The sequence below is a fragment of the Podarcis muralis genome, chromosome W, assembly GCF_964188315.1.
Source record: "Podarcis muralis chromosome W, rPodMur119.hap1.1, whole genome shotgun sequence".
NCBI classification, from domain to species: domain Eukaryota; kingdom Metazoa; phylum Chordata; class Lepidosauria; order Squamata; family Lacertidae; genus Podarcis; species Podarcis muralis.
In genome coordinates, this window is record NC_135674.1 from 19,251,623 (window position 1) to 19,395,801 (window position 144,179).

Sequence of the window (144,179 nt, forward strand, 5' to 3'; positions counted from 1 at the left end):
CCAGAAGGGGTTTGTTGTCTTGGTCTTGCTTTGGCTTACTGATATCTGTCTTCTCCCTATAGGTGCTCATTCCAAAATGGATAATTGTAATGTTTGACTATATTGATCAGAAGGAAAATATTAATGCTCTCTATGGTTTCTTCTTCCACTTCTTACAATATGAGAAATTGGTAAGATAAAAAGGAATGTGTTATTTTGAAGGAACTCGCTTTTATTCTGACATTAACCCAAATCAAACAATAAAGAGTACTTTCCGACCACGCAACAGGACACCATGTGAAAAGTGGGGCCTTAAAAAAACCTTTCCCATTTCCTTCCTTTTCCTGTCTTGTTCCTTCCCAATGGGCGCCGGTCGCAGCGCCCCCCGGGTGCATGGTATGTTCAGGCACGCAGGCAGGCAGGCAGGCAGGCAGGCAGCTATCCGATGGAGGGAGGGGGGGAAATCCTGTTCTGCATAGCTATCAGTTCGGGTGTGATAGTCTTATGTTTGCATACTTATGGGAAAATAAAACAAATTTATTTTAGAGCTTGTATTTGTGTGTATTCATGGTATCATTTGTAGACCCAGTAGATGGCAGTGTGGTGTGGAGAGTGTTTTTGGCAGCTCGTGAAAGGATAGAGGGTGGAACGTTGACCGTTCAAAGGCACTATAAGCAATATATATATATCTCCACATTTTCCTAGCTACGTTTTCCCATAAAAGTATACACTCGAATACATTTGTATCAAATACATTTGGAACAAGTGATTGTTACATTTAAGGAACATTCTCTAGGCGATGAGATTGGGGGGAAATACAAAAACCCATTCGGATACATTTGGATACATTTAGAAAAGTACAGCATTTTGAGGAAAAATACATTTGAGTCGAAAAATACATTCAGATCCATTCTTAAAGTCAATGAGAAAGATACAGCAAAAAGGATACAATTCGATACAGCGAAAAACGATCCATTCCCCAAGGCACAGTTGACCTTCTTGTAGGGTTTTAAGGCAGAATACGATCTATTTGATATTGGTAGGGTCCTTCTCCTTCATTCCCCTCTCTGACCCTGACTCTCTTATGACACAGGGACCATCCCAGAGTGTGGGCACAACTTCTGCCGGTCTGGCCTGATCCAGTGCAGCGGAGCAAAAAGGAGGCTGGTTTCCTGTCCTCAAGGCCGAGTTGGAGTCCAGAGAAGCAGTCTCGTCCGCAATCGGCAATTGGCTACCTTTGTCGAAGTAGCCAAGGCTCTCAGTCTTCAAGAGGGAAAGGAGGAGTCTGTGAGAAGCACCAGGAGCCCCTGAAACTCTTTTGCAAGGAGGATGAAGCCCCCATCTGTGTGGTTTGGGGCAGATCCAAGATGCATAAACAGCACGAGGTGATTCCTCTGGAAGAGGCTGTTGAGGAATACAAGGTACCTTGAGGGGGAGAAATAGCTGTGTATTCTTCTTGGCAGGTTATCTTCTTAATTCTCAGATCCAAAGTAGGCATGGTATTAATTGGTGGTTGTTTATTACGTTAGAAGCAGCTAAGGGGAAGCCTGAGGGCTGCTGGGATGGCTGGGAGGAGGGAGTCAAAGTCTTTCTCTCTGCCAGGGGGGCCAAGGGACCTTCCCTTGAAATACAGCAGCTTCAAAGACTTGGGTTCGGACCATGGCAGGGATAGAAAGGGTTGACATGGACTTCCTATCTCCGAGATTGGCCCAATCAGCGTCCACCCACAACGTCAGCTTGACGTCGCCCCTAGCTGACAGCTTAAGGCAGAAGTCCTTCGTATCTTGCAGGTAATGCAGCACCCATTTGATACCATTCCAGGCATGCACACTTGGACTTGAAGCTTCCTGGCTAAGCAGATTGATAGCAAACGCTATGTCAGGTCTGCTCCACTGGGAAAGATACAACAGACTACCCAGAGCTGACTGAAAGAGCTCAGTGTTTTTGAACACAGCGCGTTCTACTTGCTGACTGTCTTTCACGTAGCTCGTCTCCATGGGTGTCCTAACTCCTGCACACTCAGTCATTCTGAACGTCTGAAGCAGTTGCTCAATCTTACCCTTCTGGCTGAGCAAAAAGCTTCCATCTTCTGTTCGAGCTACCTCTACGCCTAGGTAAGAGTGAACAGCTCCCAGGTGTTTGAGCTTGAACTGCTTACCAAGCTCCTTAGCAAACTTCTCCACATGTTTACCTGTCTGGGCCATATAAAGAATGTCATCAACAAAGACCAGGACCGCTTCCTGTGTCTCTCCTGACCCTTTAAGGTACAGACAGCTATCAGCAACACTTTTCCTGAAACCTAACTGCTCTAAGACTTCATTCAGACACATGTTCCAGTTTCTGGCAGATTGACGTAAACCATAAATAGAGTTATGCAATCTCCACACAATGCCTTGCCCCTTGGCCTCAAACCCTGGAGGAGGAAGCATGTACAACTCCTCCTGGAGGTCTGAGTTCAAGTAGGCAACATCCACATCAAAGTGGTTTACCTTCCAACCTCTTTGTGCAGCAACAGCTAAGAGCATGCTCTGAGTTCCACTTCTGGAAGTCGGTGCATACACTTCTGTGAAATGGACTCCCTCCCGCTGCATGAACCCTGTGGCAACTAACCTAGCCTTGTACTGTGGTTCTCCAGCTTCTGTGGGTTTAAGACGATAAACCCATCTGCTACTCACAGCTTGTTTGCCAGCCGGCAACGTTGTGAGGGAGAACACACCTAGAGACTCCATTGAGCTCATCTCCTTCTGCATCGCCTCATGCCATTTGCTGGCTTCTTCCTGAGGCAGCTTCTGAACATCCTCAAAGGTTTCAGGTTCACACCTAGCCACACCAACCCACACACTTGTGGCTTCAAACCTGTCAGGTGGCTTCCCCTTAGTAGTCCTCGCTGATCTCCTCAGCGTAAGCTCTGGTACCCCCTCTGCCCCCCAAGGGCCAGCCAGACCATCCCCAGTGTCAGAGAACTCCCCCTCTGACCTGCTGCGTATTTTGAACTTTACAGCTGGACCTGCGGGTGAGGATGGCTCACTCTTTGGCTCAGACTTGACAGTGGCCTGTGGAGGGGTTCTGAGCCGCTCCTGTCCTGGACTCTGTTGCTCTGGACTCTGTTCCTCAGCAACAGGTTCAGTTCCCTCATCTTCCTCATCTGAGTCAAGAAACTGCTCTGAAAGAACATCCGGGTTACCATGTATGCGTGTCCACCCACTTTGCTCACAGAACTCAGCACTGTTGCTTATAAACAGCCGAGACTGGTTGCCATCGGGATATGTGAACCGCCAAGCTTTGGAACCAGGTTCCTATCCCACAAAGATCATCTTCCTGGATCTTGGTTCACCCTTTCTGCGTTTGGCCTTTGGAATGAGGACCCAAGCCTCACAGCCAAAAACACGTAAGAAATGCACTTTGGGCTTCTTACCGTGCAGCAGAAAATAGAGCGTGTCCCCTACACTTGAATTAAACATGCGATTTTGGACAAAAACCACACACCGCCAAGCTTCGGCCCAAAAGCATTGCGGGAGACCTGCGTCAAACAACATGGCACCCACAGCCTCTTGCAGTGTTCTGTTCTTATGTTCAGCAACACCATTCTGTTGAGGACTGTGTGGTGTTGTCAGCCTATGACTGATTCCCTTCTGGCGGAAGAAATTATGCAGTGCAGACCCAGTAAACTCCACCCCTCTATCACTTTGAAAGCAACTCAACTGCTGTAATCCAATCTTTAATCAATGCAGCAGCTTCACTCTTGTGTTTAATCGTAAAAAATCAAGAGGTCTTCGAAAAATCACCCAAAAGCAACAAAACATGTTTGGACCCGCCCAGTGATGCCACCGGCATGGGCCCACACAAATCTGCATGGACTAGCTCAAAAGGCCTGTTAGTCTTTCTGTCCGACCTGGGATATGAGCATGTTGTTACCTTGGATTGCTTACAGGCTCTGCAATCTAAGAACTTGTCACATCCCTTAAACTTGCACCCCTCTGTACACTCTGGGGCCTTCTTGATATAGGACCAACCTGTGTGCGCAAATCTCCTGTGCCAGAGATGAAAACAGTCATCATGCGGTGGTACGTTTGCGCACTGCACCTGTGTTACCTCAGGGGGGTCATCACCAGCAATAGGCATCTCAACCACGAATAGCCTATTCTTGCACTCAACAGTGAACAGCTGCTTCCCATCCCTGGAAAAAGAACACATGTTATTTGCAAACTTTACACAGAAACCATCAGCGACAAGAGCAGACAGGCTTAAAAGACAGTTGGCAATTTCTGGAACCACAAAAGCCTGGATCTCATGATCTAGGAAAGAACAATAGAAAATGTCTCCAGGCAGTAACAGAGCAGCAGCGGTTGCCTCCGTGTGAGAAGAAGGAAAGGAAAGTCCACACACTGTTCTTCTCTCTTTAACAGTGTTTATTTACAAGCAATAAATCCATCGGAACTTGAACACATGCTGTGCCGTACACTCGCTCCCTCTCACTCATGGCAAAAAGTGAAACTAACTTTCACACAGACAAAGAAACAACGCAGCTTCTGCTTCCTGGGAAGCTCCTCCCCAGATACAGGACACTCAGAAGGTTAACCCTTAACCACCCCACACCTTCCTCTGCTTGTCAATATTAAGAGGATGCCAGCAAGGCTGCACCTTTCTGTAAAAATGATTTTATTATTCCAAAAAGAAAACTTTCTGTTGCTTGTCCATATTAAGAGGGTGCCAGCAAGGCTGAGTCTTTCTGTAGAAAATGATTTAAATCAAAACTAGGGATTTAAATTGGGATTTAAATCAATTTGATTTAAAACAAATCCACCTTGCCCCCTAGCCATCCTCACCAGTGGTCAGGGATGATAGGAATTGGAGTCCCAGAACGTTTGGAGGGCCACAAATCCCCCATCTCCACCCTAGAGGCAAACCGAGTTTGGGAGCAAGACTTTTTTTTTTGTTCCATTTGACCATATGTCTGTTTTGGCAGCGATGCTTTCCATTTGGTCAGGCGGCAAATTTAAGCCGTCCTTCTTCCGCTTGTCAATATTAAGAGGATGCCAGCAAGGCTGAACCTTTCTCTAATACAGTACTGTATTGGCCTGAATATAAGCCACACTTTAGCTTTCCATGGTTGGGATTTGGGGGGAAAGTGAGGCTTATATTCAGGCCGATACAGTACTCCTTTTCTAGAGATCTGAAGTCCGGAGGACCCAGGAGTCGCCAAGTGAGGTTCCCATCTGTGGCTGAAATGCCCGAACATTTGGCAGCTCCTTTGTTCTGTATACTCTGAGCAACGGTGACTCCTCCATTTCTGCTGCCACTTTGGCATCAACACAAAAGTAATAATAATAATACTTTATTTACACCCCACCCATCTTGCTGGGTTTCCCCAGCCACTCTGGGCAGCTTCCAGCAAAATATTAAAATACAATAATTCATCAAATATTAAAAGCTTCCCTAAAAGATGGTTGGTCTCTCAGTCAGGAAAAGATTTAAAAGCCAGGGTGGGGGTGGGTTGGGGGAGATAAACCGACAAACCAATTTGTCCCATTGCTAATGGGATTTTATTATTATAACTGACAGGTTTCCTTGTATTAAAGCAGAGTGGATTTGATATAAACCAAATCACAATACAGTGGTGCCTCGCAAGACGAAATTAATTCGTTCCGCGAGTTTTTTCGTCTTGCGATTTTTTCGTCTTGCGAAGCACGGTTTCGGAAAAGTTTTGGAAAAGCTTCAAAAATCACCAAAGTCTTCAAAAACCTCAAAAAAGGCTACCACACCGCGTGCTATCAGTTGCTCCTCGAAGTCAAGTCGCAACTGTATTAACGGTTTTAAGAAAAAGGAAACAAACTTGCAAGACGTTTCCGTCTTGCGAAGCAAGCCCATAGGGAAAATCGTCTTGCGAAGCAACTCAAAAAACCAAAAACCCTTTCGTCTTGTGAGTTTTCCGTCTTGCGAGGCATTCGTCTTGCGAGGTACCACTGTATTTAAATCACGTGGGGGGAATTGGCCTTCTTTGTGCCACTTGCTCACTGCCCCACTAGAGGCGCCATTTACTCCCCACTTTCCATGTTGAAACATTTAGAAGCCGTGAGTGGATGGAATGAGGGTGGAAATACAGTCTCATTTATCCTAATTCTTCTGCTGCAGAGAACATGCCTCTCCTCTGCCACAAACCACCCCTCGGCCCCACCCCATACTAATGGAGTGTAGAAGGGAGAGCATTGGATTGGGGAGACTATGCTGCAAGCAACATCCTTCCCCCCCCCCCAAAGCACTCTGGGAACTGCAGTTTAACCCCACTAACCCATCCTCCAGGTTGAAATTCCCAGCAACCTTTAGCAAACTGCCATGTCCAGATTTATCTGATGGAAAGGGTGAGCTTGAAATGTGCTTTACACGTTTGCCTCCTACGTGACTATAGAAATATGGAATCGTGAAACAAAACAAGATGGAGAGTCACATACCAGATATTGATTGACAGAGAGATGACAAGAAAGCAGAAAATAAATGAAAGACATTAGCTCTTTCAGGGACGCTGGTGGTGCTGTGGGTTAAACCACAGAGCCTAGGACTTGCCGATCAGAAGGTTGCGGTTCGAATCCCCGCAACGGGGTGAGCTCCCGTTGCTCGGTCCCTGCTTCTGCCAACCTAGCAGTTTGAAAGCATGTCAAAGTGCAAGTAGATAAATAGGTACTGCTCCGGCGGGAAGGTAAACGGCGTTTCCGTGCGCTGCTCTGGTTCGCCAGAAGCGGCTTAGTCATGCTGGCCACATGACCCGGAAGCTGTACGCCGGCTCCCTCGGCCAATAAAGCGAGATGAGCCCCGCAACCCCAGAGTTGGTCACGACTGGACCTAACGGTCAGGAGTCCCTTTACCTTTACTAACCTGTTCATCACTGAACATTTCAATCCCAGAGCAGAGAACGAAATAGCAATAAAAATACATATGGGGGAGGCAAGGTTTTTCTTTCTCTTTTCTTCGCCAATTATTTTTATTGGTTTTCCGTAATTTTAAACAAATTATCACTGAATTAATACAAATTAATAGCAATTTAAAAGCTAATTGCCCCCCAGATGTTTCTTCTTTTTTCCTCCCTCCCTTTTTCCTCCCTCCCTAACATACCCTCCTTTCATTTCAAAATTCATTAATCCATTCTCCCTACTCATTGACTGTACATGATCCAGTTTCTGCTATGACTTTTTACATTGCTATAACCTGTCCATAAAATAATTGAGTAAAGTAGTAACACTCTGCCTGAAGAAAAACAGATCCCAGTCTTTTCCTTCTTTTTTTCTTTTTTTTACCGCTATGTCTTCTCATTTCTCTCAGACATAAACAATCCTTGGACAACATCTGGCTACAGTTTTAATGAACTCTACCTCCATTTCTCATGAGGGCAGTGTGAGAGGGTGAGACTGAAACCCCCTAGAATATATGTGTGTATATATGTAACTATAACATACGTTCCTCCACTCACACTGCCGATCAACCAGCGCCACCCACCCCAACACTTCACCATAATTAATCCTCAGTTTTACATACAACCAGATTCTTAACAAGTAAATCTCTGTCTGAATATTTCATAAGCAGTCAGACTGGAGTCCAAGAGGTTTGTCTTTTGTCCCACTGATTTCCCCAGAAAACTCACTGTTTGCTGCTGAATCAAAACAAATGTTTATCTGCCAAAAATCTGATTGACGTTTGGACCCGTTCAGCGGTAAACGGAGGGTTTCCCCGGTGAGAGCGGTGGGACAAAAGAAAATCCTCTCAGAATGGAGGTGGCTATGAGCCCTTACAGATCATAGCAGTTCAACACCAATAGATACTGAGCAGAAGAAAAGGCAGAATTATAAGACAGTAACAGAAGCACTCAAGAAGAATTAGATTAGATTCTGGTGGGAATTTCCTGAGGGCATCACCTTCACATATAAGGACAGAAGAAAAACTTTTAGATCAGTAGATGAGCTGGGAAAATTCTGGAGGAAGTACAAAAAAGAATTAACTGGAGAGCCAACATTGGAGCGAGAGGAAACAACGCAGACACCACAACAAGCATAGAGAGATAAGCGCATATTAAGGGGGGGGGGAGAGACTGGAAGAAGCAGATTATCAAAATCCTAAAATTTCTGAGTTTTTTTTCTTTTCTTTTTTTATTTACTCAACGAAACTACTGTAGATAATAAATAAAAATTAATGAATCTAAAAATTATATCTTGGAATGTTAACGGTTTAAATGATAAGAGGAAGAGAAATAAAATAGAACATGTATTGAGGAAAGAACAATGGGACATTATATGCTTGCAGGAGACCCATGTGACTAGAAACCATAGAAGGGTTTTAGAAAACAAGAGATTGGGTGAAGAATTTATATCCTCAGATGTAAAAAAGAAAAGGGGAATTGTGATTTATGTGAACCCTAAACTAGACGCAAAAAAAATCTTTAAGGATGATGAGGGTAGATTACTAGGGGTAAAAATAACAAAAGGTAAAGAACATTTAATTATAGTAGGAGTTTATGCACCGAATGGTAACAAAACAGAATTTTTCAGAAAAGTAGAAGCTAATTTACTGGAATTTATAGAAGAGGAAATTATTTTGATGGGAGACCTAAATGGTGTCACATCAATAGAATTAGATAGGACACAGAGAGAAAGAAAATCCAAAAAAGGCAGACTCCCAGACACCTTCTTTCAGATGGTAGAAAACTTAAATTTGATTGATACATGGAGATATAAAAACCCAGGAGAAAGACAGTATACACATTTCTCGGAAGTTAAAAAATCAGCCGGCAGAATTGACAGCATATGGGTATCAAATAACTTAACAACGAAAATTAAAAAAGCAGAAATACAGACCAAAATTATTACAGATCACAACCCAGTCACATTAGAATTAAAGGAACACAAGAAAACTAATAAAAGATGGAGACTTAATGAAAGATTATTGAATGACGAAAAGATTGTGAAAAAAGCGCAAGAATTACAGAAAGAATTTTTTGTATTAAATAAAGAACAGGATACAGACTTCAGGACAATATGGGATGCAAGTAAAGCTTTTATAAGAGGCTTTTACATACAACAAAGTGCAATAAGGAAAAGAAACAGAGAGCAAAAACTGGAACAAATAAGGAAGGAAATAGGAATAAATGAAAAATTATTAGCAAAACAACCAAAAAATGAATTAATAAACCAAAAACTAAAAATATTACAAACCCAGGCTTCAGCAATATTAAATAGTGAAACTGAGGACAATATTAAATGGATGAAACAAAGGTCATTCGAATTTGCAAATAAACCTGGAAAGATGCTAGCCTGGCAACTGAAAAAGAAACAAAAGGAAAAACTGATTGATAAAATAGTGGAAGAGGGGAGAACTTTAGATAACCCTGAGGAAATTAAAAAGTGTTTTACAAAATATTATAATAAGCTATATAAAGCAGGAAATGAGACAGAGGTTGAAATAAAAGAGTATTTATGTGGAAAGGATATACCTAAAATTAAGAAAGAAAAGATTCAAGAGCTAAACTCCCCAATAACCATGACAGAGCTTCATCAAGCGATAATTAAGATGAAACTGGGAAAATCCCCAGGCCCAGATGGTCTTACTGCAATACATTACAAAAAATTAGAGGAACCACTACTATCACCTATGAAGACACTCTTAAATAGAATATTAGAAGACGGGAAGATTCCCAACACCTGGAAACAGGCGCACATAGTAGTAATCCCAAAACAAGGACGAAATAAAGAGTTTATAACCAATTATAGACCAATATCATTACTAAATAATGATTACAAGATCTATGCACAAATATTGGCAACAAGATTAAAGACAGTTTTGCAGGATTGTATAAATAAAGAGCAGGCAGGGTTCTTGCCGGGCAGGAAAATGAGTGACAATATAAGAATAGTGATTGATATGATCGAGTATTTAGACATGAAACCAAGTAAGAAGGTAGCCTTTGTTTTTGTGGACGCGGAAAAGGCATTTGACAAAGTATCATGGAAATTCATAAAAATATTATTAGACCAGATGGACATGGGAGACCAAATCACAAGAGGGTTAAAAGCAATTTATGAACAACAAGAAGCAAATATAATAATAAATAATGACACGACTGATTATTTTAAAATACAGAAGGGCACCAGACAAGGGTGCCCACTTTCACCTTTGTTATTCATTTTGGTTTTGGAAATATTAAATCAAGAAATCAGATTGGATCAAGAAATAAATGGAATATCCCTAGGAGAGAAAATATACAAAATAAGGGCATTTGCAGATGATTTAGTTTTAATGGTGGAAAATCCAAAGGAAAAGCATAGCAAAGGCTCTAGAAAAAATGGAAAACTTTGGAAGGGTATCAGGTTTTGCTTTGAATAAAGAAAAAACGAAACTAATGGTAAAAAGCATAGGAGATCAAGAGAAAAAGGAACTGGTAGAAAAATTTGGATTACAAATTGTAAAAAAAGTGAAATATTTAGGTATACAAATAACAATGAAAAATATAAATTTGTTTGAAGATAACTATAAAAAAATTTGGGAAGAAACAAAAAGAGAAATGGAAACTTGGACAAGATTGAAATTAACACTCTGGGGTAGAATTTCGGCTATTAAAATGAATATCTTACCATAATTTCTGTTCCTTTTTCAAATGATTCCCATAATAGGTAAAGACGATTGTTTTAAAAAATGGAAAATGGACCTAACAAAGTTTATATGGCAAGGCAAAAAGCCACGGATCAAACATAAATTATTAACCGACATAAAAGAGCGGGGAGGTTTTGGACTCCCAGACCTGAGACTATATTACGATGCAGCATGCTTTACTTGGATCAAGGATTGGATCAAATTGGATAACAGTGACATTTTGGATTTGGAGGGATGGAACAACAGATATGGTTGGCATGCTTATCTAATTTATAACAAAGTGGCAGTCCATAAATAATTTCTAAGCCACGTAATTAGAAATGCACTATACAAGGTCTGGGTGAGGCATAGAAGGTTGTTAGAACCAAAAACCCCATGGTGGGTCTCACCGCTAGAAGTAATATCGGTTAAAAAGAAAAATACTATAGGAAGAATGGCAACTTACCAGCAGCTCCTAAAGGAAGAACAGGGCCAATTAAAACTAAGACCATACGATGAGGTGACCCAATACTGTACTACATGGTTACAATATCACCAAATTGCACAAATATTCAACCAGGATAAAGTAATAGGATTTGAAAAAGAAGAATCAAAATTACAAAAAGTATTATTACAAAACTCAAAAATATATATATCCAAAATGTATAATTTATTATTAGAATGGGAATTAAAGGATGAAGAAGTAAAAGAAGTTATGATTAAATGGGCATGTGATATAGGATATGTAATTCGGCTGGACCAATGGGAGAAATTATGGAAATATGATATTAAATTCACGGCATGTTATACAATAAGAGAAAATTTTATGAAAATGGTGTACCAATGGTATTTAACTCCGGTAAAATTGGCTAAAATTTACAAATTAAAATCGAATACCTGTTGGAGATGTAAAAAAGAAATAGGAACAATGTTTCACATGTGGTGGGAATGCCGACCTATTAAACAATTCTGGAATGAAATCTATGAAGAACTCAAAAAGATGTTTAAAATATCTTTTAGTAAAAAACCGGAGGCATTCCTTTTAGGTTTAATTACAAATGATATCCCTGAAAATCAAAGGAAAGTATTCCTTTATGCAACAACAGCTGCCAGGATGCTTATAGCTAAAAACTGGAAAGGCCGAAAAATTCCATCAGTGACAGATTGGCAAATTAAATTTTGTGAATACATAAATCTGGCAAGACTCACAGCTTACATAAGGGGTCAATCGGATCAGAAATTATTAAAAGAATGGGGTTGTGCTAAAGACTATATGAAGAAACATTGTTCTGGAGTTAGTATATTGGTATGTAATGAATGATGCTTTACAGGGTTAAAGAATAAGAAAAATGGTGTAAAAAAGCACAAAGATGGAAGTAATCTAATTAGACACAACAATACAGTAAGAGTAAATTTTTTGAGGTCTTAGAACAAAGGAAGGAAGTCAATTTGTGTTTATGTACGTAATGATATGGTTTTGTTCTGTAGATGTGTGCTTTTTTGTTTTTGTTTTGTTTTGTTTCGTTTCGTTTCCTTTGCTTTTTTTCTTCTTTTTTCTTTTCCCTTTTCCTTTTTTGTTTTTTTTTTTTCCCTATATGTTCCCAGGATTTTTGTCTGGATAGTATTATTTTGGATTCAATGTTTGTAATTTTTGTTATGATTCTGCATTGAAAATAAAATATTAAAAAAAAAAGATACTGAGCAGCGGGTGGGAAACTTATGTCCCACCAGATATTGTTGAATGCCAGCTCCCACCAGCCCCTGCCAGCATGACCAATGATTGCTGGTGATGGGAGTCAGGGGTGCCAATTTGAATAAAATATTGTGGGAGCCCAGGTAAGCCCCATCCTGCATAATCAATCACATGATGCAATGCACACACACCATTTGAATGGGAATGCCTATCAACTTTGGGGGGCAGCCCCCTCAAATATTTTATTGTGGGGGCTTTGCCTTAGGAGTTGGCTCCTTTGATGGGAGTTGTAGTTCAGAAACAACTGGAGTGCCACAGGTTCTCCAGCCTTGATGCAGACACCCCCAATAACAAGCCCTTCTATCAATCTTGAAGCACCAATTATGCTTCCCGGTGGTGCTTCCTATGGAACCATCTGTGACAGCAAAGGAACATAGCAAAATGCTGAATTGCACATAACGTTTATTCAGGCAACATACACAAAGATGTGGCATGCCCCAGATTTGAAGTGAAGGACATGAGGCAGGAGTTGATAATGCAGGTGAGCTGTGCACAAGCAAGCTGCCAGCTAGCTCTGTGGAGGCTCCTTTTATTGACACAATATGCAGACAGAGGCAGATACATTTTGGGCTGTGACCTTTACACATCTTCCAGTCCCAAGATCGTGGGGTGGTACAGTTATTTTGGCACCTGTTTCCACCGCGTCATTTTCCCCTTGCACAGTGTATGTCGAAGAAGACAAAGGTCTCAGAGACAAAGGTCACAGACAGGACATGGCAGATTACTGAGACCACAAAAGGTTAGACAGAGGGCAAGATGTTCAGACAGCTGTGGCCTTATCTGTGAGGGGGAGTGTGCTCTGCACTCCAAGGTCACGCGTGCAGACAACTGAGGCTTTGCTGATTAAATCCTGCCATCCAGTCAGCGCTTCCCTGCGTAGCTCTGCTGACCTGGGCAGAAAATGCAGAGTCGCAGCGGTCCTGCCGTCCGTGTGAGATAGAGGGATAAATCAAGTCCAGAGACAGTTCGTTGCTATCTCTAAAAATGTTTATTTACAAGCCATAAATTCCATCAGAAACTTCAGGCATTTCTCCGGTGCTAAAAAGCACACGCAGTCTCTCTGCAGCATCTCTCAGTCTTAAGTGAAACCAACTCTCACAGACAAAGACAGACAAAGCGTCTGACGTATGGCCCTGCGTCAGGCCCCTCCCCAGATACAGGACACCAAGGAGTTTTAACCCTGTAAACTCCAAACTCCACACCCCCTCTTGTCCTGCATCTGGGGGAAATAAGCAACAATGCTCACCCCAAACACAGACCTTCACAGAACTCCTCATGCTTCTTGAAGGTTAACGGTTTCGTGAGACCATCAGCGAGGTTCTTGGTTGAGGGACAGTATTTCAGAGCAACTAGCCCCTCACGAACGCTCTGACACACATTCTGAAAACGTATGTCCAAATGTTTGGTCCTGGCCTTGAATTGTGCCGTCTCGGCCAATTTGAGACACGGTTGATTGTCTTCGTGCACCACGATGGGTAGACAATGCCCTCCACAGAGTTCCTGGACCAAACACGCATAGAACTCCAGTTCTCTGCAAACCTCAGATAGCGCACTGAACTCAGCTTCAGTAGACGAAAGTGCTATGAGACTTTGCTTTCGGGACCTCCACCCAACTACAGAGTTCCCAAACCTCACCACTAGGCCTGACACTGATTTGCGGTCCTCAAGGTTAGCCCAATCCGAATCCACCCAGGCGGTAAGCTTGACACCACCCTCAGCTGACATCTTGAGGCAAAAGTCTTTGGTATCTTGCAGGTAACGCAGCACCCGTTTAATACCATTCCAGGCCTGTACACTTGGACTTGAAGCCTCTCTACTGAGCAGATTGATAGCGAACGCTATATCTGGTCTGCTCCACTGTGACAGATACAGTAGACTACCCAGAGCTGATTGAAAGAGTTCAGCATTTTCGAACACAGCGCGTTCTACTTGCTGACATTCTTTCACGTATCCAACTTCCATGGGAGTTTTGACACCTGCACACTCAGACATTCTGAACTTCTCAAGCAACTGCTCAATCTTCCCTTTCTGGCTGAGCAAGAAGCTTCCATCTTTTGTTCTGGTTATCCCTACGCCTAAATACGATTTGACATCTCCAAGCTGCTTGAGCTTGAACCGCTTTCCAAGCTCCCTAGCAAACTTCTCCACTTGTTTACCTGTCTGTGCTATGTATAAAATATCATCGACAAAAATCTGAGCAGCTTGCTGTGTCTCACCTGATCCTTTAAGGTAGAGATAGCTGTCAGCAACACTTCTCCTGAAACCTAGCTCTTCTAAGGCTTCATTCAGACACATGTTCCAATTTCTGGCAGATTGGCGTAATCCATAGATGGATTTGTGCAACCGCCACATGATGCCTGTCCCACTGACCTCAAAACCTGGAGGAGGAAGCATGTACAACTCCTCCTGGAGGTCTGAGTTCAGATAGGCGACATCCACGTCAAAATGGCTCACCTTCCAACTTTTCTGTGCAGCAAAAGCTAAAAGCATCCTCAGAGTCTCGGCCCTCGAGGTCGGCGAATAGACCGCCGTGAAGTGGACCCCTTTCCTCTGAGTGAATCCACGAGCCACTAATCTAGCTTTGTACTGTGGTTCTCCAGCTTCTGTGGGTTTAAGGCGATAAACCCATCTGCAACTCACGGCTTGCTTGCCAGCTGGCAATTTTGTGAGTGAGAACACACCAAGAGACTCCATTGAGTTCATTTCCTTCTGCATTGCCTCATGCCATTTGCTAGCTTCTTCCTGAGGCAACTTCTGAACATCCTCAAAGGATTCAGGTTCACATCTAGCCACACCTACCCACACGCTAGTGGCCTTGTACTTTTCTGGTGGCTTTCCCTTGGTTGACCTTGCTGACCTTCTCAACGTGAACTCTGGAACTGCGCCTGATTCACTTGGGCCAGCCACACCATCCCCTGTGTCAGAAACCTCCCCCTCTGACCTGCTGCGCCTTTTAGACCTCACAGCTGGTTCTGCAGGCAAGGATGGCTCACTCCTGGGCTCAGACTTGACAGAGACCTGTGGAGGCGTCTTGGGACTTCCCTTTGGAGAGGTTCGGAGCTTCTCCCTTGGAGACCCCGGCTCTGGACTCTGTGGCTGTGGACTGTGCACCTCAGCAACAGGTTCAGCTTCATCCTCCTCCTCTTCTTCATCTGAGTCAAACAGAACATCCGGGTTCCCGTGAAGACGTTTCCACCCACTCTGCTCACAAAACTCAGCACTGCCGCTAATAAGCAGCTTAGACTGGTTGCCAGTAGGGTATGCGAAACACCACGCCTTTGAGCCCGGCTCATAGCCAACAAAGTGTGAGATTTTGACCAGCTTCGGCCCATCTGAAGCTGATACAGGCTCGTCTCATCTTGAGCCCACGCAGAGCAGTCCACACAGCAGAAGGATAAGCAGTATGTGCCACATTCTTAACTTTATTTCCTCTCTATGCTGAGAGAATACAAACATGCATCTTGCCTCTGTGAGAGCAGAGAAGCAACCGTCTTTCTAACAAAGAAACCGAGAGAACACTGAAAAACAGGAAACCAGTGAACGTCACATCCAGTCTCCCATTCCCGTGGGAATCCAACAGTAACTCTGACTGTGGAATGCAAAACAATGTCTTGTGACTGCAGTTGCTGCTCAGTGAGGGAAATAGAAACCAACATCCTCCCCCTTTCTGTGTACATCACTGGGCAGCGTGTTTGTACAATATCAGTACAAACCCAACTTCTGCACATAGGTACAGTGTTGATCCCTTAATACAACCTTGGACAATACATCAGCAGGAATTTCATTACCTGGCATATAGGACACCGTTACGAGTCCCTTCTGAACACGTTCCCTTGCATGTTGCAGTTTCAATTGCAAATGCTTCGTGCTTTGCTTACAACCTTCAGAATTCAGCAAAGCCAAACATGCTTTGTTGTCCTGGTAAACCTGGATTGGACATTTGACAGGAATTTTCATGTCTTTGCACAATTGTAACAACCATTCACAATCCTTAAGTGAATAAGACAGTGCATTCAGTTCAGCTTCACAAGTACTTAAGCTAACTGTTGTTTGCTTCTTGCATGACCAATCAAATAGACCCTGATTGTACATGTAGCAAACTCCAGGTGTACTTTTCCTGTCTGTAGTGTCACTTCCAAAACTTGCATCTGCAAATATCTCAAGACCACCAGACTTCTGATTGTTAAATCTCAGTCTGTAATGCATAGTGCCTTTCAAATAGCGTGCTATGCGTTTCAGAGCTTTCCAATCCTTAACAGTAGGATTGTTGACTTGTCTGCTTAGCAAATTACAGCTAACAGCAATGTCAGGTCTTGAACATCTGGCAATGAAGTTTAGCTTGCCTAGCACACTTCTGTACAGTGTAGTGTCAGAAAATGCTTCTTCAGTGTCATCTACCTGATAACCTGTTGTCATCAGTGTGTCTACAGGGTTAGCATCCATCAGGTTTAGTTTGCTTAACACATCAGCAATTTTCCGTGACTGGTGTACTAGAATGTTACCATCTTGATCTCTCTCTATTTCCAGAGATAGGTAGTTGTTTACCTCACCAAGATCTTTCATGTCAAAGTGCTCTTTCAGTTGAGCTAGGGCGTTATTGTATATTGTGACATCCTTCCAAAAGAACAGAATATCATCAACATAAAACAAGCAATACAGCTTCTTTTGCCCCTCCTCTTTGACAAATACACATGGATCAGCGTTCCCTTGCTGAAAACCTAGAGAAAACAGTACTTCAGTGAGTTTTGTGTGCCAACACCGTGCACTTTGTTTGAGACCATAAAGGGACTTTTTCAGAGCACAAACAAATCCCTGTTTTATCTGTATGCCATCAGGTGGAAGCATATAAAGAGATTCACCTAGAGAGCCGTACAAAAACGCTGTATTCACATCGTGGTGACTAACGTGTAGATTCTCCTCTGCAGCAAGCTTGAGCATAAGCCTAATGCTCTCATATCTCACGGTGGGTGAATAGGTCTCGTGATAGTCTTCACCTGGTACCTGTGAAAAACCTCTGGCTACCAATCTGGCTTTGTGTCTGACTATCTTGCCATTTTGATCTGTCTTCGCTTTGAAGACCCATTTGCTTCCAAGCAGTTTCATTCCTGGAACTACTGGAACTAGCTCCCATGTTTTGTTCCTCTCTAAGGAATCAAACTCAGCCTTCATGGCATTTAACCATGGCTCAGCATCCTTTGAATCCAAATCCTGGATTTCTTGGAAACTTGAAGGTTCAAATACCTTCTTGGAGCTTTTAACAGCTGCTACTGCTGTCTTAGCAAACTCATCAGCAAATCTCTTTGGAGGTCTGCTTTTTGTGGCTCTCTGAGACCTGCGAATTAGCCTTAGGTCTTCAACACTCTCCTCTTCCTTCTTAGGAGAAAAGTGACCTATAGTGAACAATGGTTCCTCCAATTCTTGATTAGAGCTTTCAGAGGGTCGCATAGAGGCTTTCACACTCTTGAAATCCTCTGAATCATCTGATTCAGTCTCAGACTCAGAATCAGGACCTTGATCAGTGGGTGTGGGCTGTTGCGGCAGCTGTGGCTGTTGCTGCTGCTGTTGCTGTTGCCTATCCTCAGTCTCATCACTGTCATCAGGATAACATTGGAAAATTCCCACACTAGACAAATCATGTTGAATTCCTTTCTCAGTCAGAAAAGCTTCAAACTGCTGAGAAGTGAATCCCCCCCCCCCCGCGATCAGTGAAAAGAGTCTTTATCTTCTTACCATGCACATTTTCCAACCAAGCACAGAATTCCTTGAACCTTGGAAAAGCCTCTGATTTCTGCTCGAGATTGTACACATAAATATACCTGGAAAATGCATCAATGAGAACCATGAAGTACCTGTTTCCACCCAAAGAGGGCGATAGTGGACCAACCAAATCAGCATGAACAACCTGGTATGGTTCTGTAGCTTGCCTACTAGACACCTTACCTTTTGCAGCCATTTTCACCTTGTTTGCTGCGCATGCCTTACACTTCATGTGGTACCTGCAGGGTTTAATAGTCATACCTTCAACCAAGGCAGGCATTTTAGATACTGCCTCAAAATGCAAATGACCAAATGACCAGAGGAAGTCAAGGAGAAGGTTGTTGCTGTGGAAGCGAAGGTAACTCAATTGGAAACAGAGAGAGTTCCAGACCTAGAGAAGCAACTGGAGGACCATAAGTTGGTGCTTTCTATGATTGAACTCAAGGAAAAACAGATAAATTTGAGAGTTAGAGCTGTACCTGAACTGGAAAAGGGCTCTTTGTCAGAGTTTCTTACACAGGAATTTGCAGACTGTTGGGACTTGGATTTGGGAAAAGAGGAGTTCAAAATGAGGGCCTTTAGACTTGGAAGAGGAGGGAAGAAGGAGAAGAACAGAATAAGAGACTGTTTGATTACCCTCCGATCTAAAGAAGAGAGAGATAAAATTTTGGGCTGGCATTACGAGAAGACTTTGGTAATACATCAGTCAAGAGTGGAAATATTTAAAGATATCCCAAAACATCTTCTGGACCTTAGGTCCAACTTTGGAGATTTGGTTGCCCTGTTGAGAAGGAACAAAATAATCTTCAGGTGGGAATTCAAGGCCTATCCTTCAGCTTTAAAGGAAGGAAAATAAAAATAAGATCAGTAGATGATAAAATAAAGTTTCTGTTTAAATACGAAGAATATCTGCAGAAGGGAATTGGAAAAGAGCCAGCAGCACTGGACAGAAGATCACCAGATAGAGGATCAGAGCTAAGAGCATTGGAGAGAAGATCGCCAACGTTGGACATATCAACATTATCTTTTGGATTGGACCCCCCAGTGAACGTGCCAACACCATCACCAACAGAAGAGGAGCAAGCATTGGGTGCAGTTGGGGGGCACCAAAGTAACCACATGATGGCGCTGCAGGTCTTGAGTTGGAATGTTAATAGACTGAACTCCCCCGAAAGGAGGCGGAGAGCATTTGGACTTGATTTGTTTACAAGAAACACATGTGACAAGGCTACACAGGAAGTTATTGAATAATAAAAGATTAGGCGAAGAATTTATTTCATCGGATAAAGTTAAAAAAAGAGGAGTGGTCATCTACGCAAAGGAGAGCCTATCACCAAAATTTATATTTAAAGATGATCAAGGAAGATTCGTTGCAATTGAAATTCAAACGCAAGGAGAAAAAATTTTGATAGTAGGTATCTATGCACCAAATGAAGGAAAATCGGAATTTTTCAAGAAGTTACATGAGACTCTGATGAACTATATGGATTACAATATGATTTTGATGGGAGATATGAATGGTGTGGTGTCTACAAATATGGACAAGGCACAGAGACAGGTAGTCACCAAGGATGGAAGACTACCAAAAACTTTCTTTGATATGACAGAAAATATGGATTTAGTTGATATTTGGAGAACGAAGAACCCCCTGGGAAGAGAGGGAACCTTCTTCTCTGAGGCTAAAATGACATGGACAAGAATTGACCAAATCTGGGTAATGAGAGGACTGGCTCCGAAGACGAGCAAAGTGGAAATTTGCCCCAAAACCTGCTCCGATCATAATGCCGTGAAGATGGAAATGAAATCGACGCCAATTGGTTCTTTTAGATGGAGGATGAATGATACCCTATTTAGGAATGAAGAATTTACGAAGAAGGCCCAAAAAACTTTGAGAGACTATTTTGAGATAAATATGAACACTACTGTGGAAAAAAGAGTAATCTGGGATGCAAGCAAAGCGGTCATGAGAGGATTTTTGATACAACAGAATGCAATTAAGAAGAGAATTCAAAATGAGAAAAAAGACAAAATCCTGGAAAAAATAAAGGAAGGAGAGAAGAAATTGAGAGTGAAACCAAAGTCGCAGGAGATTTTGAAAGAGATAAAGTTATATCAAGTACAATACATGAAAATGATGAATCAGGAAATAGAATGGAAGATTAAACAGATGAGACAAAAGACATTTGAATCGGCAAATAAGTGTGGGAAATTGTTGGCTTGGCAAATGAAAAAAAGACAAAAACTTAACACCATTACGAATTTGGAAGTGGAAGGAAAGATTATACAGAATCCAGTGGAAATTAGAAAGTACTTCCAGAGGTATTTTAAACAACTATATACACAGGAGAAACAGAAAGAAATGGACATCGATAAATTTTTGAAAAGGAATGGACTACAAAAAATTTCCCAAGAAAACAAGTTAATGTTGAATCACAAAATAACGGAACAGGAAGTAGGAGGGGCCATTCAGAATATGCAACTGGGTAAATCTCCAGGGCCGGATGGTCTGACTTCAAGATATTATAGATCTTTGAAAGAATGGTTAATACAACCTTTAAAGGAAGTCGGCAACGAAATATTGGAAGGGAAAAGGGCACCAGAGTCGTGGAAGGAAGCTTACATCACACTTATACCGAAAACAGAGACTGAAAAGACACAGCTTAAGAACTACCGTCCCATATCATTGCTTAATGTGGATTATAAAATTTTTGCCGACATTTTGGCTAAAAGATTAAAAAAAGGTGTTAGCAGAAGAAATCCACAAAGACCAAGCGGGCTTTCTCCCGGGCAGACATTTGTCTGACAATACGAGGAATATAATTAACATTTTAGAAAAACTACAAGTGAAGATTAATACTAAAGCAGTTTTGATATTTGTGGACGCGGAGAAAGCCTTTGACAATATTTCCTGGAGTTTTATGAAGAAGAATTTATTGGGGATGGGGGTTGGTCAAGGTTTTGGAAACGGTATAGGTGCAATTTATTCAGAATAGAAGGCCAAACTAATTATGAATAATGTAGTGACGAAAGAATTTAAGATTGAGAAAGGAACACGACAAGGTTGCCCAATCTCTCCATTACTCTTTATATCGGTCCTGGAGGTTTTGTTAAATATGATTAGAAGGGACCAATTGGTAAAAGGTATACAAGTGGGAGCCAAACAGTACAAATTGAAAGCATTTGCAGACGATCTGGTATTGACTTTATAGGAGCCAGAATCTAGCACCAAAAGAGTATTAGAATTGATTCAAGAATTTGGTCAGGTAGCAGGTTTTAAGTTGAATAAGACGAAAACTTAGGTTCTAGAGAAGAATCTAACTGAGATTGAGAGAGATAAGTTTCAGAAGGAGACAGGATTGACACTGGTTAAGAAAGTGAAATATTTAGGGGTTAACATGACTGCTAAGAATGTGAATTTATTTAAGGATAACTATGAAAAATGTTGGACTGAAGTGAAAAAGGATTTAGAAATATGGTCAAATTTGAAGTTATCATTGCTAGGCTGAATCGCTGTGATAAAAATGAATGTATTGCCAAGAATGCTGTTTTTGTTCCAAACATAGCACATTTTGGACAAAATGGACTGTTTCAAGAAGTGGCAGAGAAATATCTCTAGATTTGTCTGGCAGGGCAAGAAGCCTCGTATAAAATTTAAGATATTAACTGATGCTAAAGAAAGAGGTGGATTTGCCCTGCCAGACCTTAAACTCTATTATGAATCAGCCGCTTTTTGTTGGCTGAAAGAATGGATGCTTCTTGAAAATACCGACGTGTTGGATTTGTAAGGTTTTAATAATGTATTTGGTTGGCATGCATATTTGTGGTATGATAAGGTTAAAGCACATAAAGCGTTTAAAAACCATATTGTCAGGTAAGCACTGTTTAATGTCTGGATAAGATACAAAGATTTGTTAGAAAATAAAACCCTGAGATGGCTGTCACCAATGGAAGCAAAGGCCCAGAAAAAAACTCAATATGGAGGCCAAATGGCCGAAGTATTGGGAAATTCTGGAGCAAGAGGGAGATAGACTAAAACTGCAGAGTTTTGAAAAATTAAAAAATAGAGTGCGAGATTGGCTCCATTACTATCAAATAATGAAGGCATATAACTTGGACAAAAAATTAGGCTTTCAGGTGGAAAAATCAAAATTGGAAACAGAATTGTTAGATTCTAAAGTTAAGAATTTGTCAAGAATGTATAACTTGCTGTTGAAATGGAATACTCAAGATGAAACGGTGAAATCTGCTACGATTAAATGGGCACAAGATGTTGGACATAATATTATGATGGCAGACTGGGAACAGTTATGGACCACTGGTATCAAGTTTACGGCATGTAATGCCTTAAAAGAGAATTTAATGAAAATGATTTATAGGTGGTACATAACACCAGTCAAGCTTGCAAAAATTTACCATTTGCCCGATAATAAATGTTGGAAATATAATGAAACTGAAGGTACATTCTTTCACCTTTGGTGGACATGCCCAAAGATTAAGGCATTCTGGGAGATGATCTATAATGAAATGAAAAAGGTATTTAAATATACCTTTCTGAAGAAACCAGAGGCCTTTCTCCTGGGCATGGTCGGCCAATTGGTGCCAAAGAAGGATAGAACTTTTTTTATGTATGCTACAGCAGCAGCAAGAATACTTATCGCAAAGCACTGGAAGACACAAGTTCTACCCATCAGGGAAGAATGGCAGATGAAGCTGATGGACTACATGGAACTGGCAGAAATGACTGGCAGAATCCGAGACCAGGGAGAAGAGTCGGTGGAAGAAGATTGGAAAAAAATTAAAGTATATTTACAAAAATATAGCAAAATTAATGAATGTTAGAAGGATGCTGGAATGAAGTTACATGGTTTTAGCAGAAATGTTATAAAGAATTAAGTAAAAATGGATTGTTAATGGGTCAAAGTGTAAAATTTAAGGTCAGATTGGGTTAAAGTAAGTTATAGAACAAAAATTGAGAAAGATGGTAAGGATTTGCTGAAATAGCTAAATTAAATTAGAATACAAAAAAGGGAGGTGCGAGGAGGTCGATGAAACAAGTAAATGAAAGACAAAGATATGGAAATACTGGATGTGTTTTTAAATGTTTTTGTTCTTAAATGTTTTTGTTCTTTTTTATTGTTGTGCTGTATTGTTTTTTTTATTTTGCTTTTTATTTTTTTATGTATTGTAACTTTTTATTGTCTTTCCCCCCTTTTTTTGTAATTGTTAAACTTTTAATAAATATCTTTTTTAAAAAAAATGCAAATGACCAAATTTCCTGTGAAAATCATGAATACATCATGCATGCAAACTTTTGTTAGAACCTGCAATGCAACAAGTTTCATCCTGCACATCATCATCAAAATACAATACAAACAAACGATCAACATATTCAGCATGCAATACATAATCGTTTTTCTTTGTGATGGTGCACTTCTTGTTCTTGAAGGAAACGTCAATTTTCTTTTCATTCGGCTGCGCAAGACTGAGTAGATTGTGTGAAGCATCTGGAACGTAGAGAACATCTTGTATTGATAAGTCCATACTGTGAAGAACAACAGTTCCGTAGCTTTGACTGGGGGTTGTGTGGTCATCCGCCTGGTGAATCGCACCTTCCTGCAGTGTAAAAGACACGAACAGTCGCTTGTTGTTGCATAAGTGTCTGGTCGCTCCTGAATCCACCACGAAGAAAGATCTAGACGTCTTCTGGACCTTTGCAACCTTTGGAGTGAAGCGTGAGACCATCGCCTTGTGCTGCGTTGACCTTTGCCTTTGCCTTTGCCTTTTCCACGCGATGAGCTTTCGCTGCGCTGCTCAGTCTTGGCCCTGGGATATCTGCATTCCCTCTTCATATGGCCTAGATGTCCACACGAGTAGCATTTCACTGCCTTCAAAGCTTTGGCGCCATTTGATGGTTCCACTGCATTCTGGGATGATGTCTGTGAAGACTCCCCCTTACCCATGTAGCTAGCACCTCGCCTGTCCGCTTCATTCAGAATCACGGCAGTAACATGTGCTACTGTGATCTGAGCAGTTGGCTGAACAGCAATCTGAGTGGCAACGGACTCCCAACTTGAACCCAAAGAATGTAGTATCATGAAGGAATACACAGCCTCTGGAAAGGTGAGTCCTCTCTGTTGCAGCTCATGTCTCAGATTCTGCATCTCCATCAGATGTGTACGAACATCTGCACCTTCAGCAAGTGCCATATCATGCAGCTTGGCATAGTAGAACAAAGAAGCACCAGCCTGTGTTCTCAAATGAGAATCTCTCAAAGTGTCCCAAATCTCTCTGGCTGAGGTCTTATCACGCAACAGACAGAGCTCTTCTGGGGAGACTATCAATGTAAGAGTTCCCCTTGCTTTGGAATCCTTAGCTGCCCATTCATCTGTTATTGGAGCTGGGGGGTTGTCTGTAATAACTGTAAACAGACCTTCTTTTCGCAGAAGAGCCTCTGCGTAGAGTACCCACTCCGCATAATTCTTCTTATTGAGCTTTGGAATCCCACAAGCATCAGCCAGCCTTGCATTAGCCATCTCTGCTGCTTTAATCAAGCTGTGTACAGCTGCTTCCAAAAGCACTTGTAAAAGTACTTTTGGTTTTCAAGCCTCCGAGGCCTTTGAGCCTGTGCCGTGGCAAACGGCTTTAAAAGTTCAAAGTCCAGCCATAAAGCCATTAATTAGGAGCTGGCAGGCTTCCCGGAACAATGAGCACATACCTCTCATCAATCTTCTTGACGCGCAGAGCAGATAACGTCTGATCTGTCCCTCTGCCTCTGCCGGCATTCCGATCCTCTGTTTCTCTGTTCCTTTGCCAGCAGCCATTATTCAGTCAGATTCCGTTTTCCTGGGCCCATAACCAAAAATGTGAGATTTTGACCAGCTTCGGCCCATCTGAAGCTGATACAGGCTCGTCTCATCTTGAGCCCACGCAGAACAGTCCACACAGCAGAAGGATAAGCAGTATGTGCCACATTCTTAACTTTATTTCCTCTCTATGCTGAGAGAATACAAACATGCATCTTGCCTCTGTGAGAGCAGAGAAGCAACCGTCTCTCTAACAAAGAAACCGAGAGAACACTGAAAAACAGGAAACCAGTGAACATCACATCCAGTCTCCCATTCCCGTGGGAATCCAACAGTAACTCTGACTGTGGAATGCAAAACAATGTCTTGTGACTGCAGTTGCTGCTCAGTGAGGGAAATAGAAACCAACACAAAGATCATTTTCCTAGATCTTGGTTCACCCTTTCTGCGAGTGGCCTTTGGAATGAGGACCCAAGCCTCACAGCCACGCAAGAAATCCACTTTAGGCTTCTTACCATGCAGCAGAAAATAGGGCGTGTCTCCCACACTTGAATTGAACACCCTGTTCTGTAAAAAACATGCAGTCTTATAACTCTCGGCCCAAAAGCGCTGTGGCAGACCCGAGTCTGCAAGCATAGCATTCGCTGCTTCCTGGAGCGTGCGGTGTTTTCTCTCCGCAACCCCGTTCTGTTGCGGACTGTAGGGGGCAGTCAATCTATGACTGATACCTTTCTGCCTGAAAAAAGATTGCAGCGCAGAACCTGTGAACTCCGCCCCCCGATCAGATTGAAAGGAAACCACCCTGGCGGAGAAACGCAGCTCTATCGCTGTGATCCAATCCCTGATCAGTGCAGCCGCCTCCCCTTTGTGTTTAAGTGTAAACAGCCAGGCGTGTCTCGAAAAATCATCAATCAGAACCAAAACATGCTTCGATCCACTTAAAGAAGCTACCTGCATTGGACCACATAAATCTGCATGAACCAGCTCAAAGGGTTTGCTGGTCCTCCTTTCTGACCTGGGATATGTGCATGTTGTAATCTTCGATTGCTTACAAGCTTGACAATCTAAGTATTTATCACATGCTTTGAACCCACACCCAATTGTGTTCTCAGTGGGTTTCTTAACATACGACCACCCTGCATGCCCAAAGCATCTGTGCCAGAGGTGTAAACAATCATGGTGTGGTGGTACATTTGCACACTGCACTTGTGCTTCTTCAGGGGACTCTGCAACAGCAACATTAGCAACAGGCATCTGCACCAGAAAGAGCCGGTCCTTCCCCTCAACACTGTGGAGCTTCTTCCCATCCCTGTAGAAATAACACATATTGTTAGTAAACACCACATCAAAACCGTCAGCAATCAGAGCTGATACACTTAAAAGAGAGTGGGCAAGCTCGGGCACCACAAAAGCTTGCACCTCATGATCTATAAAGGGACAGTATAAAAAACCAGTCTCAGTTAACTCTCTGCGAGCCATCAGCCATCGAGACAAAACGACCAGTTTTAACTTTCTTGCAATTTCTAAGGAGCCCACTAGATGGCACTAGGCTGTGGGTGGCTCCTGTATCGACAACAAGAGTCAACGTGGCTCTCTGGCAGTCTTCCAAGGTTGCCATGGCAACGCTCGCACCCCCACGGGGTCTCTGCCAGTGTCCTTCCTGGTTGCCATGGTTGCAAGGCCTCTGCTGCTGTTCTCACGCTTCGCCGCCTGAGAACCGTCGCTTATCTGCCTTCCTAGCAGGTGGCTGACCTTGCATTCCAGAGCCTCTGCAGAACAATGCCCTTCGCTGTTGGACTTTGACTCAAAGCACAAACAACTTTCGGAGACTTTGTTTTTTGTTTTTTTTTAATTCTTTTTATTAATTTTCATGTGAATAACCAAAAAGAAAAACAAATCCACAGTTACAAAGGAAAAAAGAGCAAAAAAAATATTGAGTAACCAATATCTAAACAAACTTAAAAATATTGTCCGTTTCCATTACAATTCCTTGTCTTCAACTTTCGGAGACTTTGGCTTTCCCAGAGCTCTTGGAACGGCCTGCACGGCCTGCACCCCCACTCCTGGGTGCATAGCTTCCTGAGGAACAGCTTGCCACTGCTTTCCTCTTCTTCTCAGCTCTCAGCCTCTCTCCAGCACACAGTCCATCACACAGATGTGTCGAAGCATAAAAACTGTGAGGAGAATCAGAACTTACAGGGTTAAACAGTTCTGTGTGACGTCTCACATTCTGAGGTGTGGTTTGGTTCACATACGGGAATTTGTCTTTGTGTGTGAGTTTCCTTTCGTTTTTGGCTGAGAGGCGAGAAGGATGTCTGCTCTCTCGCCGGGACTGATTTATGATGTTTTTCTTCACATTAAAGGCTGTTAGAGATTAGCAAGAAGCCTGCGTTCAGTCTGATTTATTATCCACACACAAGGCAACACTTTCTACCGCTGCTAAGAACTCTGCTAAGAGCTTCAAAGAGCTCAAGTTTTCTATCGGCACAAGCGTCCATCGGCACAGGGGAAGCGTGCCAGGCGCCATCTTATCTCACAGGTTATGGAAGTTAGCCAAGCTTTGGAAGCTGTTGCCACGTCGTGCCTGTGTGTGTGGGAGCCAGCTGGAGCCCTGCCTAACGTTTAAGGCAGTGAGGCATGCTGGGGAGGATTTCATCTTCAGGACCGGGTGCCAAGAGGAGCTGCTGTTACGTGAGTAGGCTCAGCCCCGGGGGAGAAGATGGCAGATGGACAGGAGTCATTCTCAGTCCCCTTTGAAAAGTTAAATGGGAGCAACTGGGAGGAGGAGTCAAGGAAGCTGAAGGCCTGGCTGGTAGCCAAGGGTCTGTGGGAGGCGACCCAAGGGCCCCCACTGCAAGCTCCAGCCGGAGCTGCAGCAGCGGTTGTTGCAGCTGCCCAAGCCTCACCGAGGAAAGACCAGAAAGCCCTAGGAGCTATAGTGCTCAGTTTGGAGGGCTCACAGCTACCTTTGGTGGAGGGTCTTGAGACTGCCCAGGAGGCCTACCAGGCACTAGAGAGAGTGCACCACAGGACCACAGCTGGAGCAAAGATCCACACCACCAGAAGCTTGTTTGAGCTGAAGCTGCGTCCTGGGGATAGCATCAGACAGCATGTGACTAAGATGCTCTCTGTTTTCAACAAGCTGAGACTGTTGCAAGTCAACTTTACTGAGGAACTGAAAGTTTATATTTTGCTCAGCTCTTTGGACAAAAGTTATGAAAATTTGTGTCTAACTTTGGAATCGATGAATCCGGCGGATCTTACGCTGCAGTATGTGACTGGTCGTTTGTGTGACGAGGAGGAACGCCGTCTCAGAGAGGGACGAGCTGGCGCAGGGTGCCCTGCCGGTAACAGAGGGTCACAGTTCAGGCTTTTTCCACTCGTCGTTGTTTTGTCTGCGGGTCTCTTGACCATCTGTGTCGGTCCTGTCCGAGGAGAGCCAGAGAGGCCGGGCAGGATGTCTCCAAGGTCACTTCCCATGGCAGTCAGCCAAGTCCTCGTGGCAGCCAGCCAGGTTTCCATGGCAGCCAGTCTAGGAGAGGAGGCCAGCATGGGAATGCGAAGGGAGGACATGACAGAGGAAGTGAGAAGGATGGTTCTTCTTATCACCTAGCTGCCTCTATGGCAACACTGAGGGACAACTCCAGTGAGGGCAGCATGCTGCGTTGGGTCATCGACTCAGGAGCCAGCCATCACCTGATGCCATCGCCATCTAGTGGCGAAATGTGGAATTGCAGGACTGTTTCAACTGGGAAAACAGTCACTCTTGCTGATGGCTCACAGAGACAATTAACCACTGTTGGCAATGTGTTTGTTTCTTTTTTACAGGCAGAGCTGGAAGTCTACGTTGTGCCAGGAATGAAGTGTTGTCTTTTATCTGTATCTGCTCTTGTAAAGGAGGGTTATAAGGTTTGCTTTGAAAATGATGTCTGTTCTATTTCCAGGGGTGGGAAACAACTGGTTAGTGTTGCATGTCAGAACAACCTCTTTGTTCTGGAGACACCTTTGGAGGGTAAGGGGGACGCTGTGACAGCACAGGCGCAGTGTGCTAACGTTCCCACACATGATTTGTGTGCTCACTTGTGGCACAGGAGAATGTCGCATAGCTGTTGGAAATATATCTAGAAGTTGTCAGAATGCACTGAGGGTTGCAAGATGAAAGCATGTGATAAATTTTTGGATTGTAGGGCATGCAAAAGAGCAAAGATAAAAAGGTGCAGTTATCCCAGATCGGAGAGGGTAACCACAAGGCCTTTTGAGCTTGTGCATACAGACCTTTGTGGACCCATGCAAGTGCCGAGTCTGGGCGGAGCCAGGTATGCGCTCACGCTGACAGATGATTTTTCGAGGAATGGCTGGGTCTTCTCGCTTAAACAGAAAAGCGAGGCGGCGCAACTGATCAAAGATTGGGTTGTGGCGGTGGAACTACAGTTTTCCACCAAGGTGCAGAGTTTTCAGAGCGACCGAGGCGGAGAGTTCACCTGGTCTCCTCTGCCAGAAGGGGATAAGTCACAGGCTGACGGTTGCTTTTTCTCCTCAGGAGAATGGCGTAGCAGAACGCCGGAACAGAACGCTAGCTGAGGCAGCTGAAGCTCTACTGTTTGACTCTGGTTTGCCTCAGAGTTTTTGGGCCGAAGCTTGGAAAGCTGCCAGCTTCACTTTGAACAGGTCCTATAGCTCTGTTGTAGGAGACACACCCTATTTTCTGCTGCACTGGAAGAAGCCCAAGGTGCATTTCTTCCGTGTGTTTGGTTGTGAAGCTTGGGTGCTTGTGCTAAAGGCTCAACGCAAGAAAGGTGACCCGAGGTCCCGGAAAATGATCTTTTGTGGGTACGAGCCTGGGACAAAAGGGTGGAGGTTTGCCTATCCAGAAGGCGATCAGTCCAGGATTCTAGTCAGCAGGAGTGCTGAGTTTTGTGAGCAGAGTGGTTGGTCAAGGATCCATGCGAATCCTGACGTTCTCTCAGAGTGTCTGTCTGATTCTGCTGAGGAGGGAGAGTTAGAAGCTGAACCTGTTGATGAGGACCAGGTCTCTGACCAGGGTCAAGAACAGGGAGGGGCATCTCCACAGGTTGTTAAAAGAGAGCCCAAGAGCGAGCCTTCGTCTCCCGTTAGTCAAGTGCAGAAGGCCAGAAGACGCAGCAAGTCAGAGGGGGAGTCTTCTGATAACAAGGACACACTTGCTGACCCCAGTGGGTCAGAGGGAGCACCTGAGACAGTGCTCAGACGTTCCACACGCACTACAAAGGGGGTACCACCTGAGAGGTTTGAGGTCACCAGCGTGTGGGTTGGTTTAGCGCAGTGCGAACCTGAGAGTTTTGAGGAGGTTCAACAGTTGCCTGAAGTAGAAGCCAGGAAGTGGCAAGAGGCAATGGGAAAGGAGTTGAACTCAATGAGGTCCTTAGGTGTGTTCTCCACCACGAAGCTGCCAGAGGGCAAGCAGGCCGTGAGCTGTCGTTGGGTTTACAGGATTAAGCCCACAGCGTCTGGAGAACCACAGTACAAGGCGAGGCTTGTAGCCAGAGGGTGCACGCAGAGAAGGGGGCTGCATTACACCGAGGTGTATGCTCCTACTTCCCGGAGTGAGACTCTGCGCGTGCTTTTAGCAGTAGCTGCTCAAAGAGGGCACCAAGTGCACCACTTTGATGTGGATGTGGCTTATTTGAACTCGGATCTGAAGGAGGATCTGTACATGCTACCTCCTCCAGGGTTTGAGGGCAATGAGCCAGGTGTTGTGTGGAAGCTACACAAGTCAATTTATGGTTTGAAACAGTCAGCCAGAAATTGGAACATGTGCCTGAATGAAGCTCTGGAAAGTTTGGGTTTCCGGAAGAGTCTTGCAGACAGTTGCCTGTTCCTGAAGGGGTCAGGAGAGACACAGGAAGCGATTCTGGTGTTCGTAGATGATATTCTGTACGTGGCACAGACAGGTAGACAGGTGCAAGGTTTTGCCAAAGAGCTTGGTAAGAAGTTTAAGCTCAAAAACCTTGGTCCCGTTCAGGTTTATCTAGGCATTAGGATAGACAGGTCTGAGAACGGGAGTTTCTTGCTCAGTCAGAAAGGCAAGATTGAGCAGTTGCTTGAGAAGTTCCGGATGTCTGACTGTGCAGGGGTCAGAACGCCCATGGAGACCAACTTTGTGAAGAGCAGTCAGCTTGGGGAGCGTTATGAGTTCCAAAACCCTGAGGTGTTTCAGTCAGCGCTAGGGAGTCTGTTGTATCTCTCTCAGTGGAGCAGACCAGACATAGCGTTTGCTGTGAATCTGCTCAGCAGGGAGGCTACAAAGCCCAGTGTGAATGCCTGGCAAGGCATCAAGAGAGTGTTGAGGTATTTGCAGGATACCAAAGAGTTTTGCCTCACGTTGTCAGCTGAAGGTGACGTACGGCTTACGTGCTGGAGTGACAGCGATTTGGCATCTCTTGGGGACAGGAAGTCTGTGTCTGGGCTGGTGGTAAAGTTCGGGGAATCCCTGGTTGGGTGGAAGACCCGGAAGCAAAGTCTTATTGCACTTTCTTCCACTGAGGCCGAGTTCAGTGCGTTCTCGGATTTGTGCAGGGAGTTGGACTTCTACCGGTGCTTGATCCAAGAGATCAGTGGGGATTGTTACTTGCCCATAACTGTTTGGGGAGACAATCAACCTTGTCTTAGGTTGGCAGAATCTGGACAGTTCAAGTCTAGAACCAAGCATTTGGACATACGTTTCCAGGTTGGATACGGCTCAAGTATTGTTCAAGCCGGGAGAACCTATCTGATGGGTTTACTAAACCCTTGACCTTCCAGCGACATGGGGAGTTCTGTGAAGGGTTGTGTTTGGGGTGAGTTATACTCACAGTTTCCCTCAGGATGCGAGACGAGAGGGGGTGTGAGGAGAATCAGAACTTACAGGGTTAAACAGTTCTGTGTGACGTCTCACATTCTGAGGCGTGGTTTGGTTCACATACGGGAATTTTTCTTTGTGTGTGAGTTTCCTTTCGTTTTTGGCTGAGAGGCGAGAAGGATGTCTGCTCTCTCGCCGGGACTGATTTATGATGTTTTTCTTCACATTAAAGGCTGTTAGGGATTAGCAAGAAGCCTGCGTTCAGTCTGATTTATTATCCACACACAAGGCAACACTTTCTACCGCTGCTAAGAACTCTGCTAAGAGCTTCAAAGAGCTCAAGTTTTCTATCGGCACAAGCGTCCATCGGCACAGAGGAAGCGTGCCGGGCGCCATCTTATCTCACTGGGCTCACAGCTCTCTCTGGGCATCCTCCAGCCCCCTCTGGTCTGGCTCCCACTGCGGCCTCACATGCCATCTTCAGTGCCTGCCATGCGACCCAGGGCTTCTTCACTTGGAGGTTTGGCAACAGCCAAGCATCAACGCTGGCCCTTAAAATGGCTAGCACCCTTTGCTCTCTTTCCAGAGCATCAGCCACGTCTGCTTCTGCTGTGCCTGCGACCCTCCCAGCCTCTGCAGCTGCAGCACCAGGCTGGGCAAGAACTGGATCGGCCTGCGTATATTCCCATAGCTGCTTCCCTTCCAGCCAGTAGTACATGCGCTTACTTCAGTCTTCCCAATTGGCCCCATTGAGCCTCTCTAAGGGGATATTGTAGCTCTCATGGGCCTGCTGTTGTTGAGCAGCAGCCATCTTCCTCCCCCCGGGGCTTAAGCGTACTCACGCATTGCCAGCTAGCCGGTCCTCTGAAGCAGCAGCCGCCACTGGCTTTGCTCTTCACCAGCGTCTCCCACTGCCTTTCTGGCAGGAGCTCAAAGCAGCTTACAGCTGGCAGCCTTCTTCCCTCCTCACACTTGGCAGGAAACACGGAAGACCCATAACCTTTGCTGATTAAATCCTGCCGTCCAGTCAGCGCTTCCTTGCGTAGCTCTGCTGACCTGGGCAGAAAATGCAGAGTCGCAGCGGTCCTGCCGTCCGTGTGAGATAGAGGGATAAATCAAGTCCAGAGACAGTTCGTTGCTATCTCTAAAAATGTTTATTTACAAGCCATAAATTACATCAGAAACTTCAGGCATTTCTCTGGTGCTAAAAAGCACACACAGTCTCTCTGCAGCGTCTCTCAGTCTAAACTGAAACCAACGCTCACAGACAAAGACAGACAAAGCGTCTGACGTATGGCCCTGCATCAGGCCCCTCCCCAGATACAGGACACCAAGGAGTTTTAACCCTGTAAACTCCAAACTCCACAGAGGCTGCCTGTGGGCGGGAGTGTGCTCCACAACCCAGCGATCATTCCTACATCTCCCCTTTTCTATCTATCTGAGCGTAGATCCCAAGTCCGCCTGTGCACTGTGTGTGGAGCCAGGCATACTCTGAATTGGAGGAGTTCATAATGCCGGGAGCAAGGCATCGAAGTCAGATATGATCAGAAGCAGAGAGGGCCATGACGCGGGGACCAGAGCGAACTTTGCAGAGTTGTAAAACAGTGGGGATGTATTGTATGCAACAACGACAGCAAACAAGGCAGGCTATAATCACAACAGCATGGGAGAAGATCTGTTTGAGCCATAGGAGATCAGGAAGTCAGCTAGTGAGCCATTTCCACAGTTCGTCAAGGCCTTCATTGGCAAAAGCAGGCATAACATGAAAAGAAACAGCATGGAGTTGGCAGTAAATTGGGCAAATATAAGGTAGCAAATAGTCAGGAGTCTGGTTGTTCAGGCTCGAGGGAGCTGATGTTGTCCAGTAGGAATGAGGGCTTGATGTCGCCCCAAGTGACTGAAGTGGCTTCTTCCCAGTCTGCACCTGGCGGTACTACATCTCTTTCAGGTGGTGCGTTACTGGCATCTCCTGTAGGAAGCTGGAAGTTTGGAGCCGGATTGGTCAGGCCATGATGCCAGACCACGCTGGAGAGCGAGTCACACACACCAAACTGGAACTCACAACAGACTTGTAGGGGTAGAAATAAAGCATAGCTCCGTCCCCAGGTGATCAGGGGCCACAAGGCCACGCCACTTCAGTTCCGCTGCAGATCAAGTAGCTGTTGATGAAAAAGGTTGTTAGCTCGAGGTCCTTGGATTTGTGGAGACGCCTGTCTGCTGGTGCAAGCCTGTCTGAATTAAAAGCAGAATGGTTAATTGAAAACAGCAAAGTGTTTAATTTACACTGGATTCTGCCTAGGGTCCTGAACTTCTCCCCATTTCCTAATTGGTTCCAAAAGTGTCTTCAGGGAGCAATTGGCACGTCCAACAAGCTCTTTAGAAGCATAGGGAATACTGTGGGTAAAAGAAATCCCACTGGAGGCCGGATTGCTGGAAAAGATGGAAACAATAAACTGGAGCATTGTCAGTTTTCAGGCGTTTGGCCTGGCCCGTAACAGCAATGCAGGCAATCATGTGCTGTATAACCTTTGAGCTGTCACTCAAATGAGCCCTGAAAAAGGTATGAATTGTGACATGGACTGCGGAATATGGTGTAAAATGCACAGTCCCTTTGCCACAATTGCAGTGCTTCTGTGCCTCTAGGAGTCACAGCATGTGGAAATTCCTGTGAAGTCATGGAGCAATGTGAGCAAGCCTTGAGATTAAGATTCTCATGCCCTACCGACTGAGCTATCCTGACTCTGGGCTTGCAGTAAAGGTAAATGGAATTGTTCAGCTAACGTTTTTTTCTGATAGATGAAAAAACATCATAACTTTCTGCCGGGTCTGTGAACAAAGCATTGGTTGCCAAGTTAGGCAGGGCAGCATCTGCCCACTCATTTCCTGCAGAGAGAGGCCCATGCAGGTTATGTGCACGGATGTGGTTTACCACAAAAAAAAACTTACAGCATGCTCAATAAATTTCCATCTGTTTGATGCGTGATTTGACCCATTGGCAATTGATGAATCAATTGATAGGCACATTGAGAATCTAGCACCAAGCTGAACATAGCAGTCAACTTTTCCCTTTTCTTGTGAGGAATCCTATTCGGAATAAGGGAATTTCCCTTAAAAAGGGGGGAAAGTTGACAGCTATGAAGCTGAAGGGAGTGGTTGGAAAAATTAATCATCAATAGAAGAAAGGCTGGGAAAGGGAACACAGGGAACACAGAATTGGACAGGCACGAAAACCTCCTTAACTAGTGATTGATATAGCAAAACCTAACAGGGCATAACTATTGTATTCCATAGATGTGGTCCACCATGCATTAAGAACAGGTCAGGGTACAATATTTCATAAACTCAATGTGAACAGAACATTCTGGGATGGGTGAGAAAGGAATGCTTCAGCTTAGATGTTTGTACTCATGTGCAGAAGCAAATGTGTAGAAGCAAAGCTTCCCTTCATCTCCCCCTTTCTTTTCTTATTTGCGAGGTGTTACTATATGATTTCATGGTGAATAAGGCAAAAATACTTCGGGATACGTGGTTTGCCAGCGCATGCCCGAAATAAGTTCGCCAGGGAGGATGGGACAAAAAATACTTCGGGATACGTGGTTTGCCAGCGCATGCCCGAAATAAGTCTGCCCACATCTCCCTAATGTTTACTGTTGGTGCTGCCATTTCGCAAAGTAGGCAGCAATGATTTTGTTGGGTGGCTGAGGGGGAGAAAAAAGCTGAGCGCAAAGACGTATGATACAAGGAATACATTGGATAAAACATCATAACAAAATTAATATACATATTATAACAATGGCATATTGAAAGAGATTACGAAGCCAATTCAGGTTTGGCAACCAACCGGTTAGCCACTTGGTGAATGAGTCCCAGAGGCCAAAAAGTCCAACGTCCTGTTTAAAGTGGTGTGTAAGATTTTGCAAATGAGAGATTTGGCTTTGAATGGCTTTAGAATTATCAGTAATGTTGAAACAGCACATTTCATCCACTTGTTCACAGCCATAATGATGAAGCATCAGCAAATAATCGATAGCAGCACGGTTTTGCAAAAGTCCATGTTGGAGTTCACTCTGTTCTTTATTCAAAAGGTGAAGAGCTTGTGAAGTAAAATTTAAAGCGTTTGCTGCGGAACAGGCTAAAGAGTTAATGTTCCTACTATTCCGTACAGCCAATCCAGGGACTCCTAAGAGAGAAACAGCTAAAGAAATATATTCAGATCTACTGGGAAGAGAAACAGAATCGTCACAATCAATTCTATAGAGCGGCGATATCTAGAGTGGGACAGATGATGCTTTTTGGGTAATATGATGGACAAACGGCTTAAACAGCAAGGTGTGCCATGGCTAATGTTTGCTGGAATATAATTGAATGTATAGCCTGGACACGACCAGAACCAGCCTTCAGGCAGCTCTGTGTATTTATATACATAGGAAATATTTACATAATCAGAGCAATTAAAATTATCCTTGCCCATTTTCACACAGTTGGTTTTTGTGCAATTAACCATACGGGCGCAGGTGACATAAAGGAAGCCACGTATGGGGTCAGTAAACCAATGGCCAAAGGTGGGCGTCGGCGCACTTGGTTACCCCAGTTGTGGTAACCGGAATAACCAAGGGTGTGGAGAGAATCATTTTTGGGTAAAGATGAATAAAACCAGGTATCATTTTGCAAATCAAGAGGGTCATGACAAACAGGGATAAGGCAAGAGCCAAGGATCTCACCTATTGATACCTGCTGGGTGAGGCAGAAGGAAGAAACATTAAGGGTCCTTGCAAAAGATTCCCACACATTTATTGGTGAGGAACCACCGCCATTAGGGGCGGAAGCAGAGAGGGGCAAAAACAAAACGCTGAAAATGAGCACTATCATGGAATTTATATTAAGGCAGGAAATGAGACACAGAAGCAAATTATCAGGGGTTGCTTCCAGCTGATTTTCCTTTCTAAGCTGTTCAGCTTGAAATGAGAGTGATTTTATTTGGCAAGAAGTTAGATATACTGAAGACGGAAAGGCTGGACGGCTTGATTCACATAATATTGGCACATGGTAGGGGAATTCAGCATTCCTTGCGGTTCCAGTTGAGGGGGAATGCAAGCTTACTCATTAAATTGAATGGTAGCTTCTAATTGTTGTAGTAAGTCTCTGCCCCACAGATTGAGGTGGATTTTCAGCACACAGGGCTGGATGTATGCAATGGTTTCAGAGCTATCAGGCAGAGAAACAGGCAGCCACTGTATGCTTTTGGAAGAGGTTTGAGGTCCACCTACACCCCAAACTGCAGAGGCAGACTCAAGGGGCTACGTGGGGTCCCAGCAACTACTGGAAATTACAGAAATGTCTGCGCCCGTGTCAATCAAGCCTTCCAGAACTTTTCACCAATCCTCTGGACTACAGCTAACAGCTGTGGAGAGAGAGGAGAGAGCTCGTGCAAATTACTATCCATAATAGAAGCAGTAGGATGAGAAGGGAGCACCACCAAATGCACCCAGGACTCACCCTTTTTTAACTACATGGGCATATGGCTCCAAAGTTGAACAATGATTGTGCCCACATAGTCAGGATCTAGGACTCCTGGAATAACCTGGATTCCTTCTTTGGCCACAGAGAATTTGGGTAAAATTAAGCCTGCGACCTTAGGTGGTAGAGGGCCCGCCAACTGGGTGGGCATAAGCACAATTTCACCAGGTAAAACAGCGTCTTTGGTCTCTTGATTAATCAATTCAATGGTAAAATCGGAAGGCATATTTTTTGAAAAAAATTTAGCAGTGGAAACTAAAGGCGGAGGGCTCTCTATTTGTCCTGGCCTGAGAGTGGGGCCGCTATGGAGTTTCCCGGACTCCTGCATTGATTAGCCCAATGATAGCCTTTCCCGCATTTCGGGCATTTTTTGGAAGGCTTAGCCTTGTTGGCATCACCATTCCTGTTTGTCCCCCCGCCAGGGGCTCTGCATTGTTTAGCAAAATGACCTGGGCGTTTGCAATTGAAGCAATTGCCCCTAGGCTTGTTGCTAGCCTGGATTGCGCCGGCAAGCAAGGACATCACATGACTCTGGCTGCCAACATCTGCACAGGCTTGAATCATGTCGGCCAGGTCATATTTAATGCGATGTATGATTGACTGCAAAGCCTTTTTGCAATCGGTGTTTGCATTTTCAAAAGCCATTTTTTTCCTCAACTCATTTTGAGCTGTGGTGTTATCAATCTGCCTAGTGACTGATTCTTTCAATCTATCTATAAATTGATGGTAGGGCTTTGAATGTTGTTGCTTAATATTAACAAAAGAGCTCAGCGGTTGCCCTGAGACAGGGACTTTCCGAAAGGCACGTTGTACACAAGTCGCGGTGCGACTGAAATGTAAAGGTGTCAACGTCGCCTGAGCTGTTATATTATCATACGGACCAGCGCCATAAAGTTGATTGGCTGAATGCTGTGGATCAGACAGGGCTGACGCGCTATGCTTAAATTCACTTTCAAAAACTACATACTGAGCCGGGGACAAAAGCATGCGCATCAGATCTTTCCAGTCTTGAGGTAGCATTGTATAACCATTTACTATTCCCTCTAGCGTTCCTATTACATAGGAGGATTTTAAACCAGAATCAGTAATGGCTTTCCTTAATTCTCTCATTACAGAATAAGGAAGCGTCTCATATAATACCTGCTGTTGAGCAGTGCCTGGGTTTGTATAGGTGATAGGGAAAGCAGACGGCATTTCACCAGCCCTTTCAGACTCTTCCTCTAAGGAAATGAGCCCTTTCTGCCTAGCCAGAGAAAGCGCGGTGCACACAGCTCCTATAGGGGCTGTGGCAGGCGAAGGAGGGATGGGGGGGGAGGATGTGGGCTGAGGCGGTTGAGACGTAGGGAGGGGTTGGCAGGGTTGCGAAGGAGGCAAAAGCTTTGGGTAAGGTGGGGGATTGTCTGCAACGGCTAGAAGGGCAGGGGCCGAAGGAGATGCCTGAGGTCCTAATTTAGCAACAGCACCTGCACATTTCTGCCAAGTGAGCAGACAATGAATCGGAGCCCTCGGTTCTGCAAAGAGGGTTTTTCCAATCTTTTGCCAAGTTTCTACTTCCAAAGAACCAGTTTCTGGATACGAAGGGCACTGGCAAGCAATCTCGCATAGCAATCGTTCAATCTCTCTTAAAGAAATATGAACACCCGCCACCCGCTGTCTAACGAGATGGAGCAACTCCTTGGCATGCTCCTTTTGGAATTTAGTCAATCCCCCCCCCCCATACTCACGAAGTAGCGCGCTGAGACTTTTCCAGTCGAGTGAAGTATAGGGGCTGGCTGCGTAAGGGATCTGGCAATCACGTCGGGGTCACCAGATGTTGGGTTGAAATAATCGACAGACGAGTAGCGAGCGTCATGTGGGAGGCACCTCTCGAGCAAGTCTCGAGGAGTCTCTTTTATTGAATATTACATGCATTGCCACGTATGTGCTGGTTGCTGATTGGTTAACACAAATACAAAGCAAGGGTTGCATATAGACATTAATCATCAATAGAAGAAAGGCTGGGAAAGGGAACACAGGGAACACGGAATTGGACAGGCATGAAAATCTCCTTAACTAGTGATTGATATAGCAAAACCTAACAGGGCATAACTATTGCATTCCATAGATGTGGTCCACCATGCATTAAGAACAGGTGAGGGTACAATATTTCATAAACTCAATGTGAACAGAACATTCTGGGATGGGGGAGAAAGGAATGCTTCAGCTTAGATGTTTGTACTCATGTGCAGAAGCAAATGTGTAGAAGCAAAGCTTCCCTTCAAAATCAATGTGCCAATTTGCTCAATTTCTCTAGGACTCCATGACACCTCCCCTGTCCTCCATAATCCCTCAAGCAAGGTGTCAAGACCCTAATCCTGTCAAATCACTCTGCCAAGCCTTTCCTCCGGGCAATGCCAGGTGGCAGACCATGCATACATGGACCATTGTCTTCTCATCACCGGTAATCAGGATGTGCTTATCTGCGCATATCTCCAGCTCTGCATATTCCCCCCTCCCTCCTCCATATGTTAATCCTGTGTAACCCAACCTCTTCTTAATGTATTCATGATGTAATCTGTGTAACCCAACCTCTTCTTAATGTATTCATGATGTAACTGGGATGTATTTTGCACTGTATTCTGGGACATGGAGGGAAGTTTCAAAAGTTCATGTCACCCCTTTCTTGCGGTTCAATCTCGCCTTGAACCTGTTGCGCAATAAACTTGGATCTTCTGCAGTTTGCTCCTGTCTCCGGCTGAGCTCATTTTCCTCCGCAGGGACCCGCGGACTTAGTCCGACGAGCTGGGTGGCAGAGCAGCCTTGCACCCAGATTTTACCATAACAGATGGCGCCCAACGTGGGGCTTGTTGCGGTTCTCCCGTGTTGCTGACCGGGGGCCCTGAAATCTTCAACCGGCACCGGGCCATTTTGCCTGGGAAGATCCTTTGGACCCCCGGCCATCTTCCGGGCGGTAATCGAAAGCCCCAGGAGCTCAGCCGGGGAGCAAAGAGGGATCCAGCCGGCTTATTCATCGATCCCGGGATCATAATTGAAGACGCGTGAGTATAAGGAAAAAGGAAAATCCAGTGCACTGGTGGGTAGGGGGTGGAAATCTCCTGGCAACTGAATTCTCTGCCCTCCTCTCTATCGCTCCTTCTTACCTTTCTCCTGGTCCGGTTAGTGAGAGAGACCGTGGACCGTCGCTCAACCCGAAAGGGGGTTCTGAGCTCTATCTCTTTTCCTTAAAATCTCCAGCCAGCCACACCAATTGGGAGCTCGAAAGTAAGACGGAGAGAACCGACTTGAAAGACAGCAGACTCTCCGCAATGGGCATCTCAGTTGAAAGCAAGGGGTTGGAGCTCTCTTTCCGAACTTCCCTAGCGTCCTTGCAAGGGGGCAGGAAGGGGTCTTGCTTTCTGTCTCAATCCCAGCCGCACTGGTCGGTGCCACATAACACGTGTATCGTGCGTGAGCCCGCTTCCAAAAGCAAGGGGGATTTTCGGTTCAAAATTCTATCCAGGGATCACCCGATCTGGCACCACACGGCGCGGGCGTCCAGTAGGGCCCCTTTTCCTGAGATTGTGACGATAGGTAGGAGGTTGCCAGGAGGGATAGCCCAGGAGGAATTGGGCGGGATTTGGCAGAGTGGAAAGGAACCCCAAGTTTTGGAATAGGAAGGAAGGAAAGGAATAAAGGGAAACCAGATAGTTAGAGCTCACTAAAACCACTAGGAAGTTGCCAAGCAACAAGAGATAGAAAAAACCCTAAATAAACCCCTGTACGAGTTACCCAAATCCTTATCAACCCCTCTCTTTCTCCCTTCTCTATCCCAGACCCCCCAAAAAAGAAAAACAACAAAAAAGCAACAACAGCAACGCATGCATATATAAAGGGGTACCCAGTCAACCATGTAGGAATGAAAATCACGGCAGACGAGCAGTAGGTGTGATGAGAGGCGTCTGGCCAGGGCAAGCCCTGGGAGCTCTCCTTTATTGAATATTACAAACATGGCCACAGGTGTGCTTGTGGCTGATTGGTTGATACAAACACAAAGAAACTTGTTGCTGATTGGTTAACATAAGCACAAGGCGGGAATTACATGTGAGAGGTGGGAATTACATGTGAACATTAATCACCGATTAGATTAAAGGCTGGGAAATGAGGTTGGAACCAGACAGGCATGAAACCTCCTAATTAAATTATAACTAAAGATTGATATAGCATAAAACAATTACTAATGATTGATCATAACATGAAAGAATACAATAATCGAGTTCCGTAGATGTGGTCAGCTATGCATTGAGAACAGGTCATCATGAACTTAAGATGAACTGAGCAAGGAGGGAATGTCTTGGTGTTTGGAACAGGTCTGTACAGTGTGTGCAAAAGCAGGGAAAAGATTATAAGCGAGACTTTCCAGAATGCAAGAGCAAAGAAGCGATGCTTCCCCATAATGCAACAGTTATGTGCAGAGAGAAAACTTATGTGCAGAAAGAGAACTTATGTGCAGAAAGAGAACTTCCCTTCACAACCAAGCATTGTGAGCCCTGCCAGTTTGAATAACTGGTGGTGTGTTTGAAGAGGCAAGGAGGCTCATAAAACCATGTGGGACCTTCCTACTAATTTCACTTAATGAAGCCAAAGGAAGCGGCCCAACTCCTTGCAATAACCAACTAAAGGATGAGAATATATATGTTTACATGTTGTCTGTTATGTGTGTTGTCTGCTAATACATATATGAGAATATGTATGTTTACTTGTTGTCTGTTATGTGTGTTGTCTGTTCCTTCTGTCTCTGACAGACTTCCTTTCTTTAAACTGCAAGCTTGCTTCAAAATTTTAAATCTAAGGAAGCCATGCTGGACCTTATCAGTCCTAAATAAGACAAAATGAGAATGAAGTGTGCAAATGTTTACCCCACCTCTTGCTTTGCCGCAACTTTTGAGATTGTGAGTCTACAGTCTATTTTGGAATGTGAAGTTAACCTAATGTTTCTGCTGCAAAAGCGTAGTTGAGCACAACTGCTTTCTCAAGCTAAAATGCAGTGTCTGTATTTCATTAAGCACATGCCTATGAAAATAGGTGTTCCTTCTAAGAAAATTGTTAATAAAAGGTAGAAGCTTCGATAGACAACAATTGTCTATCTATAGAGTCCAGTCCTGATATCAGTCTCAAAGATCAGCCAGGGTTTCCTGGCTTCTTATTGGAAAATGCCTCCCCCACTTGTTTCAGTCTCTTTCAGGTCCCCCCCCCCTTCTTACTTCCGCGCCGAGTGAATTTACTCCCGAGTAAGCTTCCTTCAACAAGGGGGGGGGGGCACATTCTTTGCTAAAAGTACCCAACATCTCACTTTCCTATGTATCGTTATTTTAAAAAATCTTAATTAGGCGTACTATTCCTATGCAAGTTCAGAAACATTATTAACTTTTGTATAATAATAATAATAATAATAATAATAATAATAATAATAATAATAATAATAATAATTTATTATTTGTACCCCGCCCATCTGGCTGGGTTTCCCCAGCCACTCTGGGCGGCTTCCATAAAAACCAAAAAACACTAAAATATCATACATTAAAAACTTCCCTGAACAGGGCTGCCTTAAGATGTCTTTTGAATGTCAGGTAGTTGTTTATCGTTTTGACATCTGATGGGAGGGCGTTCCACAGGGCGGGCGCCACTACCGAAAAGGCCCTCTGTCTGGTTCCCTGTAGCTTTGCTTCTCGCAATGAGGGAACCGCCAGAAGGCCCTCGGCGCTGGACCTCAGCGTCCGGGCAGAACGATGGGGGTGGAGACGCTCCTTCAGGTATACTGGGCCGAGGCCGTTTAGGGCTTTAAAGGTCAACACCAGCACTTTGAATTGTGCTCGGAAACGTACTGGGAGCCAATGTAGGTCTTTCAAGACCGGTGTTATGTGGTCTCGGCGGCCGCCCCCAGTCACCAGTCTAGCTGCCGCATTCTGGATTAGCTGTAGTTTCTGAGTCACCTTCAAAGGTAGCCCCACGTAGAGCGCACTGCAGTAGTCCAAGCGGGAGATAACTAGAGCATGCACCACTCTGGCGAGACAGTCCGCGGGCAGGTAGGGTCTCAGCCTGCGTACCAGGTGGAGTTGGTAGACAGCTGCCCTGGATACAGAATTGACCTGCGCCTCCATGGACAGCTGTGAGTCCAAAATGACTCCCAGGCTACGCACCTGGTCCTTCAGGGGCACAGTTACCCTATTCAGGACCAGGGAGTCCTCCACACCAGCCCGCCCCCTGTCCCCCAAAAACAGTACTTCTGTCTTGTCAGGATTCAGCTTCAATCCATTAGCCGCCATCCATCCTCCAACCGCCTCCAGGCACTCACACAGGACCTTCACCGCCTTCACTGGTTCTGATTTGAAAGAGAGGTAGAGCTGGGTATCATCTGCATATTGATGGACACCCAGTCCAAACCCCCTGATGATCTCTCCCAGCGGCTTCATATAGATGTTAAAAAGCATGGGGGAGAGGACGGAACCCTGAGGCACCCCACAAGTGAGGGCCCAAGGGTCTGAACACTCATCCCCCACCACCACTTTCTGAACACGGCCCAGGAGGAAGGAGCGAAACCACTGTATAACAGTGCCCCCAGCTCCCAACCCCTCTAGACGGTCCAGAAGGATGTTATGGTCGATTGTATCAAAGGCCGCTGAGAGATCCAGCAGAACTAGGAAACAACTCTCACCTTTGTCCCTAGCTCGCCGGAGATCATCAACCAGTGCGACCAAGGCAGTTTCAGTCCCATGGTGAGGCCTGAACCCCGATTGGAAGGGATCCAAATGGTCCGCATCCTCCAGGCGTGCCTGGAGTTGTTCAGCAACCACACGCTCAATCACCTTGCCCAAGAATGGAAGATTTGAGACTGGGCGATAGTTGGCCATACTGGCCGGGTCTAAAGATGGTTTTTTAAGAAGCGGTTTAATGACCGCCTCTTTCAGCGGATCTGGGAATGTTCCCTCACAGAGGGAAGCATTCACCACCCCGCAGAGCCCATCGCCCAGCCCTTCCCGGCTTGCTTTTATTAGCCAGGATGGGCAAGGATCAAGGAGACAAGTGGTTGGTTTCACGCGTCCAAGCAGCCTGTCCACATCCTCGGGGGTAACGGATTGAAACTGATTCCATGCAACTTGACCAGACAGGGCTCTAGCACTCTCCCGCCCCAGCCCTGCTCCCACGGTGGTGTCTAGCGCCTTCCGAATATGAGTGATTTTATCTGCAAAAAACTTTGCAAAATCGTTGCAGGAGATCTTGGGGTCTTTACAAGGCCCCGGTGGTAAAGGTGGTTCCGTTAAATTGTGGACCACCTGAAAGAGTCTCCTGCTACTATTTTCTGCAGATGCAATAGAGGCGGTGAAGAAAGTCTTCTTCGCCGTCGCTATCGCCACTTGGTAGGCTCGACGTTGAGCTCTAACCTGCGTCTGGTCAGATTCGGAGTGAGTTTTCTGCCACCGACGCTCTAGCCGTCTCAGCGATTGTTTCATCGCCCTCAGCTCCGAAGAAAACCACGGGGCTGTCCGGGCTCCATGCAATCGGACAGGGCGCTTCGGAGCCAGACAGTCAATAGCCCTGGTTAACTCCGCATTCCAGCGGGCCACCAGGGAATCAGCTGAAAGGCCATCAACATGGGATAAAGCATCCCCTACCACTCTCTGGAAACCATTTGGATCCATTAAGTGGCGGGGGCGGACCATCCGAATTGGTCCCACCTCCCTGCAGAGGGGAAGGGTCGCGGAGAAGTCCAGTTGCACCAGGAAGTGATCTGACCATGGCACTTCTTTGGTTTCACTTTTACTTAGTGTCAGATCACCCACGTCACTAGAGGTGAATACCAGGTCTAAGGCATGTCCATGACTATGAGTTGGGCCCAACTTATTCAGGGACAGCCCCATGGAGGCCATGCTTTCCACGAAGTCCCGAGCGGCCCCTTGTAAGGTCGTGTCGGCGTGGATGTTAAAATCCCCTAGGACAACCAAGCTAGGTGTCTCCAGGAGAACATCCGCCACGACCTGAAGCAGCTCGGACAGGGAATCCTTGGTGCAGCGGGGAGGTCGGTACACCAAAAGGAATCCTGTACTGCCCCTATTGCCCAACTTCCAGAACATGCACTCAGAAAGCTGGGTCTTCCCAGTAGGACGCCTGATGCAAACTAATGACTTCCTAAAAATCACTGCAACCCCCCCTCCCCGCCCACATGACCTGGGTTGCTGTGTGTAAGAGAAACCCGGTGGGCAAGTGGCAGCAAGGACAGGCCCATCTGCTTCCTCCAACCAGGTCTCTGTCACACATGCCAGGTCCTCCATCCACAATCAAGTCGTGGACGGTAGTGGTTTTATTCATCATTGACCTGGCATTACACAGCAATACCTTCAGGTTATGTGGGTTTCCCTTGTTGATTCCAGTATCCATCCGGTCAAGGCCAGACCCGGAGGCAGGGATAGTCTTCAAACAACGACTAAACCTGCCTCCTCGGTAATGACATGGTCTGGTCTTAGCGTAACTCCGCCTCCTGCCCATGATCACCGAGATTGGATGTCCCAGTGCTTCCGCCCCTGTGGAACTTGTCCCAGCCATCATGTTGGCTGGGGCCCCACTCCCAGGCAGCCCTGATCCCGCCCCTTAAAAACAAAACACAAACTATACAGAACCAATAAAACAACAGAAAACAAAAACAGAACAATTATACCAAAATTAATCCCCAACCAAATATCCATCCCACCCACCCACCCCCAACAAAGGGGAAAAAAGAAATACAAATTTAAATTGCCACCGACTGCTTGAGGACATTTTAAAACACATTAACCACTTGGAACAGGGAAGCAATTGCAGAACACTTCCCAGCTTCCCCAAAAGTTTGTTCCAAATAAGGGCCTGGGCCACGCCCCCTGGGCCAGTTGGAAAAGGCCCTGGAAGGGAGCAGGCCCTGCAGTCCTCACCCAGCCGATGGTCTGAGGCCTCCCCGCAGCAGGAGTCCCTTTATAGCCGGGAGAGAGGGCCTGGGCCACGCCCCCTGGGCCAGTTGGAAAAGGCCCTGGAAGGGAGCAGGCCCTGCAGTCCTCACCCAGCCGATGGTCCGAGGCCTCCCCGCAGCAGGAGTCCCTTTATAGCCGGGAGAGAGGGCCCTTTTAAATCAAATCCAGGGCTGTTTTTCTTATTTGTGAGTGGTTATATCAACTGAAATAATCCTATGCTTATAAAATATTCTCTCCCAGATTCTCTTCCTATCTTATCTTAGGAAAACTGTTCTTCCTTTAAGATCATTTATCTAGGAACTTGCACTCTTTAGTCTAAGGAAGTAAACTCTCACTCAAACTAGCTTCAAGATCTGTTAAAGGGGTTCTGTATAAAGTTGGGTACTTTTATTTTCCTCTTCCTTACTACATGATAGGAGCATTGATTATGGTCTCTTCCCCAGTTGTGCCTGTGTACATAAGTATGTGTATGTCTCTCTGGTAGTACAAATCTTGCTATGAACCCTGTATTTTAGGGTTGGACTAGATGACCCCAGGGTCCCTTTCAACTCTCCCAATTTGTGGCTGTGTGGAGGGCCATGTGTCTGCAAGCATGTGATGAGTTGAAATTCAGCCCAGCTTTGCTCTTTGTTTTAATGCAACATTTCAATAGTATAAAAGGTTTTGCTGAGACATGAACTCTGCACATGCACAGAGGCTAGATCGGCTAAAAAAAAAAGAGAGAGAGAGAGACAAAGGGGGGGGAGGAAGTTTGGAGAGCGTGGGCTGCAGGGAGAAACTTGTGTCCTTTGTGTCCTTTTGCTCCAGGGGCTACGTAAGACAAAAGGATTAAGCACTGGACCATCAAAAGTCAAGAGGCTACCAAGTTCCAATCTAACATTCAAGTTCCAATCTAACATTCAAAAAATCTTTTCAGTTTTCTCACTGAGTTTGTCTCTTATCTGGTTTTGTTTTCTGAGTAGTATATACCTAGGCATTATAAGAACAACATTCCTGACAGAGATCTTCACAGGAAATAAAAATTCCCTTTCAAACAGGATACGAGAACCCTAAGAGAATTTGGACCCACATAAGCAAAATAATTAATAACTTGCCAATTGTGTTCAAATTAACAAAGGTTTTGTCCCTTCGTTTCTTCCACCGCCAAACTAAGCGAAGGAAATTAAATGTAAATGATAAAATGCTTAACTATGAGTTTGTATTTACAGCCTCCCAAGAAGAAAATTTTAGAATATTCTCTCCTTTCTTGACTATTAACTTCCTCCTTAAAACAAACAAACAAACAAACAAACAAACAAACAAAAAACAACAACAACTAATTATGTCTTCAGATCCCACCCCACCCCCCCTGCAGGCCTATTTCCAAAGGATGCTTTGCGGGAGACCAAAATATTAAGACCATCTCCTCACCAGCTAAGCAGCCTGCCAATGCATCACAGTGGCCACAACAATTTCTTCCCATAAAAGACATGAGAAACTGACTAACTGAATTTTGAAGGAAATGCCCTTGTGCCCAAGTTTGGAAATACATGTAAAAGCAGCAAGAATTTCTCAAGATCACATTATTGCCTCAAGATATGGTGTAGAATTAATAATTTGTATGTTTTGTGTATTATGTGTTATTATGTAGGAATGCTGAAATGTGTCTGATAGTGTGTTATCTCCACAAAGGGGGGACAAAATTTCTGTGTGTAATTGTTTCTGTATAATGTAGGGTACATAACTATGAACAACAGAAGGATATGGCTTACACCCCAAGTTTTTTCATGGAGGATTCTCATATATTACATGCTTTTCGATAGAGCAGGCTATATTTAGATTAAGTCAACTGATGATCATATTTCCTTGTCCCACCTGGCACTCTGCAGAGTGCCAACCTTCCCTACCCATTTATTTATGTATTTAATGTTTTTCTATACACGAAGTTCCCAGAAAGAAATTATCTTTTACTATTTCTTTCTTTCTGTTCCAGAAAACTATTTCAAATCTCTTCTATGACTTCTCTGTATCTCTTGCAGATTCAGTACTGTCTTTAAGTAGCAATTGTTCTGTATTTATTTATTAATCTTGGTTTTCCGATATAGCTGTGAAATTAATCTAACCACAACCAAGTATTATTCTTGGAACCATATTTTATCAGGTAGCTTTGAAGCAACACTCTTTATTATTATTTGAGATGTTTTGATTAGAATGCCAAATGAAAATGGGTGTAGATCATGTCCCAAATTTTATTTATTTATTTGAGGACACGACTACCATATGTGGAATAAGGTTCCTTCACTTTCCTTACATCTCTAACATATTATTATTATTATTATTATTGATAACAAGAAACGTGTATATGCCTTGATGTAGCAGGAATGGTCCCTTAAAGAGTTAAATTGACTCATTTGGACAAGTGCCCTTTTTAAGAATGGTTTTGTTTTAACATATTGGTTTTGAAAAGTTGAGAACCATGGGGCAAGATAAATTCAAATTGGACTCTATTGGAATTGGGCACGTGTATCCAGGCTGCAACTAGCTTTTGGCCCTTTAAGAGCAAGTGAACAACTTTCCATGAGTGCAAGACCAGAGCCTGCAATAATAAACCCCATAGAAAGGCCAAGGAAAAGACATCTCTCTCATGATATGTCCAAACCTGTGCCAGCTATGGTGAATGCCAGGCAACATGGTTAAATGAAAGCCCTGAGGGGATTCAACAGGATGTGTTACTGTACCACTATGCCGGTGCGAGACCACAGAAGAGCTAGCTTGGCACCTGAAAACACAAAACGGTGGGGCTAAAAAGCAAACTGCATTTTTTCAGTCAGTAGTGGACCTTCCTGCTAAATGTAAAGCATACACCACTATTGAAAATGTTTCTCCCAAGAGCTAGAATGCCACAAGTAATTTAGTAACAAAATACAACAGGTGTTCTTTTTATGTAATATCCTATATCCAGCTATCTGCACTGCTATACTTGCAAATGACCGTAAGAGGCATGGCTTGTAAGTCCCTTTCAGGTTTGCATAAACCCACACATCTGGTACGGTAGATACCAAGTTATTATTTAGCGCATACCTATATAACACGCGCGTACATTGTATTGGTCTGTGTTGCTCCCTCCTTTGCTGCCCTGCTCAACCCACCTCCTTTTCCATTAGAGCCTATTCCCACTCACAGGGCACCCCTACCTTCACCGAGATTTAGGGTGCGGAGAAAAGATTTGCAAGTTCTTACAGAACTTTAATGCAAATCTATCTCCGAATGGGGGACTGATACAGAAGGGGGGGGCATGGGGGCATGTCTTCTTCACCTCCTTCTTCGCTACAATATATCCATTTATTTCCCATTGTCAATGTCAAAAGGGACTAAAATCTATAAAATTCATAGAAAATCAACATGCCAATTTGCTCAATTTCTCTAGGACTCCATGACACCTCCCCTGTCCTCCATAATCCCTCAAGCAAGGTGTCAAGACCCTAATCCTGTCAAATCACTCTGCCAAGCCTTTCCTCCGGGCAATGCCAGGTGGCAGACCATGCATACATGGACCATTGTCTTCTCATCACCGGTAATCAGGATGTGCTTATCTGCGCATATCTCCAGCTCTGCATATTCCCCCCTCCCTCCTCCATATGTTAATCCTGTGTAACCCAACCTCTTCTTAATGTATTCATGATGTAATCTGTGTAACCCAACCTCTTCTTAATGTATTCATGATGTAACTGGGATGTATTTTGCACTGTATTCTGGGACATGGAGGGAAGTTTCAAAAGTTCATGTCACCCCTTTCTTGCGGTTCAATCTCGCCTTGAACCTGTTGCGCAATAAACTTGGATCTTCTGCAGTTTGCTCCTGTCTCCGGCTGAGCTCATTTTCCTCCGCAGGGACCCGCGGACTTAGTCTGACGAGCTGGGTGGCAGAACAGCCTCGCACCCAGATTTTACCATAACAGGTGGCAGGTTTTTCAAAGAAGTTACTGGCTGTTCCCTGCGACTGTAGGGCCATAAGAATATTATTCTATATATTATCCCAACCCCAACCCCCCTTTAAGGCTTGGAGGTTTTTTACACCAGCCAGAAGAGCAAGGCTTTTTCTCCTCTCTTAGATTTTACAGTGAAGATGGGCCCCTCTGAGGAATGTGTTGCTATGGTAACCCCAGACAAGGGGAGGCTGAAAAGGAGGAGGTGAACTGAAAAGGAGGAGGGAAACAGTGTAAGCTTACGTACAACCACAGGAAATGGCCTTTTATGGAGGAAACGAAAGCTATATTTTATTGCTATTCTTGTAAATCACATGTTTTACGGGAAAACATGTGTCTATGTATTCCATAAGGGTATAAAAGGGGATGGCATGCCCAAAAGGGGTGTGCAGACTCCGAGCGTGAGCTCGTCTGTACCTTTGTCTGGCAATTGCTTTACAAAAATAAAAACCTTATTGTCCTGCTGTTGTTTGACACTTTGAAGTGTCCCTGATGCTCCTAGTATCAGATAAGGAGAACAAAAGGAAGGTCCTTCATTTGGCGGCTCGTCTGGGATGCATGGACATCAAAGACGCTTGCAAAGGCAGGTCTGTTTTCCCCTGCTTGGTTTGAAGAACGGGGGGGGGGGGGCGCTTTTTGAGTTTCACACGTGCACAGCAGTTTTTTGCTGGGAAGCTGAAAAGAGCTCTCCCGTGATTGCTGCCGGGCCAGGAAAACAGCAGATAGGAGCAGCCGGCTGGGGGACATACAACCCGTAGGACGGGTGAGTGATGGATGGGTCCCTGGGTAGTGAAAGGGACGGGAGGCTTGATCAATATCCCAAGGGTGATTTAGTAGGCTCGCACAGGAGTAAGTCGACGCTGAACAATCCCCTCTCTGGGTAGAAGGCGGATTTTGAGGAACCGCCTAGGGAATAAGGATAGGTAAAGGGGTACCCAGTCAACCAAGCGTTGCGAGCCCTGCCAGTTTGATTAACTGGTGGTGTTTGAAGAGGCAAGGAGGCTCATAAAACCACTTCATGTGGGACCTTCCTACTAACTTCGCTTAATGAAACAAACAGGAAGCGAGCCAACTCCTTACAATAATCAACTAAAGGATGGAACTATGTATGTTTACATGTTACACATTGTCTGTTATGTGTGTTGACTGTTAAGTGTATGTGAGTCTGTTCCTTCTGTCTCTGTCATTTTAGAAATGTTTGAGGGGTTTGTGTTTAAAACTGGCCACAACATCCACAGACTGCCTTTCTTAAGTGTGCATAGTTTAAACTGCAAGCTTGCTTCAAATTTTACTTTAAAGAAACCGTGGTGGACCTGATCAACTTAAACATGGCATGTTTTAACACTGGGAGCCGCCCAGAGTGGCTGGGGAAACTCAGCCAGATGGGCGGGATATAAATAATAAATTATTGTTGTTCTTATTATTAAATATGAGACTGAGGTGTGTGCAAATGTTTATTATTCAAGAGAGGCTCCAAAAGAGGCTCCCTCCAAGTGGTAGGAAAATCCCCTGTAGGGGTTTACCTGTGTTCTGAGTGGGGGATTGCCCCCCTTCCCTATGCAATTAAAGAGGAAAGGAATTTGTAACTCTGATGGGAAATGTTTCCTTGTAACTTGCATTGATGAGAAAGCTAGTCTGCAGCCGTGTTCCAGTCTATTTTGGGAATGTGCTGTGAAGTTAGCCTAATGTTTCTGTTGCAATCAGCCTAGTTGGGCACAAATGCCCTCGCAAGCTAAAATGCAATGTCTGTAGAGCCTCCCTGTATTTCATTAAGCCTTAGGTAGGTCTCCTTTTGAGAGAAAAGTGTTGCTGTTGTTGTTCTGAGGAATCCTTGAAGGTATTATGACTGCATGATTATGAAAATATGGTGTTCCTTCTAGGAAAAATGTTATTAAAGGTAGAAGCTTCCATGGCCAGCAATTGTCTATCTGAGTCCAGTTTTAACTTTGATTCAGTTGGACAGAAGGGTTATTGTAAGCCTCCTGATACCAGTTTCTGTAAAAATAGGCCAGGACTTCCTGGCCTCTTTTCTTGGAAAATGCCAACCCCCCCCCCTTTCTTCCTGTCTCTTTCAGTTTTTACCTTCTTACTTCTGTGCCTTAACAGGTAAATTTACTCTCAAGTAAGCTTCCTTTCATGAGAAAACTGCAAAAGGGGGGGGCAGTGTTTGCTAGGAACTCCATTTGGTGTGAAAGGTACTCACCCCTAATCACTTTCTGTGTGTGCTTATTTTAACCCTTAGGTTACTCTTATCCTTATGATGCAAGTTCAGGAAATTGTTCATTTTTTATCTTTATAACTCTTTATAACTCTTCTCTAGAAACGCCCAACCTGGGAATTTTATGTGTCTTGCTAGACTAGGGTCCCTTCCAACTCTCCCAATTTTATGGCAACGTGGAAGGCAATAAGTCTGCAAAGCATTGGAGGGTAATTTTTTAATTCTGGTGTATGGTGATGGGTTGAAGTTCAGCCCAGCTTTGCTTTTTGGTACAGAAAGATGGAACTATTGGTTTTAGAGTTTAGAATAAAGTTTTAAAGGGTGAGAGGTGAAAGCCGTGATGTTTTTGAAGCAGAACTGGTGATAACAAGCAGGGATTATCCAACAGTTTTTACCATTTTGTCTATTATTTAAAAAATCAGGCTTAAAAGTCTTCAAAGTTTGAGCACATACAAATTCATAGTCAAGCAGGGTGAGCCTTGACCATCCCTGTAGATGGGGGGCAGATGATTTTGTCTGCAAATGGGGGGACTGAAGTAGCTGAGAGTGTTGAGGATCTTGTGTAGTCTGACTCTCTGCCCATTTTTGCCCATATATAATGGAGCGGGTGATTGTTCTACGAATGACCAGAGGGGGAGCACACAAAATAATGATAGCCCACATTTTAATAGAGACGTGAGCCCTAATTTCCTGTACATACACGAGATGGTACTCCCTTTGCCTGGGTTGCAGGAAACATGATCCCTTAGAACTGAGTTAACAGAAATTTAATTTGACCAACTTCTATTGCTGGCTTTGGTGATAACTTGAATTGCTGAGTTTCTCTTTTTGTTTTGAATCTAACCCTATTTTTCAAATCTACTCCTTACCCTTCCTTCCTTTATTCAAATGGTTATTTACCCAAAAGATGCACCACTTTTAATGGTATAAAAGATTTGCTGAGACATGAACTCTGCACATGCACAGAGGCTAGATCAGCTTTAAAAAGGGGGGAGAGAGGAGGTCTGGAGAGCATGGGCTGCAGGGAGAAACTTATCCAAATTTCTTTATGTAAAAACATGGAACCATTGAGGGAAATCATCCTTATGTGTCCTTTGCTCCAGAGGCTACTTAAGGAAGACAAAAGGGTTAAGTACTGAACCATCAAAAGTCAGGAGGTTGCCAAGTTCCAAATCTAACATGCCAAATTTTTCACAGGTAAATTTTATAACAGGTTTTGTTTGTGTGTATATGCCTATGTATTTTAGGAAAAATATTTCCTGACGGATTTTCACATAAAAAAAAAAAATCCCTTTCAACAGGATAAATGAACCTCTTAAGAAGTCTCAACCCCATTAACAAAGTGTTTGTCCCTCTCCCTTTTCTCCCACAGCACAAATAATAATGAGGGGATGCAAACAGTGATTTAAATAAAATATTCTATATCCGAGGTTCTCAGAAAAGTAATTGCATTTGTATTGCTTTTTGTCTTTCTTTCCTTACAGTCACTTTCTTTCTGTTCTGTGAAACAAGTTTGAATCCCTGCTATATTAGTTGACTTCCCTCTATCTCTTGGTGGTTTTGACACTTCTCTTAAGTTATAAATAATCTGGTTTTATTTATTAATCAGTTTTTTCCATGATGTCTATGAAATGAATCGAAGTACAACCAAACATTGTTTTGTTGAATGGTATTTGTTTACCTTTTGCCTGAGTATTACTTATTAATTCTGTCATTGTGGCTAGTTCAAGGTACCTGCAGAACTTAAAATCGCCATTCATTTTTTCTTGGTATTAACTCATTTCCCAGTATTTTGCTATTATCATTCTAGCCAATGTTGTCACATCAAGAAACACTCTTTTATTTTCATTTGCGATGCTCATTGTTAGAATGCCAAAACAGATAAGAATGCTAAAACAGATAAGCTTCAGGTTTCTTTAAAAATGTGTGTCTTAGTATTTATTTATCTTTGGTTCCTCATAGCTCAGGTCCCCCCCCCTTTTTTTTTAACTTTAGGAACATGTCCCGTCACATGTGAAATAAGGTTCCTTCATTTTGTTGCATCTCCAGAACTTTTCATGAAGTTCTCTTTTAGCAGAGAAAGCACATGGTGAATTTTAAGTTTCCCCCCATTATTAGTAGTAATCTGTATGGCTTTGATAATATCTTTGTATTATTTAATAATAATTCTTTTCTAAATATGATGTCCTTGTGCCAAGTCCGTTTTCATCTGAACAAAATTTTTAATTGGTAATTTTTGTTTTCTCTTTATATTTCCACCTTTCTTGTATTTCTACCCTTTTCTTCCTGGGGATGGGTGCTGAACAGCAGAGTTGGCGAAGTCTGAGAGGAATATGTAGGTGACAGTCAGACGAGCATCCTTGGGTAAGTTAAAAAATTAGCTCTCTTACAAACCATGCGAGAGTACAGAAATTGGCAACCAAGGTACAACATCTGCTTTGTGAAAGGGTACTGCAATAGACTAGATCGAAGCCAGTGAGCTGTAATGCTCGAGATCGTCCTAATGAGATCTGCCACAGCTTCGATGTGGGAGCATTTTAGGGATGAGTGGAGGCAAGGTACAGCCATCTTATAATGTAGACCACTTTCTGTGTTCGTGAGACGTAAAGCACGGCTGTGGGAGTGTGTGTGGTGTTTAAGATCGCTAAACACAAGGTCTAACAGCGTCTGATCCATCTACAAGGTGCTGTGCCAGTGAGGCATTATGTTCAGCAAGACATGTGCAGTGGCTAGCAGTTATGGAAATACCCTCTGAAGGGGCTTTTGCATCTCTTAGCAATTCAGCAGAGGCTGCAATTGTGCAGTGGGTAACTTGTAAAGGTTTGGGAAATTCTAATTGGGCCAAGCAGGAGCAGATTCCAGGACCTAGTCGGAACTTCAAGTTGCTCTGCTACCAGGGCAAATAAAGCATTTAATTTTCGCCCTGAGTTTGGCCATTGGTCCATTCAAATAGCCTCTTGTGTTAGCCGCTTTAAGGGAAACGCTTGAGACAAAAATCAGACATTGATTTCAAGGTTTGAACGCAACTAAAGAAGAAGCCAGAAAGGTGTGGAACCCCCCCCCCCCCCCTTCTTGGTGAGTGTCTGCAGTTGCAAGCACAGGAAAAGAAGTAGCTGTGCAACAGACTCCCTTTAGCAGAGTCTGTGGCCACGCTTGTGTTCTGAGAATGCCTATGTAGACAGAATCAGTTGTCCCTTTTGCAGAGATTGTGCGCGACCCGTGGAGGATCAAACCCACAGTTCCAGGGGAAAGAAAAGCCGCCCCCCCCCCCCGACCTGAATGGGAATGAGATGAACCTCCCCAGGCAGATGGAAAATGGTGTCTTCCTGCATAATTAAATACAGCCTTGGTGACAGGTGTTTTTCAAAGATGTTATTGGCTGTGGGGCTATCTGAGCAGGAAAGCATCCCCCCTTTTTTGGTCCTGGGTCAGAGGGTGACCCGATTACTGGCTGTTTCTTGAGTGATGCAAAGCACCTGCAAGCGCACTAGTTTTATGAGCTTGCAAGGCATGTAGGGCACATGCAGAAATCACAGGAAACAGTTCCTGGAGCAACTGAGTTTGCAGGTTCATAGCGACCATCAGGGCTTTCCAATCATAAGGAATCTTGGCAAAGTTTGAGGACTCATCCTCCACCAGTCCACGTAGATAGGTACTGGTCAAATCCAATTCATCTTTGGCTTTTGTCACCTCTCTGATAACAGAATAAGGCAGAGGGTCCCAACAGCTAACCTGTTGGCCCTGACCATCCGGTGCCCATGTAACCAGACACAGCATGTTTAGGTCAGCAAGCTCTTCCACAGTTAGGTGAGAAGAAGCTTTTGCCTCCTTAACCATTTGCCGGACAGCAGAGGTGTTTGCCTTCTGAGCCTTTACCGACTCAGCAGGCACTGCTATGCCTGCTAAGTCTGACAGACTTGAGGGCTGAAATGAGGTATCACAGGAAAGATTGGGCTGAGATAGGAGAGGGGATTGCTGAGAAACCTGAGAAGCCTCAGAAACTGACTTCTCAGACGCTGGCTTCTTAAAAACCAGGTTCAGCGGCGTTGTCACTGACAACCTTGGTGGGGTGGAAAGAACAGATGGAGGATTGATAAGAGAAAGTACAGGCTGAACTTCTGTGGATGGTGGCCTAACAACCGAAAGCAAAGCCTTACTCTCTATGGGAGCAAAACGCTGAACAGGAGCGAATTGCTGAATGGCATCTCGGCAGAAATGCCAAACCTGCAGGACTCGCACTTGGGCTCGGAGCTCTGAGTGCAGGGTCTGTCCTATTTGTTCCCAATCCTGGAGCCTAAAGGAACCAGCCTCAGGGTACCATGGACTTTGGGTATGAATTACTTTCAATAGGACATTTAAGTCTGCACACGAACAGCGGTGCTGTGCCTTTAAAAGTATGCACTGCAACTCGTTACAATGTTTCAGCTGTTGCGCAGAAAGGGAACTCCCCATACTCACGTTCCTTCCTTCCTATACTCACCGGGATCCTGTATAGGATGCGGGGACGCGTCTGTAGCTCTTGCCGAGCAAAGTGAGTAAAACCAGCCCCATGGACCTGGGCGCCAGATGAAGTGATGGACAGGTGAGCTGCGCACAGGTGGGCTGCATGCAAGCTGCCGGCCAGCCCTGTGGAGCCTCCTTTTATTGAGACAAATATGCAAACCAGGCAGATACATTTTGGGCTGTGACCTTTACACATCTTCCAGTCCCGAGATCGTGGGGTGGTACAAAGTTATTTTGGCACCTGTTTCCACCGCGTCATTTTCCCCTTGCACAGTGTATGATGAAGGAGACAAAAGGTCTCAGAGACAAAGGTTACAGACAGGACACCGCAGACTACTGAGACAGCAAAAGGTTAGACAGAGGGAACGATGTTCAGACAGCTGTGGCTTGTCTGGGGGTGTGTGTGTGCCCTGCACCCCAAGGTCACGCGTGCAGGCAGACTGTGGCTGCCTGCTGGTGGGGAGTGTGCTCCCTCCGGACCCCACTGCCCACTCTGCGATCATCCCTACAATTATTATTATTAGTAGTCGTAGTCGTAGTAGAAGTACTAGTACTAGTACTGCCCTCCACCCATAGATATCAGGGCGGCTCATAGCCTGAAACTACAGTACTAAGCACATGCTAAAAACTAGAACAAAGGCAAACCAAACCAAGCCAGCAACCCTCCTTCTCCCTTATTTGTGAAACAAGCCTGTTGATTGCAGCCTGTCAATTGCCTATCCAACTAAAAAAAAAAGGCACTGAAGGTTTTTGAGATCAATGCAAGCTAAAAAGCATTGCAGGGGTTGGGCTAGATGACCCGCAGGGTCCCTTCCAATTCTACGTTTTTCTGAAAAACACACACGCACAACCCAACTATGGTCCCTCTGCAGTCCTCGCCCTAAGCAACTGTGTGTGAGACTTGCTCCCCAGAAAGTGTGCCTTGTCTTGCTACCTGTGGTTTTTGGTCTCTTGTCAGCCCTCTCCCCCCAATCTATTCATATTCCTTTCTCCCTAATCTCCAATATTACATTTTCCTCTGGCTGAGACTTAAAACAGAAAGCCCTAATTCCCAACTGTGTTTCTTGCTGCAGTCCCACTGTCTACTCAGAAGTAAGGTCCTATTAGATTCTTTTTTATATATATAAATTTTTTATTAAAGTTTCAAAATTTTTATAACAACAAACAAAACAATACAGTAATACTGACAAACAAAAAATAAAAACAAGTATAATTTCAACCCTTATTTTCTTGTGACTTACTTCCCCGACTTCCTCATACCTCCCCTTTCTGTATTCCAATTTCTAATTTATTATTCAGCAAATCCTTTCCCTTGTTTTTCATTTAATTTTTAACCTTCCTTTTCTTTTTTACTTATCCATTACAGCCGGAAACCACATATTTTCTAAACCAACGTCATTCTAACATTCATTAATTTTACAGTATTTCTTAAGATAGTCCTTGAATTTCTTCCAATCTTCTTCCGCTGTCTCTCTTCCCTGGTCTCGGATTCTGCCAGTCATCTCTGCCAGTCCCATATAGTCTATCACCTTCATCTGCCATTCTTCCAAGGTGGGTAGGTCTTGTGTCTTCCAGTACTTTGCGATGAGTATTCTTGCTGCTGTTGTAGCGTACATAAAGAGTGTTCTATCCTTCTTTGGCACCAATTGGCCGACAATACCCAAGAGAAAGGCCTCTGGTTTCTTCAGAAAGGTATATTTAAATACCTTTTTCAATTCATTATATATCATTTCCCAGAACGCCTTAATCTTTGGGCACGTCCACCAAAGGTGAAAGAATGTACCTTCATTTTCTTTACATTTCCAACATTTATTATCAGGCAAGTGATAAATTTTTGCAAGCTTGACTGGGGTCATGTACCACCTATAAATCATTTTCATAATATTTTCTCTTAGGGCATTACATGCCGTAAATTTCATCCCGGTGGTCCACAACTTTTCCCAGTCAGCAAACATAATGTTATGACCAATATCCTGTGCCCACTTAATCATTGCTGATTTAACCGTTTCATCTTGTGTATTCCATTTCAACAGCAAGTTATACATTTTTGACAAATTTTTAGTATTGGATTCTAACAATTCTGTTTCCAATTTTGATTTTTCCACCTGGAAGCCAATTTTCCTGTCCATCTTAAAAACCTCCATTATTTGATAATAATGAAGCCAATCTCGCACTTTATCTTTTAGTTTCTCAAAACTCTGCAATTTCAGTTTGTCCCCTTCTTGTTCCAAAATTTCCCAATATCTCGGCCATTTGGACTCCATATTGAGTTTTTTCCCAGCCTTTGCCTCCATTGGCGACAACCACCTTGGAGTTTTGTTTTCCAACAAGTCTTTATATCTAATCCAGACATTATATAATGCTTTCCTGACAATATGGTTTTTAAAGGCTTTGTGGGCTTTAACCTTGTCATACCACAAATATGCATGCCACCCAAACGTATTGTTAAAACCTTCTAGATCCAAAATGTCTGTGTTCTCAAGAAGCAGCCAGTCCTTCAGCCAGCAGAACGCTGCTGATTCATAATATAGTTTAAAGTCTGGCAGGGCAAATCCCTCCCTTTCCTTTGCATCAGTTAAAATCTTAAATTTTATTCTGGGTTTCTTGCCCTGCCAGACAAATTTTGAAATATCTTTCTGCCACTTCTTGAAACAGTCCATCTTGTCCACTATTTGCAATGTTTGGAACAAGAACAACATTCTAGGCAATACATTCATCTTTATAACCGCAATTCGACCAAACAAGGAAAGCTTCAGATTTGACCAGACTTCTAAATCTTTTTTCACTTCTGTCCAAGATTTCTCATAATTATCTTTAAATAAATTCACATTTTTTGCTGTCATATTTATCCCCAAATATTTCACTTTCTTAACCACGGTTAATCCTGTCTCATTCTGAAACCTCTCTTTTTCAATAGGTGTTAAATTCTTCTCCAATACCTTAGTTTTTAACTTGTTCAATTTGAATCCTGCTACTTGACCAAACTCTTGAATTAATTCTAAGACCCTTTTAGTACTAGATTCAGGCTCTTGTAATGTAAGTACCAGATCATCTGCAAATGCTCTCAATTTGTACTGTTTAGCTCCGACCTGTACTCCTTTAACCAGCTGGTCCCTTCTAATCATGTTCAGCAAAACCTCCAGGACTGATATAAAAAGTAATGGAGAAATTGGGCATCCCTGACGTGTCCCTTTTTCTATCTTAAATTCTTCCGTAACCACATTGTTTACAATTAGCTTTGCTTTTTGTTCAGAGTATATTGCACCTATACAATTTTCAAACCCTTGGCCTACCCCCATCCCCCGGAGATTCTTCCTCATAAAACTCCAAGAAATGTTGTCAAAGGCTTTCTCCGCGTCCACAAATATCAAAACTGCTTTAGTGTTTATATTCACCTCCAACTTTTCCAAAATGTCGATTATATTTCTTAGGTTATCTGACAGATGTCTTCTCGGGAGAAAGCCCGCTTGGTCTCTATGAATCTCCTCCATCAAGACTTTTTTCAGTCTCCAAGGTCCTATTAGATTCAGCAGGGCTTACTTTCAGGTAAGTGCAGTTAGCACTGCAGCCTTTGTGACCCAAGTTTTGGGTCCTTTTTAGGTTCAGGATGTCACTGCTTTACACCCACCCCACCCCACCCCCCACAATATTTGAAAATGTCAGCTTTGTACTTAAACACAAATTGGCCGGGAACTTCATTGTCTGTGTCTTGATTAATTTATTTAAAGAACAACAAACTGGTGGTTGCTTTAACTTTTTGATATGTGGTGATTTGAATCATGAGGATGAATTAGAAGAACTGCTGAGTCTTGAATGAGTATTGCTTTGGAATTGAGGACTTCATTAGATTTTCTTCTGCCTTTTCATTTTATTTTCATTTGTTCTAAGGGCTTGTTAGAGATAATGTGTAAGTGTGGTGTCAGCTCCCTAAAAACAACAACTCTGGGGTCCGGTCCCCCCCTTAAAAAAAGGTTGACAACTCTGGGAACCGGGGGTGGGGGGGTGGAGAGCAATAAGGATCTTTGCACCACAGTGGCGGATATACTTAAGACGGCCCTGACTCTCTCGTCTCAAAAGGCTTTGAACGCTGAGTGTGTGTGGCATAACCCCTAGATCTTTTTCACACGTAAAGCCAGGTGAGGTGCCCCTCCCCCGAATCTTTTAATTGTACAGCTGGTTATTCCCACCTGAGTGTAGACAGACTAGAGCCTTTGTAAAAATGTTATTGCGTTCGGTGGGGAAGGAAATTCTTGAAGCTTCTTGAAACAGAGGTGCTTGGGCTGCTATCCTGTAGACACACCACAATGTGTTACTACCGAAGGTGATCACTGATCAATTTATTTTGCATATGCAAGCTGTGGGTTGGGGTGTGTGTTTGTGTTCCCAGCCCCACTCAGCCATGAAGAAGGGCTGCCATATTGCAGCCCATCTTCATAGCTGTCAACGTTTCCCTTTTTTAAAGGGGATTTCCCTTATTCCGAATAGGATTCCTTGCAAGAAAAGGGGAAAGTTGACAGCTATGCCCATCTTGGAAATGCTGATTTTTTGACTCAACAACCTTTTGTGTTCAGATTTTCCCTTTTTGAAATATGGCAACCCTACATGAAGCTCAGGGTATGACATTGAGGTAATTGCTACAATTTTATTTGGGTGAAAGGTGGTGTTGAATTACAACTCCCAGCAACCCTAGCAGGCAAGGCCAATGGCCAGGGTTGGTGGGAATTTTAGTCCAATGACACCTGGAGCTGTAGGGGTTAAGCCTGAGGGGAATGCTTTGGTTAAGAGCCAGGGCTTCGCCTCATTAGCAGATCAATCTCAGGGCTGCTTTTTATATGCTTGCAGGGCAAAAAATGAGCCAAATACAGGATGGATTGTGTAGCCAAGGGTTGTGTTGAGTGTGTATGCAGAATCTAGCTGTAATGAAGTGGGGAAATGTATTTATTTATTGCTCTGGTGACTTGGCGACTAGTCAAGTGGATTCTTTCTAGCATTGGGAGGGGGTGGGCATGGCCCTGGGTGCAAAATTCTGAGCGGGCACAACCCATCCCACCATGGCAAAGGTGGCAGAGTAGCCCAGGCCCACGGAAAGTGGGCATGGAGGGAGGGAGGCGGGCAAGCATGGCCCAGCCCAGCACTCCTCCCTGTGGGCATTGGGAAGATTTGCCCACCAAGGCCCATGGCAGTTGGCTGAGCAACCCCCAGCATTGGCAGGCAGGTAGTGTGGTGCACCCCCACTTGAGCAACCCAGGCTACACCCCTGCACCCCTGCCTTTAGGTGCCAGGCAGTGAAGCAGCCAGAGAAAGGGAGCCGGCATGCCTGCCCTGGACTCCTTCTCTGGTCTCTTTGGAACAACTTGCAGGGCTGTTGTTGATGTTGGATGTGATAAGGGGAGACAGGCTAGAGAGGAAGGGAGCTAGTGTCGGATTTACGTATAAGCTAAACAAGCTATAGCTTAGGGCCCCACTCTCTTGGGGGCCCCCCAAAAAATTAAAGGAAAAGAACCTGAATGTTCATTTCCAAAATGTAAGATAAAAAACAAATAAAACAAAACCTGCGTTTTGTGTTGTGTAGGCTCCTATGATGTAAGTCATGGGCCCAGCCTGCTAGCTTGCTCCCCAAAATATCACTGGTTTGCTCCTTTCTATATATAGGGTGCCTACATTCTTCATGGACTGGTTGCATGGCAACATGTACAAATGGCTTGAGATACCTCTTAGGTCCATAAATTACCATAGAGCATATATTGAACACAAAAACCAGTGACAATTTGTTGTTGACAAAGGACAGCTGAACATATAAAGGGCCCCATTACCTTCAGTAGCTTAGGGCCTCATCAAACCTAAATCCAGCCCTGAAGGGAGCTGATCTGCTTTCTCTCCCCCCCCCCCTTCCATTTCAGGCCCAACTGGGTGACTGGTTTGTGAGGGACAGTTGAGCAGGGGCCATTTCTGTTTCCATCCCTTTCTGCCCTTCTCCTTGAGTGCTAAGTCAGCCTCAGGTGTAGCAAGGAAGGAAAGGAACAATGGTGGGAGAAAGGTAAAGCCAATGTGTGAGTGAGTGGGGGAACCTGCTGTCCCAATGGTGATTTTAAGAAGTGATATGTTTTCAAAGGAGCTTCTTTGATTCGACTCGCCATGCTGAAACGAAAGAAGAAGTGAAAATGTTCAGAATGCTCCTTCCTCTACAACAGTAGAACAGGCCCGCTGTTGTCCTGGCACTCGCGCACAAACTTCTGAACCTTTACATCATCAGAACTCCTACCAACATTTTCAGCTGAAGGGCCGAAAGATAATAGCAGGAGCCCTGAAAAGAACAGTGGTGGGGCCTGTAATTCTTTCCCTCGATCATATTGAGATAAGCCTGGAAAAGAACACTATGGGTATTCATTTAAAGACAACTGAAATTACCAAGTGGACATATGGATTAGTATGCGACCACCTTGTATCTTTCCTGCGAACTACAGCTGCTGCCTATCAAAAGCTGGAATCCCAAATGAAGTGGAGGAAGATAATGTCTGGAATTGCTGTAATGCCACAAATCCTAAAGAACGAGAAATCATTTTAATTTTTGAGGTGGGCCATGATTCTGATAATTAAAGCAATAATCGCTGATATTGGTGTTAGGAACAACATTCCTGATTTCTGTGCGAAAATTACATCTAAAAAAGTAAATAGTGTGCTTGAGGCCTTTAGAAAATCCCTTGATGTCACCTCTAGAGAAAGCAAAACAAAACATATCTCAGAATCCAAAAGGCAGCTGCAAAATGAAACACAGATCCAGGTCCTTGATGATGGTGAAAAGTGATGGATCTGATTCAGTCTCTACAGAGATTATCATTTATCCCCCCATGGTGTGGAAGTATGAACCAATGCTGCAGAAGCTTGATACTATACTGATAGTTTGGAACAAAGTACAGTGGTACCCCGCAAGACGAACGCCTCGCGAGACGAAAAACTCGCAAAACGAAAAGCGATCTCCCCGCAGCCCCTTGCTTCAAAAGAGGTCCGGGGGCAGCGCGAAGCGCTTCCCGCTGTCCCCGGACCTCTTTTGAAGCAAGGGGCGGTGGGGAGATCGCTTCTCCCGGTGCTCCGAAGCCGGGCGGGGGGGAGGGAACACCTGCCCCCACCGCCCGGCTTCGGAACGCTGCTCCGAAGCGGGGCGGGGGGGCGGGAACACCTGCCCCAGCCGCCCCGCTTCGGAACGCTGCCCCGAAGCGGGGCGGGGGGGCGGGAACACCTGCCCCAGCCGCCCCGCTTCGGAACGCTGCCCCGAAGCGGGGCGGGGGGGCGGGAACACCTGCCCCAGCCGCCCCGCTTCGGAACGCTGCCCCGAAGCGGGGCGGGAACACCTGCCCCAGCCGCCCCGCTTCGGAACGCTGCCCCGAAGCGGGGCGGGGGGGCGGGAACACCTGCCCCAGCCGCCCCGCTTCGGAACGCTGCTCCGAAGCGGGGCGGGGGGGCGGGAACCTCTCACCCCGCCGCCGGGCATCGGAACGAGGTCCTGGACCTCTTCTGAAGGCAGGCGGGGGCAAAAGTCTTTGCTCCCCCAGCCTGCCTTCCCGGGACAGTGGAGACTTCTCCGCTGCCCCGGGCGATCTTAAAATGCTGGCGGGCGGGAGCGAAGCGTTCGCTGCCGTCCCCCAGCATTTTAAAATCTCCTGGGGCAGCGGAGACTTCGCTCCCGCCCGCCAGCATTTTAAAATCGCCCCGGGACAGCAGGGGCTTTTAAAATGCTGGCGGTCGGCAGCAAAGCCCTCCTGTCCCCGGAGCTTGCGGGGCGGGAGGTGGGAAGAAGGGCTTTTCTTCCCACCGCCAGCCTTCAGAACAGCCTTCTGAAGGCTGGCAGTGGGAAGAAAAGCCCTTGTCCCCCCCCCCCAGCCTTCAGAAGAGGTCGGGGGACAGACTGTCCCCGGACCTGGTCTGAAGGCGGTTTCCCTAGGAACGCATTAATTGATTTTCAATGCATTCCTATGGGAAACCGTGCATCGCAAGACGAAAAAACCGCAAGACGAAGAGACTTGCGGAACGAATTAATTTCGTCTTGCGAGGCACCACTGTAACAGAATCCTTCTAAGTGGTACCTCGGTTTAAGTACTTAATTCATTCCAGAGGTCCGTACTTAACCTGAAACTGTTCTTAACCTGAAGCACCACTTTAGCTAATGGGGCCTTCTGCTGCCGCCGTGCTGCCGGAGCCCAATTTCTGTTCTTCTCCTGAAGCAAAGTTCTTAACCTGAAGCACTATTTCTAGGTTAGCGGAGTGTGTAACCTGAAGCGTATGTAACCTGAAGCGTATTGTGATGGGATAATGAGCTGCTTGTGCGTAAAATGCAAGTCCCTCAGAGTTTGGTCAAGTTCTCAAACCTCTGCCTTCGACGGAGCCCCTCCGGCATGGCTGCGTCAGTCGCTAGCAGAATCCGAAAGTGGTCGCTTTCGGAATCTCTTCCAACATAAAAGCTCCTTAACGGAAACACGTCTTCTGGACTCTCGGCGTGACAGTTTCCGGCGAGGAGTGGGTGTCCCTATAGGAGGTCTTGAGACCTCTCCACTGTTTTCGCTGGAAGTGTCTCTGAGCCATCCCTCCGACTCACTTTCCCTTGGAGTCCCTTCTCTCCCCCTACTGGTTCCCTCTTCAGCTGCTACGTCTCTCTCAACCTCAGTGAGCCTTTCCACCTCCTGTCCTTCCGATGGCAGTTCCCTGACACGTATGTAACCCGAGGTACCACTGTACCAGTAACAGCCTTTTGCCTGTACTGGCTTTTTTGCTGTCATTGGCTGACCTGCTCTGATGTCACAGAAGATCTCTCTTAGCAGCAGTGTCACCGCCCCTCTTGCCATTGGCTGCAGTTTTCCGTATCATATGGGCTGGCCATTCTGGCACCAGACACCTGAATGCTTTAGGCAGCTGGGTAAAAAACCTGCTAATTATTATAGCCCACTAACAGGAAGTTTGAATGACTCCTTTAAGAATGTTATGGAGGTCTTTTGCTTGAAGTACACAGAAAAACACTGGGCAGTATCCAACGAAAGCATTCCACCAGCACAAGGATTTCTGCTTGCTCAACGGAAAACTCCCCTTTCTGCCCTTGACAATCTCCTCCGCTGCACACCCTCTAAATTTGTTCTAAGGGCTCCCTCAACTCTCTGGAGCAGATCTGGGGAGAGCGTGAAGCAGGCACTGGGGTAGAAGTTGCACAAATGAAAATTGTCGTGCTGACAAGACAAGACACATTAGTTAGCTATTGCATACTCACGCATCTAAAGCCATCCAGTTTGTTGTTCACTATCTAAACATGCTGCTTCCACATTAGGGTAGGGTAATGCAGGATATGGTATGGCTGTGTACACAGTAACTGGGAGGTGGCGGGGGAAAGAGTGGGGTGAAAGCAACTTAACTCTTTCTTCTGCCTCTGTAAGTATGTTCATAGCTCCCATGTTGACATTCCTGCCCAACTTCTCTTTCCCTGAAATTTCTGAAGTCTCTGGGCAGCTTCTTTTGGATTGTTAGTTTTGAAATCGTAAGCTGTGTTTGGCTGGCCAAAAAGGTTTTTCTCTGAAGCTATCCATTCATAGTCATTCAGCATTTTGGCAGCCTGTATTTTGGTGACCAAAAAAGAAGAAAAGGAAAAAAAATTAGAACTTTTATAGTCATATTCATTTTTTTAAAAAAATAAATAAATGTTTCTGTAACTCTTAGCACAGCAATTCCAAACTGTGCTTTGGGAAGTCTCAAAAACTTCATGGAGTATGAAAACTTATTGGGTTCAGTGTCGATATTGTGTTGCATCTTTGGTACGAAAGGGCAAGTTTATCTTGCAATGAGAGGAGGAATCTGTTAGGGAAGCTTCTGTTTGGGATATCAATCTTACATTTGCTAGTAGGATCACAAGGTTTTTGTAGCCACATCACCTTTAATAGATAAAGGAAGCTGAACAGTGGTGATGGGATATGAACAAAAAATGCACTCCTTTGGCTTACTCAGCAGTCATTACATCCCTTAGAATGCATCTCTGCCCACAATATGCATATTTTAAATTCAAACACAGTTAAAAGTATCAGAAGTAGGGATCTTACTTGCTGGTGGGGAAGTAGATATGTTAACATACCTTTGCAGAAGCACCAGAAGCCTCCCACTTGTGTTTGCTGATATTGTGTTCCAGCCCCTTGATCTTAAGCTGTGCCTCGTTATTTTGTTCTTTATATTTCACAGCCTCTGTAGATTTGGCTCTGATTTCTTTGTCCTGGGCCATCACCACTGCTTCCTTAGCCAGTTCCTCTTGAGTGTTCTTTACGGATTCCTGAACAACAAAGGAGATAATTATCTCCCCACACTGATTACGATTAAATGTGGACTGGAAATATTTAAAATAGTAAGTTTTAACGTATTAAAATGCAAAACAAAAAAGCATTCCAGATTTAAAGCTATAGAGTGTGGAACAGTAACTGGCACCTTACAGGCAAAGACTAGTCTCCCTTGATGGGCAAGTCCCCCACCCCCAAGATGTGATTCAAAAGACAAAACAGAGCACCAAAGTGTGGAGTTTGGAACTGGCAGGGTTAAAACTCCATGGTGTCCTGTATCTGGGAGGAGCTTGACGCAGAGAAGCACGGTCACAGTCTGTGTCACTCTCCAGACTTGCTTTCGATTCTGCCTGAGAGACGCAGCTCAGTTTGGAGCTGCGTGTGTGCTGTTGGAGCACAGAGAATGTCAGAGAATGTCGGAAGTTTCTGATGGATTTACTGCTTTGTAAATAAACGCTTCTAGAGATAAGAACCGAACTGTCTTTGGACTTGATTTATCCCTCATCTCACACGGACGCAGGACCACTGCTACTCTGCTCTCCTGCCAGGTCAGCTCCCTAGCAGAGCCACGCAGGGAAGCCTGTCTGGACGCAGGATTTTTTAACGCAAAAGCATAAATGGGACTTGCCAGCAAAGTATTTTAGGATATGTTTGGTGTGTTGACTCAACATCCCCTCTTTTTAAAAAACTTGAGAGTTCAAGAAGACATGTCAGGTTGCCTCTTTCATTAATTCAGGATCACAAGACTTACCTTGTTTTTTGCTACCTCGGCTGAAATGACCTCAATCTGCTCTTGGAACAATTTTATAGATTCATTCACTGCCTCAATCTATTGTGTATAAGAGTTTTGTTCCCATTTTAACTCTTCAAGTTCCAACACTAGAGCTTCAGCCTCCTGAATAAAGCAAGCAAACAAAAAAAAACACCCATTATGGCTGCAGTTCTTTGGGAGCAAGCCCCACTGAACACAGTGGGACTTGCTCCTGACAAAGCATTCATATTATTTGTGCTACACGGATAGCACTTGCTTGGGTTCAATCTAATGAAATTATGCACACTAGACTCTCAAGGTGGGTTGGGCAAATGTTTTTCAAGGTTCTCTTGACGGTAGAAAGCTATTCCACATCCAATTGTCTTCCAAGGGCCACCTAAGTGCCTCCCACACAATACTTGCTTGTGGCAGGCAATTCTGGGGCATGGCTTTACAATGCACTCCCCCTTCACGGGATGCCCTAAGCCAGTTCTGATGGATGTCATGGCAGCATAACATGAAATGAATGTACGCTCAGAACACACACAAAACTTGTCTGCAACAATGCACCACAAGGGAAAACTGAGCAAGCTGTTTGCAATGAGCTCTTCTGCCATTATTGATCCTCTTACGAAGAAGCCCCAAATAAGCTTCCTGGGAACTTCTGGGATTCCCAAGGAGACATTTCCACAATGTTATTTAGTTTAGGAACAATCACAAGTTTCAGTTAATTTCAAGACTATTTAAATGTTTGGGCACCATTACACTGTTAAAAGTTTAACCTGCTCCTTTTCTTTCATCTTTTTGCTGAAAGCATCAGGTTTTTTTGTGTGTTTTTTTGCTCCATCAAGCTTCAGCATTTTTCATTTTGTTTTCCAACACTTTGAACTTTTCCTCTGCTTTTTTCTGAACCTCTTTTGTTTTTTTTCAAAGTCTCCTCACTTTCCTCTGAAAAGGAAGAGGCTGCTGATCACAAACTTCTGGGGAGAAAGTTTCTACAGAAATTCTGTTCCAAGCAAAATATCCCCCCTTCAACGGAAACATCGAGAGAAAATGAAATGTTCCTTTTGTAAAGGCATGACGTATTTTGAAAGTTAAAAATTCTGTCATCTTTAAAGTAATATAACAGCCTTGTGATGTCTACTGATAAAGATGAAGGCTCACACAGTGGCATAGCATGGTTTTCTGGCGCCCAGGGCAGGTATGTGCACACGCCATAGGGGGGAGGGCACAGAGGGTGAACAGAGCACACCACGCCAGCCCAGCCCTCACCAAAGCAATACCAGTCCTGTGCCACTCTGCGAGGCTAGGATCTGATCTGAATGATATACCTGGCTACCATGGATCTCAATGTAGAATGCACTTTGCAGAAAGCTACCCGAATTTGAAGAGGCTAGTTCTCCTTTGGAGAAAGATAAATATTAACCACCAGCAAGAAATACAAAAAGTTACCAAATTACCACATTGACTTAATTTACCTTTTAAAACAAGTATTATTTTTTAAAAGTCATTTCCCTCGCTAAGCAACCAGCTTGCAGACTCTAACCCAAAGTAACAGTAAATACAACCAGTTAAAATACACTATCACCGTTTTCTTCTCACCAATGGTATTTTTCAATGTATTCAATTCTTCCTGCTGTTTGTAATAGGAACTTTGCTGCAACTTGGTTTGCAATAGTTCTGCTTCTTCAGATTTCATCTCCCATTGCTGCTTCAGCTGACCATACCTTAAAAAAGTTAAACATTTTAAAAACAACAATCAGTGCTTCACCCAAGTATTTTATATACAAGTGCCCTTAAAAGCAATTGAACTGGATAGTAGCAATACTTTCTAATGATTTTTTATTTAACTGCATTTTCATCTTGTCTTTTCTCCAAGGAACCCAAGGTAGTGTACACAGTCCTGCCCCTCTTATTTTATCATATAGTAAGCATAACAAATGACTTGCCATAATTGTACTATTTCTATAGTACAGATGTCACACAAAATCCGTCAACTGTGCTCTTTAATTGGTGTGGAGGTAGCATTACTACAAGCCAGCTTCCAGGAGAAACTATCTGTAGAAGTTTAAGCTTATATACATCGCTGTTTTTTATTCACAGATTTTTATCCAGGAAAAAAGACCCAACTCTTCCCACAAAATACAGCATTATAAAACATTCATACTGCTTTAAGTGAGGTGAACTTCTTCAGGTTTCTATACAAAAGTAAGTACTGACAATACTTGTTCGGGTCTGGTACGTTTCCACAGCAACAGAAATTCTGGACTTGCAGCAGAGCGGCACAGCGAGTGCTTGTGTGAGTGAGCTTGCAGAAGAGAGTCCACACGTTGTTGTTTCTCTAAACTAACAGCTTTATTTACATCAGAATGATAAAATAACAAACAGACCATCCGAGACGGCAGGCATGGTGTCTATGCGTCTCGGCAGAAAAGGAAAGTAACTCACAGACAAAGAACTCAGCTTTCCCCGGATGTAGGGAAAACTCCTCCCCAGAAGCAGGACACACACAGAGCTGTTAACCCTGTAAGCTCCAAACCTCACACCCCCTCTTGTCCTGCACTGGGGGCTTGTAAGTGTAACCACTTACCCCAAACAACACAGACCTTCACAGAACTCCCCATGACGCTGGAAGGTTAGCGGTTTCGTGAACCCATCAGCAACCGGGACAATACTTCAGTTGCATTAATCCCAACATAACACTCTGACACACATTTTGGAAAAGGATGTCTAGGTGTTTGGTTCTGGCCTTAAACTGCCCAGACTCTGCCAACTTCAGACAGGGTTGATTGTCCTCCCACACCGTGACAGGCAAGCAACACTCTCCACAGATCTCTTGGACCAAACACACATAGAACTCCAATTCCCTACAATTCTCAGACAGTGCACTGAACTCAGCCTCAGTAGAGGAGAGCGCTATGAGACTTTGCTTTTGGGACTTCCACCCAACCAAAGAGTCCCCGAACTTCACCACCATACCAGAGATGGACTTCCTGTACTCCAGATTCACCCAATCGCTGTCTGCCCAGCACGTCAATTTGACGTCGCCCTTGGCTGACAGCTTGAGACAGAAGTCTTTGGTATCCTGCAGGTAATGCAGTACCCACTTGACACCATTCCAGGCCTGCACGCTTGGGTTTGTAGCTTCCCGGCTGAGCAGATTGGTAGCAAAAGCTATGTCAGGTCTGCTCCACTGGGACAGATACAACAGACTACCCAGGGCCAAGTGTAAGAGCTCAGCATTTTCGAACTCAGCGCGTTCTACTTGCTGACTGTCTTTCATGTAGCTTGTCTCCATGGGTGTCCTGACCCCTGCACATTCAGACATTCTAAACGTCTCAAGCAACTGCTCAATCTTGCCTTTCTGACTGAGCAAGAAACTTCCATCTTCAGTCCTGTCTATCTGTACACCTGGGTAGATCCTTACTGAACCTAGATTCTTGAGCTGAAAACATTTTCCAAGCTCTTTGACAAACTTTTCCACCTGTTTATTTGCCTTTGAGACATATATTATGTCATCAACAAAAACTAAGATCATTTCCTGTGACTCTCCTGACCCTTTCAGGTACAGGCAGCTGTCAGCACGACTCCTCTTGAAACCTAGCTTCTCTAAGGCTTCATTCAGACACAAGTTCCAATTCCTGGCTGATTGTCTCAGCCCGTAAATTTACTTGTGCAACTTCCACACAATGCCTTGCCCATTGCCCTCAAACCCTGGAGGAGGAAGCATGTACAGCTCCTCCTGGAGGTCTGAGTTCAAGCAGGCTACATCCACATCAAAGTAATGCACCTGCAAACCTCTTTGTGCAGCAATGGCTAAGAGTATGCACAGAGTTTCACTTCAGGAAGTAGGAGCATACACCTCAGTGTAATGCAGCTCCTTCCACTGCATAAACCCTCTGGCTACTAGCCTAGCCTTGTACTGTAGTTCTCCTGTTGCTGTGGATTTAAGACGATAAACCCACCTGCTACTCACAGCCTGTTGGCCAGCTGGCAACGTTGTGAGGGAGAACACACCTAGAGACTCCATTGAGCTCATCTCCTTCTGCATTGCCTCTTGCCATTTACTGGCTTCTTACTGAGGCAGTTTCTGAACATCCTCAAAACTTTCAGGTTCACACTGAGCCACTCCAACCCATACACTTGTGACCTCAAACCTGTTGGGTGGTTTACCTTTAGTGGCCCGGGTCGAACATATCAACATGAGCTCAGGTACCCCCTCTGACCCACCAGGGCCAGCTAGACCGTCCTTGGCATCAGAGAGCTCCCCCTCTGATTTGCTGCGCCTTTTGAACTTCTTAACTGGTCCTGTGGGCGAGGACGGTGCACTTTTTGGCTCTGACTTGACAGCTCTAGGAGAGGCTCTTGGCTGCCCCTGCTCTAGACTCTGTTCCTCAGCAGCAGGATCAGTCTCCACCTCTTCCTCATCAGCTGAGTCAAGCAGACTCTCTGAAAGTACATTTGGGTTCCCATGTATGCTTGTACACCCACTTGCTCACAGAACTCAGCACTCCTGCTGACTAAAAGCCTGGACTGATTGCCTTCTGGATAGGCAAATCTCCACCCCTTGGTCCCTGGTTCATACTTACAGAAGATCATTTTCCGGGACCTTGGTCCACCCTTTCTGCTTTTGGCCTTTGGCACAAGAACCCAAGCCTCACAGCCAAAAACACGGAAAAAATGCACCTTGGGCTTCTTGCCGTGCAGCAGAAAATAGGGTGTGTCCCCTACAACACAACAATATGAGCGATTCTGAGAAAAAGAAGCACACTTCCAGGCTTCAGCCCAAAAGTGTTGGGGGAGCCCAGAATCAAAGAGCATAGCTGCAACAGCCTCCTGTAGTGTTCTGTTCTTGTGTTCAGCAATGCCATTCTGTTGGGGACTGTGTAGGACTGTCAACCTGTGACGTATACCTTTTTGTCGGAAGAAACTCTGCAGCGCAGACCTGGTGAACTCTGCACCACTATCAGACTGAAAACTCTAGACCTTTGAAGAGAATTGCAGTTCTACAGCAGAGATCCAGTCTTTCACCAGTGCTGCAGCTTCACCTTTGTGTTTAATCGGGAAGACCCAGCTATTCCTCGAAAAATCATCCACAATCGAAAGTATGAATTTGGTCCCACCCAGATTGGCTACTGGCATACGGCCACACAATTCTGCATGCACCAGCTGAAAAGGCCTGGTTGTCACTCTGTTAGACCTGGGGTAAGAGCACGTTTTTACCTTTGATTGCTTACAAGCTCTGCAATCTAAAAACTTATCACATACCTTCATTTTGCACCCCTCAGTGCACCTGGGGACCTTCTTGACGTATCCCCAGTTCACATGTGCCATTCATCTGTGCCATAAATGCTGACAGCCATCATGTTTTGGAACATTGGCAAATTGCACCTGTGCTGACTAAGTGGGACTGTTACCTGCAATAGGCATTTCTACCACAAACTGCCTGTCTTTGCATTCAACGCTGAACAGTTGACGCCCACCCCTGGAAAAAGAACACATATTATTCTCAAAACAAATGCTGAAACCATCAGCAACAAGGGCAGCCACGGATAAAAGACAGCTGGACATCTCTGGAACGACAAAAGCCTCAGTCTCGTGCTGTAAAAAAGAACAATATAGTGAGCCAGACAAAGTCAAAGCATGTCTGCTTCCATCTGCTAGTGTGACAGTTTGTCCACTTTTTACAGCCTTGCAGTTACGTAGCAAACCACCAGAGGGCACGAGGTTGTGAGTAGCTCCACTGTCCACCACCCAGCTCAGCACGTTGCTATGGGCAGTCTCTCACGAGATGGGAGGGATGGGAGGGGGATCCACACCTGTAGCAACATCTTGAAGCAAATGCTTTCACAGATTCATCATTGCTTTTTGCTGCACCCCCAACTCCTGGGTGCACAGCTCCTGGGGGCACAGCCAGTGCCTACTCGCCCCCCAGCTTTCTACCTCTTCTGTTCTTCATCACATAGTCTTCTTGAAGCTTGGACAAAACCGAAGCAGCTTGTGGTCGTGCTCCTGGTTCATGAAAGAAGAAAGACTTAAACAGCTGCTTGAATGAAGACTAATGAATACATAAGCGACACAAGCACAATCCAGCCGCTCCACAGCTGTCTATGGTGAATTCAATTGCTTGAATAGGGTTGCCTTTGGAATAATGTCAGGTGACACAAAAGCTCTCTCTGCAGGGTGAAATTTGTGATGCTGCATCAAGTGGTCCAAATGTATTGTTAAAACTATTATTTATTACCTGCTCTTCACGCTAAAGTCCCAGGGCAGGTTACAACAGTTAAAGCACAATATTAAAAACCATTTAAAACAATTTACAATCGGACTTCCGGAGGCGGCGCGAACGGCAATGGCGGTCTCCTTCGCTCTTTGAAGGGGAAGCTCCGCGGAAACGGGTCGCCCGCTACGGCGAAGCGGGGACCCATGTCGGGAAACCACAGGCAGAGCGAGCCTGTGGCCGTGGGACTCGGCGGGCACCAGAAGCGCCCCCCGAAACGAAGAAGGAACCCCGTAAGGGGTCCCGGAACGTGGAGGGGCTGGCGCGGTGCTGTGAGTCGATCGCTCTTTCTGTGTGAGTGAAGCCGCATAGCTGCTGTCGGTGAGCGTTGACCTTTTTTCTTGGAACAATAGATTCGGAAACTTCAACCCGTGAGTAAGAGGGATCAAAGCAATTGGATTAAATAAATTTAAAAATTTGGCTAAAGCGGGAGACGTAACCAGGAAGTCCACCTCCCGATCCTGCTTAAAGTTTTAAAGCAAAGACTTGGATCTGAAACCTTTGAAGTGGAGTAAAAAGCCATTAGTTCGTGCATTATAGGAATGCTTTTTGGATTTAAAGGACTGGATTTTCTCTGTTCTTTCTTCTGACTTTGAACTTGGTTATCCTCTTTCTGTGGATTTACAAATAATTTATAAAGAAACCCAGGTACTTGAACTGCCAAACTTTCAGAGCTGTCAGATTGCAGGCTTTAACTTTGTTATTTTGAACTGATACATTCTGAGTACTATTGGACTAGTTGGTGGGAAACAACGTTGCCTGGCACTTTTATAGAAACATTGCTTAACAAGGATCAACTCTGCTGGTTACAAGAACCTGAAGGTCCTTTTGAAACTTTTGATTGATTGGACACTGTTAAAACTTTTAAGTTCTTGGAATAAGTTTTGGAAAAACTTCCTTTGTTTTCCCTAAGACACGGTTGAACTCCCCCTAGAGGATTTTGGAATTACAACTGTTTGAGACTTGTATTTTTCCTCTTTCTTCTGTTTCATTGTTTACTTTCTGGGCTTGTGGATTCCCATGGGACTTTACATAATTTGACCTTGATACGCAGACAGGAGTGGAATGAGTGGCACTGGGAAAACAAGATCGGCTAAAGCAAAGGCTAAACAATTAACGCAAACAACTTTGATTCCACAGCAGCGTAGATCATCTGTCCCTGCTGTTCTGGGGGCACAAGAGGAAGAAATTGAGCAGACCTTGCTAGAGGGTATGGCTGCAGGAAGATCCGCCTCAGTACTAGATCAAATCCTGGGAAAATTGGAAAGCTTGGATAAAAAGGCAGATGAACATTCGGCTAAAATTGATCAAGCCACAGCCAGTGTTAATAAATTGACTGAACAAGTAGCTCAGCACGCTCAAGCAATTGGGAACCTTGTTGAAGCTACCTCAGAAAATCGCAAATTAGCTGTGGAAGCTAGTCAAAAAGTTGAAGCATTACAGGAAGAAGTAAGGCCATTACACAAGCAGATTGGTGAACAGCAGGCCTACCTGTCCATGATCGAACTACGAAATAGGGAAAATAATCTCAGATTGAGGGTGATTCCAGAACCTGAACAAGGGGACTTAACTGATTATTTGACAAAAGAATTTGCCAAGTTTTGGGCCCTAGAGGAAGATAAGGATTTTAAAATTGTAAGCGCCTTCAGACTGGGAAGAGTGGCAAGGAAGGATAAACCTAGAGATTGTCTGCTTATTTTGAGGTCCAAGGAGGAAAGAGATAAAATATTAAGTCTACACTACGGAAAGTCACTTACAATTCAAGACAGGAGGGCAGAAATTTACAAAGACATCCCAAAACAACTTTTGGACCTTAGATCTACATACACAGAGCTTGCTAAGTTGTTGAGGAGCAACTCCATTCCTTTTAGGTGGGAATTTCCTCAAGGATTATCCTTCACATTTAAAGGGAAGAAAGTGAGAATAAAAACTGCTGAGGACAAAGAAAAGTTTCTGAACGACTACGGAGAAGACCTTCAGAAAGGGATTTTTGGAATTCCAGGGCCTGGGCCTTTGTCGGTACCCACACCGTTGTCTATACCCACACCTTTGGGGTCTGAAGACCAGAAGAAAGAAACGCCACCACCTAGTGATTAGCAGATTTGACCAGGATGTCTCTGCAGCTTCTTAGTTGGAATATCAATGGTGGTAACTCCCCGGAAAAAAGGAGAAGACTATTTCACGTATTAAAGAAAGAACAATTGGACATTATTTGCTTGCAGGAAACGCACATGACTAGGCTCCATAGGAAAGTGTTAATTAATAAGAGATTAGGCCAAGAATTTATTTCATCGGACAGAGTTAAGAAAAGAGGAGTGGTGATTTATGCAAAGGAGAGCCTATCACCAAAATTTTTATTTAAAGATGAGCAAGGAAGAATCTTGGCAATTGAGATACAAGCACAAGGTGAAAAGTTTTTGATATTGGGAATCTATGCACCTAATGAGGGGAAATCAGAATTTTACAAGAAGCTGCATGAGACAATGCTGGACTATCTGGACTATAATAACATCATTATGATGGGAGATATGAATGGGGTGGTCTCCACCAACATGGATAAGTCACAAAACCAAAACTTGACAAAGGATGGCAGACTGCCTAAAACTTTTTTTGAGCTAACTGACAATATGGACTTGATTGATATTTGGAGGACAAAGAACCCCCTAGGAAGAGAAGGAACATTCTTCTCTGAAGCCCATCTGTTATGGACAAGAATCGACCAAATATGGATAACTAGAGGACTGGCACCGAGGACAAGAAAAGTGGAAATCTGCCCAAAAACCTGCTCCGACCATAACGCTATGAAAATGGAAATGAGGCTAACTCCAACCGGCTCCTTTAGATGGAAAATGAATGACACCTTGTTTAGAGATCAGGAAGTTATTAAGAAGGCCCAAAAGACTTTAAGAGACTATTTTGAAATAAACCTGAACACTACAGTGGAAAAAATCTGGGACGCAAGTAAAGCTGTTATGAGGGGGTTTTTGATACAACAGAATACGATTAAGAAAAAAGCACAGAATGAGAGAAAAGACAAGATCTTGGAGAATATAAGAGAAGGTGAGAAAAAGTTGAGATTGAAACCAAAGTCTCAGGAGATCTTGAGAGAAATTAAATTTCACCAAGCACAATATGCTAAACTGATAAATCAAGAAGTGGAGTGGAAAATTAAATTAATGAAACAAAAGACATTCGAATCAGCAAATAAATGTGGGAAGCTGCTAGCATGGCAGCTGAAGAAGAGACAAAAACTGAACACGGTGACAAACCTAGAAATCGAAGGGAGAAATATACAAAACCCCGAAGAAATTAGAAAGTGCTTCCAGAGATACTTTAAACAACTTTATACGCAAGGGCCGCAAAAAGAGACTGAGATTGACCAATTTTTAACGAAGAATGGGTTACCAAGATTATCTCAGGAAAATAGGTCAATTTTAAATCATAAAATAACACAACAAGAAATTGAAGGTGCCATTCAGAATATGCAACTAGGCAAGTCTCCAGGGCCAGATGGACTTACCTCCAAGTATTATAAGATATTGAAAGACTATGTGACACAACCACTTCTGGAGGTTTGCAATGAGATTTTGGAGGGGAAGAAGGCACCGGAATCGTGGAAAGAAGCCTTCATCACATTGATACCTAAATCAGAAACTGAAAAGACTCAGCTTAAGAACTACCGTCCCATCTCGCTCCTGAATGTGGATTACAAAATTTTTGCTGACATTTTGGCAAGCAGATTTAAAAAAGTGTTAAATGAAGTAATTCATAAAGACCAGGCAGGCTTTCTCCCAGGTAGACATTTGTTTGACAACACTAGGAATATTATTGACATTTTGGAACTTCTACAAACGAATATTAATACAAAAGCAGTGTTAATTTTTATAGATGCGGAGAAAGCATTTGACAATATTTCATGGAAGTTCATGAAGAAAAATTTGGAAGGGATGGGAGTGGGACGGGGGTTTGAAAATGGGATAGAGGCAATCTATTAAGAGCAAAAAGCTAAACTGATAGTTAACAATGTGGTGACAAGAGTTTAAAATTGAAAAAGGAACACGACAAGGTTGTCCTATTTCCCCTCTGTTATTTATTTCGGTCCTGGAGGTACTTTTGAACATGATTAGAGGGGACCGGTTGGTGGAAGGGATACAGGTCGGAGCCAAACAGTACAAACTTAAGGCGTTTGCAGATGATCTGGTTTTAACATTACAGGAGCCTGTTAGGATATTTCCGTTCCACCTTAAGAGAGAGCAGGATTGTGAGTCACAGAGTCTGCGCATGTCCTAGTCACAGGATGTTTATGTTTGCTGTTTCCTTTCGATTTCAGTCGGTCGGAGTCACTGACTCAGAACGGTCATGTTTTTCCTTTGTTCTGTTCAACGCTAAATAAAGTCTGTAAATTATGCTCTTCTGCGGTGCAAGCTTTCTGGCTGTGTTTTCTGCTGATAAAGAACAGTGTGCACAAGCCTGGAGTGTGGCAATCTATTTCTGAGGCTTCGTGTCGCTAACTGCTGGATCTGCCTGGCTACGGGAGATCGATGGACGTCCGGCAGCCGGCTTGGGGCCATGATGGACAATATCTCCCTGGCAGTTTCCCAACAGAGCCAGAGTCTAGTACGAAAAGAGTTTTAGAATTGATTCACGAGTTTGGACGGATGGCGGAATTTAAATTAAACAAGCAGAAAACTAAGGTTTTGGGAAAAAATCTGACACCTTTGGAAACAGAAAGGTTTCAGAAGGAGACAGACTTAAATGTGGTTAAAAAAGTGAAATACCTAGGGGTCAACTTGTCTGCCAAAAATTTGAATTTATTTAAAGATAACTATGAAAAATGCTGGTCAGAAATTAAAAAGGATTTAGAAACTTGGACAAGATTGAAACTCTCCTTGTTGGGCCGAATAGCTGCTATAAAGATGAATGTGTTGCCAAAAATGTTGTTTTTGTTCCAGGCCCTACAGATTGTGGACAGAGTGGAATGTTTTGGAAAGTGGCAGAAAGATATTTCTAAGTTTGTCTGGCAGGGCAAAAAGCCCAGAATAAAATTTAAAACATTAACTGATGTAAAGGAAAGAGGGGGGTTTGCCCTGCCGGACTTAAGGTTATATTATGAAGCTGCAGCTTTCTGCTGGATGAAGGATTGGTTACTTCTTGAGAACACTGATGTCCTGGATCTGGAAGGGTTTAACAATGCTTTTCGATGGCATGCTTATTTGTGGTACGACAAGGTAAAGATTCATAAAACTTTCAAGAACCATATTGTCAGGAAAGCAATATTTAATGTTTGGTCAAAATACAAAGACTTACTAGAAAACAAGACCCCTAGGTGGTTGTCACCTATGGAGGCCAAGGCTCGGAAAAGACTCAATATGGAGGCCGAATGGCCGAAATATTGGGAAATAATTGAAAAAGTTGGAGAAACTTGGAGGTTGCAGAGTTTGGAGAAATTAAAGGGTAAAGTGCGAGATTGGTTACTGTCAGGGAACTGCCATCAGAGGCACGGGAGAAGGAGGGGGTCTCTGATTCTGCAGGGGAAGGTCCAAGCGCTAGAGGGAGACTCAGCCGGGAAGAAGGGGAAGAGAATGAGTGTAACACCAGGGATCAGGGAAAGCAACGGGACAGGGAGGTGCAGGGGCTCCAGGACTCTTCATTGGAAGTTAGCGAGGAGAGCCCCAGCACCCCACTGCACATGCCCACCCTGCGCAGGAGACTCCCGCGCAGTGAGAGGAGGAAACGATTGGGCGTCAAACAGCTCTTATGTTGGCAACGCTTTAAGAAACGCCCACAGACAGATTCTACGAGTGACTAAGAGCAGCCACGCTAAGATGGGCTGCGTAGTCCGGAGGGTTTAACCAGGCAATCCGAGGCTCAAACGGAGCAGGATTACGCACGAGTAACTCCCAATCCCAACAGCAATCTGTCTGTCCCTGAAGGTTGCTCGTGCGCAACAAACAGAAGGGGGCATCATGAGTACGACCGGAGGAGCTGGAGCCACGGGAGGGGCGACTGGAGTCCAATCGCTGGAGGAGAGAAACCGCGATTTGGAAGAGCACATAGCCATCCTGACGGCGAGGCTGGACGAACGACGGTCGTTGGATGCTCAGGGGAAACCCACCCCCATAGCGAGGAAGGTACCGGGACTGGTGCACAAGTTTGGGGGAAAGCCTCAAGAGTATGGGGCATTTAGAACAGAAATAGAATATGCCTTGAAGTTGCAGAAAAATGATTTTGAAAATGACGCAGCCAAAGTTGCTTATATTGTGGGGCACTTGGAGGATGGGGCGAGGGAATGGATTTGGCCGCTTATGGCGACGCAGAATGACGCCATGGAGGATCTATTGAAATTCTTTCAGGCGATGGACGCTATGTTCAGTAGCGATGTGCAGCAGAGTGTGACCAAACGGGAACTGCTAAGCTGTAAGCAGGGAGAAGGGTCAGTTAGAGACTATTGGTCACGTTTTGCCATGATTGTTCATCGTCTGGGGTGGCAGCTGGACGCGGAACCCATTCAGATGCTATTTGAGGAGGGGCTTTCCCCAACGGTCAAGGATGAACTTTCGCGCGCACCCCGCCCACAGTCTATGGACCACCTGACCAAGGCAGCCCTTGCGATTGGAGTAAGACAGGAAGCGCGGGCTCAAGAGAGGCGGGAAGGGAGAGAGCAGCGTTGCCATGACTACCGGATTCCTAGAATACCTAGGCATTCTTCCCCGCTGGGGGAGCCAATGGAAATAGGCGGTGCGCGCGCCCAGGAAGTTTCAAACGCCAGCGAGCGTTGCAAAAAGGAGGGAAAGGATCTAAAAACGACCAAGAAATGTTTCCTTTGCCAAAAGCCAGGACATTTTGCCAGAGTCTGCCCACAAAGAAAGGCCTGGCAAGCAATGGTGGGGGCCGTGGGGGGAGAGGAGGAGGAACCCCAGACTCCGGAGCAGGGAAACGGAAACGCTTGGCTGCCAATCAGCGGGCACAGCAGCCGAGCCAACAACCAATGAATGTGCCCAAACCAGATTCTCCAAGAGCAGCGATTGCCATTGAGGTGGTGCTTGAGCTCCCAAATGGGCACCCAGTGAAGGTTCAAGGTATGCTGGACTCAGGAAGCTCATGCAATTTTTTTAGCAGGGACTTTGCCTTAGAGCATCAGCTTCACCTGCTGCCTTTGGATGCACCTCTGCAAGTCACCACCATTGATGGGAGGGAGCTGATTGGGGGGGGAAGTTACCCACCAGACCCCACCGATGAGAATGAGAGTGTCTAGGCACTCAGAGACAATCGCTTTCCATGTTGCCTCATTAGCGGGTCCACCAATAATATTGGGGATGAGTTGGCTAGCGCAACATGATCCGGTGGTGGCGTGGCATCAGAGGACCGTCAGCTTTGGGTCTGACTACTGCCTGCAGCACTGCCTAGGAGGGGAAACGCCAAGGATGAGCGTAGCCAGAGTGGCAAGCACTGCAGTGGAGGGTAAAGGGGAGGTGCCACCGCAATATGCTGATTTGAAGGAGGTTTTCAGTGAAAAGGAGGCAGATAGACTGCCACCCCACAGGCCGTTCGATTGCCAGATCAATTTGCTCCCTGGGGCGCAGCTGCCGGTGGGTAAGCTGTATGCCATGTCTGACAGGGAGATGAAGGAGCTACGGGACTTTATCGACAAGAACCTAAAGAGAGGGTTTATAAGAGAGTCAAAGGCAGTGGGGGGCAGTCCAGTATTTTTTGTGGACAAAAAGGACACTGATAAACCGAGGCTTGTAGTGGATTATAGGGGGGTAAATTTGGTGTCAGAACCTGTGACTTTCCCGATGCCCAGAATTGATGAAATTCTGACGAGAGTGAGGAAGGGAAAGATCTTCACCAAGCTAGATCTGAGAGGGGCTTACAACTTAATCAGGATGAGAGAGGGGGATGAATGGAAGACCACCATGTTCACACCCCTGGGGGCTTTCGAATATCTCGTTATGCCTTTCGGATTACAGTCAGGCTCCGCCTGTTTTCAAGCTTTCATGCACCACGTGTTGGGGTCTCTGCTTTACAAGAACTGTGTAGCATTCCTGGACGACGTCTTGATTTATTCAGAAAATGAGGAACAACATGTGAGAGATGTCAGGGAAGTGCTACAACGTTTGCAGAAACACCAGTTGTGGGTCAAGCTAGAGAAATGTCAGTTTCATGCCCGAGAGGTGGAGTTCCTGGGGTACAGGTTATCTGACAAAGGCTTAGCGATGGACCCAAGCAAGGTGCAAGCAGTATTGGAGTGGAAGACCCCAAAGACACGAAAGGATGTGCAGAGGTTCCTGGGTTTTGGAAATTTCTACCGGAAGTTCATCAAGAACTTTGCACACATGACGGCCCCAATCACGGACTGTCTCAGTAGCAAAAAGAAGTTCATGTGGACGGAGGCAGCCCAGCAATCCTTTGAAAGATTGAAGAAGGCATTCGCGTCGGAGGAACAATTACTACATGTGGATTTGGAGAAACCAATGAGGGTGGAGACAGACGCGTCAGACAGAGCCATAGGGGCGGTTCTGTTGCAGCCAGGACTGAACAAGCAAGAATGGAAACCGTGCGCCTTTTTCTTGAGGAAGCTGAGCAAGTCGGAACAAAACTACACCGTGTACGACCGAGAACTGCTAGCCATTTACGCCGCCTTTCGTCGGTGGCGCCATTTGCTGATAGGGGCGCAGCATAAGATCCAGGTCTGCACAGATCACAAGAACTTGGAATATTGGCGGACAGCACGGGTGCTCAACCAGAGACAGATTCGCTGGGCGCAGGAGTTTTCCAAGTTTTCCTTCGAAATCCAGTATGTGCCTGGTGAGCAAAACGTGAGAGCAGATGCTCTCTCATGGAAACCAGAGTACTTCAAAGGAGAGGGGCCGCCGGAGACCTGCCACGTCATACCTGAGGACCGATGGGTGTGTGGGGGTACTCTAGTGGGCACGAGAGAACTGGCAGGACTCACCAGGGACGATGAATTCGCCCGGACAAAAATCAGGGAACTCCAAGAGGGGAGGGGAGGACCAGAGGGGTTTGAAGAGAAGGACGGGGTGTTGTACTACAGGGGGGCGATGTACGTACCGGGGGAGGCTCTAAGAAGAAGGGTACTTAAACAGCTACATGACACCCCCACAGCGGGGCACTTTGGGCAACACAAAACCATGATGCTGGTGACCCGACAATTTTGGTGGCCACGGGCGAGGGAAGATGTACGTGAATATGTAAGAGGGTGTGATCGCTGCCAGAGGGCCAAAGGGGAACGCACGAGGCCAGCAGGTTTGCTGGAACCCCTACCCACGCCAAACAAACCCTGGGAGGTGGTGTCAATTGATTTCATGACGGATTTACCTAAATCGAGGGGTAAAACAGCAGTTATGGTAGTTGTCGACTTGCTAACCAAAATGTGCCATTTTATCGCCTGTTCCCATGCCGTGACGGCAGAAGAAACGGCAAGGTTGTTTGTAGAACACATTTTCAGGCTGCATGGGGCCCCCTTGAGGGTTTTATCTGACCGCGGAAGGCAATTTACTTCACGGTTCTGGAGGAAGCTCATGAGCCTACTGCAAGTCGAGGTCAGCTTCTCGACAGCGAGACACCCAGAAACCAATGGGCAGGCGGAAAGGGCAAACAGTGTACTCCAGCAATACTTACGCTGCTACGTTAGCGAAAGGCAGAATGATTGGGTAGAAAAACTAGCGCTAGCAGAATTTGCGTACAATAATGCTGAACATGTGTCCACCGGTATGAGCCCCTTCTTAGCCAATTATGGGTGTCATCCCAGGGCATTCCCGGGTAATGAGGAACAGAGCTGGAGTGTGCCTGCGGCTGAACAGTTTGTGGAAGAAATGGAAGCGTTACATCAGCAGCTCAAGACTAACCTAGAAAGGGCCAAAGCCAGTTACAAGAAGCAAGCAGATAAACACCGGAGGGAAGGGGAAACCATTAGGGTGGGGGATCGCGTGTGGTTGTCCACTCAAGGGTTACCCTGCAAGAAGTTGCAGCCCAGAAGACTGGGCCCTTTTGAAGTCATACAACAGATAAACCCAGTGGCGTTCAAGCTCAGGTTGCCCAACAACATGAAAATACATCCTGTGTTCCATAGGTCCTTGCTCTCACCACACCGAGAGGGGCGGGATTTCGAGGGGCGGGAGGTAGAAGTCTTGCCACAACCACAGGTAGAAGAGAGGGAACACCAGAGCACGGCCGCAGAGATAGTGGACTCAAGGTGGCGAGGGCGGCAGGTGCAGTACTTGGTGGCGTGGGAAGGAGAGCCCTGGTCGGAAAACACGTGGGTGCCAGCAGAGGCAGTTGGCGACGAGCATATGGTGGAAGTGTTCCATCGACGGTTCCCAGATAAACCCAAGCCCTTAGAACGTTTCTGGGAAGAACAGTTCGGCACCACAGAGGAGGAAGAGAGTTTCGAAGGGTTTTCAGAATCCGAAGAGGAATCGGATTGGGAGAGTCAGTCCTTGGGTGGGAACCTTGGCAGGTGGGAAGAGGTGTTCACACCCACAGATGAGGAGGACAGCTCTTTCAGGGGTTTCCTTGGCTCGCCGACCAGAGAAGAGGCTGCAATAGAGCCCCCGGGTCGGAGGGGGAGTGAAGGGGGCCCTGGGAGGGAGGTGGATGTCAGGGAACTGCCATCAGAGGCACGGGAGAAGGAGGGGGTCTCTGATTCTGCAGGGGAAGGTCCAAGCGCTAGAGGGAGACTCAGCCGGGAAGAAGGGGAAGAGAATGAGTGTAACACCAGGGATCAGGGAGAGCAACGGGACAGGGAGGTGCAGGGGCTCCAGGACTCTTCATTGGAAGTTAGCGAGGAGAGCCCCAGCACCCCACTGCCCACGCCCACCCTGCGCAGGAGACTCCCGCGCAGTGAGAGGAGGAAACGATTGGGCGTCAAACAGCTCTTATGTTGGCAACGCTTTAAGAAACGCCCACAGACAGATTCTACGAGTGACTAAGAGCAGCCACGCTAAGATGGGCTGCGTAGTCCGGAGGGTTTAACCAGGCAATCCAAGGCTCAAACGGAGCAGGATTACGCACGAGTAACTCCCAATCCCAACAGTTACACTACGCTCAGATTAAGGAGGTTTTTAACATGGATAAAAAGATAGGATTCCAGGTGGAAAAATCGAAACTAGAAACAGAACTGTTAGAACCCAAGACTAAGGTACTTTCAAGAATGTATAACTTGCTGTTGAAATGGAACACACAAGATGAAACGGTTAAATCAGCTATGATAAAATGGGCACAGGATATTGGATATAATATTATGTTTGCTGACTGGGGAAGGTTATGGACCACCGGTGTAAAGTTTACGGCATGTAATGCCTTGAAAGAAAATATTATGAAAATGATATATAGGTGGTACATGACCCCAGTCAAGCTTGCAAAAATATACCACTTGCATGATAATAAATGTTGGAAATGTAAGGAGACTGAAGGAACATTCTTTCACCTTTGGTGGACCTGTCCGAGAGTGAAGGCCTTCTGGGAAATGATCTATAATGAGTTAAAAAAGGTATTTAAGTATACCTTTCCAAAGAAACCAGAGGCCTTCCTTTTAGGCATTGTCGACCAGAAGGTGTTAAAGAAGGACAGAAATTTTTTTATGTATGCAACAACAGCAGCAAGAATACTTATTGCAAAATATTGGAAGACACAAGATTTGCCCACACTGGAAGAATGGCAAACGCAACTGATAGACTACATGGAGCTGGCCGAGATGACTGGCAGAATTCGAGACCTGGGAAAAGAGGCGGCGGAAGAGGACTGGAAGAAGTTTTTTTTTTTTTTTCATGCATAATTTTTATTAGTTTAAATAATAAAAAGTACAAAGTACAAAAATTCAATTCTCATTTTCACAGATTCTTCTGTATGACTTCCTTCAACCTTTCCGCAAATCATCCGTAATAGTCTTTTATAAAAGTTCACATTCCTTAATTTGTATTGCCTTTAATCATCCTAGTTCTTCCATTTCTCTTTGGACAATACCCTTTTCTTTTTACAGAGCTCCTTTGAAACCCACTAGTGTTATCTGTCCGTCACTTAAATTTTCCAGATATTTCGTAAAGCTTTCCCAATCCTTAATGAACCTCTGATCTTTTGAGTATCTAATTTTCCCTGTCATCTTATCCATCTCCGCGTAATCTAATAGTTTTGCTCTCCATTCCTCGATTGTCGGCAAGCCCTCAGATTTCTAATTTTGAGCTAATAAGACTCTTGCTGCCGTTGTTGCATACTGGAACAACTTATGATCTTTCTTTTTTATCTCCCTTCCTACCAATCCCAACAGAAACGCCTCGGGTTTTTTAACAAAAGTATATCTAAAAATTTTCTTCATTTCATTGTATACACTCTCCCAAAACCCTTTAACTTTTTGGCATTCCCACCACACATGGTAGAAGGACCCCTCCCTTTCTTTGCACTTCCAGCATTTGTTGCAGGTTCCGTACATTTTGGCTAATTTTGCAGGAGTCATATACCATCGGTAAAACATTTTCATTAAGTTCTCCTTTAGTGTCACACAAGCTGTAAACTTGAGATGTGTTTTCCAAAGTTTCTCCCATTCTTCAAAATATATATTGTGACCGATATCTCTAGCCCAATGTATCATTACCGACTTTACTTCCTCGTCTATTAAATTCCATTCCAATAACTGATTGTACATTTTAGACAGAATTTTATAATTGTTATTCAATATCTCAATCTGAAATCTAGGATCTTTATCAGCATATCCTTTATCTGTAATGTCTTTCCTAAACATTCCATTTATCTGGAAATAGTGCAACCAATCATAGACTTTCTCTTTAACCTGATCATACGGCTTCATTTTCCACTTTCCTTCTTCTTTCATTAACAGTTGTTCGTATGTAGCCCAATTACCTCTCATGTTGATCTTTTTCACGCTCATCACTTCTAGTGGCGATAGCCAATGGGGTGTTTTAGGTTCTAACATATCTCTGTTCCTCTCCCATACCTCAATCAATGGACCTCTAAAGATATGATTTTCGAAGCCCCTGTGTACTTTTCTCTTCTCATGCCATAGATAGGCGTGCCACCCAAATCTGGTGTTAAATCCCTCTAAGTCTAGCACTTCCTTATCTTCCAGTTTTATCCATGTTTTGACCCAGCATAGGCATGACGCCTCATAATATAATTTCAGATCGGGCAGGGCAAAGCCCCCCCTTTCCTTCACATCTGTCAACAATTTAAATTTTATCCTTGGTTTCTTGTCCTGCCAGACGAATTTTGAAATCACTCTCTGCCAGTCTTTAAATATCTTTGTACCCTTAATTACAGGAATATTCTGAAACAGAAACAACACTTTTGGAAGCACACTCATCTTAATTGTGGCTATTCTGCCCCAGAATGACAGTTTCAGCTTACCCCACGTTTCAATGTCTTTTTTAACTCCTTTCCATACTGTCTCGTAATTATTTTTGAATAAGTCTATGTTTTTTGGCGTTACCCATATTCCTAGATATTTAACCTTTCTGGCCACCTCTATCTCCGTTTCATTTTGTATTTCTTCGATTTTGTCTATATCCATGTTCTTTACTATGATTTTTGTTTTCCTTTTATTTAATTTGAAGCCGGCCACTTTTCCAAATTGGTCGAATTCTTCGAGTACCTCTTTTATTGAATCTATTGGATCCTCCATTGTTACAACCAGATCGTCTGCGAATGCCTTAATTTTGTATTCATTCTGCCCAACTGTTACTCCTTTTATCCCTTTGTTTTCTCTTATTGAATTTAGGAGGACTTCTAGCACCATTATAAATAGCAATGGGGACAGTGGGCATCCCTGTCTTGTTCCTTTTGCTATTCTTATTTCTGCTGTCTCCACATTATTTATTATCAGTTTTGCCTTTTGTTCCGTGTAGATTGCCTTTACCCCATTATAGAATTCAATGCCGACCTCCATATATTCCAATTGTTTCAGCAGGAAATCCCAAATTATATTATCGAAAGCTTTCTCTGCATCCACGAATAACAACAAACCTTGTTTATCACACTTATCAGATAAATATTCTATAATATTTACTATATTCCTTATGTTGTCTTTCATTTGCCTACCCGGCAAAAAACCCGCTTGATCTTTGTGTATGCTTTCTACCAATATATTTTTCAATCTCCTTGCCAAAATTCCCGCAAAGATCTTATAGTCTATATTTAATAGGGAGATCGGTCTGTAGTTTTTAATCTGTTGTAAATCTGAATCATGTTTGGGGATTAATGTAATTAATGCCTCCTTCCATGTCTCTGGTATTTCTCTTTCTTTAAGGATAATATTCATTACTTCTTGCAATGGAGTCGACAGAATTGACTCCATTTCTTTGTAATAACTACCAGTGAACCCATCTGGGCCTGGGGCTTTCCCTTTTTTTAATTCCTTTATTGCTTCTTTTATTTCATCTACCTCAATTGAGGCACTCAGTTTTTCTTTCTCCGCTGTCGAAATCTTTTTAATGTTCTTCCCTTTTAAGAATCTTTCTATTTTTCTCAAATTGTTCCTTTCACTATTTTTGTAAAGTCCTCTGTAAAAATCCAAAAAGGCCTTCCTTATTTCCTTGGGATTATTTATCTCTTCTCCCTCCACCTCAATTTTATTTATTGTATTCTGTTCCTTCCCTTTTTTTAACTGCCAAGCTAGTAGCTTTCCTGATTTATTAGCATATTCGAAACTTTTCTGTCTTAATTTTTTGACCTTCCATTCTATTTCCCTATTTATCAACATTGCAAACTGGGATTGTAAAACCTTGATATTTTCTTTTATACTCTTATTTTTGGGGTTTCTAATTAATTTTTGTTCGTTGTCCATTATTTGCTGTAAAATTTCTTTTTTCCCCTTTTCTCTTTTTTTATTCTTAATTACACTCTGTTGAATGAAAAAACCCCTCATCACCGCCTTACCTGCATCCCACACCACCTTTGGTTTTGTACCTTTACCTGAGTTGTCCTCAAAATATTCCTTTAGCCTTTTCTGTGCTTTCTCTATAATCTCTAAATCATCTAGCAGGTAATCTTTCATTTTCCATCTGTATGATGTTTCCTCCATCCCTTTCAGTTCCATTTTTACTGGATTGTGATCCGAAATCGTTTTGGCCTGAATCTCCACCCGTGTAGATCTTGGTACTAGTTCTGCCGAGGTCCATATCTGATCTAATCTCGAGAATGAATCATTGGGTTCTGAGTGGAAAGTATATTGTTTTTCCAGAGGGTATTTGAATCTCCAAATATCCACCAAATTACAATTATGAACCAATGAGAAAAAGGTTCTGGGTAGCTTTCCTTCTTTACCCATTCCATCCCTTAGCCTGTCCATATCTAGCGACACCACACCATTCATATCTCCCAATAGTATTATTTTCTGATCAACATATTCAGCTAGCTTTCCTTCTAACATTCTATAAAACTCCGATTTGTTATCATTCGGTGCGTATATCCCCACTATTATTAGATTTTCTCCTTGCCAATTGATTTGGACTGCTACTATCCTCCCTTCTTCATCTTTGAAAATTTGTTGTGCTTCAATTTGTTTTTTAATGTAAATAACCACCCCCCTTTTTTTATTTTTGTATGACGATACAAATTCGTTTCCCAATCTTTTGTTAATCAAAACTCTTTTATGTTTCCTTGCTATGTGGGTCTCCTGTAGACAGATAATATCTAAACATTCTTTTTTTAAGATGTACTCAATTTTATTCCTCTTTTTCTTATCATTCATCCCATTAATATTCCAACTCCAAATTTTTAACACCATGGTGGTTGCCTATGCAAAAGACTGCTACCTCTCTTTAAACTCTTTCCACTTCCCCCTCCTCCTCTTCCTCTTCCTCTCCCTCTGTCCTCTCTGTTTCCTCTTCTTGGTCTTCCCTTCCTTCTGCCTCCTCACTTTTATCTTCTTCTTTTTGTAATTTCAATTCTTTGTATTTTCTTAAAAATTTACCAGTTTCTTCCGGACTTATCAATTTTTGCCTCTTACTCCTATAAGCAAAGGAGATTCCTTCAGGGAACTCCCATTTGAACTCAATGTTATTCCTCTTCAGAGTCTGTACCAGTTCTTTATATGGATCTCTGCGTTTTAACAGCCTAACTGGGATGTCTTTAAAAATTATTACGTAATTTCCACCAATATTCAGCCTTTTCTCTCTATTTTTTTGGAGAATCTTATTCCTCATTTCCCTTTCTTTGAATATAACTAAACAATCTCCTACAAATTTTTTGTTCCTGGCTGATTTGGCTTTCAGTCTAAATGCAGATTGTACTGCGTTTGCCATCTCTTCTGTTGAAATCTCCAACCAGTGGGCTAATTCTGTTATTAATTTCACTTTTATATTTTCACCTTGTAATTCTGGCACCGCTCTTAGTCTTAAGTTGACTTCCCTCTGTCTTAATTCATTCATAGCAATTAAGTCTTTCATTTCCTCTTGGTTCTTGTTCAGCTCCAAAATCTCGGCTTTTATCTTATCCTCCTCACGTCTCACATCTTTCATTTCTAATCTTGTCTTTTTCAGACCTTCCTCCACTGCTTGTGTCCTCCTAAATGCCTCTTTCAGTTGGCCCTTCAATTCATTAACTGTTTCATCAATCTTTTTGTCCATTTTCCCAATTCTATTATCTACTTGTTCTAATTTAAGCTCTAGATTTTTCTCACTTTGTTTGATCTCCGCAAACATTCTTAAAATATCTGCTCTAAAGTCTGCTTCCTGTTTGGATCCCTTTCTATCCACTGGTGTTCCCCCTTCTGGTCTTTTCCCCATATTTGACATTCTTAATTATTTAGTTATTACTTATTTACAACAGTTACACAGTAAATGTAAGATCTTAATTTCTAATAGCCGTTGAGCAATACCCGTTTGGCCCTTATGGCCCCAGCCCAGAGTATTTTGGCAGTCCTTTAACAATCCCCGTGGATCAACTCAATTCCTTTTGCAGTAAACCTTTTTGGAAATAGCTTCGGATTCTTAAGTTCTCACAAAAGCAGTAGGGAAGGTGCTTTTAGAAGGATCTTAGACGATTCTTGTAAATTACCATTGGAGAATGAAAGTTCACACCTTAGTAAACCCTGAAGCTTGAATTGGAAGAAGACCAAAAGCATATATAAAGCAGAAGAAATATACAGAAGAAAAAGAAAAAGGAAAAGGAAATCCAAATCGTAATAATATACTCTGTCCACCAGGTGGCTCCCTCTTATGCTGCTCTGCACCAGAGTCAGTCTCTCTCCAGGAGCAGTCTGGAGAGTCTAACTGCAGGGGAAGAAAGTCTGTTTTCCATTCGTTAAGTAGCCATCAGAAGTCAAAAATCTCTCCAACTCGGAGTTGAGATATCAGCAAAGAGATGACTGAGCAGAAGAGAGTTATAAACCAGGCTGATCCATACTACAAAAGTAAGTAGTCTTTGTTAATTGGTCGCTACAGCGCTTCCGTCTCTCCAAATGTCGTCAGCACTTTCTCTTCCGCTCTCACTTAACTGTTCTTATTCAGTACAGAGAAAAAACTCCTTCTCCTCCTTCCCCCTCGGTTCATTAAGCGGTTCCAATGTAGAAACTTTACCCTCTGTTCCCTGTTTTAAACAGTCCTATATTTTTAATAGGTATCCAAATACTTTAATAAAGGAGTCTTTTCAGGGAAACAAAGCAGTCACTAGGGGAACTCACTTTCTTTTCCGCGCTCTGATACTCTCCTGCGTGTTCGCTGATTCCGGATAAAGGCTGAACTCTATAAACAGCTTATTTTCCACCGGGTTTCTCTGTTCCAAGAAACGTTGTACCCCTCATATTTAGCTTGCTCCCCGGTTTCCTGTGCTTGAGAATGGAACGCTGACCCTCGGCGAGACCGGGGCTTTCCACTACTTGGGAGGGTAGATATGGCTGCCCTTGACCTGCCGCTCGACACCACCGCTCTCTTCACCTCTTTTGGAGGTTACCTGACGGCGAGGCGAGCCGCAACCGGTCTCTGCTGGCCCCCTGTACCTCCGGACACCCTCCTGAGGTGTATCTGGGGTGCTTTCTGCCCTTCAGCACCCCCTTTACCTCCCTTTGTAGGACGGGATTTTCGCTCTCAGTCAAATCCCTTCTCGCTGCGAGGACGCGCTCCACCGGAAGTCCGGACTGGAAGAAGTTTCAAGACTATTTACAAAAACTTTATAAATTGTATGAATGTTAAGAAAGTGCATGAAAGGAAATAATATGGCATCAGCAGCCTAGATGAGAAATATATGAGAATAAGTGGAATGATAAAGACGAGATTTGAAGTAATGTTATGCCTAAACTAAGTAGTTAAATATTTGATGGAAACATTTAAAATTAGAGGCATAATGTATGAGAACTAGAACATAAGAACTGAAATAAGGTAATAAATTGCAGTTTATAATTTTTTTTACGGAGAACGCAGGAAAGGGAGACGTGAGGAAGTCCAGATAGTTATGGGAAAAAATGTATGAAAGGTTGTGATTTCTTTCTTTTTTCTTTGTTATATTTTATGTTTTATATCTTTGTCTATCTATGTCTTCTTTGTTTGTTACTTAGTGGTGATGGTGTCTCATATGTTTGGTGATTTTCTTTTGTTAAAAACTTGCAATAAAATATTTTATTAAAAAAAAATAAAACAATTTACAATCACAGAAAATATACATTTAATGTGTCAAGCTCCAGGGTAAACAGTGTGTACAAACACACCTGTCCATTATAACAGAGGGATAAAACTAGAAATGCAGTCTTTAGCAAGCAAACAAATGAATCCAAATTCAGTATAGCTAAACAAAAAAGAAAAGAAAAGAAAATCAGTTATAGCTGTGCAATATGAAATAAAAAGCAACCACTTACCCCAAACACAACCCTTCACAGAACTCCCCATGACGCTGGAAGCTCAAACGTTTAGTGAACCCATCTGCCATGTTCTCCTGACTTGGACAGTGCTTCAGCCGTACCAAACCTGCCTGGACACTCTGACACACATTCTGGAAACGTATGTCCAAATGTTTGGATCTGGACTTAAACTGTCCAGACTCTGCCAACTTTAGACAAGGTTGATTATCTTCCCAAACAGTGATGGGCAAGCAACAATCCCCACAGATCTCCTGGACCAAACAATGGTAGAAGTCCAATTCCCTGCACAAATCAGACAATGCACTGAACTCAGCCTCAGTAGAGGAAAGTGCAATAAGACTTTGCTTCTGGGACTTCCACCCAACTAGAGATTCCCCAAACTTCACTACTAACCCAGACACCGATTTCTTGTCTCCAAGATTTGCCCAATCACTGTCAGTTCAGCACGTGAGCTGTGTGTCACCTTCAGCTGACAACGTGAGGCAAAAATCTTTGGTATCCTGCAAATACCTCAGCACTCTCTTGATGCCTAGCCAGGCACTGACACTGGGCTTTGTAGCCTCCCTGCTGAGCAGATTCACAGCAAACACTATGTCCAGTCTGCTCCACTGAGAGAGATACAACAGACTCCCTAGCGCTGACTGAAAAAACTCAGGGTTTTGGAACTCAGAACGATCCCCAATTTGACTGTCCTTCATGTAGCTTGTTTCCATGGGCATTCTGACCCCTGCACAGTCAGACATCCTGAACTTCTCAAGCAACTGCTCAATCTTGCCTTTCTGACTGAGCAAAAAGCTTCCGTTCTCAGACCTGTCTATCTGAACTCCTAGGCAAACCTTTATTGGACCAAGGTTTTTGAGCTTAAAGTGCTTTCCAAGCTCTTTGGCAAAACCTTGCACCTGTTTCCCTGTCTGTGACAAATGTATGATGTCATCCACAAACACCAGGATCAATTCCTGTGTCTCTCCTGACCCCTTCAGGTACAGGCATCTGTCTGCAAGTCTCCTTTGGAAACCCATGCTTTCTAAAGCATCATTCAGACACATGTTCCAATTTCTGGCCGATTGACTCAAGCCATAAATGGACTTGTACAGTTTCCACACAACACCTGGCTCATTGCCCTCAAACCCTGGAGGAGGTAGCATGTACAGATCCTCCTTCAGGTCTGAGTTCAAATAAGCCACATCTACATCAAAGTGGTGCACTTGGTGCCCTCTTTGTGCAGCTACTGCTAAGAGCATGCACAGAGTTTCACTCCGGGAAGTGGGAGCATACACTTCGGTGTAATGCAGCCCCTTCCGCTGCGTGAACCCTCTGGCTACAAGCCTTAGCCTTGTACTGTGGTTCTCCAGTCACTGTGGGCTTAATCCTGTAAACCCAGCGACAGCTCACGCCCTTGCCTGCTGGAAGCTTCGTGGTGGAGAACACACCTAAAGACCTCATTGAGTTCAACTCCTTTCCCATTGCCTCTTGCCATTTCCTGGCTTCTGCTTCAGGCAACTGTTGAACTTCCTCAAAACTCTCTGGTTCACACTGCACCACACCAACCCACACACTAGTGACCTCAAACCTCTCAGGAGGTATCCCTTTAGTAGTGCGTGTGGAACGTCTGAGCACTACCTCAGGTGCCCCCTCTGACTCACTGGGGCCAGCTAGTGTGTCCTTGTCATCAGAAGACTCTCCCTCTGACTTACTGCATCTCCTGAACTTCTGCACTGGACTGGTGGGAGATGAAGGCCCACTCTTTTGCTCTAGCTTAATAGCCTGTGGAGATGCCCTTCCCTGTTCCTGCTCCTGGTCTGAGACCTGATCCTCAGCAGCAGGTTCAGTGTCTACCTCTCCCTCCTCAGCAGAGTCAAGCAGACTCTCTGAGAGAATGTCAGGATTCCCATGGATCCGTGTCCACCCACTCTGCTCACAGAACTCAGCACTCCTGCTGACTAGAATCCTTGACTGATCGCCTTCTGGATAGGCAAATCTCCACCCCTTTGTCCCAGGCTCATACCCACAAAAGATCATTTTCCGGGACCTTGGGTCACCCTTCCTGTGTTGGGCCTTTGGCCGCTGCTCCATCTCCATCTGCAGCTTGCAACGGGGCTCCTTGCGTGGCCTCCCACAGACCTTTGGCTGTTAGCCAGGCCTTAGGGCAGGAGCTCCAGCTGGCCTTGCTGCACCCACACACACAGGCACGACGTGACTGCTTCCATAACCTATTGAGTTAGATTGGCGTCCGGCACACTTCCCTGTGCCTCTGAGCCTTTGGACTTCTCCCTGGCTCCAAGCAGAGTTTCGCAGCAGCAGTGTGTGCCTTGTGTAGATGCAATAAATCACAGTCTGTATACAAGCTTCTTCCTAACCTAAAGAGGCTTTATTTATGCACAGCAAAGCAAAATAAATCAGCCGGGAGATCGAGCAGACATCCTCCTGGTTCATCAGTGGAAAACGAAAGAAAGTAACTCACACACAAAGAAAGATTCCCATATGTGAACAAGCCACACCTCAGTAGGCAGGGATGATACACAGAACTGTTTAACCCTGTAAGTTCTGATTCTCCTCACATGGTGTCCACCACAACGTTGTAGAGTCGACCCCCAGCATCTGCTTCTAGTGCTGTTGCTGTAGAGATATCTTTTTTTATATATATAAAATTTTTATTAGGGTTTTTACATTACAAAATAGAAAAAGAAAAAAGAAAAAATACAAAATAAAAGTAGTTAAAAACAATCAATCTTTTCATCACATTATTTTTCATTTACTTGTTTCCCGGACCTCCTCGTACCTCCCTTTTTTGTATTCCAGTTCAATTTATTAGCTCAGCAGTTTCTTTCCCTCTTTATTCTACCCAGATCTTTAATCTTAAATTATTATAACATTAAATTTTTACTTATAAAAAACCATTTTTTCATATTCTTTTATACCATTACAGCTAGAAACCACTTAATTTCAATCCAACATCATTCTAACATTCATTAATTTTACAGTATCTCTGTAAATAGTCTTTAAATTTCTTCCAGTCTTCTTCCACCGACTCTTCTCCCTGGTCTCGGATTCTGCCAGTCATTTCCGCCAATTCCATGTAGTCCATCACCCTCATCTGCCATTCTTCCAGAGTGGGTAAATCTTGTGTCTTCCAATACTTTGCAATAAGTATTCTTGCTGCTGTTGTAGCGTACATAAAGAAAATTCTATCCTTCTTTAACACCGATTGGCCGACTATGCCCAGGAGAAAGGCCTCTGGTTTCTTCAAGAAGGTATATTTAAATACCTTTTTCAATTCATTATATATCGTCTCCCAGAAAGCCTTAATCATTGGGCATGTCCACCAAAGGTGAAAGAATGTACCTTCAGTTTCTTTACATTTCCTTTTTTTTTTAAAATAAATTTTTATTAATTTACATCCAAAAAAAACCCAAACAAACAAAAAACATATTAGTTTCACATCAAATTTTTCACAACTTATTCCTTTTTAGGACTTCCTTCAGCTTTTCCGCAAATCATCCATAGTTATTATTTAAATTACGCATTTCTTAAATTTATATTGACATTATTCACATCTTTCTTTCTATTCCCTTTAGACAATATTCCTTAATTTTTCACAGTGCTTCTTTAAATCCCTTTAGTGTTATCTGTCTCTCACTTATATGTTCCAGATATTCCACAAATTTTCCCCAGTCCTCGAACTTTTGGTCTCTTAAATATCTGATCTTCCCTGTCAATTTATCCAGCTCCGCATAGTCTAACAGCTTCATTCTCCATTCTTCCACAGTCGGTATTTCCTGTTGTTTCCATTTCTGGGCCAGTAACAGTCTTGCTGCTGTTACTGCATATTGAAAAAATTTACAGTCCTTTCTTTTTATCTCGTTTCCTAATATTCCTAACAGAAAGACTTCTGGTTTCTTTATAAATGTATATTTTAGAATCTTCTTCAATTCATTATATATCTTTTCCCAGAAGTCTTTCACTTTCTTACATTCCCACCACATATGAAAAAAGGTACCCTCTTTATCTTTACACTTCCAACACTTATTACATGTCTTATACATTTTTGCTAATTTTACGGGTGTCATATACCATCTGTAAAACATTTTCATAACATTTTCTTTTAACGTCATACATGCAGTAAACTTTAAGCCTTCCCTCCATAGTTTTTCCCAGTCCTCAAATTGTATGTTATAACCCACATCTCTGGCCCAGTGAATCATTACCGACTTCACTTCTTCATCCTTTAAATTCCATTCTAACAACTTGTACATTTTGGATAAAATTTTACCATCATTATCTATAATTTCAGTCTGAAATTTAGAATCCTTGTCCGCATAGCCATATTCTTTACTGTCTTTCCTAAACATTTCGTTTATTTGGAAATAATGCAACCAGTCATATACATATTCTTTAACCTGCTCATATGGTTTCATTTTCCATTTTCCTCCATCTTTAAATAGCAGTTGACTGTATGTTGTCCACTTACTTCTCATATTAATTTTCTTTACACTCATAACTTCTAAAGGGGATAACCAGTGTGGCACTCTAGGTTCTAATAGGTTTTTATACCTATCCCATATTTCAATTAAAGGACCTCGGAAGATGTGGTTCTCAAAACCTTTATGGACTTTCTTTTTCTCGAACCATAGATACGCATGCCATCCAAATCTATTATCAAACCCCTCTAAGTCCAGCAATTCCTTATTTTCTAGTTTAATCCAATCTTTCAACCAGCAAAGGCATGATGCCTCATAATATAATTTCAGATCCGGCAGGGCAAAGCCTCCCCTTTCTCTTATATCTGTTAACAACTTGAATTGAATCCTTGGCTTTTTGCCCTGCCAAATATATCTTGAGATCGCTCTTTGCCACTCTTTGAAAATTCTGTTCCCCTTAATTATGGGGATAGTCTGAAATAAAAATAACATTTTTGGTAGCACGTTCATCTTGATTGTAGATATCCTTCCCCAAAATGTCAATTTCATTCTTCCTCACACCTCCAGGTCCTTTCTTATTTCATTCCAAACTGGCTCGTAATAATAATAATAATAATAATAATAATAATTTATTATTTATACCCCGCCCATCTGGCTGGGTTTCCCCAGCCACTCTGGGCGGCTTCCAACTGAATATTAAAAACAGTACAGCATCAAACATTAAAAACTTCCCTAAAGAGGGCTGCCTTCAGATGACTTTTAAAAGTAAAATAGTTGTTTATTGCTTTGACATCTGCTGGGAGGGCGTTCCACAGGGCAGGAGCCACTACCGAGAAGGCCCTCTGCCTGGTTCCCTGTAACCTTACTTCTCGCAATGAGGGAACCGCCAGAAGGCCCTCGGCGCTGGATCTCAGTGTCCGGGCTGAATGATGGGGGTGGAGACGCTCCTTCAGATATACTGGACCGAGGCCGTTTAGGGCTTTAAAGGTCAGCACCAACACTTTGAATTGTGCTCGGAAACGTACTGGGAGCCAATGCAGATCTCTCAGAACTGGTGTTATGTGGTCCCGGCGGCCACTCCCAGTCACCAGTCTAGCGGCCGCATTCTGGATTAATTGCAGTTTCCGGGTCACCTTCAAAGGTAGCCCCACGTAGAGCGCGTTGCAGTAGTCCAAGCGGGAGATAACTAGAGCATGCACCACTCTGGCAAGACAGTCTGCGGGCAGGTAGGGTCTTAGCCTGCGTACCAGGTGGAGCTGGTAGACAGCTGCCCTGGACACAGAATTAACCTGTGCCTCCATGGACAGCTGTGAGTCCAAAATGACTCCCAGGCTGCGCACCTGGTCCTTCAGGGGCACAGTTACCCCATTCAGGACCAGGGAATCCCCCACACCCGCCCGCCCCCTGTCCCCCAAAAACAGTACTTCTGTCTTGTCAGGATTCAGCCTCAATCGTAGTTGTTCTTATATAAGTCTATATTTTTGGGAGTTACCCATATTCCTAGGTATTTCACCTTTTTAACCGCCTCTATCTGTGTTTGCTGTTGCATTGTTTCTATTGCACTTTGATCCATATTCTTCACAATCATTTTCGTTTTCTTCTTATTTAATTTGAAACCTGCCACTCCTCCAAACTGTTCAATTTCCTCCAATACTTCTTTTACTGTAGTTGTTGGCTCTTCAATTATTATTACCAAGTCATCTGCAAACGCTTTAATCTTATATTCATTTTGGCTGATTGTCACTCCTTTTATTTTCTTACTTTGTCTAATAGAATTCAGAAGGACTTCTAATACCGTTATAAATAATAGTGGTGAAAGTGGGCATCCCTGCCTTGTTCCTTTTTGTATCTTTATACAACTCACGCTCTTCCCCCTGCAAGCCCATTCTCCACCTGGGCTTGGGGGGCGGGGCCCACACTCACCACCGCCACAACTTCAAGGACACTGGGGCTGCTGCAGCAAATTTTTAAAATGTTTTTATATATTTTAAAGTGTTTTAAAGGTGTTTTTACTTTTTATTTTGTTGTACCACCATAAATGGTGTTTTTATCCATGTATTTTTATTTTGTTTTGTTTTATTTTGGGTTGGGGTGGGATGGTTGTTGGGTGGGGCTGGGATTGGTTTTGTTTTGGTGTAATTGTTTTTTGTTTGTTTGCTTTTATATTTTGTAAATGGAGGCGAGTATGAGGCTTAGGATTCCTACTGTGGAGAGGCGAGGGAGGTATGGCGGTGGGGGCAGATGTCATAGGCGAAGGGGATCGAGATACGGATATGCTCGTACCCCTTCCAATCTGCGCCCCATCCCGAGGGACGAGGGTAGGGTGAGCAAGGATTACTCACCTCCGTCACTGGTGTTGTGCAACGCCAGGTCTATAGGCAACAAAACCGCCACCCTGCGAGATTTCTTCATCTCGCAGGGGGTCGACCTGGCTTGTGTGACGGAGACCTGGGTGCGCGAAGGGGATACTGTTACCTTACGAGAGATGGCGCCCCCGGGTTTCTCCGTCCTCCACCAGTCGCGGACTGTGGGCCGGGGGGGAGGGGTGGCATTGTTAATCCGGGAAGATTGTTCTTTCAGGGCTCTACCATCGCCATCGATCCCCGGCATTGAATGTGTTGGCCTAGTGTGGGGCTCCGAGGTGAGCTTGGCTGTCTGGCTGGTGTACCGGCCACCTAGCGCACCAGCAGCCACCCTGTCAGGCCTGCTGGAGGCGGTGGCCGGCTGGGCCTTGGAGTTCCCTAACCTATTGGTATTGGGGGACTTCAACATCCATGCTGATGCCACTCCCTCCTCACAGGCTCTGGACCTGGTGTCTTCCATGGCGACACTAGGGCTCTCCCAGTTTGTTTCGGGCCCCACACATCAAGTAGGCCACACGCTGGATTTGATCTTTGGCGTCGGTATAGATGTGATCATGCTTCCTTCGATGAAGGTGCCATGGTCTGATCACTACGCTCTGAAAGCCAGGATTGACGTTCCACCCCCACCCTGCTTAGGTGGCGAGCCGATTTGGGCTCGCCCGCAGAGGCTGATGGACCCTGATAGATTCCGTCAAGCCTTGCGGGACCTTACTCCCCCTGGCGACTCATTGACGGAGCTTGTTGAGGGCTGGAATACCCAGCTCCTGGCAGCCATCAATGAGATCGCACCTAAGCGCCCTCTGCGACCCCGCAGAAACCGGGCTCCCTGGTTTACCGAGGAGCTCCGGAAAATGAAGCGGGACCTCAGACGGCTAGAGCGAGTATGGCGGGGTGCCCGTGACGGAGCTTCAAGAACATGTTATAGGGTTTTTATGAAAACCTACGAGATGGCAGTGAAGGCCGCTAAGAAGTCTTACTTCTCGGCCTCCATTGCATCCACCAGCTCTCGCCCAGCGCAATTATTTAGTATAATTCGGTCTTTAACGTCCCTCGAAGGACAGCCAAATTTAAATAACAATTTGACACACAGCTGTGAGGCATTTGCGAGCTTTTTTGCGGAGAAGGTCCTGTTGCTCCGCCATGACCTCCCTGCCAATTTGGATACAATAAAGGAACTGGAGGCCCCTCGACTGTCCTCGGGTCCAGTATTGGACCACTTTGACCGGATATCCCCAGCCAATGTGGACAGACTCCTCCGAGCTGGAAAGCCCACCACTTGTCCTCTCGACCCGTGCCCGTCCTGGCTGATTAGAGCGTGTCCAGACGAGGTGCAGGCCCCCCTGGGGGATATCATCAATTTGTCCCTTGGCACCGGGACATTACCAGGGGAACTGAAGGAGGCAGTGGTGCGCCCGCTTTTAAATAAAACATCATTAGATCCCTTAGATCTATCCAATTACCACCCGGTTTCGAACCTTCCATTCCTGGGTAAGGTGATTGAGAGAGCGGTTGCGGAACAGCTTGGTAGGTTTCTGGATGAAACATCAGCTCTGGATCCATTCCAGTCCGGCTTCCGCGCTGGTCATGGGACTGAGACGGCTCTGGTCGCCCTAACAGATGATCTCCGCAGGCAGCTGGATCGAGGCGGGTCGGGGCTGCTGATTCTTCTAGACCTGTCAGCAGCCTTCGACATGGTCGATCACGAACTCCTGGACCACCGCCTTGCCGACGTGGGGATCCAGGGCACAGTCCTTCAATGGCTGCGCTCGTTTCTCTCTGGTCGGGGACAGAGGGTGGCGCTTGGGGGGGAATTGTCATCCCGCCACTCCTTGGTGTGTGGAGTGCCCCAGGGTGCGATACTCTCCCCAATGCTTTTTAACATCTTTATGCGCCCCCTTGCCCAGCTTGTCCGGAGTTTTGGGCTGGGCTGCCATCAGTATGCTGATGACACCCAACTCTATCTGTTGATGGATGGCCATCCTGACTCGGCCCCAGACACACTGATCAGATGCTTGGAAGCTGTGGCTGGATGGTTACGTGGGAGCCGGTTGAAGTTAAATCCCTCGAAGACAGAGGTCCTCTGGCTGGGACGGGACGATATGAGATTGAGGGGGCAACTCCCATCTCTTGCGGGGGTGCAATTAGTGCAAGCACCGTCCGTTAAGAGTTTGGGTGTAATCTTCGATACCTCCCTCTCCATGGAGGCGCAGATTGCAGCTATAACGAAGGCGGCATTTTTTCATCTCCGCCAAGCTAAGCAGTTGGCTCCTTACCTCTCTCGCCCTGACCTAGCCACTGTGATCCACGCGACGGTCACCTCCAGACTGGATTATTGTAACTCGCTCTACGTGGGGCTGCCCTTGAGACTGACCCAGAAACTCCAGCGGGTGCAGAATGCCGCAGCGAGACTCCTTACGGGGTCTTCACTGCGAGATCACATTCATCCAGTGCTATACCAGCTGCACTGGCTCCCGGTGGAGTACAGGATCAGGTTTAAGGTGCTGGTTTTAACCTTCAAAGCCCTATACGGCCTAGGACCCTCGTACCTACGGGACCGCCTCTCCTGGTATGCCCCACAGAGGAACTTACGGTCTTCAAATAAAAACATCTTGAAGGTCCCAGGCCACAGAGAGGTTAGGCTGGCCTCAACTAGAGCCAGAGCTTTTTCGGTTGCGGCTCCAACCTGGTGGAACGCTCTGTCGCAAGAGACAAGGGCCCTGCAGGACTTGACATCTTTCCGCAGGGCCTGCAAGACAGAGCTGTTCCACCAGGCCTTTGGTCAGGGCGCAGCCTGACTCCCTCCTTTGGCAATCTTTACAAAACTTTAGTTTATGGTTGCCATCAATTTGTATTTTAATTAATTTTTATAATGTTTTTATAATGTTGCATTGTTTTAGTGTTGTTAGCCGCCCTGAGCCCGGCTTCGGCTGGGGAGGGCGGGATATAAATAAAATTTATTATTATTATTATTATTATTATTATTATTATTATTATTATTATTATTATTATTATTATTATTATTATTATTTCTTCTGTGACTACATTATTTATAATCAGTTTGGCTTTTTGTTCTGTGTAAATTGCCCTTATTCCATTAAAGAACTCTTTGCCAACTTCCATATATTCCAAATTTCTCAACATAAAATCCCATGCTATATTGTCGAAAGCCTTCTCCGCATCCACAAACATCATTCTGGCTTGTTTATCATTCCTGGCAGACAGATATTCCATCATATTTATTATATTTCTTATATTGTCTTTCATCTGCCTGCCTGGAAGGAAACCTGCCTGATCCTTATGAATAATTTCTAATAATATATTCTTCATTCTCTTTGCAAGAATTCCTGCAAATATTTTATAATCCGTATTTAGCAGTGAGATCGGCCTATAATTTTTGACTTGGGTTAAATCTGAGTCCTGTTTTGGAATAAATGTAATATATGCCTCTTTCCATGTTTCCGGAATTTCTCCTTCTCTTAAGATGTTATTCATCACTTCCTTCAATGGCGTCATCAAAATAGGTTTCATTTCTTTGTAATAGCACGCGGTGAATCCATCTGGCCCTGGAGCCTTTCCCCTTTTTAAATCTTTTATTGCTTCTTTTATCTCTTCTATTTCAATTGGGGTATTCCGTTGTTCTTTTTTATCTGTCGGGATCTTCTGCACCTTTTTATCTTTCAGAAATCTCTCTATTTTCCTCAAATTATTTCTTTCTCTATTTTTATATAATCTTCTGTAATAGTCCAAGAACCCCCTTCTGATTTCCTTCGGATTGGTTATCTCTTCTCCTTCCAGTGTAATTTTGTTTATTGTATTCTGTTCCTTTCTTTTTTTAATTTGCCATGCAAGCCATTTTCCTGATTTGTTCGAAAATTCGAAGTTTCTTTGTCTCAGTTTTTTAATATTCCATTCCACTTCTCTGTGGAATGAAACTGTGGAATGGAAACTGAGCTTGTAAAGCTTTGATATTTTCTTTTATTTTCGAGCTATTTGGTTTCTTGATTAGTTTTTGTTCGTTGTCCATTATCTGCTTCAAGATTTCTTCTTTGCTTTTTTCTCTATTTTTATTTTTAATTGTGTTCTGCTGGATGAAGAATCCTCTCATTACTGCCTTGCTTGCATCCCATACCACTTTTGTCTTTGTACCTTTATTACAGTTGTCAACAAAATATTCTGTTAGCCTCTTTTGCGCTTTTTCAACAATTTTCTGGTCATCCAAGAGATAATCTTTCATTCTCCATCTAAAAGTTCTTTCCTCAAAGCTTTTCAATTCAAGTTCTATTGGACTATGATCGGAGATTACTTTCGGTTGAATTTCTATTTGTTGGGTTCTTGGAGTCAGCTCACTCGAAAACCAAATCTGATCTATCCTTGACATTGACTGATTCGGTTCGGAGTAGTAAGTGAATTGTTTGTCCAACGGGTGTCTAAGACGCCAAATGTCTGTCAAATTACAATTTTTTATCATTGAAAAGAAAGATTTAGGTAATTTCCCTTCTTTACTTGCTCCTTCTCTAAGTCTATCCATTTCCAGCGAAACCACTCCATTCATATCACCCATTAATATAATTTTCTGGTCCATATATTCAAATAATTTTTCTTCTAGAGTTTTGTAGAATTCAGTCTTATTGCCATTTGGTGCATAGATCCTGACTATAATCAATTTTTCTCCTTGCCATTTGATTCGAACCGCAATTATCCTTCCCTCTTCATCTTTGAAAATTTGTCGGGCTTCAATTTTGTTCTTAATATACATAACCACTCCTCTTTTTTTCTCCTTAACTGAAGATACGAATTCATTTCCCAATCTTTTATTGATTAATATTTTTTTATGTCTTCTTGCCACGTGTCTCTTGTAAACAAATAATGTCTAAATTTTTCTTTTTAAAAAACTGTTCAATTTTGTTCCTCTTCTTTTTTTCGTTCATCCCATTAATGTTCCAATTCCAAATTTTTAACGCCATGATGTCCAAATTTTAAATAAATTTTATTTATATTTCTATAATTTGGCTGTCTCTTCTTCTTCCTCCTCTTCTTCTTCGTCTGTTTTCTTTCCATTCTCTCCCTCTTCTTCCTCTGGTTTTAATTCTCCTGGTGTTCTTCCCTCTGCTCCTTTGGTTTCGTCCATATCTGATCTTAATTCCTTATACTTTCTCAAAAATTTCCCAGTTTCTTCTGGGTTTGTCAATCTGTTTTTTGTTTTTTTTATAAGATTTTTATTAAGGTTTTCAATTTTATACAAACAAAGCAAAAAAGTACAAAAACAAAAATAGAAAAAACATTAAAAACTCATACCGTTCACAACTTATTTTCAATAACATATTTCCCTGACCTCCTCATACCTCCCCTTCCTGTTTTCTAGTTCAAATTATTTGTTCAGCAAATACTTATCTCATAAAATTGTCACTAAATAGCACCTTATTTTTTATCCAACTTCCTGAAACTTAAACATTTACCTTAAAATAACCGTTTTTTCATAACCTTTTGTACCATTACAGCTAAAAACCACTTAATTTCAATCCAACATCATTCAACATTCCTTAATATTGCAATATTTCTGTAAATAGTCCTTAAATTTCTTCCAATCTTCTTCTGCTGACTCTTCTCCCTGGTCTCGGATTCTGCCAGTCATTTCTGCCAATCCCATACAGTCAATCAACTTCATCTGCCATTCTTCCAGAGTGGGTAAATCTTGCATCTTCCAATACTTTGCAGTAAGTATTCTTGCTGCTGTTGTAGCGTACATATAAAAAGTTCTATCTTTCTTTTCCACCAACTGGCCGACCATGCCCAAGAGAAAGGCCTCTGGTTTCTTCTCAAAGGTATATTTAAATACCTTTTTCGATTCATTATAAATCATTTCCCAGAAAGCCTTAATCTTAGGGCACGTCCACCAAAGGTGAAAAAATGTACCTTCATTTTCTTTTCCAACATTTATTATCGGGCAGATGGTAGATTTTTGCAAGCTTGACTGGGGTCATGTACCACCTATATATCATTTTCATAATATTTTCTCTTAAGCAGATTTAACCGTCTCATCCTGAGTGTTCCATTTCAACAGCAAGTTATACATTTTTGACAAAACCTTAGTTTTAGGTTCTAACAGTTCTGTTTCCAATTTAGATTTTTCCACCTGGAAGCCAGTTTTCTTATCCAAATTATAGGCCTCCGTTATCTGAAAATAATGTAGCCAGTCTTGCACCTTGTTTTTTAATTTCTCAAAACTCTGCAGTCTCAATCTATCTCCTTCTTGCTCCAGAATCTCCCAATATTTCAGCCATTTGGCCTCCATATTAAGCTTTTTCTGAGCTTTCGCTTCCAATGGCGACAACCACCTTGGGGTTTTATTTTCCACTAAATCCTTGTATCTAATCCAAACATTAAACAGAGCTCTCCTGACAATATGTTTTTTAAATGTTTTATGTGCTTTAACCTTGTCATACCACAAGTATGCATGCCACCCAAAAACGTTATTAAAACCTTCTAGATCCAAAATGTCTGTGTTCTCAAGAAGCAGCCAGTCTTTCAGCCAGCAAAACGCTGCTGATTCATAATAAAGTTTAAAATCTGGCAGGGCAAATCCACCCCTTTCTTTTGCATCAGTTAATATCTTAAATTTTATCCTGGGCTTCTTGCCCTGCCAGACAAATTTAGAAATGTCTTTCTGCCACTTCCTGAAACAGTCCATCTTGTCCACAATCTGCAATGTTTGAAACAAAAACAACATTCTAGGCAGTACATTCATCTTTATAGCTGCAATTCAACCCAACAAGGAAAGCTTCAGATTTGACCAAATTTCTAAGTCTTTTTTCACTTCCAACCAGCATTTTTCATAATTATCTTTAAACAAATTCCCATTTTTGGCTGTCATGTTAATCCCCAGGTATTTCACTTTCTTCACAACAGTTAGACCTGTTTCATTCTGAAACTTCTCTCTTTCAGTCAATGTTAAATTTTTCTCTATAACCTTAGTTTTTGACTTATTCAATTTAAATCCTGCCACCTGACCAAACTCTTGAATTAGTTCTAATACTCTTTTAGTACTAGATTCTGGCTCTTGTAACGTCAAAACTAGGTCATCTGCAAATGCTCTCAATTTATACTGTTTAGCTCCGACCTGTACGCCTTTAACCAACCGGTCCCTTCTAATCATATTCAGCAGGACCTCCAGAACCGATATAAAGAGCAATGGGGAAATTGGGCACCCCTGTCGTGTTCCTTTTTCTATCTTAAATTGTTCCGTAACCACATTGTTTACAATTAACTTAGCCTTTTGTTCAGAATATATTGCATCTATACCATTCTCAAAACCTTGGCCTACCCCCATACCCTGTAGGTTCTTTTTCATAAAACTCCAAGAGATATTGTCAAAGGCTTTCTCCGCATCCACAAATATCAGGACTGCTTTAGTGTTTATATTCACTTCTAGCTTTTCCAAAATGTCAATTACATTCCTCAGATTGTCCGATAGATGTCTTCCCGGTAGAAAGCCCGCTTGGTTCTGGGTTTGTCAATCTGTGCCTCTTGCTTCTATACATGAATGAAATTCCTTCCCGGTACTCCCATCTGAATTCGATGTTATTTTTCTTCAACGTCTGTACCAATGATTTATAAGGGTCTCTTCGTTTGAGTAGTCTAATTGGTATGTCTTTGAAAATAATTATGAAATTCCCGTCTATATTCAATCTCTTTTCTCTATTCTTCTGTAAAATCATATTTCTCATTTCTCTATCTTTAAATGTAATCAAACAGTCCCCTGTAAATCTTTTTGCTTTTGTTGTTTTCACTCGCATTCTGAATGCATTTTGGACAGTTTTTGCCATTTCTTCTACTGGTAGTTCCATCCATTGCGCAAATTCTGCTATCAGTTTCTCTTTAATATTTTCTCCTTGTATCTCTGGCACAGCTCTGAGTCTCAAATTCACCTCCCTCTGCCGCAGTTCATTCATAGCTATTACATCCTTCATTTCCTCTTGTGCTTTGTTTAATTCCATCATATTCATTTTTATCTTTTCTTCTTCCCGTTTGACATCTTTCATTTCCAATCTTGTCTTCTTCAATCCCTCCTCTACAGATTGCGTTCTCCTGAACGCTTCTTTTATTTGCCCTTTCAATTCATTAACTGTTTCATCAATTTTTTTATCCATTTTTCCAATCTTATTATCCACCTGCTCTAGTTTAGACTCTAAATTCTTTTCACTCTGCTTAATTTCCGCAAACATTCTTAAAATATCTGCCTTAAAGTCTGTTTCTTGTTTTGACCCTTTCCTTTCAGCAGGTGTCCCCCCATCAGTCCCTTTCTTCGATGGGTTTGACATTTTACTCTAATTAGTCCCACCAATACAATAACAACCTCTTGCCAATCCCTCCAAATTTATCAATTTTTCACTTTCACAATTATTCAATTTCAGATTTACAATTATAATTACTCAGTCTTCAATTTCAAGTTTTTACCCTCTCGATATTAATAATCATTAAATTATAGATACCACCAAATGTCAATACAGGGTTCACGCAATGCCGTCTTCTTGCCTCCACTCAGGCTAATCCTCTTTATAGTATTATTTTCTTGATGGGATCCGACCAAAAAGAGAGGAAGATAAGATTCTCCAAGTTCAGGAGTAGTGTATATGATAAACGTCCAAGCAGAAAAGAGAAGAGAGGATAATTCAAAATCCACATTCACAGGTGGCAGAAGATAACACAGTTATAAATCCAAGATGCCTTAAATGTCAAATTTGTTTTCAATATTATATCCGATGTCAGGGAACTGCCATCGGAAAGACAGGAGGTGCAAAGGCTCACTGAGGTTGAGAGAGACGTAGCAGCTGAAGAGGGAACCAGTAGGGGGAGATCAGGAACTCCAAGGGAAAGTGAGTCGGAGGGATGGCTCAGAGACGCTTCCAGCGAAAACAGTGAGGAGGTCTCAGGACCTCCTATAGGGACACCCACTCCTCGCCGGAAACTGTCACGCCGAGAGTCCAGGAGACGTGTTTCCGTTAAGGAGCTTTTATGTTGGAAACGATTCCGAAAGCAACCACTTTCGGATTCTGCTAGCGATTGACGCAGCCATGCTGGAGGGGCTCCGTCACAGGCAGAGGTTTGAAAACCTGATCAAACTCTGAGGGACTTGCATTTTACGCACAAGCAGCTCATCATCCCATCACATCCGACTTTCAGCAGCCATCAAACAGGAAGTGAAAAACAAGTCCCCCCCCAAAAAATGAGAAAAACAAGTTGTATTACTTAGTCCAACCACTAGAGGTCTTGGGGCCGTGTTGGTGTGGCGTTGTTACAGAAAGGACAAAAATATGTAGATATCTCCATCAATTAAGTCTCTTATATATCCAGGATTCCAAAAAAACAAAAAAAGTAGGGGGGGGGGAGTAGAAATAAGGATAGTTTACAACCGCCAAATAAACTTGCCAAAATGTACTTGTTCTTTAATAGTGTGTCTGTTTTACTATGCTTGGACATTCTTAATGGCGTCGAAGCCTTCTCTTCCGTTTCACTGTCCTTTGTTCTTTAAAAGCGAAAGTGGAGAAGCACTTCTTTCTTCTATTTATGCCCTCCGTTACACCAAGGGCTTCAATTTTAAACAAGTTACTCTTCTGTTCCCCCTTTTACTTTGATAATGTCTTTGATATAATGTATCCTCATAAACAGTTACTTTTTAGAAAAGTTCCTAAGGGAGAAAAAACAGTAACCGCTAAGGTAACTCACTTTCACTTTTCCGGCTCTGCAAATAGCGCTGCGTCTAAGTTGATTTCGGCTGTCAGCTGAACTCCGCAAACTTCTCTTTTCTCTCCGGGACTTCCTTATTGTTAGACCTTCAAATTTATGATTAATTTAGAACCAGATTCCTTTGATTTGAGAGCGTAGCGCTTCCTCAGCAAGCTCGGGGCTTCGCTATTCGGAGGTAGATAATGGCTTCCCTCGACCCGCAGATCTGCTCCGCCGTTCTCTTCGCTTCTTTTGAAGCTACCTGACGGCCGGGCTGAACGCTTCTGGTCCCGCCGGGAACCTGACCTTCTGGACACCCACCAGAGGTATTTTTGGGGGCCACCGCACCCTGTAGCACCCCTAATCCTCCAGAATAGCCCGGGATTTCCCTCACGGCAAAATCCCCGCTTGCGACGAGATCTTTACATTTCTTTACATTTCCAACATTTATTATCGGGCGAGTGATAGATTTTTGCTAGCTTGACTGGGGTCATGTACCACCTGTATATCATTTTCATAATATTCTCTCTTAGGGCATTACATGCCGTAAATTTCATTCCTGTGGTCCACAACTGTTCCCAGTCAACAAACATAATGTTATGTCCAACATCTTGAGCCCATTTAATCATAGCAGATTTCACCGTTTCATCCTGAGTATTCCATTTCAACAGCAAGTTATACATCCTAGACAAAGTCTTAGTTTTGGGTTCTAACACTTCTGTTTCCAATTTTGATTTTTCCACCTGGAAGCCAATTTTCTTGTCCAAATTATATGCCTCCATTATCTGATAATAATGAAGCCAGTCTCGCACTTTGTTCTTTAGTTTCTCAAAACTCTGCAGTTTTAGTCTATCTCCATCTTGTTCCAAAATTTCCCAATATTTCGGCCATTTAACCTCCATATTGAGCTTTTTCTGAGCTTTCGCTTCCATCGGTGACAGCCACCTTGGGGTTTTATTTTCCAATAAATCCTTATATCTTATCCAAACATTAAACAATGCTTTCCTAACAATATGGTTTTTAAATGCTTTATGCGCTTTGACCTTATCATACCACAGATATGCATGCCATCCAAATACATTGTTAAAACCTTCCAAATCCAAAATGTCTGTGTTTTCAAGAAGTAGCCATTCTTTCAACCAGCAGAAAGCTGCTGATTCATAATAGAGTTTAAAGTCTGGCAGGGCAAATCCACCTCTTTCCTTTGCATCTGTTAATATTTTAAATTTTATTCTAGGCTTCTTGCCCTGCCAGACAAATCTTGAAATATCTCTCTGCCACTTCTTGAAACAGTCCACCTTGTCCACAATTTGCAATGCCTGAAACAAAAACAACATTCTAGGCAATACATTCATTTTTATAGCAGCGATGCGGCCCAGCAATGAAAGCTTCAAATTTGACCATATTTCTAAATCTTTTTTCACTTCAACCCAGCATTTTTCATAGTTATCTTTAAATAAATTCCCATTTTTTGCTGTCATGTTAATCCCCAAGTATTTGACTTTCTTAACCACTGTTAAACCTGTCATGTTCTGAAACCTCTCTCTCTCAATTGGTGTTAAATTTTTCTCTAAAACCTTGGTTTTTGACTTATTCAGTTTAAACCCTGCAACCTGACCAAATTCTTGAATCAGTTCTAAAACCCTTTTAGTACTAGATTCTGGCTCCTGTAACGTCAATACTAAATCATCTGCAAATGCTCTCAGTTTGTACTGTTTGGCTCCGACCTGTATACCTTTAACCAACTGGTCCCTTCTAATCATGTTCAGCAAAACCTCCAGGACCGATATAAAAAGCAATGGGGAGATTGGGCAACCTTGTCGTGTCCCTTTTTCTATTTTAAATTCTTCCGTCACCACATTATTTACAATTAATTTAGCCTTTTGTTCTGAATATATTGCACTTATACCGTTTTCAAAACCTTGGCCTACCCCCATACCCTGTAAGTTCTTTTTCATAAAAGTCCAAGAAATGTTGTCAAAAGCTTTCTCCGCATCCACAAATATTAAAACTGCCTTAGTGTTTATATTCACTTGTAGTTTCTCTAGAATATTAACTATGTTTCTCACATTGTCAGATAAATGTCTTCCTGGGAGAAAGCCTGCTTGGTCTTTATGTATCTCTTCCACTAACACGCTTTTTAGTCTTTTAGCCAAAATATCTGCAAAAAATTTGTAATCCACATTAAGCAGTGATATGGGACGATAGTTCTTAAGCTGCGTCTTTTCAGTCTCTATTTTCGGTACAAGTGTGATATATGCTTCTTTCCACGACTCTGGTGCCCTATTCCCCTCCATTATTTCATTACAGACCTCTTTCAAAGGTTGTACTAGCCATTCCTTTAAAGATCTGTAGTATCTAGAAGTCAGTCCATCCGGTCCTGGAGATTTACCCAATTGCATATTCTGAATGGCATCTTCTATCTCCTGTTCAGTTATTTTATAGTTCAACATTGATTTGTTTTCTTGAGAGATTTTTTGTAATCCATTTTTTTTCAAAAATCGGTCTACATCGGTTTCTCTCTGTGGCCCTTGTGTATATAGTTGTTTGAAGTACCTCTGGAAGCAATTTCTGATCTCAGCTGGGTTCTGTATGTTCCTTCCTTCCACTTCTAAATTTGTAACTGTATTTAGTTTTTGTCTTTTTTTCATTTGCCAAGCCAACAGTTTCCCACATTTATTAGCCGACTCGAATGTCTTTTGTCTCATTTGTTTAATTTTCCATTCAATCTCTTGGTTCATCATTTTCATAAATTGCACTTGATATAACTTTATTTCTCTCAAAATCTCCTGCGACTTGGGTTTTTCTCTCAATTTTTTTCACCTTCCTTTATTTTCTCCAAAATTTTATCCTTCTTCTCATTCTGGATTCTCTTTTTTAGTGCATTCTGTTGTATCAAGAACCCTCTCATAACAGCCTTACTAGCGTCCCAGATTACTCTTTTTTCCACATTGGTGTTCATATTTATCTCGAAGTAGTCTCTCAAGGTTTTTTGGGCCTTCTTAAACACTTCTTCATCTCTAAATAAGGTGTCATTCATCCTCCATCTGAAGGAACCAGTTGGTATTAGTTTCATTTCCATCTTGACAGCATTATGGTCGGAGCAGGTTTTTGGGCAGATTTCCACTTTTCTTGTCTTTGGTGCCATTCCTCTAGTTACCCATATTTGGTCAATTCTAGTCCATGTCATTTTGGCTTCAGAAAAGAAGGTTCCCTCTTTGACCAAGGGGTTCTTTGTTCTCCAAATATCAACTAAGTCCAAGTTGTCTGTCATCTCAAAAAAAGTTTTCGGTAGTCTACCATCCTTAGTGACTACCTGTCTTTGTGCCTTGTCCATATGTGTAGATACCACTCCATTCATGTCTCCCAGCAAAATCACATTGTAATCCAAATAGTCCATCAGGATGCTATGCAACTTTTTAAAAAAATCAGATTTCCCCTCATTTGGTGCACAAACACCTACTATCAAAATTTTTTCTCCCTGTGTTTGAATTTCAATTGCCACAAATCTTCCTTGGTCATCTTTAAAGATAAATTACGGTAGTAATCTCTCTTTTGCGTAAATCACTACCCCTCTTTTTTTAACCTTGTCCGATGAAATAAACTCCTGACCAAGTCTTTTATTAATCAATAATTTCCTGTGTAACCTTGTTATATGTGTTTCTTGTAAACAAATCAGATCCAATTGTTCCTTTTTTAATAAATGAAACACAGATCTCCTTTTCTGAGGGGAGTTCAAACCATTACAATTCCAACTTAGTAGTTGCAGAGCCATGATGTAGTTACTATGCTTCTCCTCCAACTGCACCCAGTGCCTGTTCCTGTTCTGTTGGTGGTATCACCTTCTTCAAGCGGTCTTTTAATTCAGGAGGTAAATCTGGTGTATCCAGAGTTTCACTTACAAGTGCTCTTAACTCTCCTGCAACTTTCTTCTGCAGGTCTTCTCCGTGGTCTCTCCAAAATTTATCTTTGTCGTCCTCTGATCTTATTTTTATCTTCTTGCCTTTGTAACTGAAAGACAGGCCTTGGGGGAATTCCCACCTGAAAAAGATTCCGTTACTTCTCAGCAGAGCAGTCAAATCTCTATAATTGGACCTAAGGTCCAAAAGGTGTTTCGGAATATCCTTAAATATCTCCACTCTTGACTGATGTATTACCAAGGTCTTCTGGAAGTGCAGACTCAAGATTTTGTCTCTCTCCTCTTTTGTTCGGAGGGTGATCAAACAGTCTCTCACTCTGTTCTTTCTCCCTCCTTTTCCAAGTCTAAAAGTACTCACTATCTTGAAGCTGTCCTTCTCCAAATCTGGATTCCAGAAGTCTGCAAATTCCTGTGTAAGAAATTCAATCAAATTATCTTTCTCCAGTTCAGGGACCGCCCTGACCCTTAAATTTGCTTGTTTCTCCCTCAACTCAATCATAGACAATATTGATCTGTGGTCTTCAAGTTGTTTATGTATCGGTGGTATCTTCTCTTCTACAACGGTGGCTGTAGCGGTTGCAATTTCTTTTGCCTCATCAGCTGTCTTTCGTGTCAAAGTTGATTCCTGTAGTAATTTCTGAATAGTCTCAGTATTAGTATTTACCTTCTGTCCCAAATTATTAATGCTTGTAGTGTTTTGATTAATACTTGTGGTGTTTTGGTCAATTTTGCTCGATGCCTCGGCTACTTGTTTACTTATTCTATCCAAAGATTCATTTATTTTACTAAGTGCCTGGGCCAGGGCATCGTCAGCAGCCATACCTTTAGATTTAGGTTGTGCCAATGGGGTTGCTGTTGGCAAGCCAGCAGGGCCGGATGTCGAAGCTCTCCTTTGCAGCCCACCGTCTGTACGAAATACTCTGCCAGACCTGGTTGCTTGTAGCGAATCTATCTTGTCTTTCCCATCTGCCATAACCCTCCAGATAAAAGTCAAGGTCAGTCACACACTCAGAGTCAGAGTCTGTCAAGGCCAGTCACACACTCAGAGTCAGAGTTTGTTTTGAAATGGAAAATTCCCTTGGCCCAGCTGCAGTTGTAACAATTTCAAAGTTCCTCTAGGGGGACACAGTAGCAGCAACAGTCAATAATGTCTTAAAGTAACTAACTTTTCCCTTTCGCCCCCCAGTCTCAAAAGGACAACAGTTTCTATTTCAATTATTTCCTGATACTTTGAAATCAGGAGAAGCCAGTCAATAATATTGTGTCTTAATTGTATCCTCAGACGCAGAGTTAACTGTCAAAAGAAAAAGTACTTTCAGCAACAGCACGTTTCCCAATACGGCATTTTTACTGTTCACTAGGAGCCGGTCTCAGGGATTTGAGCAGTGGATTTTAGCTGCTCTTGCTCTCTCTTTTTGCAGGGAAATACAGTTCAGATCCTTTCCCCCCTCCTCCCCTGCATCAAAGGGGGAAAATCGCTTGTTTGATGTTCGGATTGTAATCCTTAGGAACGTCCTTTGAGGTTTCCGCTTACAAGTTCATTGCTTTACTCCCTTTACAAGAACGGAAGGCAGACTTCCTGTTTATGCCTCTCCGCGTTCGGTGCCAAATAGTTTGTAAAGTTCCTTTAGTTCCGAAATTGACCTACTCACGGATCGTTGTTTTACAGCCAAATTTTCCAGGAAGAAGGCAGCGCTCTCCGGCAACGGCTACACGGCTTCACTCCACGGAAGGAGCAGACGACTCACAGCACAGCGCCACTTCCCCACTTCACTCCGGAGCCCTTAACCGGACTCCTTCGCCGATTGGGGGGGCGCAAAAGGTGCCCGCCGAGTCCCACGGTCACAGGCTTCACCCGCCTGTGATTTATGAAGGGTCCCCGCTGCGCCGTAGCGGTGCAGACCCGATTTCCACAGAGCCAGTCCCCTCCAAGTTAGAGGGAATCCGCCATTGCCGATGGCGCCACCCCGGAAGTCCGCTGTAGAGATATCTTTCACAGTAATCAGAGATGCAACAAGGCCTTTCACTTGATCTTTGTTCCAGTTCTTTTTGTTAGGATATTTCCGTTCCACCTTAAAAGGGAGCAGGCTTTGTGAGTCACAGAGTCTGCGTATTTCCTGTTCACAGGATGTTTCTGTTGTGTCTTTGCTTTCGTTTCTCTCTCTGTGCCCGAGACAACGAAGCAGGCAGTCATGTTTTCCTTGTTCTGACCAACGCTGAATAAAATTGTAAATAATGCTCTCCTGTGTGCAACCTTCTCTGTGCATTATCTGCTGATAGAGCGTGCATCAGCTCTGGAATGTGGCAAGCTATTTCTGGAGCTCGTGTCGCTAATTGCTGATACTGCGTGACTACGGGAGATCGATGGACGTCCGGAGGCGACGTGGAGTCTTGATGGATGATCAATCAATCAAAATGTTTATTCGGCCTTACGCCCATCATGAAACACAACACAACAAAACAAATCAAAACAAATCAAATCAAATAAAACAGCGGACTCGTACAAGCCACAAGTAGTATAACACAGTTCTCAACTCACAAGGACAGATATTAGCCATTCATAAGGAAAGTTTAAGATTAAGATTTAAAAAAATTTAGGCACTACACAAAAATCAATATCTGATGTCATTATAGAAAATTCTTATAACTATCAATAATCAGCTAACATTCCATTCCGTCTCTTGTACGAGAGGACGGCTGTTAGGAATTTAGCAACCTGTAGGGTTATATATGGATCCACATCTTGAAGAACCCAGGCCAGCTGTAGGTCTACTGATTTGTCAGCCATAGGCTGGATTATGGAGTTTAGTATACTAGCACGGGCTGAAGTGTACAAAGGGCAGATAAACATAACATGATGTAGAGATTCAGATGTTTTCATTTCACACGCACACATTGAAGGGACTTGGTCCTTAGTGAATCTATGTCTCAGCACGTTTGTTGGAAAGACATTAAACCTAGCTCTAATGAAGGCATATCGGTGAGACGCGGCCATAAGCGATGTTAAGTAGGACGGAGCGCGGTAGATAGGGGTTATGCCGAAATTTAGCGGCGAGCAGACTCCACCACCAGCTACGAAATTTTGGTATAGCTCCACATCATCCAGCCTTTGATTTATACACCTTTTTGCCACATTTAGATCCAGTTTGAGCAATTCAGTGGGCGAGATCTCATAGGACAGCAATTTGGCATGGATTTTTCCTGACCACAAATTTGAGAAGTCATCTCGCCACATGCATTGAATGAGATAGTGGTTCGGGAGTTTATGCCATAGGGATATCCAATAAATCAAAACTCTCCTCCATATAACTAACTCCACTGAGGGGATCTTCATTTCTAAGCGGATAGCCGCATTACTTACGCATGTTGGTAATTTTAGAAGTCGGCGTAAGAATTGGCTTTGAAGTGACTCTAAAGGTGAGAGATTTGCAAAGGCAGCCCATAAAGGTGCAGCATAGGCCATTGTGGCCATCACTTGTGGCTATACACTTTCAAGGCCGCAGGGATTAATAAGGCCCCCTCAGAGTAGAAAAAACGGAGGAGGGAGTGTGATAGGGCTTTTGTCTTGTTTTGAAGATATTCAACGTGCACTTTCTGTTGGGAAACTGCCAGGGAGATATAGTCCATCATGGCCCCAAGCCGGCTGCCGAACGTCCATCGATCTCCCGTAGCCAGGCAGATCCAGCAGTTAGCGACACAAAGCCTCAGAAATAGATTGCCACATTCCAGGCTTGTGCACACTGTTCTTTATCAGCAGAAACCACAGCCAGAAAGCTTGCACCGCAGAAGAGAGCATAATTTACAAACTTTATTTAGCGTTGAACAGAACAAAGAGAAAACATGACCGTTCTGAGTCAGTGACTCCGACCGACTGAAATCGAAAGGAAACAGCAAACATAAACATCCTCAACAGGAAATACGCAGACTCTGTGACTCACAAGCCTGCTCTCTCTTAAGGTGGAACGGAAATATCCTAACATCCTCCCCCTTTCCGTGTAACCTGTAGTACCTGTGGTTCACCCAATTGCAACCTCTGTACATAAACCTTATGTTGTTCTCTGTTAACAACCTTAGACAACAGATCAGCAGGAATTTCATTTCCTGGCATGTAGGACACCCGAATCAGTCCCTTTTGAATACACTCTCTTGCACGATGTAGCTTAATCTGCAAGTACTTGGTTCTTTGCTTGCAACTCTCGGAGTTCAGCAAAGCCAAACACGATCTATTGTCTTGATACACTTGTATAGGACATTTCACAGAAACCCCGATGTCCTTAAACAGTTGCATCAACCATTCACAATCCATGAGTGAAAATGACAGAGCATTGAGTTCTGCTTCACAGGAACTTAGGCTCACTGTTGTTTGCTTCTTGCACAACCAGTCAAACAGGCAGTGGTTGTACATGTAGCATACTCCAGAAGTGCTTGTACCATCTGTGGTGTCACTTCCAAAACTTGCATCTGCAAAGATTTCAAGACCTCCAGTCTTCTGACTGGTGAACCTCAGCCTGTAGTGCATAGTCCCTTTCAAATAGCGGGCTATGCGCTTCAGAGCTTTCCAATCCTGAACCGTAGGATTGTTGGCATGTCTGCTAAGCAGATTACAGCTTACAGCTATGTCAGGTCTTGAACATCTGGCAATGAAATTCAGCTTGCCTAGAACGCATCTGTATAGCGTTGTGTCAGAAAATGCTTCAGCAGTACTGTCTACCTGGTAACCTGTCACCATCGGTGTGTCTGCTGGGTTTGCATCAACCAAATTCAACCTGGTTAATACGTCAGCAATTTTCTGTGTTTGGTGTACCAGAAAATTACCTGCTTGGTCCTTCTCCACCTGCAGAGAAAGATAGTTGGATACCTCACCAAGATCCTTCATGTCAAAGTGCTCCTTCAGCTGAGCTAGGGTGCTTTGGTAAAAAGCCTGATTCTTCCAAAACATCAGAAGATCATCAACAAAACATAAACAATACAGTTTGTTTTGCCCCTCCTCCTTGACAAACACACATGGATCAGCTTTGCCCTGGTGAAAACCTAGAGAAAGCAACGTTTCAGTGAGTTTTGTGTTCCAACACCTAGCACTCTGCTTGAGACCATATAAGGATTTCCGCAGTTTACAGACCATTCCCTTCTGTATCTGCATCCCGTCAGGTGGAAGCATAAACAGCTCCTCGTTCAAAATCCCGTACAAAAAAGCTGTATTAATGTCATGATGAGAAACATGCAGTTTCTCCTCCGCAGCGATTTTGAGCATCAGCCGAATGCTCTCATATTTGACGGTGGGTGAGTAGGTCTCGTGGTAATCCTGTCCTGGTACCTGTGAAAAACCTCTGGCAACCAATCTGGCTTTGTGTCTGACAACCTTGCCATTCTGGTCTGTCTTGGCCTTGAAGACCCATTTGCTGCCAACCAGTCTCATACCTGGGACTACCGGTACCAGCTCCCAAGTTTGGTTCCTGTTCAAGGAATCAACCTCAGCCTTCATGGCATTAAGCCAAGGCTCAGCATCTTTAGAGGTTAACTCCTGAACCTCTTTGAAGCTTGAAGGTTCCCACACCTTCTCTGAGCTACTAAGAACAGCAGTTGCAGTCTTAGCAAACTCATCAGCAAATCTCTTAGGAGGTCTGCCTTTGGTCGCCCTTTCAGACCTACGTACTAGACGCAAGTCTTCTGGACTCATCTCCTCTTTCTTGGGAGAAAAATGACCAATGGTGAACAGTGGTTCTTCCAGTTCATTGTCAGACGCATCAGATGGTCTGACTGAGGCCTTTGCACTCTTGTAGTCTGCTGTGTCATCACTCTCACTGACATCAGCAGCAGCGCCGCCCAATGAACTGGAATCCGAACTCTGATCATCATCATCATCATCATCCTCATCATCATCCTCAGCAGCTTCCTCAGCTTTAGCTGCTTGCTTGACATCACCTTCATCCTCCTCTGGGTAACTCTGGAAAATTCCCACATTTTCCCCCCACTTAGGATTGTACTCAACACTCCTTGTGAACTTTATGGAATTAGAGTTAGTCATCCATACCCTGTATGCACCTTTTTCGTACCCCATGAACAAACCATGTGCCCCACGCTTCCCAAGCTTGTTGGTTTGTGGGGTGCGTACCCACATGTCAGAACCAAAAATTCTCATGTGTTTGGTGTTGGGTTTCTTGCCAAACATCTTCTCATAGGGGGTACAACCAATGGGTGATGACAATCTGCGATTAACGGAGTAAACCAGATTCCCTAAAGCCTCCCCCCAAAACTTATCAGGGAGATTGGCATCATGCAACAAGGTTTTCATTCCTTGCAGCAATGTTTGATTTGCTCTCTCCGCAAGCCCATTCATCCATGGCGATCTGGGGGTTGACATGTCATGCTGGATTCCCTTCTCAGTCAGGAAAGCTTCAAACTGCTGAGAAGTGAATTCCCCACCTCGATCGGAAAACAGACAGGAAATACGTTTACCGTGCACATTCTCCAACCAAGCACAGAATGCTTTAAACTTCGGAAACGCTTGCGATTTCTGCTCGAGCATAAACACATGAATGTACCTAGAAAAAGAATCAATTAGAACCATGAAGAACCTTGCTCCTCCTAAAGAGGGCGTAAGTGGCCCAACCAGGTCTGCGTGCACTAGCTGGTAGGGCTTGGAAGCCTGCCTGCTAGACTCTTTGCCTTTTGGAGCAACCTTCACCTTGTTCTCTGCACAAGATACACATTTCATATGAAATTTACAGGGTTTGATGTTCAAACCCTCAACCACCTCTGGCATCTTGGCCAGTGCCTTCCAAGAGAGGTGACCAAACCTTCGATGCGCTTCATGAATGCAACCTGCATGAAGAACTTTGTTAGTTTGTGCAACACAACAAGAATCAGCATTAGACACAACAGCATTGTCATCATAAGTTATATGGAACAAACCATCCATAAACTTTGCATGCAAATAGTCCTCTTTGCCTTTACTGATGACACAGACGCTCCTCTTGAAGGAAATCTGAAAACCACGTCCAGTAAGCTGCGGGACGCTCAATAAATTGCTTGCAGCTCCAGGAACATACAGTACATTACTGATGGTTGTATGCAAACTTGCAAGTTTCACAGTCCCTTCTCCTGCAATTTGCAACGTCCTTCCATCAGCCAGGTGGATCTCACCTTCCTGAGGCTTGAAGGAGATAAAGAGGTGGCGATCCTTCGAAATATGGCGGCTGGCACCTGAATCGATAATAAACCTGCCTTTGGCTGTTGGAGCAGTCTTTACAGCAAGCAAACCCTTGTTTTCCACTGACTTGGGCTTTTGCAGCTTGCCCCCCTGCTGCTCCTGGCCAGCAGACGTGCCTTTAGCCTTTGGTGAAGCTGTGCCAGCAGACATAGCTTTGTCTTCCACTGGCGTGGGCTTTTGCAGCTTGCCCCCCTGCTTCTGGTCAGCAGACGTGCCTTTAGCCTTTGGTGAAGCAGTGCCAGCTAACAAAGCCTTGTTTTCCACTGGCGCGGGCTCTTCACCCCCCTTCTGCTTCGGGCCATCTGCAGACGCCTGTTTACCTTTGCCTTTCCGGCCTCTGCAAAGGCGATGACCTTGGTTCTCACGAGAAACAGAGCTCTCAGCTGCTGACTCCTTGGCTCCCCCTGGAGGCTGGAATGCTGCCTGGGATGACATCACAGTCTGCTCCCCCTGCAGCTTGCAACCGGTGCCCTCAGCATCCCTGCATACACTCGCATTCTGGGAAACAGCTTGGACCTCCGATGCAGTCAAACTCTGGGCTGGGACAACTGAGTTGTGAGCTTTCATCAAAGCATACCACATTCCACGTGCAGTGGTGTTGCCAGCCAGCGTCTTAATTTCCTCAAGAGATACGGATAAGACTATTACGTCAATCGCCTTCGAATCATCGGCTTTCCATCTCTCTGTCAGAGGAACTGGGGGGGCCTCACTCACGGTATGCCACACCCTAAACTGACGCAGCAAACTCTCACACCATTTTGCCCAGGTCTGATAGTTGTGGCCATTTAGCTTCGGTGGACACGGAGCTACTTCTGAGGATTGTAAAAGATCCATCTCAGGTCTTTACGTGAGCCCAAGTCTTTATGCCTTCAAAGACTTATTATCTCGGCAGCCCATTAATCACGAACTCCCTGGCTTGGCTCCCAGGCCAATTAAGCCTTGCCGGAGTTCAAAGGCTCCTTGTTGAGGTAAACAGAAAAGCCTCCGCTCTCGCTGCTTTCGCTTTTCACATACCTCTCAAACGCAGTCTGTTGCAGCTTTACTCTCCTGTAGGTGCTGTGAATCTGGGTCCGAAACCTTGTTGTTGGGAAACTGCCAGGGAGATATAGTCCATCATGGCCCCAAGCCGGCTGCCGAACGTCCATCGATCTCCCGTAGCCAGGCAGATCCAGCAGTTAGCGACACAAAGCCTCAGAAATAGATTGCCACATTCCAGGCTTGTGCACACTGTTCTTTATCAGCAGAAACCACAGCCAGAAAGCTTGCACCGCAGAAGAGAGCATAATTTACAAACTTTATTTAGCGTTGAACAGAACAAAGAGAAAACATGACCGTTCTGAGTCAGTGACTCCGACCGACTGAAATCGAAAGGAAACAGCAAACATAAACATCCTCAACAGGAAATACGCAGACTCTGTGACTCACAAGCCTGCTCTCTCTTAAGGTGGAACGGAAATATCCTAACACTTTCCCCCCTAAATTATATTGAAAATAAATTCCTAAATATTTAAATTTATGTACTTGTTCGATTTTCGTGCCCTCCAGTTTCCATGAATAAAGTTTTCGACTCCTTAAAAATATCAGTACTTTGGACTTGGTGTGGTTGATAGACAGATGATTAGAATGGCAATATGTCGCAAAAATCTTTAGTGCCCTCCTTAAACCCACTCTGGAGTAAGAGAGTAGTACCGCATCATCTGCGTAGAGAAGTAAAGGACAGTGGTAATCTGCTATACGAGGGGAGTGGATAAATTTTTGTGAGACGGCTAATGGGTTCCTCATATCACTGATAAATAAGTTAAAAAGAAGAGGCGCTAAAATACAACCCTGGCGTACACCCTTATTTACTGGCACTGGGTTAGTCAGATCTCCAGCAGGGGATAATCTCACCCTGGCCACGGACCCGGCATGAAGTTGGGAGATAAGCCACAATAGCCTTCTATCTATTCCCCAACAGGCAAGTTTATCCCATAGTAATTTCCTCGGAATACTATCAAACGCAGCTTTCAGATCTATGAAAGCTGCGCAGAGTTGGCCCCGTCGAGGTGTCGAGTATTTCCGGGCTAAGTGATAAAGAATAATTGCCTGGTCTGTTGTGGATCGGTTTAATCTAAATCCAGCTTGCTCATGTCCAATCAGGTCAGCCTCAACTGACCACTTCATCAGCTTTGCCAGCAAAAAACGGGCATATATTTCCCCAATGGACGATAGCAGACTGATATTCCGATAATTCCCTGGGTCACCGGGAGGGCCTTTTTTGTAGATAGGAATTATAATGGCCTCCTTCCACGTTCCTGGTATTAAGCCCGTGGCATTTATTGTGTCGAACGTTTTAGCTAAAATCCCTGCCCACCATGCAGAATGAAGCTTTATAGCCTCAACAGGGACCAAATCTGGCCCAGGGGCCTTACCAGTTTTCAGCTCAGCTATCAATTCTAGGATTTCAGCAGGGTCGGTATTAGGCCAGACGGGAAGGGGATTAGAAGGTCTCCAATGAGTGGCTGGAGCTTCTGCCACTGAGAAATATTTTCTCAGGAACTGCTCCCATGTAGGGGCCGGGATCATCGTTAAGGGATATTTCGTGTTACTTCCCTTTATTAAGGACCAAAATGTCCGGGATTTATGAGATTTTGAGGCAGAAATTATAGTCTCCCAACGATTTAAGTGCCACTCCCGTTTGGCCGATTTCTGGGCCTGTTTGTATGCTTTTTTAGCCAGGGAATAAGATGGAGGTAAGGCCGGAGCGCCGGAAAGTTTATAGTCATTATATATGGTATGTAGATGGAGTCTGGCTAGTTTGCAAGCAGAGTTGAACCAAGGGGCGCCAAATTTAAAATAATCGTTTTTAGCTCCATAGGTTGTAGAAGTAAAAAAGCGAGTTAAAACGTCTATCAGGCGAGAAAAACAATTCATACAGGTAATAGGATCACGCGGGACTATTCTCCCTGGCAGTATCCCAACACTTTTCTGGATCTCTTGAAATGAGCAACAATCATCAGTCATAAATTGGCTGCTGCTCAATTGTTGTGTGGCAATACCCGCCCCCTCCCACAGATGGGTAAATAAAGACACGGACAACAGAATTTAGGTTAATGGGCGAAAAATGGCCACAACTTTATTGATTACAGGTAAGAGCGGTATTGGCCTTAGGCATTGGCCCTAACAGACTATCCGGTTCTAATTGGGAAGGGTTAAACACCAGCAGGGGGAGCCACCCGAGATGCACATCCGTAGGCGCTCCCTGAGGGGTTACCGCTCGGGAGCGCGCTTTAGGCCCTAGCCTCCATAGGTTTCGGACGAGGCGACGCCCCTCGGAGTCCTTTAACGAACCACCCTTCAAGGATTGGGGGAGGTGATGGCGTTCCTCCCCCCGACCTCAATTTGCATAACAATACCCCCGGCCAATGCCTAACCGCCACACGAGCCAGGCTCGCCGCCAATACCCTCAAACCTGTAACCAATCCCTGATTCCCTGAAAAATGTCTGCCAGCCAAATGTCATTACCTGCATCAGATAGATGCACGCCATCCCCGCGATAGAGTGTTTCCTTGCTGAACTGGATGCATGGGTGTTCGATAACCTGCCCACCCATCGCAGCCACTCTACGCGCCACCGAGCGCTCCAAGAGCCTCCTGGCTCTAGCCACCGCCACCGGCTTTGCGGCGTCCCGCCAACAGCGCCTCTCTAGCAAAGATGACCAGATTATTGTTATATTTGAATACAGGGCCCGCAACTCCTCCAGGTCGTTGAAAATGCTCCACATTAAATCCACCCCTTTCTTGTACGCCAGGTTGTTCTCGCCCAGTTGGATGACCAGCGCATCAGGTGGGCCTTCAGCTGCAATTCTTTTTGTCACTGCTGTGAGAAATTCCTCCCAACGCATTCCCCGCCGCGCAATCCAAGACACTTCAACCATCGGCGCCCCCTTCTGGGAATCTTCTGATTCACTGGAGAGACTTATGGAATCTCTCGGGTCACTGTCATTCTGCCCTCCGCTGCCCTCAGATTCTTCCCCTTCGCTCTCCATTTCCTCTCTCCCCTGCGCCTCTGCTCCTGAGCCCCTGACATCCATCCCCCCTCGAAGCCCCCCCTTCCCCCCTCCCCTTCTTCGGGTGCGGGTTCCGGGTGCTCCAGTGCTGTGGGGGTGAGTGCGGGGTACAGTTCTTCCCCCCTGGTGTGCAGCTCGCCAGCTGGATCCGGCCAGTCCGTGATGGGTTCGTCGACGTCGATCTCCTCTGCTTCTATCTCTCTGCAGCTGTGCTCGAACCCAGGATCCTCCCCCAACACGTCCATGTCCGTCTGTCCCCCTGTTGCCTCGGGCGATGCTGCGTGTAAGGGCCCCCTCAGCAGTTCCCTGCTCCACCCCACCTCCGGTTGATTGTCCCACCAATAAGAGCGGTCTGTGGCAAACCCCGAGAGTGATCCCTCCGGGGATCGTGTGTCTGGCGCCGGCTCCTCATCTGATGAGAACCCGTGGAACGTGCTGGCTGAGAGTGTGGGTGTGAAGAGCCAGTCGTCGAAATAATCTGCCGGCATAGGTCTGTGTGGGAATAGTGCATGGAACTCGTCTTTGAGGTAGTGCTCCTCCAAGGCATAGTCCGGTACCCACCTGTTGGCGCTGGCCGGGGTACCTTCCTCGGCGAGAAGATATTCAACTCCCTCTTCCCCCCATCTCGAGTCTAAAATCTCCGTGACCTCGTTGAGTGGTGCCACCCTCGGTGACCCCTCCCCTGTTGGTGATTTGCTGAGTGGGTCTGGTGCGGCCCTTGGGGTCTGAAACCTGTGGGGTTCCTTGTAGGGTGTGAGCACCGACCTATGAAAGACCGGGTGCATTCTGGAACCCTCCGGGAGTGTCAACCAGAAGGCCACTGGATTGATCTGCGCCTCGACTTGGTAAGGCCCTAGCTGCTTGTGTCTAAGCTTCTTCTTAGCTAACGTTCTGGCCGGCACTGCCTGAGCTGCTAACCATACCCAGTCCCCCACCTGGATGTCTTCCCCGACTCTCCTGTGCCTGTCTGCCTGCATTTTGTAGGCGTGTTTTGCTAGTTCTAAGTTCCTTCGGAGTTGCTCGTGGACCTCCTGCAACTCTGCTGCCAAGTGCTCTGCCCCCTGTGGCTCCCCCTCCCCCTTCGTCTCTAACCCCGGGAAGGTTCTGGGATGCCGCCCATTGTTGGCGAAGAACGGCGTCACCCCTGTCGACGTGTGCTTCGTGTTGTTGTAGGCAAACTCGGCCAGCGGTAGGTAGTCCACCCAGGTCGAGGGTTGTTGGTTCGCGTAGCATCGCAGGTACTGCTGCATGATGGCGTTGACCCTCTCTGCTTGTCCGTTGGTCTGCAGGTGTCGTGCCGACGCTAAGTTGATCTTGACGTTCAGGATGCCCAGCAGCTTCTGCCAGAAACTCGAGACGAATTGGCGACCTCGGTCGGATGGATAGACCTCGGCAAGCCGTGAACTCTGAACACGTGGTCTATGAACAGCTTGGCGGTTTGTTCCGCCGTGGCCACCTTCGCGCAAGGAATGAAGTGCGCCATCTTGGTGAACAGGTCTACGACCACGAGTACCGCTGTTTTGCCTCTCGAGCTGGGCAGATCTGTGACAAAGTCAAGGGCTACTCTCTCCCACGGTTCAAACGGCGTCTGTAGCGGTTCCAGCAGTCCCGCCGGCGCCCTGTGTACTGGTTTGGCCCTTTGGCATGTGTCACACCGAGCGACGTAATCCTCGACTTCACCCCTCATCTTGGGCCACCAAAAGTCTCTGGCTACTAATTCCGCTGTCTTGTCCTTGCCGAAGTGCCCAGCGCTGGGCGCGTCGTGTAACTGCTGCAGGACTTTCGCGCGGATGTCGTCCCCCGGCACGTAGAGAGCCCCTTTGCGGAGGAGTAGTCCGTCGCGTATCTGGAACTCTCCGTCCTTCGCTGTGCCTCTTTGCACCTCCTCCATCTTGGATCGTGCGAACGAGTCCGTCTGCAGCGCGCGACGCACCACGTCCAGGTCCACTGTGGCTGAAGCGCACGCCCACGCTTTCGGTGCGAAAATGTGCTTGGCCGCCACCGGTGCAGCTTCCTCGAGATACTGCGGTTTCCTGGATAGTGCATCCGCCATGACGTTGCTGTCTCCCGGGATGTATTCTATCCGGAAGTCGAAATCCGCAAAGAACTCCGCCCAGCGGATGTGCCTCTGGTTCAGGAACCGCGCCGTGCGCCAGTACTCCAGGTTCTTATGGTCCGTGCGGACCTGCACTGTGTGTCTGGCTCCGATGAGGAAGTGCCGCCATGCTTTGAAGTCTGCATGAATGGCCAGCAACTCCCTGTCCCAGATGGTGTAGTTCTGTTCCGACTTGCTAAGTTTCCTGGAGTAGAATGCGCACGGCCTCCAATCCCCTTGCGGGTCTTGCTGCAACAGGACCGCTCCCACTGCTCTGTCCGAGGCGTCCGTTTCAACCCGCATTGGTTTGCTGGGGTTTACGTGCAGCAGCTGTTCTTCGGACGCGAAGAGATGCTTGAGTTTCCGAAAGGACTGCTCCGCCTGGTCCGTCCAGGTGAACTTCTTCTTCTTGGAGCTGAGGGTGTCCGTGATGGCCGCCGTTTCCATCGCGAACCCTTTGATGAACTTGCGATAGAAGTTGGCGAAGCCGTCGAACTTCTGGACCTCCTTCCTATTGCGCGGGCTCTTCCAGTCCAACACCGAGCGGACCTTGGCGCTGTCCATGGCGAGCCCCTTGTCGGACAGCTTGTAGCCCAGGAAATCCACCTCTGTCATGTCGAACTGGCACTTCTCCAGCTTGGCGTAAAGTCTGTGCTCCCGTAGTCTCTGCAGGACCTCCTTGACGTCTCCCTCGTGAGCCTCCTGCGATTCCGAGAAGATCAGGATGTCGTCCAGGAAGCAGACGCACTTCTTGTGGAGGAGTCCCGCTAACACGTGGTGCATAAAAGCTTGGAAGCAGTGGGAGCCGTTTTGGAGACCAAATGGCATAACTCGATATTCATAGGTGCCTAAAGGTGTAAACATGGCCGTCTTCCACTCATCGCCTTCCCTCATGCGTATAAGGTTGTACGCTCCTCGTAAATCCAACTTGGTGAAGATCCTTCCCTTCCTCACCGTCGCGAGCAGGTCGTCGATCTTGGGCATGGGGAAAGCTGTGGGCTTTGTCTTGGAATTTATGATCCTGTAATCAACTATCAGCCTTTTTTGGGGCGTGTCCTTTTTCTTAACGAAAAACACGGGACTGCCCCCCACTGCTTTGGATTCTTGGATGAATCCCCGCTTCAGGTTGTGATCTATGAACTCCCTGAGTTCTTGCAGTTCGTCTTTGGACATGGAATACAGTTTTCCAGTAGGCAGCGTCGCCCCCGGCAGGAGGTCAATCTTGCAGTCGTAGGGCCTGTGGGGCGGCAGCTTGTCCGCTTCCTTCTCGCAGAAGACCTCCAAAAACGCCTTGTACTTGTTCGGTACTGCTTGGACCATGCCTAGGTGTAACTGTGGTGGATCCTCTTGTCCCTCCTCCTCTTGGCTGGTCCGGATGCAGTGTTCCGCGCAGTAGGAGGAGCCGAAGGTCAATTGACGCTGGTACCATGCCAATGCCGGGCTGTGCCTATCCAGCCAACTCATGCCCAACACTATGGGTGTGTCCGACAGGTGGGTGACGTTGAAGCTTATGACTTCGCGGTGATTTCCAATTTGCATCACCATAGGGGGTGTTTGTTGTGCCACCTGTCCTCCCAGTAGCTCCCTGCCATCGACCGTGACTACGTTTAGGGGCATCGTGGCTGGTAGGAGCGCTATGCGATGTTGCCTGATAAAGTCCACTCCTACAAAGTCTGCGTTACTGCCAGAGTCAATGGTAATAGGAACTTCCAGGGTGAGTCCATTTGGCAGTTGGAGCGATGCGGTGAGTTGCACCACTGGTTTGGGTGGGAGGGGATCTGTGGGCTGTAAAATCTCTGGGGACTGCTTCACTGACTTGCCTGGCTGGGCCCCAGCGCCTCTCCCTCCAACCAGGCTTCGTCGTTTCCCTGTAGCTGTTCCTCCTGCTGATCTGCTCCCCTTACTGTTGCTGAGGCTGCAGTGTGCTTCTGGATCCTCTGGGGACAGTCTTTGGCCATGTGCTGCGCACTGTCACAGATGTAGCACTTCCTGTTCCCTCTAGGAGCCTTCGCCTTGACTGCTCCTGGTGTTTGGGCTCTGGTTGCTGTCTGAGCCCTAGCACCCCCTATCTCCATTGGTTCTTCTCCCCTCCCCAATGGAGGCGTGGATTCCGCGCGTCCCGTCTCTCTGGGTAGGAAAGGAGTTGTCCTGGCTTGTGTGCGCCCTAAACTTCCCTCATTCCTGCTCCAAGAGCGTTCTTCCAGGCGCACGCCTACCGCCAGGGCTCTCTGTATGACTTCCGTGGTGCTGGTGGGTCTCTCCCCCCTTGCCAGCTCATCTTTCACGGACCCATTTAGTCCTTCCCAGAACAGATCCCTTACGGCAGCGGAGTTCTTTTCCCAACCGAGCACATTTACCAACGCAAAAAAGCGGGAGTGATATTGTCTTACAGTGCCTTTGCCCTGCTTCAGCCCATGCATTTCCCTCCTGGCTACATCCACATCTACCGTCAATTTAAAACAAGCGTCCATAGCTTTGAGAAATGCGTCTGAATCATTGAGGGCGGGGTCATTTTCGCGCCATAAAGTGCGCAGCCACGATTTAGCTTCCCCATGCAGATGAGTTATTATGAAGCCTACTTTCTCCTCCTCATCCCTAAAGTCTTTCCGACGCAATTTGAGCGCGAAAACTATGTCTGCTCTGAAGTTAGGATACTGCTGCAGGTTCCCGTCAAAATGGGCTACGATGCTGCCCCCCCTCTTCCCGAGGCCAACTCCCTCCAGTTTGTGTCCTGGCAGCCCCTCCTTGCCCAATTTTTCCCACCTGGTCCGCAGATCCTCGCAGAGCGCTACTGCTTCTTCCTCTCTTTTTCTGGAAACTTGCACTTCTGCGTAAAGTGTCGTGACTGCTTGTTCCAGCTCTTTCACCTTCTCCTCTGTAGTCATCTTTGCCTCTCTTCGTGAGCTCGCAAAACACCAAGTTTTGCCCCTCGCTGCGCCAACTCGCGCTGCGAGGGTTCAATCAAGAGACGGAGCTTACTGTCAGAGCTGCCTCAGGTCCCAGCTCACAGAGGACCAACGCCAGTCCGTTGTTATATAAAATAGTCTTTATTGAAGCTCAGTTTCTCTTTTACAGCCACGGCGCGCAGCTCTACGTCTTAAACCCTAGACTGCCGAAGCTCCGTCTGAGTCTCCTCCCCCCAGACACCAGTTTAAGACCCTAGCCTTGCTCCACCTCTTCCTCTGCTCCCTCCTCCTCTGGGTCCGCTTGTCCGCCGAGGTCCTGCCCTTCCTAGACTCTTCTGACGCTGAGTCCCCTGAGTCTTCCCCCTCCCTCCGGCGAGCTTTAGGACCTGGTTCCCAATCCGGGTTTTCTGCTGTCCCGCGCGCCTGTACATTTGAACTTGGCGTGCGCGCCCAGCCTGCCACCTTCCTTCTGACAGTTATACTGCTCCTGTCGCTGCTTCCCTCTTCGGGGATGCTAGCTGGGCCTGACTCCTCCTCCCTGCTTGCCGGAGGAGACGCTGACTCTGACCTATGGGGCTCTTCCCCCCCACTACGCTCTGGTGGGGAAGCTGGTCCTGATTTCCAGCTACTGCTTTGGGAGTCTCCGCTGGCCCCCTGCTTCTGGTGTGTCCCCCCTGGGACCCCCCTTGCCCTGGCCATCGGCGCCCCCTTCTGGGAATCTTCTGATTCACTGGAGAGGCTTATGGAATCTCTCGGGTCACTGTCATTCTGCCCTCCGCTGCCCTCAGATTCTTCCCCTTCGCTCTCCATTTCCTCTCTCCCCTGCGCCTCTGCTCCTGAGCCCCTGACACACGCCTAAAGGGAGGGTGGGTGGGAAACCGCGGCTGCAGCGAGGAGAGAAAAGGGGCGAGCCCAGGCTATCCTGACCTTAAGTGCCCTCCGGAAGATCCGCCCCCGACGCCGCCCCATTGGCTGGCGCCGTCACTGAATAATAATGAGTTCCTGAGTCCCGCGGGGCTGGAGCTAGCCCCGCGAGAATGTGTGTGGGGTCGTGAGCCCCGCAACCCCCCCTCCTGAGATCGGGAGTGGCTTTGCGTGGCAATACCCGCCCCCTCCCACAGATGGGTAAATAAAGACACGGACAACAGAATTTAGGTTAATGGGCGAAAAATGGCCACAACTTTATTGATTACAGGTAAGAGCGGTATTGGCCTTAGGCATTGGCCCTAACAGACTATCCGGTTCTAATTGGGAAGGGTTAAACACCAGCAGGGGGAGCCACCCGAGATGCACATCCGTAGGCGCTCCCCGAGGGGTTACTGCTCGGGAGCGCGCTTTAGGCCCTAGCCTCCATAGGTTTCGGACGAGGCGACGCCCCTCGGAGTCCTTTAACGAACCAGCCTTCAAGGATTGGGGGAGGTGATGGCGTTCCTCCCCCCGACCTCAATTTGCATAACAATACCCCCGGCCAATGCCTAACCGCCACACGAGCCAGGCTCGCCGCCAATACCCTCAAACCTGTAACCAATCCCTGATTCCCTGAAAAATGTCTGCCAGCCAAATGTCATTACCTGCATCAGATAGATGCACGCCATCCCCGCGATAGAGTGTTTCCTTGCTGAACTGGATGCATGGGTGTTCGATAACCCGCCCACCCATCGCAGCCACTCTACGCGCCACCGAGCGCTCCAAGAGCCTCCTGGCTCTAGCCACCGCCACCGGCTTTGCGGCGTCCCGCCAACAGCGCCTCTCTAGCAAAGATGACCAGATTATTGTTATATTTGAATACAGGGCCCGCAACTCCTCCAGGTCGTTCAAAATGCTCCACATTAAATCCACCCCTTTCTTGTACGCCAGGTCGTTCTCGCCCAGTTGGATGACCAGCGCATCAGGTGGGCCTTCAGCTGCAATTCTTTTTGTCACTGCTGGGAGAAATTCCTCCCAACGCATTCCCCGCCGCGCAATCCAAGACACTTCAACATTGCTAGGGAGTTGCAGGTCATCCTGCCAGCCCCTGGTAACTGCACGCAGTCTCGCCCAGTGTACAATACTGTGGCCAATGATCCAGAGACGCACCACCCCGGTACCTGAAATAGAAGAGTAAAAAAAAAAAAAAGACCGGGTCAGGGGGGCCGATGAGGGAAGGGTAATTAACGTGGTTTACAGATGTATCCCATGTATGCGTTAGACTTCCACCGCCCCATGTCCTTTATCCTCTCAGCCGGTAAACCCATGTGAACAGTGGTAGTCGCAGCTCCAATGTGGAAGGAGTGTGCGGCATACTCCTCAGGCGGAAGACCAATGGCCGTGATTGCTTTGCGCATAACCCTCATGAACTGATGTTTTGACAGATGCGCACCATCAGCATGTATGAAGAAAGAACCACATGCCTTTGGCCTTAAGCTCAGAAACTTCCGAGCATCCTTTACTGGGCAAGGGCCGGCCTTTTGAGTAGCTTGTAGACGGATTAGCGCCCCTCTACCAAGCTGGTCAGTCTTCGAGCTGCGGATTTTCAATATTACCTCTGAGCCTGACAAGGTTACATCTTCCAACCGAAGCCCCCTGTTGCAACTATATGGTTGGTCATCACAGACCACCTCCCCTATGCGCAAGGCCCCGAAGAAGGCGAAGGAAAATGCTGAGGAAAACAACCTGGCTTCGTATTTGGACCAACAGATTACCCTGAGCTTCCTATGTATTTGCGTTAATATGTCAAAAGTTATGGGCTTCCTGCTATCGAAGCTGGGAGGCCGAGACCTGCGCCAACCCTCCAGCATTTTCCGCACCACGAAGTGTGCACAAAGATCGGCTGAGAACAGGGCTTTGGAGAAGAACGATATTGCCGCTGAATGTATATTGAGGGTTTTGGGGGCCCGACCCAAGTCGTGGAGGCGAACTAGATACTCAATGACCTCCGACTCGGATGGGGGCCTGCCAGGTCTAAAGCGCTCTTTTTTCTGGCGAAAGGATGTGAAATCTAACCACGCCTTGTTATATGATCTTAAAGTTGAGGGTGCCACTGCTGCCAATACTCCCTTTATAGCTTCTCGTTGCCAATACTCCAGAGGTGCTCCGGAAACGGTTGCGGCAGCTGCTGCGCATCCGGCGCCAATGAGCGAAAGCGATCCATCTGAAATCGAGACAGAGCACCCGCAATGTTGTTATCGACACCCGGTACAAATCTGGCAGAGGCATATAGGTTTAGCCGGAGGCAAGAAAGGACAAAATACCGCAGCAGTGACACTACTCTAGGGGAATGTGAAGATTGCTTATTTAAAACCGACACCACTGCTTGGTTGTCTGTCCAAAAGCAGACCCTATGGTCTTTAAATTGCTCCGCCCAGATGTGGATTGCAACTACAATAGGGAAGAATTCCAAGAATGTTAAATCTCGTAGTATGGGTTTTCCCTGCTAGGATAAGGGCCACCGTTGAGCACACCACTGACCTCTGAAGTAAACACCAAAACCCAAGGAACCTGCTGCGTCCGAATGCACCTGGAAATCCGCTAGTAGGGCCATGCTATCTTGCCAAAGTGAAATCCCGTTGTAGCCGTCTAAGAATTGCAGCCAGACCTGGAGATCCGCTTTTACCGCCTTTGATAGGCAGACCCTATGGTGTGGCGACCTTAGACCTGCTGATAGCTTCGCCAACCGACCACAAAAGGGGTGACCGGGGGACACCACGCGGCAAGCAAAGTTGAGGTGACCCAAGAGTGATTGAATTTGTTTAAGGGTGATCTTCCTCAGGGGCAATATCTGGGAAATAAGCTCCTTTAGGGCCACCAGCTTCTCGGAGGGTAGGCGAGAAGTTTGGGCCATTGTGTCAAGTTCAATGCCCAGATAGGTCATCGTGGTGACGGGGCCCTCCGTCTTCTCATATGCTAAAGGGACACCCAGCTCCTCGGCCAAGGCCTTGAAGGCTTGCAGCAGGGCCTTGCAGTCATTTGCATTACTTGCCACCAAAATAAAATCATCCAAATAATGCCCCACCCCTCCAGAGCCGGTTTTGAACTTCAGTGCCCATTCCAGGAAGGTGCTAAAAGTCTCAAAAGCGGCGCAAGCGATCGAGCACCCCATAGGCATCGCTTTATCGATGAAATAGGCGCCCTGGAATTTAAAGCCTAACCATCGGTAGTCCTCTGGGTGGACAGGGAGAAGGCGGAATGCTGATTCGATGTCGCATTTTGCCATAAAGGCGCCCCTCCCAAAACTCCGGACCAACCTCACCGCTTGGTCGAAAGAAGCATACTTCACCGTGCACATTTCCTGAGGGATAGCATCATTGACTGAAGAACCCTTGGGGTAAGAAAGGTTGTGTATCATCCGGAATTCCCCAGGGGCCTTTTTTGGGACAATGCCCAACGGTGAAATATGTAGCTGATCAATGGGAGGCACAGGGAAAGGTCCAGCGACCCTCCCCGCTACAATTTCTTTCTGGATCTTTTTCATAGCGATGTCGGGTCTCTCTAATACTGATTTCTGATTGGGAGGGCAATTGGAACTGGGGGTGGAGAGAACTGGAATTCTGAACCCTTGTGAAAACCCCTCCCCCAACAAAAGGGCAGCTTGTCTATTAGGATACAGGTTTAACAGTGTTCTAAGGGGTTGAAGCTTAATCGGGGAGAAAGCTAAGTCGAGGGACAAGTTAGTAGCGATTCCCTGTTGATCCCTGGGCAGGTCCTGCAGCACTGGAGGGGGCACCCCGGTTTCCCTGGTGGAGGTGACCCCTGCCCCCCCAAAAGGGCTGTTGCTTACCCTTGAAGCAGTTGATGGCCGGGTGGCTGCCTAAACATTTATCGCATTCGTGCAAGTACCTACAGGAGGTGCGCTGGCAGGCTCCTCTATTGAAGTCCCAGCATTGCCTACGACGCTTAGCGTCTACCTTACCGGGTTTTGCTTGGTCACTAGGTTTCTTTTCGATGTTAGGCCCCACATGCTCCATCCAGTAGTTGTTATCCCTCTGATCCCAGCACGTTGAGGACAAAAGGGAGGCGTTCCTACGAAAATCCTCATCGTACGATATCGCGGCCTCATCTCCAGCTAATTCACGCGCCCTTCTCACATGAGCCAGATAAGATGCAAGGTGCAACCCACGTTTTGGATAACATCCCGAAACTATCCCCATGAAAACCTGGTAGCCGTTAAGCCAGTTCTCAAATGTGCGCTCCGCCCGCGGAGTCCTGTATCTTTTCTTACCATAATACCTCCTTTTCCCCCCTTTGCCCTTCATTTGAGCCGGCGGCAGCAACGTAAACATATCTACGTAATCCCCGTTCAGAATCTTATCCCTTTTCCTCTTAGAGAGGTGATTACCCAAGATAAAGTCAGTCGAAGAATGAGTTGAAACTTTTACATCTTCAACTAGCGCCCCGTCTTTCCATTCCAGGGTCCCGTTAAAAGTTTTTTGATGCGAATTGGCCCGCCTCTCGTGGACCCACAAGGGGACACCTGTCTCTTCACCCTCCCCCCAATAAGACTCCATGGGTGCATCACTATCACCCTCAGAAGATGACGTACCTGTCTCTCCCTCGGAGTCAGATGGGTCCCTTCTCCTGCTCTTCTTGGACACATGCTTCCTCTTCGCCTTCCTCTTTCCTCCTTGGGAGTTACCATCTTGCGGGGCTGGGTCCTTGGAAGTTGACGCTACCTGCTGGGGTGGCAACTCGTCCTCTGAAGAAGACCCTTCAGACGGGCTGTGCTGAGCTGGAGTCTCCTGAAAAACACTAGGAACCCCGATTTCCCCCTGGCTTGCGTTAGATGGGTTGGCCCGTGATGGTCTGGCCTTCGAAGTGCCGGCCTTGGGCTTCTGCGCACCGGCCTTGGCCTTCTGAGTCGCAAACTTAGACCTCTGCGTGCGTGCGGTTTGCAAACGTGTCTGGGGACGATTTATGCCTTGCTGTGCCGAGCTAGACCTAACTGACGAGGGACCTGCCTGGCCCTGTTGGCTGGGGGGGGGGTGTCAGGTATACAGTCTTGAGAAACCTCTACTATGGTAGCCGTTGAGGTGGCAGGAGGGTTGCATTGCGCATAAAATGATTCTAGCACGGAGAACAGTTGGGCTAGAGCTTGAGGATTGCAGGGCGCAGCAGGGACTAGAGCACCACTCGACTGGGGAGTTCGCGCATTGCCCCTGTTCGCCATCTCAGCGACCGGAATCCGTGTAAATGTATGGATGCCCAAAACAAAAGGGGTGGTCTAAATAGAGTCTATTTATACACACAAAACAGGGGGGTCTAAATAGGGTCTCTTGAACCTTTATTTAATTTGTTTACTCAACTGATCATATAAGAACTAATTCAAAACCCCTTATGCATACACAGTGGAAGTGAGGAACAGGTTTAAAGATTTAGATTTGGTGGACAGAGTGCACAGAGAACTATGGATGGAAATACTCTACTAGACGTATATCTATATATTTTGTTTTATTTTAATTTTATGTTATGTTATTTTATTTTTTGTTTAAATTTTTTTAAAGTATTTATTTATTTATTTTTATTTTTATTATAATTTATTTACTAAATCTAGATATATATTAGTGTGTGTGTGTGTGTGTGTGTGTGTGTGTGTGTGTGTATAATTTAATTCCTATCTATTTATTTATTTCTTATTTTTATTCACTGATTAGCTAATTTTGTCTAAAAGATGCTAGAAAGGTCGAAATGACAGCGAAAGGTCAGCCTATAGCGAAGCCAGCAGAGGCTGTGCCTACCGGAATAATTTTACTTTTATAAAAGAACGCTATAGTTATAGTTATGTGGCCCTCGCGCGCCACACCTAAAATGGCTGCTGGGGCTTCGCGCCACACCTAAAATGGCCGCCGGGGCTTCGCGCCACACCTAAAATGGCCGCTGGGACTTCGCGCCACACCTAAAATGGCCGCCGGGACTTCGCGCCACACCTAAAATGGCCGCCGGGGCTTCAACACGTGGACCTTACCAAAATGGCGGCCGCTATCAGCCTTTCCCCCTTATTCTCTGCCCTTACCTAATCCCTTAACATAAATGGCGGCCGCGGCTTCTAAACACACACCTAAGAAGGCGGGGGCATTCTTCCGGTTCCGGTCGCGGACGGTGAGGGAGCGCAGAAAGCCACGCCAAGGCTTTCTGAACAGCACGGAGATTTGGGGGTGACGTAAGGGCACTGCGCCCCCCAAAAAGTAAAAGCCCAGGGGGGAGAACCCCTGGGGGAAGGTTTCCCGGCAGCGTGGAAGCGGCGCTTCGCTCCTGCGGCTTCCCCCCCTTGCGGGGAGGAAGCTCAGGGCGGTGTCGCAAGCGCAAAGAGGGAGAGCCCGTCTCCGAGCTGCGATGCCTCAACGCTCCTACCGAGAAGGCGACGGACCTCCACAGATATAAATGGACACCTCCTCGTGAATAGTTTCAAGAGAAAAACAACACGGAAGAGAAAGACCACAGAGGGGTGAGTCCTGGTGGCAACAGGTTTTATGTATGGAAGCCGCCTGGCGGAGAGCGACATGGTGCAGGCTTTGAAACCGCAGGCAGCTGGAGAAGGGGAGTAATGCGTACCGGCCGAGCTGCGCATGTACAGAACAAGGAGAGATAATTCTGGCAAACTAAATGGACTTTTAGATATAAAGTTTTAAAGAGCTGCTTGCCTGAGGTGGATTAAGTTGGACTCTGAGTTGCAGAGAAATCGGTGGAGACCTATGTTGGGATTTATACTTGGACTCCCATCCGGGATTATTGCCTAGTTTTTAGGGGTTCTTTTTTGTTTTGTTCTTTTTGTTTTTTGACTGCATATCTACTATTTGGTTATATTTACTACTTCCACCCTCTGGAGTTCTGGAATTCGGACCTTGTACGTGCTACCTTTGCCCTCTGGAGGATCTTGGGTTTAGTAAACTTGAGGATAACGGACTTTTTGTGGGGTTTTTTCTTCTTTCTTTCCTGCCCGGTTCCGGAAATTAAAAACAGTTTAACTAACGTCCTGACTGGATTAGCCCGAATGGGGGCAAGAAGAATACAAATTGATAACTAATTCTTTACAATCTACAGTGGAGGACGTGGCTGCTCTTCTGAGCTCCAACAAGCGTACGTAGCAGCAAACGACAGAGACATTGACAGTACAGGAGGAACAAAAAGGGAGTAAAATCTTTCTAAGAATTCCAGAAGGTTTGAACACGGTGAGACTATACAAGAGTGCTGCGTAAACGGAGTTAAAAGACAGACAATTATCTGCAGCACTCTTGCTCACCCCCCTTATTTACAGCGGTCTTAATTGTGTATTATTTAACATCCCCCCCCCTTTCTCCCCCGCCTCTCCTCATTTGATTTTGTACTCTTATAGTCACATCTGCATACTACCCCTCAAAACCTCCCTATAAGGTCTACATAGCTACGGTTTTTTTTGTTATTTTTGCCCCCCCCTTCCCTACCTCCCTGCTTCTTCCCCTTCCCTCTTCTCCTTTTCTTACTAGTCTCATCTCCTCGCTAGCCCAAAATTCACTTACCCCTCCAACAACCCAACAAATAGAAGGGTAATTAATGTGTTAGTTCGCTGAGTCTGGGATTGTGGAGGAAGAAGAAGAAGAATAAGACCGGGGAACTAAGATAGGGACCCCTCATTGGGCCGAAAGAGACGTGGTTTCCAATGTAATTGGAATATCCATAATATAATTGGAATATCCTAAGCCTTAATTGGGATAATTGCTTAAAACTGACTGGAATCGATCCTTCTATCTGGAACGTATCCTGGAACTACACCCCCCGCTACCCGGGAGTGGGAATAAGGAGACTGTGAGATTGTGAGCCCTCTAGGGGAGAGATCTAGCATTGAAAGAACATAACGGAGAACTAGGAACAAAATGTATGGGAAGAATGGGAAAAGGGGAGGGGGGACACCAGGTGAAAGGAAAGTATCCAGACAGGAAGAAATTAAAGATTTAGATTTTCTGTGGCTAAAAATTAAAGAAGAATTTAAACAGAATGAAAGTCACTTAGAAAACAAACTAGAGGAAATGCAGGAGATGATAGATAGGAGAATAGAAGGAGCAATAGGAGAGCTCTCTAACAAAATTCAGGAGTTGTCGGTCAAAGCAAAGACATTTGAGGAATCTAATAAAAGAATCCAAAAAGATATGAGAGAACAGAAAAAAGAGACAGAAAAGGTGAGGGAGGAGATGAGAGAGGTTAAAAAAACGCAGGAACAGATTTGGGACAATATTGCGATGACAGAAATGCGACAGAGACAAATGCATCTAAAATTTAGAGGTATAGAAGAGGAAACGAAAGAGAATATCAAGGAGAAAATAACTAAGGAACTAGCAAAATGGTTAGAGGTGAAGGAGGAGGAAGTCGCATATACGATAGAAAACGCCTTTAGAATCAAAATGAGAACACAACAAAACAGGACTAGGAGACCCATTGGGGACTGCTTAGTAGTGTTTAACTCAATAGGAATGAGGAATTTGATACTCAAAACGAGCTATCATAAAAAATTAATAATAGGCGGTAGACCAATAATTGTCCTCAAGGAGATTCCGGTCAGATTGCTACGCAAAAGGGAGGGATACAGACAAATAACAGGCGCTTTGAGAAGAAATAATATACGGTTTAGATGGGAATTTCCCGAAGGGATTGATTTTTTCTTTAAGGATAAGAGATTTAAACTGACCAGCCCATTAGAGGTAGAAAAGTTTTTGAGAAAGTATGAGAGGGACCTTGGCAAAACAGAGGATAGAGCAACAGATAGAAGGGGGGTGGGGGGTGGGGGGGACGTGGAGGGGGGAGGGGAAGGGATGCGGGGGAGGGGGGAGAGGGGTGGGGAGGTAGAGGAAGAAGAGGAGGCCGCGGAAGGGGAGGAGACAGAGGAAGAGGAAGAGAAAGGGAATTGAAAGTTAGATATACTTGATATCCAGTCTTAGTAATGTCTTTAACTTTTCTATCTTGGAATGTTAATGGTCTAAATGAAAGATTAAAAAGGAATAAAATAGAGAAAGTTTTGAGAAATAAAAACTGTGACGTGATTTGCTGCCAAGAGACTCACGTAGCCAAAAAACACAAACATATATTGGTTAATAAAAGGTTGGGAACAGAATTTATTAACTCAGACGAGAATAAAAAAAGGGGGCTGGTGATCTACGCTAAAGAGAAGCTAGAACCCAAAATAATCTGCAAAGATGAGGGGGGGAGGATCCTGGGGATTCAAATCACTTACCAAGGTGAAAAATTGAATGTAGTATCAGTTTATGCCCCTAACACAAACAAAACCGAGTTTTTTAAAAAACTGGAACAAGTACTATTAGAACTAGAAAATTACAATTTAATCTTACTAGGTGACCTAAACGGAGTCCCCGAACCCGAGTTAGACAGAAGTGAAAAAAGAAGGAAAAGGAAACATGGGAAACTTCCAAAAACCTTCAAGGACCTACAAGAAAATCTGGACCTGATTGACATATGGAGGTTTAAAAACCCAACAGGAAAACAGTTTACGCACTTCTCTGGGGTACATCAAAGTTGGGGCAGAATAGATCAGATATGGGTCTCCAGAGAGCTTTCGATAAGATCAGCGAAGTGTGAGATAGAGCCTAGAACACTCTCGGACCACAGTGCAATCTCCCTGGAAATAAAGTGTAAGCCTTTAGGAACATATAGATGGAGAATGAACGATTACTTAATGGAATATGACGAGGTTGTCGGTAAGGCAAAGAACATTCTGAAAGAGTATTTCGACCTAAATTTGAATAAAGAAACTAAAATCGATGTCGTCTGGGACGCAAGTAAGGCAGTACTTAGAGGCTTCCTGATCCAACAGAACAAATATAGAAAAAAATTAAGAGAGGTAAAGAAGGGAGAAATAATCAAACAATTAAAAGTAGAAGAGGGAAAACTAATAGCAAACCCCGGGGATGAGAATACTAAACAAATTTACAAACTACTACAAACTCAATACTCAACTCTAATAAATCAAGAAGTAGAATGGGGAATAAAAATGATGAAACAAAAGTATTTTGAGTCGGCAAATAAAACGGGTAAGTTGCTGGCTTGGCAACTGAGGAAAAGGAAAAAACAAAGTGTGATTAATAAAATTAAATTGGAAGATCAAACAATAGAAGATCCCACTGAAATAAAGGGAAAGTTTCTCCAGTTATACGAAGCCCTATATAAAAAAAAGGAAGATGAAGATATAAATGAGATAGGAAGGTATTTGGATAGGAATGGAGGGGGACAACTGACAGAAGAAGATGAGACACTTTTAAATGAACCGATAACTGTGGAAGAGGTCAGGTATACAATCAAGAAAATGAAACCTGGGAAGGCCCCAGGTCCAGATGGCCTCTCTCAAAAATACTATAAATCTTTAGAGGAACATTTGGCCCCGGTATTATGTAAGGTAATTAATAATATTTTGCAAGGAGGGGGTATACCGGATTCATGGAGAGAGGCGCATATCACAGTAATACCCAAGGCAGATTCAGATAGACTAGATATAAAAAACTACAGACCAATATCACTGCTCAATAACGATTACAAGATCTTTGCAGGAATAATGGCAAACAGACTAAAGAAATACTTGAATAAAGTGATTCATAAAGACCAAGCCGGCTTCCTGCCTGGCAGGCAGATAAAGGATAATGTAAGACATGTAATCAATATAATTGAATATCTAGAGCGCAGAAATGACATACCCGCCGCCTTAATCTTTATAGACGCCGAGAAGGCTTTTGATAATGTATCCTGGCACTTCCTCATAAACTGTATGGAAAAGGTAGGAATAAGAGGACCATTCCTAGAGGGTATAAAATCGATCTACTCAGGTCAAAGGGCGAAACTAATTATTAATAACTACCTGACAAAATCATTCATGATCACAAAGGGCACAAGACAAGGGTGCCCGCTATCACCCCTGCTATTTATCATGGTCCTGGAGGTTATACTGAATAAAATAAGAGAAACATCGGGAATAAGAGGGATCAAAATTGGTATAAAAGAATATAAATTAAAGGCATATGCCGACGACCTAGTAATCACAGTAGAAGACCCCACAAAAGGGATAAACAAAGTCATTGAGTTAATGGAGGAATTTGGAAGGTTGTCTGGGTTTAAATTAAATAAAGATAAAACCAAGATGTTGACTAGGAATGTAGATGAGAAATCAAAAACCAAAATTGAGTCGGAAACAGGGATAAAGATAGTGAAAAAGGTGAAATATTTGGGTATCTGGCTCTCCTCAAAAAATATAAATTTAGTGGAAGACAATTATATTAGAATCTGGAGAGAATGCAAAAAAGATCTAGACAGCTGGAGCAGATTACAGCTCTCTTGGGAGGGAAGAATGGCCGCTATCAAAATGAGTATTCTTCCAAGAATGATATTCTTATTCCAAAATATCCCAGTAATCAGAGGCACGACAATGTTCAAGGAGTGGCAGAGGACCCTGTCTAGATTTATCTGGCAGGGTAAAAGAGCTAGAATTAAATTCAAGCTACTCACTGACAGAAGAGAAAGAGGAGGGTTTGCGGTCCCGAATCTGCAATTGTATTATGAGGCTTCATGCCTCTGCTGGATTAAAGAATGGATAGTTTTGGATAATACCGACCTATTGGACTTGGAGGGCTTTAATGCGAGATTCGGGTGGCATGCATACTTATGGCACGATAAGGGAAGAGTGCATAAGGAATTCTCAAACCATATTATAAGAGGGGCGTTGCTAGAAGTATGGAATAGATGTAAGAGAATGATAGAGAAGGACACCCCATGGTGGCTGTCACCCATTGACATCTTAGTATACAAAAAACTAAACATGGAAGGCAAAAGATGGACATATGCAGACCTCCTGATAAGATCGGAGGAAGGATGGAAAATCAGGCCCTATGAAGAGTTAAAAGATAAATTAATGGGATGGCTACAATACCATCAGATTAGTGGACTATGGAATGAACACAAAAAAGTTGGAATGAGTAAGAACAAGTCCAAATTTCAGACAGAAATAATAGAAGGAAAGACCAAACTTTTATCCAAAATGTATAACCAACTATTAGACTGGGATACCATGGATGAGGAGATCAAAGAGGTTATGATTAAGTGGGCCATAGACCTAGGATATCCCCTAGACTATGGAAGATGGACAAAACTCTGGAATAAGGATATGAAATTCTCAGCATGTGTCGGGCTCCGAGAGAACATGGAAAAGATGATGTATCGTTGGTACATCACCCCAACAAAATTAGCTAAGATGTATAAAACCGGGGACAAGACCTGCTGGAAATGTAAGAAGAAAGAGGGAGACTTCCATCACATGTGGTGGACATGTGAGGAAGTGAAGAGGTTCTGGGGCCTTGTCTATGACGAACTAAAAAAGATTCTAAAGTATACCTTCCCTAAAAAGCCTGAGGCATTCCTCCTAGGAATGGTGGGGGATGAAATTAAGAAAGACGACCAAACCCTGTTTCAGTATGCGACGGTAGCCGCTAGGATACTGTTAGCCCAGAATTGGAAAACACCTAATATCCCAACAATTAGAGAATGGCAAAACAAGTTAACTGAGTACATCGATTTAGCAATGATGACACAAAAGATTAGGCAGCAGAAAAACACCAAATTTATTAATGATTGGAATAAATTTCTCTCGTACATGGAGACGATTTTAGGAAACATCAAAATCACAGTAGGTATAATATAAAAACTGCGAAGTAGAGATGATGGTTGGTAAAGGACACTGCAATAGATATTGTTGAATTACAGCTCAAGCCGTGGTGGTGGGAAGTTAAACAATGTTACAGATCTGTATAATGATTTAATACACAGAATGTATGGAATATGATTTTGGTCTTTTTTTTTCTTCTTTCTTTTTTTTTTTTCCTTTTCTGCTTAGTTTATGTTTTATGGATGTATATGTGTTTTTAATTGTTGGAATAAAATAAAAATGTTTTAATGTTGGGGGAAAAAAAAGAAGAAGAAGAAGGCAGGGGCTGCTGTGTCCGCGGCAAGCCGGCAAAAAAACAAGTGTTTCGCAGATTGCAAAGAAAGGACTGAAACTGTCCTATGATGCTGAAAGCTGCAAGAAATTCAAAGATGGAGAGTTGTATCTTTCTGCCAGAAAGAAAGATGGACTGTATTTGTTGACTTTTGATCAAAGTGATTACATGAAATGTAATTCTTCTGATTCTAACATGATCTCTCTCGCAGGTGTGACCAAGAAGGACGCCAGGAAGGTGACCACAAGGGTCGACAGGGCATTTCAGCGGGTGTATGCTGATGTGATAGGTCCTCTAGCACCATCTAGAGGCAATGCAAGATATTATCTTGTGTGTGTGGATCATTTCTCTAATTTTGTCTGGATTTATGTGATGGAGAAACCACAAGAAACCTTAGAAAGGTTTCAGGAGTTTTGTGACAAGGTTAAAAATATGCATGATGCTAACATTGATTGTCTTTTCACAGATGAGAAGCAAATTTTTCTTTTACAGGATTTTCAGGAGTTCCTGC

General features: G+C 44.8%; 1 long non-coding RNA gene across 3 annotated transcripts; it reads left to right on the forward strand.

The window, feature by feature from the left end:
• The first annotated feature begins 50,474 nt into the window (after positions 1-50,474).
• LOC144326377 (uncharacterized) lies at positions 50,475-115,713 on the forward strand. 3 transcript variants are annotated; one of them, XR_013391495.1, is made up of 6 exons: positions 50,475-50,763; positions 54,702-54,758; positions 60,329-60,443; positions 70,053-70,157; positions 91,406-91,612; positions 115,145-115,713. It is a non-coding gene; the product is annotated as an uncharacterized LOC144326377 (long non-coding RNA). The 3 variants fall into 3 exon arrangements; XR_013391494.1 differs by having other exon boundaries at positions 50,478-50,763; positions 54,705-54,758; XR_013391496.1 differs by lacking the exon at positions 91,406-91,612 and having other exon boundaries at positions 50,480-50,763; positions 54,705-54,758.
• Positions 115,714-144,179: the final 28,466 nt, after the last annotated feature.